The following is a 144,179-nucleotide window of genomic DNA, read 5'->3' on the forward strand; positions in this document are numbered from 1 at the left end:
CTCAAGTTTTAACTCAAGTAGCAATATTGCAAGAAACAAAAGGTGACTGGTGAAAGATTAAGTAACATCACACTTACTGGTACTAAAGGTCTCTGATTTACTCTATGTTTCCCATTGTTGAAACGGTAATTTGGTGGGGGTGGGGGTGTTACTCTAATCTGGAAATGAACCTGCCAAGGTGCGACTAATGGGAATTACAGTACTCAAATTTTAATCCTTTTTGATCATCAGTAGGGGAATTTCATGCTGTGATTAATTGTTGAACTAATGATACATTTAAGAGAGTTGTGTACGTGATAAATATATTGAAGCCACTGGTAGAACAATTTCATGCAGATGCATTTTACACTGGAATCTAGTATGTGTATTCGGCCAACTGAAAGGTGTCCAAGAACTCTGCTTGGGGCTCCAAAGCATCCCCATTTTCATAGCTTCACTTGCAATTTAACCATTAATATGAGATATGCATTTCATCACTTTAGTTAATAATAATGTCTACAACTACCTCTAGTCTGTTGGCCCTGTAGCTGTTCTGTTGGGAATCTGCAGCTTTTCCGATCTCCGCTGAGTTGACTCCATTACGGCTCTCTGGGGGCTGAAGTGTATTGCTCGGGGCTCCAAACTGTTGTCGATCTTCTCGCAGTCTTTGAAATAGATGTTTGCTTTGATGCCGAAGGGACTGAAGACAGTCGGAATATGACATCTCACGAGGCATCAAAAACAGCTGCTGAGAAAACAAGCAGAAGGGTCAAAAATTAGGCATGCAGCAAATGGCATATTAGCCTTTATTGCAATGGGGTTGCAGTTTAGAAATACGGAAGTTTTTTCACAATTGAATAGAATGTTGAAGAGGCCACAGTAGAAGTACTGCACACAGTATTGGTCCCCTAACTAACTAAGTCTGCCAGATGTCAAGCAATAATCAAAGTGCTGGAGGAATCCAGCAGTTCGGGCGACATCTGTGCAGGGAAGTATCCCAAGCTTTCAGGTTCTGAAGGGACCTGACCTGAAACATGATCTGTCCTTTTCCCTCCACGCTACCTGACCCACTGAGTTTCTATGGCACTTTGGTTTTTTTTGCTCAGGATTCCAGCATCTGCGGTCTTTTGTGTCTCCAGGTTAGATATCAAGATGTTTTCATTAGTGGAGAGTCTTGAATGAGGAGATTTGGGTTCAAGATAAGGGGCTGGTCATTTTACATCCAAGTTATATTGAGGTTTCTTCTCCGAAGATGCTGAATCTCTGGAATTCTCTACCCCAAAGAATTAAGGAGGCTAGCTAGTCAGAAGTGTTTAAAGTAAAAGTGGTTACGTTTTTCAAAGGGGAGGGGGGGTGGTGAGAGTTATGAACAGGAATCATGAATCCCAGGCCAGGTTAAATCAGCCGTGATCATATTGAATGCCATGGGGTGGGTCGGTTGGTCTATCTCCCCTCCTGTCCTTTTTCCCCCACAGGTGCTGCCGGACCAGCAAACTTACACCACAACTTGGTGTTCTGCTCGGGATTCCAGCATCTGCACTTCCTGGTGTCTCCCTTCTCCTACTTATTGTGTTGCAAGGCACCAAGCCCCGCCGTTCCCGGTGATAGGAAGCAGGAGCGGCTGAGGTGGTTGGGTCAGGCCTGGGTCGCTGGCCTGACTCGCCGGGGTTACCATAGCGACCGCTCCCGCCCAAGCCCGGGCGGCAGCGCACACCCTGGCCCTCCCCTCCTCAATCCCTCTTCCCTCCCTACCTCACTCTCTCCCCTCCTCACTCCCCCTTCCTTCCCCTCTCCACTCCCTCTTCCCTTCCCTATCCTCCCTCTTCTCTTCCCTTCCCTCCTCACTCACTCCCCTTCCCTCATTCCCTCTTCCCTCCCCTCCTCACTCTCCCTTCCCTCCACTCTCCCTTCCCTCCCCCCTCACTCCCTCCCCTCCCCCCCTCACTCCCCCCCCTCCCCCCCTCACTCCCTCCCCTCCTCACTCCCTCCCCTCCTCCCTCCCCTCCTCACTCTCCCTTCCCTCCACACTCTCCCTTCCCTCCCCTCCACACTCTCCCTTCCCTCCCCTCCACACTCTCCCTTCCCTCCCCCCCTCCCCTCCCTCACTCCCTCCCCTCCTCACTCCCTCTTCCCTCCCCACTCTCCCTTCCCTCCACTCTCCCTTCCCTCCCCTCCTCACTCTCCCCTCCTCACTCCCTCTTCTCTTCCCTCACTCCCTCTCCTCCCCACTCTCTCTTCCTTCCCCTCCCTCTTCCCTCCCCACTTCCTCTTCCCTCCCCACTTCCCCTTCCCTCCTCACTCCCTCTTCCCTCACTCCCTCCCCTCCTCACTCCCTCCCCCCCTCACTCCCTCTTCCCTCCCCACTCTCCCTTCCCTCCACTCTCCCTTCCCTCCACTCTCCCTTCCCTCCCCTCCTCACTTCCCTCCCTCCTCACTCTCCCCTCCTCACTCTCTCTTCTCTTCCCTCACTCCCTCTCCTCCCCACTCTCTCTTCCTTCCCCTCCCTCTTCCCCTTCCCTCCCTCTTCCCTCCCTCTTCCCTCCCCCCCTCCTCACTCTCCCTTCCCTCCACCCTCCCTCTTCCCTCATTCCCTCCCCTCCCTCTTCCCTCATTCCCTCCCCTCCCTCTTCCCTCATTCCCTCCCCTCCTCCTCCTCCTCCTCCTCCTCCTCCTCCTCCTCCTCCTCCTCACTCTCCCTCCCCTCCACACTCCCTCTTCCCTTCCCTCACTCCCGACCCTACCCCGCGTCCATTCCCCCATCCTCTTGTCCTCACCCTACCTCAGTCCATCACTCCAGGAGCCCTTCTTCTCGCTGCATTCACGCCAGTTGTCCGGTCGGTCCGAGCGATGCCGCCAGCTCCTCTCCAATTAGTCTTTACCCCTAACGGTCGCGCCAGTGATGGGTCAATATGTCTGTCTATCGTCAAACGCTGACAACACATTGGCCCAAAGTCCCAAGGCGGGCTAACCAAACTGCGTGGAGGCGGGACAATGCACAAAACTCAGGCGAGTTTTATATCATTGGGGTTTCCCTAAAAAATTAAATTCAAATTTATATTTAAATATGCCAAACATTTCAGGCTATCAGTATGCCTGGAAAGCGTTTTTTAACAGATTCTTTAGACCGTAATATGGACTTCAAGATTGAATCCTTAGGCCCTTACCAATCAATAAAAGGCACAAAGTTTGACACAAAATGCTGGAGTCACTCAGCGGGACAGCCAGCATCTCTGGGTGATGTTTCGGGTCGAGGCCCTGCTTCAGAGTGAGAGTCAGGGGATAGGGAGACTAGAGATATGGAAGGAAAGGGTGGGCAAACGAGATCAAAGCAGACGGTGCTCAAAGGAAAGGTAGGATGGATTATTGTGAGCTTTGGGGAAGGTGACAACAAGGCATACAATCCGTTAAATTAATCAAGACAGTGAAACTAGTCAGATAACTAGGGTGGGGGAAGGGACAGAGAGGCACAAAGTGTTGGAGTAACTCAGTGGCTCAGGCAGCATCTCTGGAGAACATGGACAGGCAACGTTTCCAGTCGGGACCTTTCTTCATCATCCCTGTTCTCCAGAGATGCTGCCTGAGCCATCGTTCTGTCGTTCTGTAAAGCAACATCTGAAGTTCCTAGTGTCTACTTACCAATCAAGTTCAGTCTCCTCCAAAATGAGAGGGGAAGGTTTGAAGATGTGCAGGGCAAAGTTTTTTTGACACAAAAGTAGTGGGTGCCCAGGATATGCTGCCAGGGGTGGTGATTGAGGCAGATATGAAATGGCATTTCAGAGGTCTTTGGATAGGCACATGATATGCAGGGGATGGAGGGATATGGATCATGTGCAGGCAGTTGACATTCGTTTAACTTGGCATCATGTTTGACAGACATTGTGAGCCAAAGGGCTGTTCCAGTGCTGTACAGTTCTATGTTCCTCGAGTACCGGAGATTCATCTAGAATAGACCCATGGTGTATACACAGGAAGACCTACAAGTTTCTCAGGATATGTTCTCCTTCACAAGAGGTCAAGATGATGGCTATGTTTATTAGCTCGGACAATGAGAAGGCCTTTGACTGAATATCACAGATGTACTTGTGTGGATTTATTCACAAAATGCTGGAGTAACTCAGGTCAGGCAGCATCTCGGGAGAGAAGGAATGGGTGACGTTTCGGGTCGAGACCCTTCTTCAGACTGAAGCATTTTGTGAATAAATCGATTTGTACCAGCATCTGCAGTTATTTTCTTATATGTACTTGTGTGGATATGTGCTTAAAAATAGAATGCAGGTAAGGAATCTGATCTACTGTATATTGGCATCTGTGGCAGAGATATACCCAAATCAAATCGCAATCTCTCTCTTCAGTCATTTGTGTGTTGTGTCAAGCTCTTTGCCCAGTCCATCTGAAAGTACAGATGTAGGAGCAGTAATAATCCCAGGCAATCCTATACATATGTCCAAATCTCCCACAGACAATGCCATCAGCTGTTGCTCAGAACCACTGTTGGCTGACTGACTGATGTGCGTCTCCAACCAGGCTCAGTTGATCTTCAGAGTCAGAGTTAATCACTGCAAAACTGAGGCCATCCTTTAAGCAACTGAACCTTCACCTTTCGAGCCTTTGCTAGAAATATGATCCTGAGACGCCAGATAAAGAACTGAGATTCTGGCTACACTTCCTCTTGATTGTGCGAACAACCTTGACCAGTATAGTGATGTGCTCTCTGGTTTGCTGTGTGCAAGTTGGGTGTGGCACATACCATGCAGCAGACAAGCCATTTTCTCGTAGGTAATTTTGCTATTGGTTTTTACTTACTAAATTGCTGTCAGTGCACAAGATTAGTGTCCTTATCAATGTTCTAACATTTGTGAAATGAATCTATTTTTTGAATCATGACCACCCCAGTAACAGACTGTTCCAGATGCTACGGTCAGGCAAGCACCTCCACTGTCACGCTGTGAAAACGGAGAGGATGAGACGGAGTTTCTTTGTCAACTTTTATAACTCCAGAGACTAAATTTTGACTACACTATAGTAACTTTATTAACTTTATTTATATACTGTAACTGTAATTCTTTATTGTGCACAATCCGCAGGCATTGCCACTTTCATTTCACTGCACATCGTGTATGTGTATGTGACAAATAAACTTGACTTGACTTCCCAGTATATCATGCGAGTACCAGGTACCAATTTTTTTCCCCAAATTAATTTACTTTAAACAAGCCTGATTCTGATTATCAGACTGTGAAGACAACAGTACAACAGTACATACATTTAAACTATTAAATTAAAGATATAGTCTTGAGCAGCAAAACCATAAAGTGCATATCAACCAAAACAATTTGCTCAAAATCCAATAGAATTGGTGGCCAAAAGTGCAGATTTAGAACAAACATAAAATACTGCAGAATTCAAAACAAAAAATGCTGGAAATACTCAGAACAAAATAACTCACATGAGGAGAGAAAGAGTTAATGTTTCAGATCAATTATCTCCAATCAAAACTATTCACCATGAGCGGAGATTTAAACCCATCTCACAACGTCAGTACAGCAAGAAGTTTGGGTTATTTTCTGTTCATTGTTTACAGCTTCTCCGTGCAATAATTCAAACCCAAATGAAGCAGAATCCTATCTCTCACAGAACACCCATCATTCTTATGAACAAAACTGGACAGAAAATTGGCTTCCATCTACAAAACTAAGCAGGGTAATGTCTCAGACATATTAACCAGCCTTTTCTCCAAGCTGCTCATTAGTGTATTTCCAATATTAAGTGAAGGTCAGAATCCATAAAACAGTGAATCTCACTCAAGGTAGTGTTTAAACACAACAATGGTTATCTTTAGAGCATGAAGGATGAGGAGGCAGATCCAGAACGGTGTTCCTGGGATACAGTAAAAGCTGCAATTCCCAACACAAGTAAAATGTTTCATCTCTGATCAGCCAGCTTACTGCAATAAAACTGCGTGCTGTTTGTGACTAGTTAAAACACAATTATTTTGTCTTTTTCTTCATGACAACATAGCACGGCTTCATCAGGCTTTGTACCTTATACCTTTGTTAGTGGAGACGATGCCTTATGCACACTGTACTGTGATGGCAACAAAAAAACAACCAACTGTATTTATAATCAAGCCATTCAGATTCAGAGCATGTTCTTTCCATTTACATTGAGAGGCAAATAACAAAACCTTTTATAAATTAAATTAATTAACAAGAAAAACTCTACTTTTCACTGCTTTTAACTGTTGTCAGATACTCACTGGCTTTGGTAAAGTGGGATGATCAGAGAAAAAGCGGCAATAGGGACAGGACAAAAATAGGCAAGGAAGAGGAGGGCAAGATCGGTTTACCTTCAATTTCAGAAACTCCAACATAATCCACACTAAATTAGAATTATAATATCTGTACTGGTGTCTCACTTGAACTCTTCGACATCCACATCTATTATTAAATCACAGACATTCTTTTCACATACAGCATTATCCTTCTATTTTTATATTACCCAGTCCATTCTGATTTGAACTTCATTCCTATTTTTATTATTAGCTGGCTAATCTGTACAACCAATTGAGGTATAGGGCACATTATTACATACTCAGTTGAATATAATGTCAACCTCTGGTCAATTTAAGAGTGTTTATAACTGCTTGTTTTAAGGAAATGATCAGTAATAAATGGAACACCGGATATGAAATAACAGATAACTTTAAAAGTTACAGCTTAGGATCTAATTGAGAGATTCAGGATATTAATGCTACCATAGCTGAAATATAATCGGCAGATGGCATACAATGGATCTAAGATTGAATCCTCCTTAATCTTTCTTTGAAAACCAATTGCAAAGAGCAACTCAGATTCACCAATTCATGAGCATCAGACAGTTATCAAGTGCATGGGCAGTTAAAGTAGAGCATGTATCTCTCTGGATTATTAAATAAATATTCTCAGCCTCTTTATTCCACTCTAAGATAAAGCAGGAAGTAGTAAAAATTACCCTGACTAGATTCAGTCAACATTCCTACCATGGTGAAAAGTCTGTACAACATGATGAGATTATCTTTGCAAGCTAGAGGGAAGAGAAGGCAGCGTTAACAGGGTAAAAATTAAAATATGCTCCAACCTCCAATTTGTGCAGGGTGAATGCTATTTTCATGCTTGGGGAGCACATTTGGATCATAAGTCTCCCTACAGGTGAAACAGTAGCCACTGTTAGCTAGTCACTGTTGTTAACTCAGCCCAGCAGCTTTAAATCAGTTCCAAAGTGTTTATATATTATTCTGAGCACGAAATTAAGATCCCAGTGATGTCCTCACCACCCTCCCCCACCATCCTTCTCTGTTGCAGCAGCTGAACTTTGCCTGCTCACGAAGTGAAGACATCTTGCAATCTTGAACCTGCCAGTCCCCTCAACTGCTCTGCTGCAGGTACTGCTGAGTAAACATGTTCAGCTCACTGTCTAACCAGCCGGCCTTGTTCCTGCAAAGAAAGATGTTAAGAGAAAAAGATTAGTAAAGACTAATCTTGGGGAATTATAGACCAGTTAGCCTAACATCGGTAGTGGGGAAAATGCTAGAGTCAGTTATTAAAGATGTGATAGCATCACATTTGGAAAGTGGTGAAATCATCGGACAAAGTCAGCATGGATTTACAAAAGGCAAATCGTGTCTGACGAATCTTATAGAATTTTTCGAGGATGTAACTAGTAGAGTGGATAAGGGAGAACCAGTCGATGTGTTATATCTGGACTTTCAGAAGGCCTTCGACAAGGTCCCACATAGGAGATTGGTGTACAAACTTAAAGCACACAGTATTGAGGGTTCAGTGTTAAGGTGGATAGAAAATTGGTTGGTGGACAGGAAGCAAAGAGTAGGAATAAACGGGTCCTTTTCGGAATGGCAGGCAGTGACTAGTGGGGTACCGCAAGGCTCAGTGCTGGGACCCCAGTTATTTACAGTGTATATTAATGATTTGGACAAGGGAATTGAATGCAACATCTCTAAGTTTGCGGATGACATGAAGCTGGGTGGCAGAGTTAGCTGCGAGGAGGATGCTAGGAGGCTGCAGAGCGACTTGGATAGATTGGGCGAGTGGGCAAATGCATGGCAGATGCAATACAATGTGGATAAATGTGAGGTTATCCACTTTGGCGGCAAGAACAGGAAAGCAGAGTATTACCTGAATGGTGACCGATTAGGAGAGGGGGAGATGCAACGTGACCTGGGTGTCATGGTGCACCAGTCATTGAAAGCAAGCGTGCAGGTGCAGCAGGCAGTGAAGAAAGCGAATGGTATGTTGGCATTCATAGCAAGAGGATTTGAGTTTAGGAGCAGGGAGGTTCTGCTGCAGTTGTACAGGGCATTGGTGAGACCGCACCTGGAGTATTGTGTGCAGTTTTGGTCTCTTAATCTGAGGAAAGACGTTCTTGCCTTAGAGGGAGTACAGAGAAGGTTCACCAGATTGATCCCTGGGATGGCGGGACTTTCGTATGAAGAAAGACTGGATAGACTAGGCTTGTACTCGCTGGAATTTAGAAGACTGAGGGGGGATCTTATAGAAACATATAAAATTCTTAAGGGGTTGGAGAGGCTAGATGCGGGAAGATTGTTCCCGATGTTGGGGGAGTCCAGAACCAGGGGTCACAGCTTAAGGATAAGGGGGAAGTCTTTTAGGACCGAGATGAGAAAACATTTCTTCACACAGAGAGTGGTGAATCTGTGGAATTCTCTGCCACAGAAGGTAGTTGAGGCCAGTTCATTGGCTATATTTAAGAGGGAGTTAGATGTGGCCCTTGTGGCTAAAGGGATCAGGGGGTATGGAGAGAAGGCAGGTACAGGTTACTGAGCTGGATGATCAGCCATGATCATATTGAATGGCGGTGCAGGCTCAAAGGGCCGAATGGCCTACTCCTGCACCTATTTTCTATGTTTCTATGTTTCTAAATGTGGGTCCCTTGAAGGCAGAAACAGATGAAATCATTACGGGGATCAAGGAAATGGCAGAAGAGTTGAACAGGTACTTTGGTTCTGTCTTCACAAAGAAAGACACAAACAATCTCCCAAATGTACTAGAGGACAGAGGATCTAGGGAGACAGAGGAACTGAAATTTGCATTAGGCAAGAAATAGTATTAGGTAGACTGATGGGACTGAAGGCTGATAAATCCACAGGGCCTGATGATCTGCATCCCAGGGTACTCAAGAAGGTGGCTTTAGAAATTGTGGACACATTGGTGATCATTTTCCAATGTTCTATAGATTCAGGATCAGTTCTTGTGAATTGGAGGGTAGCTAATGTTATCACACTTCTCAAGAAAGGAACAAGAGAAAACGGGGAAATTATAGACCAGTTCGCCTGACATCGGTGGTGGGGAAGATGCTGGAGTCAATTATTAAAGAATAATGGTGCATTTGGATAGCAGTAAAAGGATTGGTCCAAGTCAGCATGGATTAATGAAGGGGAAATCCTGCTTGACTAATCTTTTGGAATTTTTTGAAGATGTGACAAGTAAAATGGATGAAGGAGAGTCAGTGGATGTAGTGTATCTGGACTTTCAGAAAGCCTTTGATAAGGTCCCACACAGGAGATTAGTGGGCAAAATTAGAGCACATGGTATGAGGTAAGGTATTGACATGGATAGAGAATTGGTTGGCAGACAGGAAACAAAGAGTAGAAATAAACGGGTCCCTGTCAGAATGGCAGGCAGTGGCGAGTGGAGTGCCGCAAGGCTCGGTGCTGGGGCCGTAACTATTTACAATATATATTAATGATTTAGATGATGGAATTAAAAGTAACACTAGCAAATTTGCAGATGACACAAAGCTGGGTGGCAGTTCGAACAGCGAAGAGGATGCTAGGAGGTTGCAGGGTGACTTGGACAGGTTGAGTGAGTGGGCAGGCGCAGTGTAATATAGATAAATGTGAGGTTATCCACTTTGGCGGCAAGAACGAGGAGGCAGATTATTATCTCAATGGTGTCAGATTAGGAAAAAGGGAAGTGCAACGAGACCTGGGTGTCCTTGTACACCAGTCACTGAAAGTAAGCATGCAGGTACAGCAGGCAGTGAAGAAAACTAATGGCATGTTGGCCTTCGTAACGAGAGGATTTGAGTATAGGAGTAAAGAGGTCTTTCTGCAGTTGTACAGGACCCTGATGAGACCCCATCTGGAGTATTGAATGCAGTTTTGGTCTCCTAATTTGAGGAAGGACATCCTTGCTATTGAGGGAGTGCACATAGGTTCACAAGGTTAATCCACAGGATGGCGGGACTATAATATGAGGAAATATTGGAAAGACTGGTCTTGTATTCACTGGAATTTAGAAAGATGAAAGGGGATCTTATAGAAACATACAAAAATTATAAAAGGACTGGAGAAGCTAGATGCAGGAAAAATGTTCCCAATGTTGGGGGAGTCCAGAACCAGGGGCCACAGTCAAAGAATAAAGGGGAGGCCATTTAAAACTGAGATGAGGAAATACTTTTTCACCCAGAGTTGTGGAATTGTGGAATTCTCTGCCACAGAAGGCAGTGGAGGCCAATTCACTGCATGAATTTAAAAGAGCTAGATAGAGCTCTTGGGGCTAGCGGAATCAAGGGGCATGGGGAGAAGACAGGCACGGCTTATTGATTGTGGATGATCAGCCATGATCACAATCAATGGCGGTGCTGGCTCGAAGGGCCCAATGGCTTCCTCCGGCACCTATTTTCTATATCTATACAATTACTCCAAGTGCAGATAGGTCACCCCACCCATTGCCACCAAGGTGCTCTCCTCTCCCTCTGTCTTAATGAAGGATGCTGCCAGCTCCCTGGGGCTCTAACCTTTGGTACTTTGAACAGCTTGACAAATGCAGAAAAATAGTTCATAATGTTGTGTTATTTTCCTCTCCAGGTGGATGAAGCTTACCCCTGCTCCAAGCTATTGCATTCAGTCATTTATATCACCACTGTTCCAGGTCCATTTATTCCAAAATCGAATACACTAGGTTTTATGAAAAAGCTTTGCACTGAGCAGGAAGTTTCTGCTAGCTAATTTGTGATACGAAAGCTACCAAGCTTTGCAAAACAGGTACCAACCTGAGCAGCTTGGCTTTACTCTGGAGTGAATCCAGCTGTTCAATCTTCTTATTCAGGTCTTTAATTTCCACATTCAGGTTCTGCTGTGTTACATCCACCTGCTGACACAGCTGGGCAAATGTCCCTGCCAGCTCTCTGCAAGAGAACAATGAGTACAGCAAAATTATGAAATGCAGATAATAAACTGGATATTGACTGAAAAATTAACGACTTAACCCAAGAAGTGGAGGTAAGCACAAAATATTGATAGGCTTAGGAAAGATCAAGGGAAACCATACCCCATGGCAAATTGCCCAAGATCAGTTTAAACTGAGCAGCAGGAGCTTTTGAAAGGATCGGATGAGTTTTCTCACCAAGAGGGTGGTTGGACTTTGGAACAGACTACCTGAGAGGGTAGTGGAGACAGGAACCCATACAACATTTAAGTACTTGGGTGAACACTTGAATCCCCAAGGCATAGAAGGCTATGGGCCAAGTGCTGGTAAATGGGTTTAATGCTGATGGGTACTTGATGGTCAGCATGAATATGATGGGCCAAAGGGCCTGTTTCTGTACTAGGTGGCTGGACATGAAAACAAACAATAATTTCAAGGAAAGACACAAAGTGCTGGAGTAACTCAGCGGGTCAGGCAGCAAGCCCTGGAGAACATGGATAGGTAGAACTGTGAGATCATTTCTGGGCCCTGCCACTGATTACTGCAAATGCAGATGTGAGGTGAATTTAGATTAGATTTTGTTGTGACATCCTCAGTAGTGGGATTTACGTTCCGAGTCACACATGTTGTGGTGAAGGCCTGAGGGATAAATGATACTGGGATATTGAGCTGAGTTGACACCAGCTCCAGGATGCTCAAAGGTCAGGTGACATTGAACCCCAGCAAAAGTTATTAACCTCACAACTAGTTGGCGAGTAAATCATGAATCTTGAAGGGAGCAATGTGTATTTGGGGAAAGAAGTGTGTATAAAATAGATAGATAGGGAGGAGTGGCTCCCTCTGCATCAACCAGACGTCATAGCTGCATCCCTCTCGCTCCACCAATCTTCCATACTTCAGATAGACACAAAAAGCTGGAGTAACTGAATGGGACAGGCAGCATCTTTGGAGAGAATGGGTGACTTTTCAGGTCGAGACCCTTCTTACTCCAGCTATTTGTGTCTATCTTCGGTTTAAACCAGCATCTGCAGTTCCTTCTCACACAATCTTCCATACTTACTGTTGCACCTGATGACTGCAGTTGGAACCTGTGTAACTGACTATGAGCTGTAGTTTCTCAGCAGCATAGTCCACAAACTGCCGCTTGAAGGCTCGTTCCTTTGCTCTGGTTGTCCACGTCAGACGCTCATACACATACAGGAGACCATACATTCCAACTGACAGTGCAATCAGCCGCCAACCCACTGCCTTCCACACCTGGGAGAAAAATAAGAGGTGGGATCACATTTCTTCAAATCTACCCCTGCATCATTCCACATGTTACCATTCGAGGAATTAAATTATGGTCCTCTATGCATAGAGTGCCCAATGTCTGACTAATAAGAGACTTCATCACAGACTGATTTTTGTGTCCTTGTTTAACAGCATTCAAACTCAGAGTAAGAGCAGGCTCCTCAAACCTGTCCTGTCATTCCACAAGATTTTGGCTGATCTGAATAATCTCAGTTCCACATTTCTGTCCACTCAATAACCTTTCACCCCCTTTGTCTTGAAATGAACAAAATTCTGTTTTCATTGGTCTTCAAGGAAAAGGGGTTCCAAGACTTATAGTGCTCAGAGGAAAAAAAAAATCCCTTCAGATTCCCAGCACCCAAGCCTCTTTCTCCGATTCCCATTGTTACTATTAATAGCATATTTTTGTGTCCTGTGCATGAACACTAGATTCCGCAGAGGAATTACACAGATGCTTTTCAAACTTAGATCACCTTCTGATCACCAGACTTGATGCTGACTGGGAAACTGTCACTTACCACACCACCAACTACGATTATTCCCATTGATGTCCGTGAAGTTAAAGATGCTAATCCAGTTACCATGGACACCATAAGTTCTTCCTGGGTCATCGACCCTTGGGGTAACTGTGGCAAGCTGGTGCTGACAGGGGTAATAGCCAGTTGCATTGGCACCTGGAGACACAGGAAACCAAAAATCAGGAGAAAGATTGCACACACCAGCTGCTGATCTCTGATACTTTAAAAAAGGAGCAAGGAGTTCTTGCTAGTATCTAGGCCACTTTATCTCTCAACCAGTAGTAAGTAAAGACAACATGATCATTACCACATTGCTGGATGTGGGAGCTTATAAAGCATAGAACAACCACAGTAATTCCTTCTTTGCCCCTTACCTGGTCACTGCATCCCGCCAATGCCCTGCGGCCATTTTTTGGTCCAAGGAAACGACTGACAAGCATCGTCCATCCGAGTGAGAAGTGAAATTCAATATCCTCCTGGAAATCTGTGCAGAGCCGATCACAGTTCAGATCATAACTGAGATTGAAGCATTGACGAGGGATTGGAAGATCGACATGGCCTCTCTCCACAGATGGCAGTAGAGGCTGGAGGCTGTCTGGATAAAATTTGAAGGGATATCATCACTAAACCATAGCTCACTCTGCAGCAGTCATGTTTTCCTATCAATCCCAAGAGGATTGACCAGGGATTTCAATAGGAATAGAGGAATTGTGAACAAAATCAGGGTCCATCTAACTTATATCCTACCATCCTAGTGGCATATGATACAATGATAACGGTGGTGCAGGCCAACTGCAGGAATCAATCTCCATCAATCTGTTCACAGCAACCCAAGTACAAGACAAGAAAAATCCCCAGTGGTGGAGTATTGAGAACTAAGTTACCTGCTCTTCGCAACATTGTACACTTACCACATCAATGCACATATTTGAATAGATTGCACTCATTCCATCACCACCAGAGAACCTTCAGTTTGCTCATTCTGGGCAATCCCCAACTTACTCCCTTTCACCTCACCAATAAATTTACAGCCTTCCCCAGCTTTGCCAACCCCTCTCTCAACATTTGTTTCTCACTTGCCTCTGTTTAAAATCCAATTTTTGATCTCTCCTGTGTCAATTAGCAAGCTGTGCTTGGATTGTAGTGAAACAAACACATGGTGCTGGTGCTAGATTGAAAACTGGGATGACAGAGTTGTCCTTTCAAGAGAGGCTAGACAGTTTTGGTCTGCATTGCTTGGAGATTAGAAAAAAGCACAACATCCTAATGGTGCTTGACAGAATTAATGCCGAGATGTTTTCACCAGTATTATGCACCTGTATCTTTCCCTTCACTCTACCCGATTGGATAGCATGCAAAACAAGTTTTCACTGCACCACGGTACACATGACAATAATAAACATAGACGCGGGAAAGTCATGAACAAGGGACATAGTTACAAGAGGTGGTCGTCTAAAACTGAGGTACGTAAAATATTTCTACTTCCACAGGGCAGGGAATCTCTGGAATTCTCTTCACAAGAGGGTGGTGGAAGCTAGATCATTAGAAATATACAACGTGGATATAGATTATTTGAGATATCAAGAAATTGAGGGGTATGGGGAACAGGCAATGAAGAGGAATAGAGGCCAGCATAGATCAGCCTTATAACAAGCATTTAAATCTTTCATTTGTGGCCAATTTGGATATTCTTTGTTCATGTATAACTGAAGCTCTGTTATGGTGTGAAAGAATTGTCTGTCCAGCAATTACCAATCATTTCTTGCTGGGTTTTCTGGAGGCTGGAGGTAATGGTGACAGAGCAACGCTCAGACATGTTGCGTCCAAGACCTTCCTCAAGGTGTTTATGAAGCTCCTGCAGAAGGGAAAAAGATTGAAACTTAAGTAATGGAACAAGTTGAGATCAAAGACACCTACAGCAATCCCAATCTGAAGAAACACTCACATTCAGTATTAGAGAAGCATCATCTCATGATTTGTCTCATCACCTGTGCATGGAGGCAGAATGCAAGTATCTGTCTAGTTCTTGCAATCGTTTATATTTCCCTTCCCTCACAGTCTGACATGCATGTTGGCTTACAAATCTGTCCGATTGATAGTTGTCCAATCTTTCTTCTTGATCCTTCTAAGTTTTAGATGACGTACCCTACAGAAATTCATTGACTCGGTACTCTCCTCATGATCAAATCAAGATTGAACTCAAAATCTAAACACCCTGTGAGACAAGGTCCAATGTACTACAGCCCTCATTCACTGTGTTGCATAGTTTAGACTCAGAATAGATCTGGCAATTCAAAACAGAGCACTCATTAGGTCCCATGGAGACATTCTGCAGTTCTGGTTATCACACTATAGGATGTGGTTGCACTGGACAGAGTGTAGGGAGGGTGCACTAGGATGTTTTCCTGAAAAGAAGGTCTTTAATTTTGGGGTGAAATTGGATAAACCGGGTTTGTTTTCCCTGGAGCAAAGACAGCCAAAGGGTGAAGTGATAGATATGTATAAAATTATAAGCAGTGGAGAGCAGAATCGTTTTCCCATGATAGAGGTATCAAAAACAACACGCCATAGGTTTAAGGTGAAAAGGAGGAGTTTTAAAGGGGATTTTTTTTTAAAAACCAGAATGATTGATATCTGAAACTCATCGCCAGCAGTGAGGGTAGATACAATCATTACATTTAAGACATAATTAGACAGGCAGGTGCAGGATACAGATCTAATGTAACCATAGGGAATAAGTGCAGATCCGCCAAAAGGTTGCATGGACCTGGTGGGCTGAAGGCCTTATTTTTGTGCTGTACAATTATGACTCTCTACCACTGTATGATCTTCTGGATGCAGCCTCTCTAGGTCCCTATATAATTGGAACAAAATATCTTTACTTTTGTACTCAAATTCTTGCAATAAATAGTTTACCTTCCTAATTGCCTGCTTAACCTGCATAGTAACTTTCATTGATTCACGTATAAAGGATAGCAGGTCATTTTGTACACTAGGACATTCAACATTTAAAAAAATATTCCACCATTCTATTTTTTCCACCTAACTGGCAGTCTACAAATCCTGAAGACTCTGTACATCCTCATCACAGCCCAAAGTTCTTACTTTTTACCCTCATCCGAATCACAAATGTTTTCGCGCCTCACAACACAAAATAACATGTTTATTCAATTTTTGCCTAATAATCTGTGTGACACTTTAAAGGCCTTATGATAATCAAAATACAACAATCAATTACATTCCCCTGAATTTTGTCGGTTTAGATGTCTAACAGGTTTGTCAAACATGATTTTCATTTCATAAACCATGTTGACTGCCCAACATTATTATTATTTTCCAAGTGCATTTCCATTACACCAGATTCCACCATTTCCCCCACTCCTCTCTCATTAATGAAAAGTCCCAGGGGCTCCAAGGGGACACAATTTCCTCACTCTAGCACCTCGATACTCACATTTTTATAGACTTTGAGCACTACCATGGAGGGGTGAAAATCCAAGTGGAAATCATCCAACAACGTGGAAAGGTGTCGTATTTCGTCTGCCATTGCATTAGAGACCTGAGACAAAGGAAACGGCATCAAACAACAGCAAATATGTCACAGCCTAGGTTTTGTCCCCTATACTGAGGTACATGTAAAAAGCTTTGTTTTGCTTGCTAACCAAACAGATCAGATTTACATACATAAATATAACCAAGTCAAACTTAAATACAATTGGTAGTGCAAAAGGGAAGATACAGAGTGTAGAAAATAGTTCTCAGCATTGTAGCACATCAGCTCCAGAAATAAAGTACAATGACCTCAATGGGGTAGAGGTGAATCGGATAGTGGCCTGGCTTATGGAAGCCTGATAACAGAGGGAAGAAGCTTTTCCCGGGTCTGGAGGTGCACACTTTCAAGCTTCTGTACGTTCTTCCCATAAGATCAGGGAGAAGGAGGAAAGACCAGGGTGGGACAACTCTTTGATTATGTTTGCTGCTTTTCTGATTATGGTTGAGGTCTGTGGTGGGGTCCCCGGTCTGTGTGAAGGGCTGGTCTACATCTACAACTCTCTGAAATTTCTTGCGGTCTTGGTCAGAGTGATCCCATAACAAGCTGTGATGCAGTTTGACAATATGCTTTGTATGATGCATTGGTAGAAGTTTGTAAGAATCACTGGGGACACGCCAAATTTCTAATAAACAGCTGAACATTAAATCATACACCAAACAATGTGTCAGATGATCCACAAACTCACACTCTCACCTGTCGCTCCACCTCCTCAGTAATTTGTTTGATCTTGCTTTTACAATCCTGAGTTAACAAATCCAGCTGATTCTCAATAAACTCCAATCGATCCATTCTCTCCTCTCTCTGATTCAGGCAATGCACCCTGAAAGAAAATTAAAGTTGTTTTATTTTAATGTTCTCTTCCTTACATTCTGGTATCCCTTATTTCCCCAAATTAACGTCACCATCCGATCAAGGCAAGTTGCGTAGTTTGGGGATGCAGGAGCACCATCACACATTGAGCCCCATCTGACACGTACAACAAATCCACACAGTACGTACCTCTGTTCATTGGCAGAAACATGCACAGCACCCATAATTCGCCGCAGGGTCTCTGAGATCTGCTTGGCTCGAACAGTGTGTTGCTCAAACTTGGTTTTAACTGCTGACTGCGAAATACATTCCTGCGGGTGAAGTTTCACAAACAAATTACTGGATTGAATGATTAATGGAAACAGGCTCTTCGGCCCACTGAGTCCACGCCAGCCATCGATCACCCATTCACACTGGTTTTATGTTATTCCACTTTCCCAACCACACCCTATACACTGGTGCAATTTACAGAGGCCAATTAATCTGCAAACCCACCCATCTTTGGGATGGGAGGGGAAACTGGACCACCCAGAGGAAACCCATGCAGTCACAGGGAGAACGTGCAAACTTCACACAGACTGCACCCGAGGCTCTCTGCTGCTGTGCGTGCAACTCTACCAGCTGCATCATTGTGCCACCCTGGAGGCGTCTTAAAAGCCACAATGAGAATAACACTGTTTGATCAGAAAGATCTTTATCAGAACAGACCATCAATCAGCATTCTTAGAACTTTCAAAATGGATTTACAAAATAGATGGGCCTGAAAGAAAGCTGTATATCAGAAACCATTTATCCACAAACGCTCACCTCAAACCGACGCTCAAAGTTTTGGAATTCAAACATTCTTGCCTGGTATCCCTCAGCCAGCGCTCCACCTGTTTATAACATGCAAAGCATGATTGTTTAGTTTATCATTATCCAGTGTACTGAGGTACAGTGAAAAAGCTTTTGTTTGCATACTATCCAGTCAGAGAAAAGACTACTCATGAATACAATGAAGCTGTCCACAGATAAAGGATAAAGGGAACGACATTCAGTGCAAGATATAACATTGAAATCCAAGAAAGTCCAATTAAAGATAGTTCAAAGGTCTCCAATGAGGTAGGTGAACTATTACTTAAACTATCAGAGATGGGGAAGGGGAAAATAAGACTGCTGTTTTTATTTCATTGTTGTCAATTTAATAATTGGAACTTTTAATTTTGAACGCTCTAGTGGTTTCATGTTTAATCTAAGTTAATAATAGTCTCATCATTAACAGAATGATCTGGCTCCTTATGTTCATCCTGGAGACTTTGCAGTGAAATAATCCATCAGAGGATGGTTTGCTCACCAGTGCAGGAGTCCGAGTGAATGGACAGGCTGACAACAGCAACAGCTCATATTATGATATAAGGTGATCCTGTCCTGCATTGAACTATTTTAAGTTTCATCTATATTAAAAATCAGTAGCTCTCTACAATGTTAAAGGTGATTTACTGTACAAACATGGTCAGATACATGAAGAGGAAAGATTAGCAAACAAGAATGGAACTACTTGGATAGCTCTTTCAAAGAGATGGAGCAGTCACAATGGTCAAATGCTCTCCTTTTGCATTTCTCAAGACAGAGGAAAGCAGGCACTGTTTATGTCATTGCCAAGAGTTAGAGCAGCATTCAATATTTTCCTTGTACCTCCTTCAGGCATCCCTTGGGCTTTTTGGATCCGAGTGTTCAAAACTTCCTTGGCTGATACAAAGAAAATGCGATCAATGGCCTGAGCCCTGTCCACAACTCCGAGCTCGTCTGCCAGGAAACTGGTGCAGCGGTCCATGTGCTGGCGCCGCACCTGCCAATGCACAAAGAAATTCCACTTAAATTGCACTGTGTTTACACAACATGCAGTTGGTGATGGATGTATTAAAACACATTAGCCTCTCTACAGGTATTTTACTACACAGTGTGCACAGTATCAACTAACAGTCGCACACACACACCTCAGAGAGAAACCAACATGTCTTTGAGACATGAAACTCTCTCTATCTCCATCAATCCATTCTGCCTCGCGGTGCTGGCTGACTCTTCCAGAAAAGAGTGCTCAGAAGATGTTTAAAGTGCATTTGCTGCCAGAGCCTCTGCAGAGAAACTGGAGCTGTTCTCCTTGGAACAAAGAAACGTTAGGAGGAAATATGATAAGAGTTCAAAAATTGAGCTTGTTGGTAAGAGCAACAAGACGTTATTTCCTTGATAGGAAAAATTTTATGAAACTAGTGGAAGAAAAAGGAACATAGTTTAAAAAAATTGTGTTTTACCATGTACAGTCAGAGATTAGTTTAACAGCATCATGTTCAGCACAGACACTGTGGACCAAAGAGCTTGTTCTTATGGTGTATTGTTCCATATTCTATGTTTTGTTTTAATGGAACAACGCATCTGAGATACACTATGTGTATCTTCATCTGGTGAATACGCAGCAGCAGGAGATTCAATTACATTTTTCATAGCATAGTTATTTACAAGACTTGACAAGAAGAAATTGGCAAGGCAATGAGGAGCGAGCTGGGTAGCACATCTAACTTGGTGACTCTTTTAACAAACTAATATAGGCAAATTAGTCAAATGCAAGGTTCAGTGACTTTGTTTCTTCACACACAGCGAAAAGAATGCCAGGAGTCTTTCACCATTCATCCAATTTCTCAATCCTCCAGCAATTCCACCAGTCCCACTGATATAGTGTATCCAGTGTCCACTTAACAAATTATAATAGAAGGCAGATGTTCACTTGCACCTCCTCCAACCTCATCTGCTGTATCCGTTGCTCAAGATGTGGACTCTTATACATCGGCGAGACCAAACGCAGACTGGGCGATCGTTTTGTGGAACACCTTCACTCAGCTCGCCTGAACTAAACTGATCCACTGGTTGCTGGACAGTTGAATTCTCCTTCCCATTCCCACACAGGCCTTTCCGCCCTCGGTCTCTTCCATTGCAGAATGAGGCTAAACGCAAATTGGAGGAACAGCATCTCATATTTCACTTGTGCATCTTACAGCCCAGTGGTATGAATATTGATTTCTCTCACTTCAGGTAGCCCCGGCATTCCCTCTCTCTCTATCTCTCCCCCACCCAGGTTGCACTAGCTTCTCATTTTCACCCTACAAACAGCTTACAATGGCCTGTTTCCTTTATCATCATTACTTTTTTTACATATCTTTCATTCATTGTTCTTTATCTCTCCACATCACCGTCAATATCTGTCGTTTCCCTTATCCCTAACCTGTCTGAAGGGTCTCGACCCGAAACGTCACCCATTCCTTCTCTCCAGAGATGATGCCTGTCCCACTGAGTTACTCCAGCTTTTTGTGTCTATCTTCGGTTTAAACCAGCAGTTCCTTCTTACACATAATAGAAAGCATCTCCCTGCTTACCTCATCCATGTATTCAGGTTCAGATGCGGATGCATCCCAGCGGTTATTGAGGATAAAGATATTGGGTTGAGACAATCGCTCATTGACTTTATGAAAAAACTGCTTTTCCTGTAACAGAAATCAAAGGGTTAAACTCTTGCTCACATGGGGCCCCAGAGATCGCTGGCCGCAAACAGTGGCATCTCACTCGCTTACTTACCGTCTGCATTAATGTTGATTCAGAGTTCGCGACCAACACAAACACATCAGCATCCAGGCAGAACTTATCAATCCAGCTATCAAGCTCGGTGGTTACATCAATTCCGGGACTGAGAGGAGCAGAACAAGAAAATAAAAGTAACAGAACACGACAGAACCCCAACATTTACAGCGTGTTCAAGTTGAACCCTTCAGTACCATTTCATACCTGTCCACAAGCACCAGGTCATCTCGCAGTAAGGCACACTTCATCTTGGGCCACATGACAGAAACGAGACTGCCAACAGTGAGCTGGTCATCCTGGTGCAGAGCATGAGCCAAGTGGTTCACCGTCTGCAGAAAGTACAAGAAACCTTTAAACCAAACAAGTCTATGGCTTCTCTGTTCTACATTTACCTCATGGTGTTTCACAACAGAGTTCAGCCTTGAAACCCTCTTAAAGGGAGGCAAAGTTTTAACTTGGAGGAATGCTACTGGTACAGGAGATGCTGATAATAGACAATAGGTGCAGGAGGAGGCCATTCGGCCCTTCGAGCCAGCACCGCCATTCAATGTGATCATGGCTGATCATTCTCAATCAGTACCCCGTTCCTGCCTTCTCCCCATACCCCCTGACTCCGCTATCCTTAAGAGCTCTATCTAGCTCTCTCCTAATTAGCTCCAATTCAGCTGGGCAGAGAGATGTACAAGACAGCTCCAGTAACTCTACGACTTCACTGGACCAGACATGATCAAAACCTCAGTAAATTAAGAGGGTTGGTAAGTTCCTCATTGTACCCCCACAGAGAGGATATAACAACTAAAGCAGTAAGGCAAAGAAATAGCTGCACATATAACTACGTGACTAAAACCTTTGTCTCCCAGCCTTCCCCAGCCAACATGGTATCGTGTTGGTTTACTGTCATGGATACCCAGGTACAGTGAAAAGCATTTGCTTGCGTACTATTCAGTAAATCAGATCATACTATACACAAGTTATAGGTATCAAAAATTGCTAGAGTAACTCAGCGGGTCAGGCAGCATCTCAGGAGAGAAGGAATGGGTGACATTTCGGGTCGAGACCCTTCTTTAGTCTGAAGAAGGGTCTCGACCCCAAACGTCACCCATTCCCTCTCTCCCGAGATGCTGCCTGACCCGCTGAGTTACTCCAGCATTTTGTGATACCTTCGATTTGTACCAGCATCTGCAGTTAATTTCCTATACACCGGTTATACACTAGTACAACTGGTAGTGCAAGGAGAAAAATACCGGAGGGCAGAATATAATTCCACCCAACCATCACATGATGCTAACCCCTCCCATCAACTTTCCATCATTTTGTGACTCACCAATTCTAACAGCTTTCTTCAGTCTCTTTTTTTAAAAAAGAAATCACATCCCAGACCAACTTCTCTCCCACCAGGTGCTGGTCCACCGCACCACCAAGCTCTATAGAAAATTGGCCAAACCCCCTCCAGCTACTTCACGCTGCCAACTGGGTTTGAAGCTGCCATCTCACCTTGATATTCCGTTTCTCCTCCGATCCTTCTGTGAGCAGATAGGCTTCATTCCCATCTGATCCTTCCACACGGAGGAAGCAGTTGGTGGTGTGGCCAATTCCCGAGGGCAGGACTTTGTCCCACAGCATGGCGTTGATCACAGTGCTTTTCCCGTTGCTTGTCCTGTGGAAATACTACAGTAAACTCTGTGCATTTCCCTCCCTACCCCCATCTTTGCACATCCCCCAAGCCTTTCCACTCGTCACTTTAATTTTATGTTCCATGTATTTTGTGTTTTTTTATGACTGTTGGCAGATCAATTTCCCTCCTGGGATAAATAAAGTTCTATCGTATCGTATCGTGACAGTAAACACTGAACCAGCAGCAATACGAGTCTGTCTCACTGCACTTCAGAAACACCAACCACACTCAACCCTAACCAGGAAGGTGCAGATCAGCAACTGAATGCTGCTGCCGTCTGTCATTATTCACAGGGACACCATCAGCAGACTACAGAGATCAGCAAAAGAGCAGACCAGTGATTAGAGGTAGTAACTGGGGTGGAATATCCACGTACCTGCCAAAAAATGCCACCTTCATGTGTCGCCGTGCCAGCACCTCACTGATTCCCCCAACCTTTGAGAGGTAACCAGTCACCTCCAGTACCTGCTCTTCTGTAGTGATTGGATCCAGTTCTCCATCCTGGTACGTTTCTGAAGAATGAAAATATTGATTCAAAATCTAGTTTTAAATTTGGACAAGAGCCCAGGCTTGCGAATGGAAGTGAATGCAGTTCCCTGGGATGTCATTGGAGAAGCCAAAGTTGTAAGAATGTATTTTTAGGTTAAGTTTTGGGACTTACAAAGTTGAACAATCAGATTGTTGAGTTGTCACAAGCATGACAATATAGCACCATTACCAAATAATGAATTTGATCAAAAGCTATCAACATAAAACCCCGCTGCATTAGGATGTTTGGATGGCCTTCAACAAGGCACCACAGAAAATTAAACCATGAGTTTGGAGTTAATACACTACAGAATATCAATGACTGGTTCACCTACAGAAAATAGTTGGAATAAATGGGCAATTTTCAGGTCGTGACTAGTGTGGTGCTGCAGGGATCAGTGGTGGGACCAACTTTAAAATCTGCAACAATTAAATAAATGAGAAGATCAAATGTGATAAATACAGTGTGGGCTTGCAACGAATGTAGGGAGGATTCAAGGGACAGAGAGAACATAGCAGATGGAACATAATGTGGGAAAATGTGAATTTGTACACTTTGTTAGGAAAAATTGATTCCTTGATTGTAGGTTGTCTGTGGAGGAAGCAATAAGGCAGAATTTATATACTCAAGTTTAGAAAAATTATGTGATCTCATTGGTACTAAATTCTTAAAGATCTTCGCACAGATGTTTTCACTGGCTCTGATGCTCAGAACCAGGGTTCAAAATAAGGGGTCAACAAGTCAATACTGAGAACATTTTTTTCTCAGTCGATGTGTTGTATCTGGACTTTCAGAAGGCCTTCGACAAGGTCCCACATAGGAGATTGGTGTACAAACTTAAAGCACACGGTATTGAGGGTTCAGTGTTGAGGTGGATAGAAAATTGGTTGGCGGACAGGAAGCAAAGAGTAGGAATAAACGGGTCCTTTTTGGAATGGCAGGCAGTGACTAGTGGGGTACCGCAAGGCTCAGTGCTGGGACCCCTGTTATTTACAGTGTATATTAATGATTTGGACGAGGGAATTGAATGCAACATCTCTAAGTTTGCGGATGACACGAAGCTGGGTGGCAGTGTTAGCTGCGAGGAGGATGCTAGGAGGCTGCAGAGTGACTTGGATAGATTAGGCGAGTGGGCAAATGCATGGCAGATGCAATATAATGTGGATAAATGTGAGGTTATCCACTTTGGCGGCAAGAACAGGAAAGCAGAGTATTACCTGAATGGTGACCGATTAGGAGAAGGGGAGATGCAACGTGACCTGGGTGTCATGGTGCACCAGTCATTGAAAGCAAGCGTGCAGGTGCAGCAGGCAGTGAAGAAAGCGAATGGTATGTTGGCATTCATAGCAAGAGGATTTGAGTTTAGGAGCAGGGAGGTTCTACTGCAGTTGTACAGGGCATTGGTGAGACCGCACCTGGAGTATTGTGTGCAGTTTTGGTCTCCTAATCTGAGGAAAGACGTTCTTGCCTTAGAGGGAGTACAGAGAAGGTTCACCAGATTGATCCCTGGGATGGCGGGACTTTCATATGAAGAAAGACTGGATAGACTAGGCTTGTACTCGCTGGAATTTAGAAGACTGAGGGGGGATCTTATAGAAACATGTAAAATTCTTAAGGGGTTGGAGAGGCTAGATGCGGGAAGATTGTTCCCGATGTTGGAGTCCAGAACCGGGGTCACGGCTTTTAGGACCGAGATGAGAAAACATTTCTTCACACAGAGAGTGGTGAGTCTGTGGAATTCTCTGCCACAGAATGTAGTTGAGGCCAGTTCATTGGCTATATTTAAGAGGGAGTTAGATGTGGCCCTTGTGGCTAAAGGGATCAGGGGGTATGGAGAGAAGGCAGGTACAGGTTACTGAGCTGGATGATCAGCCATGATCATATTGAATGGCGGTGCAGGCTCGAAGGGCCGAATGGCCTACTCCTGCACCTATTTTCTATGTTTCTATGTTTCATCCTGACAATAATGAATCTTAACTATTCTTTACCTCAGAAAGTGCGAATAATAGATTTTTAAATACTAATGAAATCAAGGGAAACAAAATTAGGACAGGAAAGAGGTGCGGAGGTATAAGATTAGACATTAGTCTAAGATTAGTCTGAAGAAGGGTCTCGACCCGAAACGTCACCCATTCCTTCTCTCTCGAGATGCTGCCCGACCTGCTGAGTTACTCCAGCATTTTGTGAATAAATACCTTTGATTTGTACCAGCATCTGCAGTTATTTTCTTATATATATATATATATATATATATATATATATATATATATATAAGATTAGACATTATTTTGTTTAACTTACTGAGGCCCATTAGACAACTCCCACTTTCACTTATGCTTCCCTACCATTGTACACTTGGACCCGCTGCCTTTTGCTTTTTGTAGATTTATAAAAAAGTTGTTATGACCGACCGGTTAGTTCGCCTGCAAACATTAAAGTGCTGGTGTATTACCACCCAGAGGTAATAAAACATTACACCTGGCAAAGAGCTGCCCAGCAAATAACGATGACCTCCCCCAAAGGCATGGACTCTGCACTCCACGCACACCAGGAATGGTCGACTACAGCATTTGCACGAGTCCACACTCAAACCTGTTCCACAACCCACCTTTGAGGAATGTAGCACTCTCCTTGATGTAGGCTGCAAGCTGGTCAAAGATTCCATTGATCTTCTTTTTAGCAGTGACAAAGTGTTTGAGCGGTGAAGCGTTAACCTCAGCCATCAGGCGCTTGTCTTTTTTACCAATTACAACTGGGTGTGAGCGTGAGAACATCAGAGACATGGCACTGAAAGACAGAGAGGTCCATGAGCAACAAGCAGAATATCCATTGCCGATTCATACTCCCAACAGTATTACAAAACGGATCATTTGCACAAACGTTGATAAAGGCCCTAGTCAAAGGTTTAGAGGTTTATTTAACATTGAAGTAGAGGACACGGTTGGCAGTGCATGTTGGTTCAGGGACATTGCCCAGAGGCGATAAGTTGAGAGGAAGGGGGATGGGTTGGGTGAAATGTGGGGCAGTACCTGGAGTGCCAGTGGCCAGTACATGATGGGGGGAAACACAAGAGACTGCAGATGCCAGAATCTTGAGAGTAAAACACAAAGTGCTGTAGGAACTTTGCAGGCCAAACATCTGTGGAGGGAATGTGGAGAGGAGTGGGGAGGGGGAGTGAGTGGGGAGGGGAGGAGAGTGAGTGGGGGGAGGGAAGTGAGTGGGGGGAGGGAAGTGAGTGGGGAGGGGGAGTGAGTGGGGGAGGGGGAGTGAGTGGGGAGGAGAGTGAGTGAGTGGGGGGAGGGGGAGTGAGTGAGTGAGGGGAGTGAGTGGGGGGAGGGGAGTGAGTGGGAGAGAGGGAGTGAGTGGGGGGAGTGAGTGGGGGAGGGGGAGTGAGTGGGGGAGGGGGAGTGAGTGGGGAGGAGAGTGAGTGAGTGGGGGAGGGGAATGAGTGGGGGGAGGGGAGTGAGTGGGGGGAGGGGAGTGAGTGGGGGAGGGGAGTGAGTGGAGGAGGGGTGTGAGTGGGGGAGGGGGAGTGAGTGGGGAGGAGAGTGAGTGAGTGGGGGGAGGAGAGTGAATGGGGGGAGGGAAGTGAGTGGGGGGAGGGAAGTGAGTGGGGGGAGGGGAGTGAGTGGGGGAGGGGGAGTGAGTGGGGAGGAGACTGAGTGAGTGGGGAGGAGACTGAGTGAGTGGGGAGGGGGAGTGAGTGGGGGAGGGGAGTGAGTGGGGGGAGGGGAGTGAGTGGGGAGGAGACTGAGTGAGTGGGGAGGAGACTGAGTGAGTGGGGAGGGGGAGTGAGTGGGGGAGGGGAGTGAGTGGGGGGAGGGGAGTGAGTGGGGGAGGGGTGTGAGTGGGGGAGGGGGAGTGAGTGGGGAGGAGAGTGAGTGGGGAGGAGAGTGAGTGGGGGAGGAGAGTGAGTGGGGGGAGGGAAGTGAGTGGGGGAGGGGTGTGAGTGGGGGAGGGGGAGTGAGTGGGGAGGAGAGTGAGTGAGTGGGGGGAGGGGGAGTGAGTGGGGGGAGGGGAGTGAGTGGGGGAGGGGTGTGAGTGGGGGAGGGGGAGTGAGTGGGGAGGAGAGTGAGTGGGGAGGAGAGTGAGTGGGGGGAGGAGAGTGAGTGGGGGGAGGGAAGTGAGTGGGGGAGGGAAGTGAGTGGGGGAGGGGAGTGAGTGGGGAGGGGAGCGAGTGGGGGAGGGGGAGTGAGTGGGGAGGAGACTGAGTGAGTGGGGAGGGGGAGTGAGTGGGGGAGGGGAGTGAGTGGGGGAGGGGTGTGAGTGGGGGGAGGGGAGTGATTGGGGGGAGGGGAGTGAGTGGGAGGGGCTGGGGTGGGGTCTGGGGAGGGGTGGGGCTGGGTGTGGGGAGTGGGAGGTGGCCGACACCGGGCTCCGGGCTGACTCGAGGCCCGTGACCTTCTTTGTCAAGAGGGTCGGACCCGAGCTGAACCGCGGGGTCGGGCTTGTGCTGTGGACGCAGCCGGTAGCCCGGCTGTCGGAGCAGCTCGGCCGCCGGGGCCTGGCCTGGCCTGCCCTAACCTGGTCCGATCCGCGGCCGCCGCTCTCTCCCGCAGCCCGAGCGGCTTCTCCTCCTCACGCCGGGGCCTGGCAGGGCGTCATCCAACAGCGACGCGAGTACGTCATCACCCCGCGACACGGGGAAGGCGGTGGATGAGCGCAGCGGGCCGGGCCGCCTCTGCGGGGGAGGAGGACGGGCAACATCTGGGGCCAGGGGCCTTCTACGCATCTGCAGAACGAAGACCCGCGGTAGTGTAATTAGTAAAGCCAAGTTTATTAAGGTGAAATTGTTTGCAGGGCAATGGGAAGCTTGAAGTGGATTGCTCTATAAAGATCCAACAGAGTCTGAGCCAAATAAGCTCCTGTGCTGTAACAAGGTAGTTATGTTGTGGACGAAGGAACTGCAGATGCTGGTTTATACAGCTGCAAATTGTTAAGACATTGAGTCATTAAACCTCTAACTTAACTTTATCTTGGTGATTTGGTAAGATTAATTTTAATTTTGAAAATATGAATCACTCAAAAGTTACGTCCAAGTTTACTCGCAGATGAGGAAGATGTCTATGATCTTATAAGAAAATAACTGCAGATGCTGGTACAAATCGATTTATTCACAAAATGCTGGAGTAACTCAGCAGGTCAGGCAGCATCTCGGGAGAGAAGGAATGGGTGACGTTTCGGGTCGAGACCCTTCAAAGTCCATCCCTTCGGATCGAGACGTCACCCATTCCTTCTCTCCCGAGATGCTGCCTGACCTGCTGAGTTACTCCAGCATTTTGTGAATAAATGTCTATGATCTTGCCTGGTTGAAATGTCAGATGGAGGTCACTGCAGACAAATGTGAGGTGGTGCATTTTTGGTAGTGCTAATTAGGCTAGGACAACCATGAATGGAAGTCTAGAAAAGCTGGACCTAGGGTCTGTGGACCCAAGTAGAGGTTGATTGATTCCTGAGGGTGGCAACACAGGTAGATAACATGGTTAGGAAGACATAGGATACCGGCCTTCAATGTTCACTGAATACAGAAGTAGGAAGGTTATGTTCCAATCTTGGTCAAATGTCTGCCGGAGCACTGCATAGAGTTCTGGTCAACATGCAAGAGGAAAGTTCTGGAGAGGGTGCAGAGTTTTATCAGGATGGTGCCTCAGAGGATGCTGTTCAGTTATAACGAGGGGCTGGAGAATCTAGGTCTCTTCTTGGAGCAGAGGAAGATTAGAGGGGACATGATTGAAGTTTATAAAATTATTAAGGAAGTGGATATAGGAAATTCCAGGAAACTTTCCCCCATATCAGAGGGAGATAAAATTATAAAAGGTGGATTTAGGGTTAAGGGAAAGAGGTTTATTGGGGATATGAGGGAAACCATCTTCGCCCAGTGAGTGATGAGAACCTGGAATGCACTGTCTCAGAGAGTGGTTGCAGTTGAGTTGCTGACAGCATTTAAGTGTCTGGATGAGCTAGACACTTGGATCGCTTCAGGCATAGGGGACTGGACCAAATGGTAGGACATGGAATTAATGTGCAAGGATGCCCACTGGTCAGCATGAATGAGTTGGGCCGAATGACGTCTTTCCATGTCATACGATTTTGTGACTGATCTTAACTGAGTTATTAGGAATGTTAGTTAGGCTGATGAAATGAACTCAAAGCTGAAAAGCTGAAAAGCTGACTTAGAAATGTGGAACGGGTGAGTCAGATAAATGAAAGCCAATTATTACAGGTATCTTCTTGTAATCAGTTTGTGGCAGATGCTGAATGTATGGCTAATGCCATTAAACCAAGCTACACACTTTAAAAAATCATTTTCAAATGGCAACTGATAGTTTCTCCCATTTATGTATTACACAGCAGTTTCTCATTTTAAGTTCTTCCCAACACAAAACTGGTGGACAGTCCATCGACAATATTAACATGCACATAAAGCTTGAATAACTCATTGCCAATCATTCCATTCAATTGCAGACATACAAGATAAAACACTTTTAGAAAATGCTAACAGCCAATTTGTTAAAGTATAAGTTTTTATTTTGACATTATATGGGACCCACATTTTTTTTATATTTCAGATACAGCGCGGAAACAGGCCTTTTCGGCCCACCAAGTCCGCACCGCCCAGCGATCCCCGCACATTAACACTATCCTACACACACTAGGGACAATTTTCACATTTACCCAGTCAATTAACCTACATATTTTTCTCAAATTTTCTTTCTGTTCATCCTCCTGTAGAGAACGTTCCATCTCTGACTGGAATTTAGGAGATTCTATACTTGCAACGTTTTGTGTGCAAGGTTTCTCCATCTGCTTCTACCCCCTCCACCCTTATTTATTTATAATTTTCTTAATGTAGTTACAATTCTCACCAATTCCCATTAATCACATTCCTAACACAGCTAATAATTCCCAGTCAGACTGGATGTTTACTGCATGAATACTGTAGCTGTAAACACAGCAAGTAGATGGCACTAGCATTTCAGTGCCAAGTTGGGAGCCTGTTACTAAATTTTTAAACACTTATCTGTTCAGAGATAAGACAACTGATTTCTGTGATGGGAAACACTTGAAATACAAGTAAAAAAGGAAATAATTGTGATGAGTCTTTGACTAATAAATGGAGCTAAGCCAGAGAGCACCTGGGAAAAACAAGATGGTGCAATATTTGACTAAGTATGCAAAATGCTTGACATATTCTCAAACTGTATTAATGCAGAATAATTGTTCAGAGGATCTATAGGCAGTGAACACAAAGTTTCTACTGAGGGATAGTTAGCAGGGTGCTTGGCAGTTCATTCCAACACAGAGAGAATCACATAATGGCTTGACCTTTCCACACATATACCGATCAGCCAAATCATTATGACCACTGACAGGCGAAGTGAATAACATTGATTATCTTGTTACAATGGTACCTGTCAAGGGGTGGGACATAGGCAGCAAGTGAACCGTCAGTTCTTGAATTTGATGTGTTGGATGCAGGAGAAATGGGCAGAAGTAAAGACCTGAGCGACTTTGACAAGGGCCAAATTGTTATGGCCAGACGATTGGGTAAGAGCACATTTGAAATGGCAAGGCTTGTGGGGTGCTGTGGTGAGTACCTACTGACAGTGGTCCAAGGAGGGACAAACCGGTGACAGGGTGTTGGGCGCCCAAGGCTCATTGATGCGCGAGGGCAACGAAGGCTAAACCGACAGAACGTCTACTGTGGCACAAGTCACAATTTTTTTTAAATCATAGTCACGGGAGGAATGTGTCACAATGCATCGCACCCTGCTGCTTATGGGGCTGCACACAGAGGACCAACAGCATATTAGGCAGGTGTTCATAATGTTTTGGCACATCAGGTCATAATGTTTTGATTGATCGGTGTACATTTAACCATTTTATAAGCAACTTTTCTTTTACACACTGCAGTAGTGGCCCACGAGGCAGTGTATTGTGATTCTTGCATCATTTGTGTGAAGAGATAGTTCATCCTTTCCTGTACCACTAATTTTGGTCAAACTTTAAAATCTCAACTACCTGTTGTGGAGTAGGAACAACGTGAAGTCAGATCCATTGCCCATCCTTTGCTGCAAACCGTACTAATCAAATATTTTTGTTTGCCCTCCTTACTTTTTTCCTCACCATCTGTTCTCCACAGATGTTCAGAGCATAAGTGAAACATTCCAACTGATTCTAACCTGTCAAACCATGGGCCCCACATGTGCATGTTGTGTGGGCACATGGTCAAAGCCATTGTAGTCACTCTCTCCTCACCCCTGACTGTAATGGTTCAGCAGCACAGACCTGGGACTGAAATCCAGGGCAGATGCAGAGCTGGAACCTGCCAGCTCCAAAACTACTGATTCCACCCAACTCAAACCACAGTGGGATGCCATAGAGTTACACCTCCAGCATCCATGGGTTACAAACTCTCCAGTTACTATGGAAAGGGTAGCCTCTACCTTGAGAATTCTAGGTAACCCGGTCGGATTATTATATGGGGCAATTGTATCTCCAGAATCCCTGAGTTAGAAACACACTGACTATTATGTGATAGGATAGATCTCTAGTCAGGTTTCTATGGAACATGGTATCGCTGTATTGGCTGGACTTCTGTGTAACATGTCACTCGAGATGGGATTTGATTATTCCAATATTAACTTTCACAACTGACAAATACACCGGCTGCAACTATCCATTAGAACGTAGCACCTAAAGAAATTTATTAACCATTATGTACAGGGCAGGGATGCGAGCTTCCCCTGCTGCAATATCTTAAGGAAGAATAGGCTGAAGTTTGTTGCAAAATGACATCTGTAATAACTTCCGCTGCACGACCTCAGATGTAAGCACTTTAAGGGTCAATGAACGAGACAACGATATATCGAGTTCCTTTGGTGGTCGGAAGACCCTCGTGGTAATGAGTTAGTCGTCCTGGGTGCAAGAGGGCCCAGCCCTTCCGAGGAGCTTGAATGGAACAGTTATACCTGATGAACCTGCAGCCACCACCCTGCAAAAGACAGAATGACCATCAGCTTAAACAGCAATATTACCACTTCAGACCCAGTCACACTTGGACTGGGTATCTGTTACACTAACCTGGTGTTGATAGGGTAAGGATATAAATCAGGAAATATGCCTGTGTTTACTGCGGTCATATATTGTCAGGGCAATCAGTCCTGCTATACACATTGTACAGAGTAAAATTCTAGACACAATTACACACTAAATCATGTAGATGCTGGGATCTTGCATAGAGTGCAAAGCGCTGGAGTCACTCAGCACGTGAGGCAGCATCTCTAGCGACGTGGATAGGCGTCGTTTCGTGTTACTCCAGCACTTTGTGCTCAATGCACTGCCAGTTCTGTGGGCTAACACCATACGGGCAAAGTAAAATCTGGATGCAGTATTCCTGCAACTAACTGGATAGAGTCAAAAGTGAAGAGGGAATCTTGGGAAATGTTTATATGTGCCCTCAACATGGAATAGAACGATAAAGAAGCAATAAATTAACATTCACCATGAACGGAGGTCCGAGGGTAAGAAGGTTATTATTAATTCCTCTCTACAGAACATTGCGTTGGTAATAGACGGCTGAAAGGAGGCAGGATCTTCAGCTGCACTGGTCTAAACCGGAGGCGGAGTTGTAATTCAAACGTGTGAGTCAAATTACCCTTTAATTGTGAATCAGTTGTTTAGCTTACTCGACGTATGAGTAAGCAGGCACTGTCAGCATTCATACCTCACCCGTGGGGAAAACAACTCGTAAAATTGAGCACAAGACAAATGTCAACCTTTACAAACTTCCCTAACACAGCAGCATCCAATCAGATGAACATAACTTATTCCCTCTTCACATTCAGATTCTGTTCTGGCAACTTTCAATAGCAATAAATACATTTTCTCCTTGAGAACTCTCTTCCCCTTACAGGTAAATTATTCATCTGGTCACCAAATTTCCAAAGTGTAATAGTTATCCTTCAACTTAGAATCAACTTGAAGTTATCCTTCAACTTTGTACTCTGGTTCACAAACTGCACGTTTATTAAAAAGTGAATTTCAACAGTTTTTGCTTTCACATTTTTGTTTAATCTTCAAGCTCAGATTTATATTCTCTTTGAGATGCTCACTGTTTGTGCAGGGATCTCTGCACTATTTTCCCGTAATAATCCCTCAGTTAACTTGGAAAAATGAACTGAGAAACACCAAGTATCAGATATACAAAGTGAGACACTGAGGGGGTCAGATAACAGACACACACACAAGAGGGTCAGATAATATAGTAACACACCAAGGGTCAGATACGCAGACATACAGAGGGTCAGATACACAGAGAGACACACCAAGGATCAGATACACAGAGAGACAACGAGGGTCAGATACATAGAGACTTACAGAGGGTCATACACAGAGAGACACACCAAGGATTAGATACACAGAGAGACACCAAGGGTCAGTTACACAGAGAAACAATGAGGGTCAGATACACAGACATACAGAGGGTCAGATACACAGAGACTTACAGAGGGTCAGATGCACGGAGACATACAGAGGGTAAGATACACAGTGACACACCGAGGGTCAGATACACAGAGAGACACCAAGGGTCAGATACAGAGAGAAACAACGAGAGTCTGATACACAGAGAGACACACCATGGGTCAGATACACAGAGAGTCACACCGTGGGTTAGATATATAGAGGTGCACCCAGGATCAGATGGACAGGTGAAGGGCTGATGTATTTTGTAACCCTCTCTGAAGGACAGAAGTTGGATCCCTAACTATTCCACATCAACTAGAATGAAATCCATGAATACTTTATTGGTTTTTCTCCTCAAAACCCATGGGAAGAGGAGTAGGGGAGGTTCATCTGATCAACTTCAATGTCTGAATTATGGTAGGAAATGTAAGTAAAACAGGCAGGATTGGTTGGAAAAGGAAGACCTGCAATTAAGTTAAACATTACATGTAAAAAGATCCAGATATTGAGGTCATTTTCTATTGATAACTTTGTGGTTTCTGGAAACCTTCTGGGGTTAGAACCCAATGTTAATATCATAACTGGAAACAGGAGCGTGATTCAGATTTCCCTGGTAGTAAAGATTATTACAAATAAATATATAAACATTCGCCTATGATAAATCAGCTGTATGTATTATCAATGACTAATAGTTTGGTCCCTCTGATGAGCTAAGCCAGAATCTTGACACATCCTTACCTTCCCCAGAGTATTAAAGATAAGCATTAGTTGAATAATCAAATGGCAATCTTCACTGATCATTAATGATTAGATCACCCATGCACCCGCTGAATCTGGAACATTCCACAGCTCGAACACATCTTCAGAAAGTCATAAACATGCAAGATCAGAACAAAGAAGAAGAATCAATTTACCACACTCTTGAGGACTTTGCAGGGAGCCACTCAGTAAATGTCAGTGTAAATCTCAGAGCCATGCTTGACATCTCAGTGCAGGATCCTGTGGAACAGCCCATGACACACGCTCCTTACACGTGTACAGAGGGGATCAGATTGGCCCGTCCCATGCAGCCAACTTACAACTTACCTGATAGTCAACTCCAACCTTGTTGAGTGCAATGTTTACAGTAAAAGTGGAAGCGTCATGATGTGGCATTATAGATGGCTGTTCATCAGGTTTATATCTAACTACAAAGGCCAGGTCAAACAATGCCTGCAAGAAAGAAGAGGGGCCTGAAGCAATACCATGCAGCATCCATTAAAGAGCAGACACTGGGTATAGAGGTAAAAACCCCATCTTACAAAGCCCTGTGTTCCCAGGTAGTGTTTGCACTTGGGCCTCAGCTATCTCCATTGTCATGAGAGTTCAGGCTTTGCACCTCTCCTGCACCTAGGCCTTAGGCTCCTCCATCATCACAGGCAATTCCTCCAGTGAGACTGAACTGGTTTTACCTCATAATCAACTCCTGCCTTGTTTAAAGCTACGTTAATAGTGAAGGTTGAGGCATCATGGTGGGGATCAAGCGAGGGCTGCTCCTCAGGTTTGTATCTCACTACAAAGTTCAGAAACGAGTAGGCCTGAGAGCAAAAGTTTAACATGGAAGAAATAAAACCAACATTAGTAACCATGGCGATAACAATCATCAGTTACAACAGTTTGTAATTCATTTATAATAGACTTTTAATGGGTGTGTTAAACTCTTTTTTGGACTTTTATATTCACTTGTCATTCGTCATTTTAATTTCAGGCATTTTGTGTTTTTATGACTGTTGGCGGATCAATTTCTCTCCTGGGATAAATAACGTTCCATCGTATTGTATTGTAATTACGTGTGATAATGAACTGGATTAGTTTAACAATTAGTTCCTTTATCATTTTCACAACTACATACTTCTCTCTTTTCTGCTGAGTTCCACAGATGTTCTCTCCTCTGCTCCTTATTCTAAGCATGCCTTAGAGCATGTTGACAACTGTGGAGGCATCAGAACAGAGTCCAGCCCAGCTAGGAGCCAATTGTTCACATACACCTCATGGGAGAGGTCAGGAGAAGATCACTACCTCTTAATCACACTTACAAAAGAGAAAAATATCTCCGTCAGCGTGTATGTGGAGGTGAGGGATAGTGGTTTTTCTCTAATTAATTCGTCATCCCAAATGATGAGACATAAACCTCCTAATTTGTGGAGGAAAACTAGAATTAAAAGCTGCATGGCATTAAAATGTGTGTCCCATTTTTTCAGAACATTTGTTCATTAGTTTATTAGTCATTCTTTGGGGAATTACTAGGGAGGGCGGTTGGACTTCAATTACTAACCCTAATTTTTTTTATTGTGCCTCAACAAACTGCCGAGTCTGGAGAAGTCAGGTCACGGGCAGGGTGAAAATGAAATCATTTTCACCAGGTGTGTGTCACTTCGGTATTCACAGATTTGTAAATAAACACCATGGAAGGCCAGGAACTTTAAACAGATTTAATCTTTTCTGCCTCTATTCTTCAGTTCATTCTCTCAAATGCAAACTGGCGTTATAACCGCAGGCTCTGCTGGAGACAGCGCCTCATCAATTACTGCAGTCACCACGTCGGAGGCTCATGGCAAGCTGCTTCTTGATGTTACGTCACCTGTCAAGGCCACAATTTTATGTGCTTCGAGACGTGTTAATCCTATACCTGTCCCAACATGCTTGCCCTTCAGTAGAACATAAAATCACACCTGCGCAGAAATTCAATCGCCTAAAGCTGTGTTTTCCAGATGAAACATGATAACAACCATTACCAGGTTGTTTCATGTCTCCAGGGCTTTTCTGTGTGAGTATCACTGTTCTGGCCCTGATATAAATTCCATCTCAGCAATGTTTGGGATGGATCATTCCCTGGGTCATGCTCCTTTTGGAGCATTGGGCAGGGGAAGCATAGACTTTGTTATCCCAAGAGCAACCATGGTCGGGCACATCTGTGACATCCAGGATTCCCTCAAATGGGACCACTTGTCAGTTGTTTCCATACATAACTTTCATTCTGCTCACCCTTCCCTCGTGAAACCACAGCCTATCCTCACCAAATCTCTAGCCCATTTCTGTACTTTCTAGAGGCCTCAAACCTTAAATCAAATAATCTGCCCCCATAATCCTCAGAGAGTTTAACAGAGCTCTCAGTCACCCCAATTCTGGCCAGGTAACTAATCCTGGCTACAATCCCCTTCTGCCCCAACAAGGCAATAGTTCTGATGTCTTCCCCAATCTGCAGGACTCCACAACCAAGCCTCTACTGTCTCCCCCCACCACAGTGCTTTGACACGAAAGACCACGTATTCCCCCCACCCTCCCTCCCTCCACCCCAGCCATCGCCATGTCAGGAGAAGCTTTGATCTCAACTGTTGCACCTCACACAGTCACAACAGTCTTGATAGGACTGTTGGTCTCCGTGACCATCCGAACCTGGCCTCAAAACCAGCAACCAAACAACAACTTTTGGATTAAGTTTACTGTGAAGGCCAAAGCCACTGCCCTCAGTTCCTGCCACAACACCATTGCCCTGGTGCAGACTCCAACCCTCCGTCAGGCTGCAGCAGCAGACACATGGCAACCAAGAAGGTATAAAGTTTGAACCCCTATTCTACCCCCGCCTTGACCTCCTCAACAGCACTTGACTGTCTCTGCCTCAACTCTCCTGTTGATACAAGCCATGTCCACATGTTCTTACTTCTAGAATACTCTGAATGACTTGCTGACCAGCTTCACCTGTCAGCTCATCCACTGCACTGAGTCCATTAGTCATTCACACTGAACTACATCGATTGCTGGCCCAACAAAAAAAATCAGCAAAAAAATCTCCAACAGAGCTTTCACACCCAAATTTGATCTTGTTGCTCCTAATCTCCGTGACCTTCTTCCCACTGATTCCCCCTTCTGCGGTTCTAACTTTCTGTGCATCCCTCATCTTAGTGACAAATCTCACTTGGCCATTGATATACAGTGACAGTGCGGGTGTGCGGGTTTGATGGGCCGATACACTGATGGCTCTGTCAGCCCAGTGGAGGAAACAAGCACTCGGCCACAAAATGGACTGCAACAGAGCAGTAAAACTGACCTTGGTGTAGTAACCTGGGTAGACTTTCTCCGTTAAAGGTGCAATGTATTCCCTTAAAAACTTCTGCCATTGTTTCTCATATCCGACCTGATTCATGTGAATGTCGATTGTCGGCACGTTTTCATATCCACCCTGAATACGTTTGTCCTGGGACAGAGTGGAAGAAAACAACACTTGAAATATGTGGGGGTGTAGGTCATTTTGACACTGTCACCTCAGCCTTGATGTGTAGGAAAGAACTGCAGATGCTGGTTTAAATCGAAGGTCGACAAAAATTGCTGGAGTAACTCAGCGGGACAGGCAGCGTCTCAGGAGGGAAGGAAGAAGGCGACGTTTCGGGTCGTGGCCCTTGGTTACTCCAGGATTTTGTGTCTACCTCAGCCTTGATCACTGGTTCACTCACCTGATTGCCTCCACTTGACCATTGGCCAAAATGTTCCATTTCCTCAACAATGTCATCGCAGCCTCGCTCAGTAAAAATAGGGAACCAGTATACATCTGGACAAGGCTGTAAAACAACATGAAACAAATGTACAGGATTGATTTCTCTGGAACACCAGCAGTTGAGGGAAGACCTGATATGAAATTATGAGAGGCATAGATAGGGTAGACAGTCAGAACCTGTTTCTCAGGATGGAAATATCAAATACTAGAGGGCAAAGTTAAGAGGAGATGTGCGGGGTGGGTGCCAGGATTGCCATGCCAGGGGTAGTGACGGAGGTAGATACGATAACGTCATTTAAAATACTTTTAGAGAGTCAGATGGATATGCAGGGAATGGAGGGATATGGATTATGTGCAGGTAAGAGTTAGTCTTGGCATCATGTTTGGCACAGACATTGTGGGCCAAGGGTCCTGTTACTGCGCCGCACTTTCTAAGTTTTATGAATCGGTGCCGTGCAGCTGATTGCATCTTCACCCTCGACCACCCATTCTGTCACCCGTTAACCCATCTTCTCCCCATCCAATGGTGCTCCGCTGGATCTGAAGAGAGTTCTTTGTCAATGAAATACTTTCAATCTGTGCCACTGTGTGTAATGATTCGGAACTATGTGGAGTGCCATGGCTTGTCAGCACTTGTAGTCAGCAAAGTCTCCTTTGCCAGGGCAACACTTCACTGTAAACCCAGCGCTGCACAAGGTTTACCGCCACATGCTGTCGTGAGCCACTATTGCAACAAGAGCAGTACACACTATTACAGCATGGAAACCGACCCTTTGACCAGCCAAGTCCACACCAACCATCGGTCACCTTTTCACACTAGTTTTATGTTATCCCACTTTTGCATCCACTCCATACACATTAGAGGCAATTTATAGACTCCGATTAACCTACAAAGCTGCACGTCTTTGGGATGTGGGAGCAATCAGGAGCACTTGGAAGAACCCCACGCAGGCACAGGGAGAACGTGCAAACTCCACACATCCGAGGTCAGGATTGAACCAGGGTGTCTGGCGCTGTGAGGCAGCTGCTCTACCAGGTGTATTGAATTTTAAAAAGACCAGGATGCTGGCATGTTTATAGACTACCATAAAAGGAGTCAAAGTGCTGGAAAGTCACTCAGCAGGTCAGGCAGCATCTCTGGAGAACATGGATAGGTGACGTTTCAGGTGAAGACCCTTGTTATCTTAGTGCTGATATCAGAGTGCATGAGTGAAGGCACATTTCACTGGGCCCAGTTTCTCCACAGGACACCACATTTTATAGTTCTTGATGAGCTTCGATTGCTGGCTACAGTAGGAAGAGTACCTGGTCTAAACTCCTTGCACCACACTATCCAAAAGCTTCAGTTGCAAAGTGGGTTCTTACCTCCAAAAGGATTTTATCTTCAATTATTCTGCTCCAGTTTGGATGAATGTACTTCTCCTCCCAATCCTGCAACGTAACAGAGGGGAATGAACGGGCTGCCTTGGCTTCCTGTGTCCTGCTCACTGCTCCTTCTCCTGATACTGGTCCGAGTCAGTGAGCACCTGGACTGTGAGCACATCTGTCCTGCGCTAACATCACATCTTCAGGAGGGGCCTGTTTCTGAGCGCTATATTTAATTATGCTTTGATGAAATTAATTTTAAATTGGATTCGTTAAAATTTCCAATTATTATAGCACAGGTAAATAAATAATAAGCCAAAATATATGGTTGCCCTCTCTGGGCTCCGGTACTCCCAGTTATCATGAGTTAGATCAGAGATTGTTCCATACACCCGTGTCCCATTTCTCTCAACACTGGGCTCTAGTGAACCCCAGCTACCCAGGCGAAGTTACAAACCTAAAGGAATCAGTCCCAAAGATTTATTCAGTGACAACATTAACAAGCCCATTATTCCCCGCCAGACCTGCCCTTTTTTCCAGTCTGCCATTAACATACCTTTTGGTTTTCATCAATCTGCCAGAGGTCATTGTGAAGGTTACCAGTATGACAGTTTTCTACAGAGAGAATGTGTCCAAACACGTGCCTGTTGGTGACATGCATGAAGATTCCCTGCAGAAACAGAGTTGATTAGTAACAAACGTTAGGGTTAAGAGGTAACTAAAAGACATCTTCTCCCTGCCCAGCAGACAGGTCTCGATTCCCACACTCCTTCATTCTCTCAGTTCCGGACAAGGGCAAACGTTCCCTGGAGTTGTCTCAACGCAGGAAAACTCCCATCCCTGGGGTCAGCCAGGCTCTCACCTGTTCTCTGACGTTCTGACAGAAGGCCATGTCTGCGTCCAGCTTGGTGCTGTGGTAGAGATCTCTCTCGGTCAGGTCTGACCGCAGCAAGGAGCCATGGATCAGGTACACACTGGAGATATATGGGACATTCCACACACCTCTGCAGCGAGAAGAGCACAAAGAACAGACAACTTAATCTCCAGCTCAAGAATCAAGCATGTCTAATTGTCCCGTGTACCGACGACAGAAAAATTAAATTCTTACTTGCAGCAGCAAAACAGGGCATAAACACAATCCACATAGATAAGTTCATATGTATATATATGTGTGTGTGTGTACCTTCACATATAATACATGTACCGTATACATACAATTCATAAGTTCATATGATACATAATAAACAAAAAATATATAAATTAAAAACCACAATACTAGTGCAAAAAAGTCCACAGTCCTTAATGCAACCACAATCCATTAAAGTTTGTAGTTGCGGAGGGTAGTGTTATGCGGTGTTCACGAGCCTGATCGCCGTTGGGAAGGAGCTGTTCTTGAACCTGGTGCCAATGGTTTTCAAGTTTCTGTACCTTCTTCCCGATGGCAGAAGTGAAGAGTAGAGTGGCCTGGGTGGTGTGGGTCTTTGCTCACAGCTCACACTGAGAGATGCATGAGCAAATAGTTCAAACACCCGCTTTAGTTTGGCGCCCAGCATGCCTGGAGCCATTGCGATCAACATCGCTGCATTTGATGGGTTCATTGTTGCCCCACTGGGAAACAGATCCATTTCCTCGGTACAGAGCATCAGTGGTGACCATACCAGAGTCATCCAAACATTTCCATCCTTCCCTGGGACTTGGGTTAAATCCAGCTCAGTATCATGAGAGGTGAGGAGAAGGTGGCACAGTGGCGCAGCGGTAGAGTTGCTGCCTTACAACACCAGAGACCCGGGTTCAACCCTGACTACAGGTGCTGTCTGTACAGAGTTTGTGTGTTGACCCTATTATTGCGTGGGTTTTCTCTGGTTGCTCTGATTTCCTCCCACACTCCAAAGACGTACAGGTTTGTTGGTTAATTGGCTTCGGAAAGTTGTAAAGTTGGCCCTAGTGTGTAGGATAGTGTTAGTGTACGGGGTGATTGATGGTCAGTGCGGACTCGGTGTGCCGAAGGGCCTGTTTTCTCACTGTATCTCTAAAGTCTAAAATAATCTTCCTCTGTCAGATGCAAGGACTGCTTAGAGTGGATTCAAACCAGCTCACCTATTCGAGGATCATCCAAGACTTTTTGAACCGGTTAAATATCAGAACAGGGAGCTCCTTCCACCTATTAAACCTGAGATCATGGCTGATCTGTCACCTAAATCTGTTTTCTTGTTCTCATAGCACTGAAGACCAGAACCTACTGCATATCAAACAATACTCGCTCTCACAGACTCAGTGGCAGGACAACTTTCTCTTTACTAAGTCCAAGGCAAGAAAATCTTTATCAAACCAAGGACAGAGCAAAATGTTATTAGAATGACCCTGTTTTTAGACTTTTCATGGATAGTTTTCTCACGGTAACTTTTTTGTGGATCAATTTACGGCTGGATTGGTTTCCTGCACATTCCTTCCTCATTGGACCAATATAATTGGATTTGATACATATTGCACTCATTCATTATTGGAAAGCAAAATATTACCTTATTTACAATTGGATGAACCAGATACTTGAACCATCAAACAGACGAGTGCAGAGAAGGGAATACTGAATTGAGTAACTAGTAAAGAAGCAGTTATATCCAGCTACTATCTACCTCATTGGAGACGCTCGGACTATCTCTATCTTTGATCAGGCTTTACAGGCTTTATCTTGCACTAAATGTTATTCACGTTATTCCCTTTATTATGTATCTGTGGACGGCTCGATTGTAATCACATATTTTATTTCCGGTGACTGGTTAGCACGCAATAAAAGCTTTTCACTGTACCTCGGTACAAGTGACAATAAACTCAAACTTTGGACCGTTCACAAGTTAGCTAGCAAAAGGCACGGTGTTTGTAAAGGAACAGATTCTGAGTCTAAGTTGAAAGACGATGCTCACATTCTCCGTCGATCAACAATATCCACATAATCTTCTGACCGGGCGTAATATCCATCAACACTCATCGCCCCCCAGAAGTTAGACCACAACTTCTTGCGGCGGCCGACCAGTGGAGCCAGTATCGATCTGCAAAGACCAAAACCATCAATGACAATCATAGTCCGTCCCCAAATTCCAGCAGGGCTCCGCTCCCGAGAACCCAAACTCTACTGAAGTCGGAAATGAACAAAACAGTGTGTGGGGGGAGGAGGATCACTGAGACCCTGTGATGGGAGAGTGAGCAGGCACGGGAAGAGTGACCATCAGCCAGCCTCACTGACTCGATGAGTGAGTCCGCTCAGCGCTCCCAGCTCTGCTCAGCTCTAGCCAGTCCCAGATTGTTGTGCTCAGTGAGGGAGGGGCTGGGGAGAAAAGGCACACATAAATGCTCCATTCCCATCCCACAGAAGATGCCTGTAAACCCACAGCAGCTGGCAAATCCCTCCTGCCCGTCTCGCCAATGCTCCTCAGTGTGTGTGGGCTGTCCATAAATTGGTTGTTACCTGGGGAGGACCTGTTTGGAGAACTATTTCTGTCCACAGAACAATCTTCAGAATTCCACAGAATTTGCTTTAATTAAATTCCTGCATCTGAAGAAATGTTTATAATGTTTTTCCTTTTTGAACTGAATGTGCCATATTTTTCAATCAATTCTTACTAATCATCTGTCAACTTGGTCCTAGCTGACAGACTCCAGACTATCCATTGCTATTTCATGAAAGATTTCAAACATCCAACAGCACTAATTCTAACTGTGGTTTATCATTATCTCCCATTCACCTGGATGTTACAAAATAATTATTATCTATGACCAAGACTATAAACGAAAGGATTTGGATTCCTGAACAGGTTATTCTGGGATAAGAGATACCGCTTGGACCTGGCGTTTAAGAGCTTCTTCATTCAAAGCGCCGTGCCAGATCCACCTCCTGACCTTAATACCACCTACATTTGTTCCATATCTTTTATGATGGCAATCTGGCAAAAAACTACCAGTGTCAGGCTTTTAATTATTTACAGAGTCATAACCAATGACTTTTTGTGAGACTTCCATTATCCTTTCTTGAAGGACAGTTTCTTAACTTTTCTTCTGATTTGGTCATGTCCCCATGTCCAAGAGACCCCACCAAAGAAAATGTCCCACCCTTTTTATCTCATCAATTCCTTTCATGTATTCTTCACCCTTTAACCAGACCCACTAACAATTCAGCTCTTGGAGCCCTGGTAACATTCTGGTACATCCATGTTGTATTATTTCCACAAGACACATATCATTTCTATGATGTGCCCAGCATTACATTTGGTTCTGGATTCCACCCTCCAAAATTATAAGGATTAACATATTCCACCAACTTCTAGAACCTGAATTTACTGAACCCTCATTATCACATTTTTCCATTTCTATTCTCTGACAATATTTCAACACAATATTTGCAACAAAACAGTGAGCCCAAAGTTTGTGTCAAAATCTTCTGCTTCAGAAATCTGAACGTGGCCCAGAACTTGAAATGGTTTTTATTGACTCTCAAAATTGACTTAAAATATGTCTTGTTAGAGTTAAGCAATAAAAGTGCTATGTGTTTTAACCTGAAACATATGTTTCTTTAGTTTGGAACATTTATGCGACAGATAAAGTGCGTGAGGAGTTTGTTCTGACCTGTTCTGTTCAATAAGGAGCTTGAGGGCATCACGATTATGAAGCACAACTTCAATATCAACATTGAAGTAATAATCACACGACACATCCTGGCGACACATATCCCTGTGGGAGACAGTGAGATGGTCACAGTTATAACAATTCCTCTGCACACAAACGAACGACCATGTTCAATCACAATGACAAGAGAAACATTACATGTAGTAAACAGCAGATGTGGCATTTTATTTACCTAAACTCTTTACCTTATTCATTCTTCCCACTGCCTAGGCTCTTCCCCCTCGTGTTTGTGATCACTGACACTCTCTACCTCTGACAGTCACAACCTCCACATTTTAACTGTGGACATTCAATCCCTCTGCATCTCCATCCCAACCCAGAATGGCCTGAAGGCTGTGTGTTTCTTCGCCAAGCAGAGGTTCAACCAGCCCACCCCACCCCACCCCACTCCTCCTGGCTGGACTCATTCTCACATTGAAAAGCCTCTCCTCTACCTGCAACCACATCCTCCAAATTGTGGCACAGTGGCGCAGCGGTAGAGATCCTTAGGATCTATTATATCTGCTGAACAAGACGAACAGAGTCTGAGTTTAACATCTCATTCAAAAATTAACACCTGTGCTTCACTCACTCAGAACGGATGCTGAGTGTAGACCTGCCTGTGGCAGCCTAAAGATTGGGTTTGAGTTTCTGGGCTTAAGCAAACAATCTTCAAATTCAGAGGCAAATGTACCACCCACTGGGTCAGAGTAGATGGTACAGTCACTATAAGACACGGTCTCCCGCCCTGTTTGCTACTCACAGCCCCATGTTGCGAGCATCTGAGTTGAGCATCTCCTCCTCTGGACCGATCACTTTCACCTTCTGGTACTTGTCGCCGTGTTGCTCGACGAACTTCCCCACATCCTGCTCGTGGTCCGATTGCTGTTGGCACAGGAGGAGCATCTCAGGGCACAGTTTCAATCCAAGTCAGACTGCCCTACTCTCAGCACCAATATTTCCCCCTGGTTAATTCAGCATCAATCAGGATATCCGGCACATTCACTGGCCACCATTTCAAAGTGATCTTTACATAGGTGGCGCAGCGGTAGAGTTACTGCCTTACAACGCCAGAGACCCAGGTTCGATCCTGACCACGGGTGCTGTCTGTACAGAGTTTGTACGTTCTACCAGTGACCGTGTGGGTTTTCTCCAGGTGCTCCGGTTTCCTCCCACACTCCAAAGACGTACAGGTTTGTAGGTTAATTGTCTTGGATAAAAATTATAAATTGTCCCTAATGCGTAAGACAGTGTTAGTGTGTTGGGGTGATCGGTGATTGGCGCAGATTCAGTGAGCGGAAGGATCAGTTTCCACAATGTATCTCTAAAACTAAAACTAGTCCTCCTCTGGCAGATGATAGACCCAACAGTAAAATAATCAGAAAATGTCAGCACATCATGCCATCACCCTCATGTCCCCCTGCCCACCTCCCTTTACCCCCACCTCTCGCTCGCTCACTCACTGTGTTGTGGATGAAGATTTGGAGATGTTCCTTTGGGTAATTCAAATTCACTAAACGTTCAAAGAAATCCCTGACAAAAGGCGTCAGCTGCTCGATAAAGATACCAATGAGGACAGTTGGAAATTTGTTGTCCTAAATAAAAGAAAGATTAAAAAAAAGTAATAAAATGGCTCAAAAAATAATTCACAAACCGGCATGCAGATCTCAGAAGAGATTGTGTAGGAAGGAACTACAGATGCTGGTTTAAACCAAAGATAGACACAAAATGCTGGAGTAACCCAGCGGGACAGGCAACATCGCTGGAGAGAAGGAATGGGTGATGTTTCGGGTCGTGACCCTTCTTCAGATCTGAGTTACTCCAGCAGTTGTGTCTATCCCAAATGAGAGTAACTAACAGTCAGATATCCCTCCGAATGTTCTGTCCAAGATTTACCCATCAGGTGTTGGGTCCAAGGCAAGTTGAAGAAGGGTCCCGACCCGAAACGTCACCTGTCTATTCCCTCCACAGATGCTACCTGACTGACCCGCTGAGTTACTCTTGTGGTTTTCATTCAAGATTCCAGGTTCGGCAGTTCTTTGTGTCTCGAGGGGTGTTTCTTGCTGTCACTCTGAGGATTAAATATTTCCTGCCCCAGCTGCACTTTTGCAGTTGATACATTTCATCCCCTCCAGTGCTACCACTCCCTTGAACCTCCCCAACACTATGGCCGTGTATATTAACGTGAAATGCAGCTGTTGCTCAAAGACTCGTGGGATCACTATTGCCTTCAGGCACTGTGTCACTTGATTAACTATTTCAACACCACATACATCCTGCTGCTGGAGGTTGAGTATTATTGTCTGTTTGGTAAACAGAGGTGATTTACTGATGCTCTGGGGTTAAGTCCAACCAAGTGGCTCTTACCATTTACAGAGACAATGATGCCCAGCTTGAATTTCACCAGGACCACTCACTTCCAGACCTGATTGTAACCTTGGTCCAGACATTGACCAAGGAGCTAAATTCTCGAGGTAAAATGAGAGTAGTTGCCCTCGACATCAAGGCAACATTTGACTGAGTGTGAACTCAAGGGGTCTTGGTCCAACAGAAATCAATGAACATATACAGGGGAAACCCCCGTGGTTGGAGTTCATCCCTGCATAAAGGAAGCTGGTGTTGGTTCCCAGAGATGGACCATCGCTGCCCAAGGACGTCACTGCAGTGCTTCCCAGACTCAATCATCGTCAGCTGCTTCATCAATGACCACTGAAACCCTCAAGCTCAGCCCCATGCAAGCCAAATGACCTGCTTAATTAGCACCCCATCCTCAACACTCCTTCCCTTCACTCCCAGTGCACAGAGGCCAGCAATATGTGTTATATATATACAAAATGCACAGCAGTTACCAGCTACTCGGCCGGGTTACTTTGACAGCACCTTCAAGATCCACAACCTCTACTACCAAGTCAAGTCAAGTCAATTTTATTTGTATAGCACATTTAAAAACAACCCACGTTGACCAAAGTGCTGTACATCTGATTAGGTTCCAATGGGGAAAAAAATGAAACATACAGTAGCACGCAAACAGTTCACAGCGCCTCCTCAATGAGCCTCAAACGCTAGGGAGTAGAAATAGGTTTTGAGCCTGGACTTAAAGGAGTCGATGGAGGGGGCAGTTCTGATGGGGAGAGGGATGCTGTTCCACAGTCTAGGAGCTGCAACCGCAAAAGCGCGGTCACCCCTGAGCTTAAGCCTAGACCGCGGGATAGTGAGTAGCCCCAAGCCAGAAAGGACAAGGATAGAGGATGCCTGGGAATATTCCCAGGATTCCCGATATGATGCTCACCATTCCTACTTGGGAATATATTTTCAGTCCTCCTTCATAGCTTGGCTTAAATCCAGGAACAACACCCCCCCACCCCCCCTACAGTACCATGGAAGTACCTTTTTAAGCAGAAAGCAGCTCATCACCCCCTTGTCTGGGGCAATTACAGAGAAGCAGTAAATGCCGGCCTTATAGCCAAAATGCACTAAAAGATTGTGGGATATGTATTATTCTGCAGTACCGACCCAAGAACAGCACCACGCACTGCACTCCCCCCCATCCCCCACCTCGCCCCCCAATTCCCCAAAGAATTCTCACCTTTTCTGGCAAACTTATGATGTCTTTTTCACACTCTGTGCAGCCAGTTTCAAAGGTCCACACTTTCGGAATGTAGTTTCCTAAATAGTTGAGCTGCATCTTAAATATAAAATAATTCAAACAATTTAAATAGTCTGAGGTAATAGAGTGAAGTACGTGAGGGAGGTGTAGTGAGCGTGTCGGAACGATGACAGAAACAGACAGTAAAAGTGACTTCACACTGAGCTGGTAACACAGGGACAGGAACGTACACAAAGTGCGAGTGGTAAATACGGCAACCTCAGTCTCGTCCCTACCTTAGTGGGTCCGTTGCCATGGATGATGACTGGCAGCGTGTCGTAGGCCAGGTTCCGTGCCCGCACCCGCGCTTCCTCAAATTTCAAAACCACTTCATCTGTCAGAGAGAAAGAGAGTTGAGGGGAGAGCTGGTGAGGGGAGAGAGATGGTGAAAGAAGAGGTAGTAAGGGGGGGAGAGGTGGTAAAGAAAGAGGTGGTAAGCGGGGAGAGGTGGTAAGGAGAGAGATGATTTGGGGCGAGAGGTGGTGGGGGGAGAGAGGTGGTGGGGGGAGAGAGGTGGTGGGGGGAGAGAGGTGGTGGGGGGAGAGAGGTGGTGGGGAGAGAGGTGGTGGGGGGAGAGAGGTGGTGGGGGGAGAGAGGTGGTGGGGGGAGAGAGGTGGTGGGGGGAGAGAGGTGGTGGGGGGAGAGAGGTGGTGGGGGGAGAGAGGTGGTGGGGGGAGAGAGGTGGTGGGGGGAGAGAGGTGGTGGGGGGAGAGAGGTGGTGGGGGGAGAGAGGTGGTGGGGGGAGAGAGGTGGTGGGGGGAGAGAGGTGGTGGGGGGAGAGAGGTGGTGGGGGGAGAGAGGTGGTGGGGGGAGAGAGGTGGTGGGGGGAGAGAGGTGGTGGGGGGAGAGAGGTGGTGGGGGGAGAGAGGTGGTGGGGGGAGAGAGGTGGTGGGGGGAGAGAGGTGGTGGGGGGAGAGAGGTGGTGGGGGGAGAGAGGTGGTGGGGGGAGAGAGGTGGTGGGGGGAGAGAGGTGGTGGGGGGAGAGAGGTGGTGGGGGGAGAGAGGTGGTGGGGGGAGAGAGGTGGTGGGGGGAGAGAGGTGGTGGGGGGAGAGAGGTGGTGGGGGGAGAGAGGTGGTGGGGGGAGAGAGGTGGTGGGGGGAGAGAGGTGGTGGGGGGAGAGAGGTGGTGGGGGGAGAGAGGTGGTGGGGGGAGAGAGGTGGTGGGGGGAGAGAGGTGGTGGGGGGAGAGAGGTGGTGGGGGGAGAGAGGTGGTGGGGGGAGAGAGGTGGTGGGGGGAGAGAGGTGGTGGGGGGAGAGAGGTGGTGGGGGGAGAGAGGTGGTGGGGGGAGAGAGGTGGTGGGGGGAGAGAGGTGGTGGGGGGAGAGAGGTGGTGGGGGGAGAGAGGTGGTGGGGGGAGAGAGGTGGTGGGGGGAGAGAGGTGGTGGGGGGAGAGAGGTGGTGGGGGAGAGAGGTGGTGGGGGGAGAGAGGTGGTGGGGGGAGAGAGGTGGTGGGGGAGAGAGGTGGTGGGGGAGAGAGGTGGTGGGGGAGAGAGGTGGTGGGGGAGAGAGGTGGTGGGGGAGAGAGGTGGTGGGGGGAGAGAGGTGGTGGGGGGAGAGAGGTGGTGGGGGGAGAGAGGTGGTGGGGGGAGAGAGGTGGTGGGGGGAGAGAGGTGGTGGGGGGAGAGAGGTGGTGGGGGGAGAGAGGTGGTGGGGGGAGAGAGGTGGTGGGGGGAGAGAGGTGGTGGGGGGAGAGAGGTGGTGGGGGGAGAGAGGTGGTGGGGGGAGAGAGGTGGTGGGGGGAGAGAGGTGGTGGGGGGAGAGAGGTGGTGGGGGGAGAGAGGTGGTGGGGGGAGAGAGGTGGTGGGGGGAGAGAGGTGGTGGGGGGAGAGAGGTGGTGGGGGGAGAGAGGTGGTGGGGGAGAGAGGTGGTGGGGGAGAGAGGTGGTGGGGGAGAGAGGTGGTGGGGGAGAGAGATGGTGGGGGGAGAGAGGTGGTGGGGGGAGAGAGGTGGTGGGGGGAGAGAGGTGGTGGGGGGAGAGAGGTGGTGGGGGGAGAGAGGTGGTGGGGGGAGAGAGGTGGTGGGGGGCGAGAGGTGATGAGGGGAGAGGTGATGAGGGGAGAGGTGATGAGGGGAGAGGTGATGAGGGGAGAGGTGGTGGTGGGAGAGGTGGTGGTGGGAGAGGTGGTGAGGGGAGAGTCGGTGGTGGGGAGAAGCGGTGGGGGGGAGAGTTGGTGAGGAGGAGAGGCACTGGGGGGGAGAGCCGGTGGGGGGGGGAGAGGCGGTGAGGGGGGGAGAGGCGGTGGTGGAAAAGCGGTGTGGGGGGAGGTGGTGCGAGGAAAGGGGGAAACAAAAGAATGAACTGGGTCAGAATCCCAACCCTCGCCTACCCAAAGCTCCATTCAGATTCTGGAAGATCCGACACTTGTGGTCCAGAGTAATATTCAAACTCGCCTGGAGAAAAATCAGAAAGACGGCAGCTGAGCATAAGTCGACTTTGCATCGTGGCTGAGGAGAATTAGTGCCAGTTCCGACACATTTCCACAATTGCCCATTGAATTCAATCTTGTTTCATCAGTCCTCTTGGTTCTTACCCTCTTCTCTGGATCCAGGTAGATTTTTGTGTAGAAGAGCTGATCATCATCTTTATCCTGCAGATCCCAGGACTCCAGGAGTTCGTAAAGATTAGGAGCAAAGCCAATAAATCCTGAAATCCCAGAAAAGTAATGACGGTAAATTGCATTACATTGTCATTCTCTCCCTGCCATGGGGAATGTAGAGAATCTAGTGCAAACACCCAGAATACATCTGAAGACACATACACATGAACATATAAATACATCGGTAGGGAAAAAACGGCAGATGCTGGTTTAAATCGGAGGTAGACACAAAATGCTGGAGTAACTCAGCGGGTCAGGCAGCATCTCGGGTGAGAAGGAATGGGTGATATTTCGGGTCGAGACCCTTCTTCAGACTGAAGAAGGGTCTCGACCCGAAACGTCACCCATTCCTTCTCTCCCTCAGACTGAAGGGTCTCGACCCGAAACGTCAGCCATTCCTTCTCTCCCGAGATGCTGCCTGACCCGTTGAGTTACTCCAGCATTTTGTGTCTACCTTCAACATATAAATACACTTGCCTTCATTGATCGGGGCATTGAATATAAGAGTCAGGAAGTAATGTTGCAGCTTTATAGGATTTGGGTTAGACTGTAATGTGTGCAGTTCTGGTCTCTGCATTGCAGGAAGGATGTGGAGGCTTTGGAGATGGTTCAGTAGAGGTTTACTAGAGGACTGGCCTGGATTGGAAGATATTAGCTCGAAGGAAAGTTTGGACAAATGTGGATTGTTTTCTTTGCAGCATCATGTATTGTCTTTTTTGCTGACTGGTTAGCACACAACACAGGCTTTTCACTGTACCTCGGTACACATGACAATAAACTAAACTAAACTGAACTGAGACCATTAAAATCTTCCACTTTGCCTGTTAATCCATAGACAGAATGCTGCACAGCACAAACAGTGAAACCCACCTCCAGAATTGAGGAATCGTTTCCCGTCCCGAACATGGGGATACTTGACCTCAAGGTGGCGATTGGGCCAAATAAAGACTTCGGCGGCAAAGACCACGCTGTGCTTTGTCTGCTGAAACTTCTTCAGTAATTCTTCAGGTCCTGAAGCAAATATCACATCATAGCTGCAAGATATCACAAGAGTAAACAATGAAAGAAGGCTTTGCAAATCTAATAGCATCCATCACATGACCAGCACATCAAAAAGACCTTTACAACAAGGACTTTTAACGTGTTCAAATCACAAAACACTGGAGCCAATTTGCACAAAGCAACAATTCACAAACAATTCACAAAACTCCAGGTGTGGTCTCACTGTGGCCCTGTACAACTGCAGAAGGACCTCTTTGCTTCTATACTCAACTCCTCTTGTCATGAAGGCCAACATGCCATTAGCTTTCTTCACTGCCTGCTGTACCTGCATGATTACTTTCAGTGACTTTCAAGAGAGTTAGATAGAGCTCTTAATGATAGCGGAGTCATGGGGTATGGGGAGAGAGCAGGAACGGGTTACTGATTGTGGATGATCAGCCATGATCACATTGAATGGCGGTGCTGGCTCGAAGGGCTGAATAGCTACTCCTGCACCTATTGTCTAAATATATGAGTGGTCATATAATATGCTCCAGGGGTGATATCAGTTGAGGGATAATGTCTTATCCAGGAGACTAAGGATAACTCCATGTTCATCTCAGGAATAGTGGTATGGGAACTTTTATCTAAGCTTGAAGGAGGAAAATGTTGCACCTTACACGGAATGAGACCCACACTACTTGGCTGTACCTGTCCACAAACAGAATGACAAGGTCCTTTGCACTGGCATACGGTTTCATGGCTTCCTTCAGGATCCGAACTTTCTGCCCCCCTCCTGCAGTTTGAGCCACATCTCCACCAGTCCAGTCTTCGCCCATGCCCAGCACCTGGAAACAAGAAGAGATACAACCTGAGCATCAAATTAACAACCCAGAGGAAGCCAACTATTTAACCTCCGCCAAATAAATACCAGGGAGGAACTGACCCCTTTCATGGGAGCAGGGACTGGCCACTCCGCTGAGCTTGGCTGGAGTATTGCTAGGCTGACTTTGTGTCTGCCTGTTATCTATCAACCCTCAGGATACCTGAGCAATTGTTCTAAATGTCTTTATGATGCACTGAGCAATTGTTATTTGTGATTCACAGTTTGGGGAGGGAGGTTGCAAGAGCTGATTTTTAGAGAGTTGTGTTCAGTTCCAAAATGTTGCACAACCTGTTGTGGAGTTGAGGCAGGGACTATCGCAATGTTTAAGAATCACTTAGAGAGGTTTAGAGAGATATATGGTGGGACTAGTATAGATAGAGCATGTTGGTCAGCATGGGCAAATTGGGCCAAAGGGCCTGTTTCCACGTTGTATGACTCTATAACTTGCTCCTGGGCTTGGCCAAGGCAGCCATTCACAGGTCTAGGCAGCAGCTCATGGAGAGAGTCTTCATCCTGATTGCCTGCACCTCTACTGAGGTTATGATTGAGTCCAAGTGTCCCGAAAGAGTCAATGCACAGTATTCAAGATTTCTGCAGCCACTAGGGTGCATCATAGTTGTAGAAGACAACGTCTCAATTTATTTACATTTTCTTTTTCGACACTTTGCATGAAATAGAATTTTTTTTTTAAATGTAAAAACTGAGCCAATAGGAAAAAAAATCACCAGAAATTTCCTGCAGTCCATCTGTGGTTTCCCAACAGCCTGGCAACCAGCAGAGGTTACTGCTCTGTAACTCTGAGCTTACATGAGGGTATAGGAGGCAATAAGGAAGCTGCTTTTTATTGGAAGAGAATTTAACTCCAAGAATAAAGATCCCCTACTACAAATATGTACGGCCGCAGTGAGACCACGGCTGGCGTACTGCCAATAGCTTTGGTCTCCTTATCTAACAAAAAGGGCATATTTGCTACAGTGATAGTGTAGCAAAGATTCACAAGACCAAAGATACTAGAGGAGCAAGATGGACCACTCCGTTGAAATTGCCTATACTGAAGTGTAGTATGCAAAGGAGCGGAACGTCCGCCATTTTAGTAGGCAAAACCCGCCGTTCGCTATGCCTCTCGTTGTGTAATCAGTGTTTTGGGGGAACGGTAAGAGTGATGATACCATTAAAATGCAGAATATATCTCGTCTATCAATTCACAGATTTTTGTTATTTTTCTTTTTAAATGTTTCTGCAAGTTTTTGCCTACTAAAATGGCGCCATGACATACTACGGTTTTTAGGGTCGAGTGGTCTATCGTGCTCTGCTCTATTATCTTTGCACAAGTCTACATCCTGAGGGAGTAGGTTGGTCGTTTAAGGAGAGACTGAGTAAGGTTGGCCTCTGCTCTCTGGGGTTTCAAATTACGAGGTGACCTAATTGAAGCATACACAATCTCAGAGAGGCCCACAAGGTAGATTAGGTAAACGTTTCCCTAGAGAGAGGAGTCCAGAACCAAGGTGTCACAGTCTCAAAATAAGGGATAGGCTTATTGAGGAGAAAAATATTTGTCCAAAGGGTGGCTAATCATCGTAATTCTCTATCCTGGAGAGCTGCAGAAACTCTGTCATTGATTGCATTCAAAGCTGAGATCTGCAGATTTTTGGATATCGGAGAGTCATATGAAATTGGGAAAAAGTAGGCAAATTCTTTGGATAGAGTGGATCATCCATAATCTAGTTAAATGGAACAGCAGGCTCGAGAGGCTTAACGGCAAACTTCTATCAGTTCTCTAATGTTCTTATAAAGTTTAATCTCTCCTTGCAGTGTGAAACCATCAGAGCCTAATGCTCAGAACCAGGATTGAAGGGACACGACTGAGAACATTGCTTTCCCACCTGAAATCCCCAGGCACTCAGACACAGCAAATCAGCACAATCGGGACCTCAGGCACTGAACAACAGGGTAGGTTGGGGCATTGGTATGAGCTTTAGATCAGAAACGTATACAAGCAACAGTGCTGGGTTAAAGGAGCAGCAACCACAGTGGTTAGTTATTAGCGAACAGCTGAGCATTAAATATTAGACGAGCTTCTGACACCAGATATGTTATTTTGTGTTAGGCGTTGAACCTTCAGTTACAAATTGCTTCACCTTAACCGTGTAATTGAAGAGGTTTGCAGATCTAATAAAACGTTTGAATCCATCTGTATCTTTCGTGGCAACAGTGAAAACCAAGAGATTTTCTGCATAAACAATGAAAAGTGACCGATTAAACAAGACACACCACTCATCGTCCCATTCCCAGTGTTCCTACCTCCCGAATCACAGCCTGCCCTTACTCCCTTCCTGTTCCAACTCAGATTCAAATGAACAATCCGGCCTTTTCCACCATAGCCAACATCTCAGCTCTTAGAAGGTTTCACAGAGCCCCCGTCCCGTAACCACACACACCAACTCCTCGCGCCACTCCCATTGTAACCCAACCAACCCCCCAGTCTTGACCCACACACTCCTCATTACATCCCACACCCTAACACACTGGCGGTGTTCCCCCAATTGCAGTTCCCAGCTTGAATCATTCCTTATTATTGACTCAACAAACAGCGGACCACAACACTTTCAATCAGTGAGCAGCCCCCCCTCCTCATCCAGCTGAAGACCAATGAGCAGGTCCTGTCACATTGCCAGAGGCCAGTTGCCCTGCTGAAACAGAGCAGGCAGGCTCCCTCAAGGCAGAAGTCAGGATCGTGAAGATACACATTTAGGGCAGCACAGTGGTGGAGCTGCTGTCTCACAGCCCCAAAGACCCAAATGTAATCCTGACCATGGTGCTGTCTGTCTGTGTGGAGTGTGCACATTCTCCCTGTGACCATGTGGGCTTTCTACAGATGCTCCGGTTCCTTTCCACATATCGAGACGTGTGAATTTGTTGGCTAATTGGCCTCTGTAAATTGCCTCTAGTGTGTAGGGAGTGGATGCAAAAGTGGGATAACATAAAAATAGTGCGATCGGGTGATTGATGGTCGATGTGGACTCGGTGGGCCACATCGAATGGCCTGTTTCCTTGCTGTATCTTTCAATCAATAAAAAATCCCACTTTCAACTTGTCTGAATGAATGTAGCTCCAACAGGACTCAAGAACATTGACACCATCCAGGACAAATCAACCAGTTTCATTTCCTTCCCATCGGCATGTAAAAGATTCATTCTCTCCACTGCCAGCACGTGGTCACTGCAGTAGTCCCCACCTCCACTGAGCACTCCTCACCAGCCAATGTCCTCCACCATCAAGACGGACAAGAGGAACGGGCCCAAGGACCAACCCCGACAGCCTCCCCATCAAGACAAGATGCAAACCCTCCTGACCTGGGAATATAATATAGGGCGGCACGGTGGCGCAGCGGTAGAGTTGCTGCCTTACAGCGAATGCAGCGCCGGAGACTCAGGTTCGATCCTGACTACGGGTGCCGTCTGTACGGAGTTTGTACGTTCTCCCCGTGACCTGCGTGGGTTTTCTCCGAGATCTTCGGTTTCCTCCCACACTCCAAAGACGTACAGGTATGTAGGTTAATTGGCTGGGCAAATGTAAAAATTGTCCCTAGTGGGTGTAGGATAGTGTTAGTGTGCGGGGATCGCTGGGCGGCGCGGACCCGGTGGGCCGAAGGGCCTGCTTCTGCACTGTATCTCTAAATCTAAAAATAATGCTGGTGCATCACTGTGACTGGCTCTGTCCTGGAACTCTTCACCCAACAACGTTAAACACAAAGTGCTGGAGTAACAGCAGGCCAGGCAGCATCTCAGGAGAACGTGGGCAGGCTTTTCGTGTTTTACTCAAGATTCCAGCATCTGCACCTCCTCACCCATCAACATTGTGAAAGATCCATTACTTGAGGAATTGCAACAACGCAAGGCAGTGGTTCACCACCTTCTCAAAGGGAATTGGTGGTGACATTAATCACTGGCTTTATCAATGACATCCACGTGCTGGAAAATAATTTTTTTAAACTGTTTTCTCTGCAGATCAGACGGAACAGTTATGCAGGCGAGGCCAGTAGACCATGGAAATGACTCCTGGTTGATCATCCTCTGGGCAGTCAAGGTCCCGCGTGCTTACACCTGAACTCAGGGTGCTGGATCTCCTGGCTCACTCTGGTGACATGAGACGTTTGCAGTCAACTCGTGTCCCGTCCCGTCCCCCCAGACTCCAGCACAGCGACAGGGGAGCTCAGAAACCAGGAGACACAAGGAACTGCAGATACAGCAAAACACAAAGTGCTGACGAACTCAGCCAGTCTGTGTGGGAATGGACAGGTGATGCTCCGGGCAGTTTGAATAATCTTCACACAAAGGACAGTGGGTGTATGGAATGAGCTGCCGGGGGAGGCAGGTACTATCGCAATGTTTCAGAAGCATTTAGACAGGTACATGGTTTGGACAGGTTTAGAAGGATATGGGACAAATGCAGGCAGGTGGGACTAGTGTAGACAGGACATGTTAGCCGGTGTGGGCAAGTTGGGCCGAGGGGCCAGTTTGCATGCTGTATGACTCTATGACTTGACCCTAAAAGTCAATAGATAATAGGTGCGGGCCATTCAGCCCTTCGAGCCAGCTCCGCCATTCAATGTGATATTGGCTGATCATTCACAATCAGTACCCCGTTCCTGCCTTCTCCCCATAACCCCTGACTCCGCTATCTTTAAGAGCTCTATCTAGCTCTCTCTTGAAAGCATCCAGAGAATTAGCCTCCACTGCCTTCTGAGGCAGAGAATTCCAAAGATTTACAACTCTCTGAGTGAAAAAGTTTTTCCTCATCTCCGTTCTAAATGGCCTATCCCATTATTCTTAAACTGTGGCCCCTGGTTCTGGACTCCCCAGTTGGTCCATTCCTCCATAGATGCTGCCTGACCCGCTGAATTCCTCCAGTACTTTGTGTTTTGCTCAGAATCCAGCCGTCCATTTCCACAGCATGGCGTGACTTTGGTTTATTTCCCGTCCTCTGCCATCTCGTTTCAAATGACCGTTGTTACATTCAATTGCCATCTGAGCCAAAGTCTGGCAGCCGGCAGAAAAGAAATTGGAATTTTCTTCAAACACAATAGGCAATAGGGGTGCAGGAGTCCTGACTCCTCTGTCCTTAAGAGCTCTATCTAGCTCTCTCTTGAATGCATTCAGAGAATTGGCCTCCACTGCCTTCTGAGGCAGAGAATTCCACAGATTCACAACTCTCTGACTGAAAAAGTTTGTCCTCATTACAGAGATGTAATTAATTCCACCACTTGTAATGAGCCATGGGAGAGTGGAATCTCGGCTCCGCTGTGAATTTCAGAGACGAGGGAGGAATGTGGAGAGTCCCCGCCCTCAGACCCCAGGCTCGGGACTCTGGCCCCGGAGTGGAGGGGCAAGACCCAGAGGACACAAGCCCCCCGCGGCGGCCGCGCTCCTCGAGTCGGCTAGCGGCTGCAGGGCTTGTTGGAGGTCGGTCCCCCCCGACCCACCCCCTTCCACGTCAGCATCTCCACCTTCAAACAGGGGATTATTAAACCCAAAGCAGATGCAATCCCGGCGCCCAAATGTAAGACCCTAAATCTGTACTCCCTCCCCCCCTACGACTCACTGTTCCCAGAATACAACTTTCCATTAACCCCTCCAGAAAAGAAAGTAAAAACTTAAAAAAATCACCAGACTTCCCTTCACTCCTCGCTGACTCCTCATTCCTCCTCGACCCCCCTCTCTACACCCTCAATCCCCTTACTCCTCTCTGATCCTCCTCAGACCCGACCAAATCCCCTCACTCACTCGTCCCCCATTTCCCTCACACGTCCCTGGTCCTTTTATCCCTCTCTCAATCCCTCTCGAACTTCCCTCAATTCCCCCTCGAACTTCCCTCAATTCCCCCTCGCTCCTCCTCGACCCCCCCCTCAGAAATACCTAACCCCCCCCACTCTCATTCCTCCCACCCACACCACAACGCCCCCGCCCTCAATCCTCCCACCCACACCACAACGCCCCCACCCTCAATCCTCCCACCCACACCACAACCCCCCCCACCCTCAATCCTCCCACCCACACCACAAACCCCCCCCCATTCCTCCCACCCCACCCACACCACAACCTCCACCACTCTCAGCGAGTCTCCCTCGCCCCCCCCCCCTGCTGCCACTGATTCCCTCCCTCGCTTTCTCTCTCCCCTCCCCTCCTTTCCCCATTACCTTTCGGGATCGGGCTTCTCCTGCTTTCACCCTGACAACCGGAAAGTTGGGAGAGTAAAACCAGGCTCAGAACCGGCCAACACACTCTGCGATCCATCGCCGCTCCCGCTCCCGTTCCTGTCCTGCCCTTGCTGCTCCTCGCTGTGGATTACGAGGAGGCCGACCACCCCTTCCCCATCACATCATCGCGTTGTACAAGGCAGCGCGCCGCTTTAATTACAGGCCGGCCCCTCCTCTTCTCTGGGGGAAGCGGGCGGCTGACCTGGCTCACGTACACACAGTGTACAGCAAGACCATCCCCACACACACAGACCCTCACACTAACTCGTGATCACTTTCCCACCGCGTTGTTAAACAACCACAGACTGCGGCGATGGTCTTGATGCCACACTGCGGTGGTGTTAACCTGTGTGGTAACCAGTCACGACTTTGATTGAAAGAAAGACACAAAGAACTGGAGTAACTCGGTGGGTCAGGCAGCATCCATGTTCTCCAGATATGCTGCCTATCCCATTGACTTACTCCTCCACCTTGTGTGGTTTTTTTGTTGTAAATCAGCATCTACAATTTATTGTACACACGCCTTTCCTTAATCTAGAGAATGCTACATCTCCAAATCCAACGGGAAAGTTTCCAGCTGCTGCCCATAGTTTTTAACATTTTTAACAGCAACGTGAATGGGACACAAGTGGAATCTTGGAAGTGGAGACCATTTAGTTGGTTATTCCAGCCTGACCTACCTACAGTGAAATCACCACTGATCTATGCTCCAGTTTATTGGACAATGTCAGCGGGAACTCTCTTGCCTGTCCATTCCCTCCACAGATGCTGCCTGACCCCGCTGAGTTCCTCCAGCACTTTGTGTTTTGCTCAAGATTCCAGCATCTGCAGTTCCTTGTCCCTCCTCTGTTCTGAATTCCAATGTCCTTGTGCCAGAGTCTGAGGGGAGACGAGTCTGACTGAAAGAATAATTTTTTGCCACTGGAAAAAGTCAGGAGATTTGCGGAAACAAAAGGTCAGGCCAGGCAGCATCTCTGGAGAACATAGACTGCTGACGTTTTGGGTCGGGGTTTTTCTTCAATCCAGACCCGAAACGTCATCCTTCCATGTACTCCAGAGATGCTGCCTGACTTGCTGAGTTACTCCAGAACTTAATTTTAATTTTTTTTGTAAACTAGTATCTGCAGTTCCTTGTTTCTACAGGAGATTTACGGTTCCTTGTGTCTCTATGCTCCAGCTTTATTGGCCTGCACCCTTTACTGCAAGAAAACTGTTTTAAAAAACTGTTAAATTGAGATTTACAAATAACAAGTAATGTTGGATCAATTGCAATTTGTGCCCATGAACAAATTCCACCACTCTTTCATGTAATGACCAAAACATTAATAATACAGGAAGCCATGCAGCCCGCTGTGATTGTGCTATTGTAACCTTGCTACCTAGCCTGATCCCAAAATAGACACATAAAAACTGGAGTAACTCAGCAGGTCAGGCAGCATCTCTGGAGAAAAGGAAGTGATGTTTCATGTCAAGACCCTTCTTCAGACTAATCCTAACCTAATCCCAATGGGTTCATGACTCCACACTGCCCTTCAAGTCCACAGAAATGTGGTAACACCTTCTGCCTCTATCACCCTTCCAGTGAGTTCCAGACCTCGACCACCATCTGAGTAAATCTTACTACCAATTTCTTTAAATCTTTCTTTTTTTACTCCTCTGTCAAAAAGGAAACATGTCCTTCTGATTCACCCTATCTAGGCCACTTAGATTTTTTCAACAGTTCAATTACATCTCCCCTCAAAGAAAACGACCCATGGCGCCCAACCCAGGCAACTATTTGTGTTCTCATCACAGAAGCCGATCTGCAATCATACGTTACAATCGCTCCACACCCAGACCATACACAAACCAACCTCCCTTCCATACACTCCATACTGCCTCGGCAAGGCCAGTAGAATAGTCAAGGAGCAGTCACATCCTGGTCACTCCTTCCTCTCCCTTCTCCCTTCTCCCTTCTCGCCTCTCCCATCAGGCAAGAGGTACTGAAGTTTGAAAATGCACACCTCCAGATTTAGGGACTTTCTTCCCAACTGTTATCAGGCAACTGAACCATCCTATCACCAACTAGAGTGTGGTCCTGATTTCCCAACTACCTAATTGGAGATTTTTTAAACTATCTTTAATTGGATTTCAATGTTATATCTTGTACCCTTTACCTGTGCACTGTGGATAGCTAGATTGTATTCATGTATAGTCTTTCCTCTGATTGGATGGCACGGAAACAAAAACTTTTCATTGTACCTCTGTACACATGACAATAATAAACTGGAAAAGGTGTGACAGCAGGGTGCTCAGCAATACTCTTTCCTCACCTTCTCTCTGGGCCAGTCTGCATCAGTTTGACCAGGATTCCCTCTCCTGCTGTATCTGACATTAGAGACACAAGCAAATGCAGAGAGAGAGAACTTCTTTAAAGTAGGCATAACTTGAGGAGATTACGCAGTGCGGCAATAAAATGGAGACGAAAGGAACCTGATATTGGATAGACATAAAAATTTCATGATTTAGTCTTACGTGTTTTCAAATTTTGTGTATATCTTTGGTATAAAATAGCATCTGCGGTTCCTTATTATTACATAACCCTGACAATGGTCTCTTTTTGTAAGCCAGCATCTGCAGTTCCTTGTGCAGGAAGGAACTGCAGATGCTGGTTTACACTGAAGATAGTTACTAAATGTTAGAGTTACTCAGCAGGACAGGCAGATCTCTTGAGAGAAGGAATGGGTGATGTGTCGGGTCGAGACCATTCTTCAGACTGAGAGGAAAACTAGAGATCATGTGATAGGTATAGAATTAGGCCATTCGGCCCATCACGTCTAGTCCGATACTCAATCACGGCTAATCTATCTCTCCCTCCTAACCCCATTCTCCTGCCTTCTCCCCATAACCTCTGACACCCAAATTAATCAGGGTGGCAAATTCAGATATTACACACCTGGCCCTTCCATATCTCTAGTTTCCCTCTCCCCTGACCCTCAGTTTGAAGAAGAGTCTCCACCCGAAACATCACCTCTCCAGAGTTGCTGCCTATTCATAAGGTCTCAAGTGATAGGAGCAGAATTAGACCATTCGGCCCATCAAGTCTACTCCGCCATTCAATCATGGCTGATCTATCTCTCTCTCCTAACCTCATTCGCCTGCCTTCTCTTCATAACCCCTGGCACCCATACTAGTCAAAGTAGGGGCTGAGACCAGCCGAGTTACTCCAGCATTTTGTGTCTACAAGCAGTACCTTTGTGTGGCCCCAGCTACGGGGCGGGGCATGCGTCTGGGGGCGGGGGCTTGGCACGTTAGGTGCGGGGCCATGGCACGGGGCGGGGCCTGTATCGGGAGACGGGGCCATGGCGCAGGGCGTGGCAGGGAGGGAGGCGGGGGCATGTCGCGGGGCGGGGCCATGTTGCGTGGGGCGGGGCCATGACCGGGAGGCGGGACCATGTTGTGCGGGGCGGGGCCTGGATCGGGAGGCGGGGCCACCGGTCTCAGCTTATTCCGGGGTTCGGGAGCTGCTGTCGCAAAACTCTCCGACACTTCCGGGCGAATCTCACCGATGGCCACGAATCCAACCGACGGCCGTGAGAGTGACAGGGCTAGGAAGAGGGATGGGAATAAATAGAAATAGAGGTGAAAGCAGATGATCTCACGGTAGCATCTTAAATAACGACGGGTGCAGAGGGAGAGAAGTGGAGAGAAGAGGAGAGGAAAGGAGTGGAGTGGAGTGGAGAGGAGAGGGTTGAGATACTGAGAGATATGTGAGAGAGAGAGAGAGAGAAAGAAATGCTGAGGGCAACTGAGATGGAGATGCAGTGAGAGGGGATTGAGTTAGGAGGGAGAGAGGACAGAAGGAAAGAGAGAAAAGGAAAGAACCAATGTAATCAGGGGAAAAACAACTGTCTTGACAATATTTTGGAAAGGAGGAAGAAGTTCAGGACTTAAAATTAGAGTCGGTATAAGAGAGCAAGAGCTTTTTTCTCTTAAAAGATGGTTTTAAGGGATGGTTATGCTGAAGCTGATTGAGGTGTCCTTGAAAGTAAAAGGAAAATTATTGTTGTGTGGAGCTAAGGGAGTCTGATTCAAAGTTAAAATAGGTTAACTGAAAAGTCTGCATTGATGTATTTTTTGCATTCGTTCTCTCCTGAGTCAGGAAAGTATTAGAGACAGAGACACAACTGGATAACTGATAGCTTTGATTGGAGGCTGGAAGGGATAGGACCCAGGGAAGGGAGCAGCAGCAGCCACAAGATGTGGTTGCAGCAGCGATTGAAGGGGTTACCCATGTTACTCTCCAGCAGCTGGGCGAGGAGAATGCTGGCATGCCTGGGGATTCTGCTAATCTTTTACTGGTACCTGAGCTCAGAAGGTGGATTCAGGCTGTTCCCTGGTTCAGCAGATCCCAGGACAGTGACAGATGGTTGTCTTCAGGTAGAAACCCAGCGGTGGAAGTCAGCCATAGACCACAGCAATGCCTTGATGAGCCACATCGACGGAGGGAGTCTGGGGCAGTTATCTGGCCCAGCTGTGGCTGGCAATGGTCATTTGGTTGTGGATGCTTTCTCTAATCAGCTTTGGGTGGCATCATCTCCTGCCTCGGGCCTTGCAGCCGTCCACCTGACAGACTATATACCGCTGGTATCTCTGACGCCATTTGGTATCCGCTCAGCATCCAGAGCTGCACTCATCCACTTCCAGGAGGGAGTGGTGAGCTTGCTGCAGTGCATCCAGATCGGATCATCGCACAAGACACGCGAGTGCGTCACTCTCCGTGAAGATGTGATTGTGCATCGCAGCCGTCCCCATCTGATTCTACAGAGGATTCACATCTCCAACCCCACCGACCGAGTGACTGTCTTTGAAATCAACAAGTCGCCCGTCATAGGAAACAAATTCTCCTCCAGCCTGGAGAAACAAAACGACCAGGAATTCTTCCTCTTAACAGGGAGAGCACTGACGGAGGAAAGGGAGACCATTTTGGTGGTGGTAGCCACAGGGAAAGTGGCAACCAGGCTGCAGGTAGCTGCAAAGTCTGAATTCACAGAGCACGTGGTTTCGGTTGTTTATACACTTGAGCTGAAGGACTTGACAGCGGTGGAAGAATCATTCAGTAAACTGAGGAAAGCAGCAAAAGCAGAAATGTCGGAGCTGCTGAGATTGGGAGCAGAAGAACTCTACCAAGAGCATCGAAAGGTGTGGGGCGACTTAATAAACTCAGGTAGGCCACCACATGTTGTTCACTGACAGCTTCAGTAATTCCGTGTTAAGCTCCTACTCTTCTGCAGAACCATCATTGTGGCGGTGCGGTGGCACAGCTGGTAGAGCTGCTGGCTCACAACGCCAGACTCTTGTTCAATCCTGATGTCAAGTGCTGTCTGTGTGGAGTTTGCACGCTTTCCCTGTGACCACATAGGTTTCCTCCCACATCCTGAAGATGTGTGGGTTTGTAGGTTAATTGGCCACTGTAAATTGTCCTAAGTGCGTCAGGAGTGCATGCAAAAATGGGATAATATAGAACTCGTTTGAAAGGGTGATGAGTAGAAGGGTCGGCATGGACGGTGGGCCAAAGGGCCTGGTTCCATGCTGTATCTTTCAATCAATCAATCAATCAATCATTATTACCCAGAGAAGAAAGACAATGTTTGTGAGAAAAGGACAAATGATGGCCAAGTCTGAGTGTTGCAGTTATGTGATCCCATCTCTTCTCCCTTGTGTTTATATTTTGTAGAAACTGTGGCCCATTTGCTTGCAGTAGTTTTGATCTAGATGGTTTGTTCCTGTATTTCCACTGATGATGAAGTAATCCTGCAGCCTCGGCTTGGAATTGGACAATAACCCTGATGCAGGCAGGCCAATTCTTGAAGGCCCAATCACATTGGTTATGTGGGGAGGAACAATACATCAGGCCAGACTATGGAAGTGATGCGCTACAATGCTGAGGACTTTATTCTACACTCTGTATCTTTCCCTTTACACAACATAACGTTTGACTTGATTGTATTTATATATAGTATTATCTGATCTGTTTGGATAGCATACAAAACAAAGCTTTCCGCTGCACCTTCCTACAAGTGACAATAATTAACCTAAGCCGAGTGAATGTATAATTTGAATATGTAACAAGGGTGACTGATTTAGCTGAGATAGCCATGGTGAGCTAACTGTTTCTGTTGCAGGAGTGGAGATGAAGAAGATTATGGACGCTCACACGCCCTCCAGCGTGATCGTCAACAAGACGCTCTTCTACGTCCTCTCCACGTCGCCGGCTCCTCTGCTGGACCCGCAGAACGGCGCGGAGGAGCGGGAGAAGCTGGAGGCCAGCCTGAACTACGCCGACCACTGCTTCACCGGCCACGCCACCATGCACGCGGAGAACCTGTGGCCGGCGCACATTGCGGACGTGGCCCACCTGCTGCAGCTGTCCAACCTGTGGCGGCTGACCCTGCAGAAGCGAGGCTGCAAGAGCCTGGTGGGAGCCGGGGCCCACGGCATGATGCAGGGCATGGTGATGAGCTTCGGCGGCCTCCAGTTCACCGAGAACCACCTGCAGTTCCAGGCCGACCCCTCCGTCCTGCACAACAGCTACCTACTGCGGGGGATTCATTACAACAAGGATCTGATCAACCTGGCCGTGTTGCTGGATGGGGACGAGAAGCCTTTCCTCCACGTCTCGGTCAAACCTCAGGAGAAGCAGGTCAAGCTCTACGGCTGCGAGGCTGGCTGCATGAACGACCCTGTGGAGCTGACCGCCGAACTCAAGGGACACACCTTCCCCGTCATGGTCACACGACCCATCACCCCCCTGCTGTACATCTCCACGGACCTAACTCACCTGCAGGCACTGAGGCACACGCTACACCTGAAGGCCATCCTCGCCCACGAGGACCACATGGCTGAACAGTATCCCGGTCTCCCCTTCCTCTTCTGGTTCAGCGTGGCATCACTCATCACCTTATTCCACCTCTTCCTCTTCAAACTCATCTACAACGAGTACTGTGGGCCAGGAGCCAAGCCAATATTCAGGAGCAAGGTATAAATCTTCTGCGGGAGCTCTCTCTCTGCTTTTGCTGACTGGGAGCGGTTCTACATTCTGACTCTTGAGATGGGGTTACTAGTGAGGCTCTGGTGCTGAGAGGGACTTGGTTTGCTTCTTTGGTGTCATCTTTTACTGCTTTCATGAGCACAAGTATCCTGATTCAAAATTGAACTCATCCTTTCCTGAGTGACATATATCAGCTTCTTAGACTGCAGTACAGATCTTAGATTTAAAATCTGGTCAGAGCTTGCATTACTGTAAGTAAGCACACCCTCATTTAACACACTGAGAAATGAGCCCACACTGATCAGACGATGCAATAGCATTATTCCACCTCATTGTTCTGAATGTTTGTGGCGTACGCTTTGGGCGATTTTATGCCATGGAATGGGGAAGGCAAGACAGGTATTTAATTCCTGAATTGATATGAAACGGTGCCTGCTTTTCAACACCAATTTGTCCCATTAGGTGTGACGATGTGCATGAGGTGTGGATGCAGAGTGGGAGTTCAGCAGGGGTTGTGGGTAAGGGGACAGAGATCTTGGTAGGTCCAGGATTATTCAACAACGTCCCAGTGGGTCACAGAATGTGGAGCGGAGCCCAGTGGAACCAGGGATGCAGAGAGGGTCTCAGAGTGGTCTGATGGTGCGGGGTTGGGCCTTGGTATCTCCAGAGATGTGGAGCAGAATCTCAGTGTAGTTTAGGGTTCAACATAAACTGGAGTGTAAACTCCTTTCCATCAATGTCAACAACATTCCTTGGAGAAAAGATGTTCTTTCTAATTTCAGCAAGCAAAGTTTTAGAGCAGTCCTGATGTTGTGCCATCATTCCCTGTAGGTGGGTGAACTATCCTAAATTGTAGCCTCTGTTATAGGAACGCACTGAACACTGTGAAACATCCATAATTACTATCCATACTTCTGACAGACTCGCTTTACAGACTGACCTTGTTCATCATCAGCAGTTGGAAATAGACTGGCCTTTAAACTAAGGGAGATTCATTTGGCAGAAAGACATTTCTCACCTTTATTGTCTTGCATTTAGTCCCCAAGTGTAGTCTACCAAAATGAATGATGGACTGCCCCTGCAGTTAATCATACTTATCGTTGCCAGGACATAGAATGAGGTTTGATTAGAGGTTACAGGGAATACGGACTCTGTACATACGCCTAATGCTTGAAACAAGAATCGGGTATTAGGAACTGGGAAGAAGTCTAAGTTATGGAATGTGAAGAGTGGACAGGTTAAACTGAGAGTGAAGATTGGGAAGTTGATCAAGTGAGATTCCAAATCCATCCCTAAAACCAGATTCTGATTCTGATTGCAAACGCCAATGGAAAGTGGCACCTGGCAGATTGTGGCTCTGTGTGTGATGCCACCACTGTCGCATTGTTGCCTTTCACTACTGTCACTCACAGCGCATGAACCTGATGTCATTTGCAATAAGCTAATAGAAGGAGAGCTAAAAGGGCGGCTAATATTCTAGAGACCGTGTGGGCTGGTACTGGAGGGCACTTCAGAAGCCTTGTAGTGCAGAAGTCAAAGGATGGGCAGTGAGTGAGAACGTTAATGCCCTTGTTCAACAGAGGGATTCCTCTCAGCTGGGTTTATCTGCAGAGTCACTGCCCCTTTCATTCTCCTCATGTTCAGTATCAGCTGGGGGACTACGTGAAGAAGTGAATGATTGTTTTGGTTGGTTTTATTTAATGATTGAGCTCATTTGTGAATGCAGTCTGTGTGCGTGTGTGTGCGCGCAGGTTCACTATTTCACAGGGACTTCCAGATTATCAGAAAAGCAACTTTGAATCTGATCAGCTCATCAAATAATCAGACCAATAGCCAGCCTGTGCTTTGCAAGTACATTTTGCGCTGATGTTGTTGTTATTTTAGGAAAAATTGCCAATGTGGCTTTGAACATAGAACAGTACAGCACAGGACCAAGCCCACAATGTCTGTGCCAAGTTAAACTAATCTCCTCTGCCTGCACATGGCCTCGATTCCCTGCACATCCATGTGCCCATTTAAAAGTCTAATTAACACCACTAAGGTATCTGCTTCCACCACCTCTGGGCGAGGCAATTATAAAGACCCAGGTTCTTTTATGCTGCTGTTAACCCCAAAAATATTGTTGCCCACCAACAGCTGGTCCTGTTATTGGAAAGGCCATGCTCCTTGAAATATCCATACTACAGACCAGACTTCTGTCACATTCTGACATTTAGTAGCAGCTGGCAACAGATTGGCTTCAAACCAATCCTGAGATTGATTTAGCGGAAGGATATTATTCACTTTTCTTGTTGCATTTAGTTCCGTGTTATTTATAAACCAAACGGTGAAGATTTTAATCTGGCCCTGCAGTGTGTGAGTCTGGTCCTGACAGTCCATTCCCAGCCCCTAGCTCCAGGCTCCATACTTTCTGTTCCCTCAGCTTGCTCTTTAGATCAATGTTGCCCAAGCAAAGTTTGTGGTCTTCTAGAGAGTTGATCGGAGATGGTATTTTGCTCACCTGCTTTTGTGCTCGCACATTAGTTTACAAAGCAGCATCTGCAGAACCGAGGACCAGTTCAGCACTCCTGCCTGTGTGGTGGAAAATATATATTTTTAGTTACTAAAGCCATCCTAAAAATAAATGCCCGTATCATTCACTATTATTTCCCAATTGTTAAAACCATACATTGCAATTCCCCCTAATTATTAATATCCTGTATTACTTCCCTAGTTATTGATACCTTCCATTATAATTGCCCTGAACATTGGTACCTGATTGAACCATCTGTTGTTGCTGCCTTTTATTATTGTTGCTCACTGATGGTTAACTGTCCTTTGTTACTCCATGGTTGTTGGTGCTGTTCACTATTGCTCCCCTTTCACTTTATTGGTGCCACAGTCAGGAGAGTTGGTAGAAGTGCCCTTGTCGATACTGATCTATTTCCTCCAGCTTATTTAACGAGTTTTCTGCTGTGTGTTTGGCTTCCCAAGTTTTCATGCCTGTTGGTTACATTTTTCTCTTTGTCAATTAAACAGGATGTCGTAAGAATTTGATGAAATGATTCTTGTCCCTTTTCGTCATCCCATCATGTGTCCATATGGTTGTTGACATCTAGGGTTAGAGGAGGTGACGGAGTTGTCAACATCAGCTGAGAGCACGTCTACAAACCAGGTCGTTTTTGATCCAAGAACACTGCTTTAATTTATTTTGCATATAAAAGATGTGAAACTTAACTAGACACTGGATGTTAAAGCAACTTTCAGCACGGCTGTGGTGTGGCCTGAACTCATCGTGCTGAGATTCTCCCGGCTCTCCAGCCACAAATCCATCTTTATCTGCAGTAAAAGTGGCCTCGCATTTTCCAGAGTAATATGGGATTTGTGGTTCCTGGCATTTGGGTCAGTCTGTTTTTGAATCAGCTGTGTGTCGTTTTCATCGCAATTTTCAAAATTTTAATTTTGGGAAAGAATTGGGGGAGAGAAAGTTCTAGATCGAAAGTGTTTTGGAATGAAATTGCCGTGTGATTTTTCTTTTCTTTTTTGTTTTCCTATTGATTCTGTTAGCAGTTTGAAATAAATACCATCCCTGCAGCAAATGACTTCTGATTTGATCTTTGGGTTGAATGAGAATTGATCAGGTCTGACGTTTGCAGAATTTTCAATAATAACTATCAGTGGCAGAGTACACGGATTATGCAGGTATCTTAGCTGTAAAACATGCACTATTTCCATTATCTCAAAGTTGTTGTTAAATTCAAAATGTATTTCATTTTAACTCCTGTGTAAAATAATTTATTTTGTGGTATTACTTCCTGTTATGGACATTTGTCAAAGTTCCTGGTTGTTCAATGTTTATGTTGTTAGTTCCAGGTGCTGCGTTCCCTTCCTGGTTCTAAGCTCACTTTGGCCATACACGAACAGGCAAGTGTGCACTTCACTCTCTCTTAAAATTGAATGTTGCAGGTCTCATCTAACTCTCCCCAGAACTGCAACTGCTCATCCCAGGAAACTCGCTTATAAATTTCTTTGTACCTTTGGGTAGCACAAAATCAGGCCCTTCAGCCCATCATGGCCACACTGACCATCTATAGCAATTCCATTTTCCAGCATCTTGCTTGTAGCCTTCTTTAGCTTGGCAATTCAATTGTTCTTTTAGATATTTCAGTGTGAGATGCTCTGCTTTCACCACCCCTCTCGGGCAGTGCATCTCAAATGCTCTCACGTCCTTTCTATAACGTGACAAACAGAACTCAACATAGTATTTCAGTTCACTCTGGACCATTTTTTATGGTAGTATATTATAAATGTTCAGCATGTCTTCCCTACTTTTATATCTGTGCACCAAAGCATTGATAAAGCTAAAAATTGTGTATGACTTAATATCCCCTTTCTCAATTGATTGGACATTCCAGGCCGAAGATAGACACAAAAAGGTGGAGTAACTCAGCGGGACAGGCAGCATCTTTGGAGGGAAGGAATGGGTGACATTTTGGGTTGAGACCTTCAGACATTCCAGGCCCCTCTGCAATAACATCCTGTTTACTGGTGTCTTTACAGTTCACAATACTGCCAGGTTTTGTGTCATTATTAAGTTTAGATAGACTGGTTTGAGCCTTGAAGTCTCAGTCGTTTACATAGATTAACATAAAGGCCCAACATCAATTCCCACTTTTAATTTACATCTAAATCAGAAAACAACCATTAACTACCACCTTTTGTTACCCATTACTTCGCAGACCGTATATCCATGCTACACTTCCCTTTCTTGCTGAGTACTTTATCTCTGATTAAAAGCCCATTACTTAGTAGCCTTAAAAAAGCCTTGTGGAGATCCATGTACAGCACAATAATCGCATTATTGATTGACAGAAAGATACTGCATGAAAATAGACCCCAACGAGTCCGCACCAACCATTGACCATCCATTCACACTAGTTCTATGTTATCCCATTTTCGCATATACTCCTTACACACTAGGGGCAATTTACAGAGGTCAATTAACCAACAAACCCAAACGTCTTTGGGATGTGGGAGGAGATCGGAGCACCGGAGGAAACCCATGCGGTGAAAGGGAGAACAGAAAACGCCACACAGACTGAGGTCGGGATTGCCCTTGGTCTCTGGCGCTGTGAGACAGCAGCTCTACCCGCTGCGTTACTGTGCCACCATGACATGATCATCAACGTTGTCAATTAACAATCATACGCCATTTGTCGGCAACAAAACTGCGCTGGTTTCCTGTCATTAATTTATTTTCCTCCAGATGATTATTAACCCTGTCGTGGGAGTTCACTCACTTTTGCACATTCAGTAATCAGCTGAGACTCAAGTTTCTTTGTTCACTTGTTTATGCAAACACATGCAAGGAAGCCATCTGGATACAGAGTTCTGGAATGATTTAAAAATCACAATTCATACCATGATTACTGTACTTGTAGGAAGGAACTGCAGCTGGTTTAAACCGAAGATAGACACAAAATGCTGGAATAACTCAGTGGGACAGGCAACATCTCTGGAGAGAAGGAATGGGTGATGTTTGGGGTCGAGTGACTTTTGTGTTTATCCGTGATTATTACATGTGACCTGCAGTATCCTATTCTAAGGGCTTTTTTACCCAATGTAGGAACAATTTTACCACCCAACCCAAGATGAGACTGATCAGTATTTGACCATAACAATCCCTGTGATTCAAACAATCAATCGGTGCCCGTTATTAATTAACACTTTTTCTCTGCGGATCATTTGTGTTCACAAACCTATCGTCTTTCCCTGCACTTCTTCACCAGTTAATTGCTTCAGACACCACCCTCGAGCAGTTTCTGTTTGTTGCACTTGCAGATATTCTGTAGCCTATTCACCAGGAGCCAACAGGTCACTTACATCCAATGTAGGGTCTTGACTTGAAACACTGACTGTTCATTTCACACCACAGATGTTGTCTGACCCACTGAGTCTTCAAGCAGTTTAAAAAAAATTCTCATGTCTGACGATTCTGCAAGAAAGGGTCATGGTCTCAAAATAGACACAAAAAGTTGGATTAACTCAGTGGGTCAGACAGCATCTCTGGAGAAAAGGAATAGGTAACGTTTTGGGTCGAGACCTTTCATCAAGTTCCTTCCGACTCATGGTCTCAACATATGGATGCACTATTTAGAACTCGAACGAGAAGAAACTACTTCACTCAAGTGGTGTTGATTCTTTCCAATTATTTATCCAAGAAGGTTGTGTGCTGTTATTGATGGCATTCAAAAAACAGACTGATCTCCTAAGCAGAGGTCTACCAGAGGAAATAGGGAAAGGAGAGAAAATGGAGGTGAGGTGATTATCCATGATCTTGTTCAACAGCTGAGCAGACTCCATATGCAAATACATACATCTGTTCCTTATGCACGAAGATCATAAAACAAGCCAAAATTATTTGGAAAGAGAAAAAAAAGTAACTAAGATTGAAGATGGCATCATTATCATAAGATCCCATCTCTACATATTGAAAATTCCAAACAAAAAGTTAGAAACACAGGAAATGACAGTGAAGCCTATGATATTAATGTGTAATTGATTGGAAACACGGGGCACATTAAAAAATACTGAATACAAATATTTTCACACAACGGCTGTGTGTAACTGGAATCAGAACCAGATCTGAAGAAGGGTCTCGACACCCATTCCTTCTCTCCAGAGATGCTGCCTGTCCCGCTGAGTTACTCCAGCTTTTTGTGTCCATCCTTGATCAGAAACAGGGAGCCGTGAGAAAGTGGCTGCGGCAAAGCTGGTTGTTGTCACTAGGGGTCAGGCTTGCTCCAACTCGAGCAATGCCGGTGAGTCTGGGGTCTCTGCTGCTCCCAAGTGCCTGGAACCCGCTCACTCAGCCCAGGATAAACATCATCCGGCCGACTCACATCTGAGCCGCGCAGTTTTATCCTCCCCAGTTTATATGTAATAAAAATAACAAAGCACACAAGGTGGTTTGTGCTAAATGTTGACTAGTTGCCATTCCTGGTATTTGTTTATATAATATTATTAACTATTTATACACAATAGACCTCTCACCCTGGCCACAAATTCTTTGAAGCACTTCCCTCCATTCTGCTTTAGTTAAACATTTTGTTCAAGATGGCCGCGCCGTTGTGTTTGGCTGCCTGCCACTGTATGTTTCTTTTTTTTTTCCTAATCAGATGTGCAGCACTTTGGTCAACGTGGGTTGTTTTTAAATGTGCTATACAAATAAAATTGACTTGACTTGACTTGACTCTAGAAGTCCTCCGGTCTGTCAAAGCAGCCACAGCCAGACATAAAAACAGCTTTTTCTTCGCAAGTAGTAGCTCTACTCAATAACCAAAAGTCTGTAGTCTCTTTTTGCCTTGGTTTATTTCACTCACATGTTTAAAACGTAATGTTGTATTCGTAATGTTTTAATGTTTTATGCTTTATTCTTAATTGTTTACTGTATGTTCGTGTTGTTACTTGCAAGCAGAGCACCAAGGCACATTCCTTGTATTTGCACACACTTGGCCAATAAACCTATTCATTCATTCAAATATACATCAAAGAAGGAGAAGCCCCTTGGCAGTGTTGGGCTCAGATACCAGTTCACAATCAGGATCGTGGATTAGCACAAGCACACAGTCTGTTATTGTTCATGATTGCTGCTCTAACTGAGGAACTAAATTGAGGAAAGGAGAAGATTTGCCAATTCCACTCCTGTGTTTAGTTTAGAGATACAGCATGGAAACAAGCTCACGGATCACCCAGACCATCGATCACCCGTTCTCACTAGTTCTATGTTATGCCCCTCTCTCATCCACTCCCTATACATCAGGGAGAATTCAGAGGTCAATTAACCTACAAACCCATCCATCATGTCATTGGGATGTGGGAGGAAACTGGAGCACCCGGAGGAAACCCATGCAGTCATGGGGAGGTCCCGCAAACTCCACACAGACAACACCCAAGGTTAGGATCAAACCCAGGTCTCTGACACCGTGAGATAGCAGCTCTACCAGCTATGTCATTGTTTCTTATGCATCCCTTTAATATTCCATAACTCTGTAGTTATCTTCTATTGTTCCCCATTCCCGTTCACCAATTGGTGGAAGTAACCTCTCACTATTCCCTTGGTCCTTCAGCTGAAGATGATCTGTGTCCAAACCTCACAATCTTCTCCCCATCATTGTAACTCAAATGGCTGGCTGTACCCCAGTCTTTCTGTGCCTTTGCCTTTATAACCAGAAATCAAAATGGGGGCATAATATTTTTCTTGGTTCTGTTTGCTAATGGAATCAAGGGATATGGGGAGAAAGCAGGAACGGGGTACTGTTTTTGGATGATCAGCCATGATCATATTGAATGGAGGTGCTAGCTCAAATGGCTGAATGGCCTCCTCCTGCACCTATTTTCTATGTTTCTATGTTTCCTGCTGAGTTGGCATAAATAACAAGACTGCCAACTGCATAAGTGATGGGGAAATGCTTAGCTCGGTCCCAAGTGAGCAAATTATATAATTGGGTGAAGGGCGATTACTAGGGAAACTCTCGGAAGTGCTCCCTGTACAGCAGCATATGGATTAGTTGAGAACATGAGGAGGTCTCAGCTGGTCTGCCTGTTACTGTGTCTCTTCACCACCAAACATCAAAAGGACTGCTAATAAAATGCCATATTGTGAAACAAACAAGCTAGTTTCCTACTGCAAAGCAACATGAATATTCAATTGTAGAGAGGAGCAAAGAGGTTGAGAATAATGCATTACATGCAACAGAATCACATAAAAAATAATTATTTAAATGGATATGGTTCAGTGCAATTTGTGGTTGTAATCTCCAAACGCATGACTTCAGCACAGAATTGACAGATGACATGACAGATATTTTACATACCCTACAAATGGACCGATCTTACGAAGTTGAAGATCAGAAGATTTGGAAAATATTCAGCAGGTAGGACAGCAGCTGTGGGGAAAGAAATAGAATACATGTTACAGGTCACAAAATTTGTCAGAACAAACATTGGAGATAAATTGGATTTCAGGACGAGTCGCACCCTGGCCACTCCCTCCTATCTCCTCTCCTTTCAGGCAAAAAGTATAGAAATGTGAAAATGCACACCTCCAGATTCAGGGACAGTTTCTTCCCAGCTGTTATCAAACATCTGAATCATCCTACCATCACCTGAGAGCAGTGCTAAGCTACTATCTACCTCTTTGGTGACTCTTGGATGTTCCTTGATTGGACTTTGCTGGCTTCACCTTGCATTAAACGTTATTCCCCTGTACTGTAAATGCACTGTGATACATTATAAGTACACTGTAAATGGATCGATTGTAATCGTATCTTGTCTTTCTGCTGACTGGGTAGCATGCAACAAAGGCTTTGCACTGTACCTCGGTACACGTGACAATAATCTAAACTGAATTGACTTAAGATTCAGAGAATGAGTGAGACCTCCTCCAGGCCAGTGTCTAGTTCCTTCTAAAGAAGAGTCTGAAGAAGGGTCTGACCCACAACACTGTCTGTCCATCCCCCCCACAGATTGTGCGTGGCCCACAGAGTTCCTCCAGTTATTTCACATTTCCAGCATCCACAATATTTTTGCTTTTCTATAAATACTCCTATATTCACAGTGTTTTCTCATTGTTTTAAAAAAGCAGTCCCTCCATCCACCCTTTGTTGAACATTGGGCACATTTCCAGAATAGATTGGTATTTCAATGCAGATTTGGCCTACACTCCAGACAGGCACAAGATTCTTCGAGTGCTGGTGGACGGTCTCCTGACTGCCCTCTAGTCAAAACTCTGTTGGTGATACCCCTAATACTGTACCTAAGATGCTGTTAGGTTCAAACAAGGCACTCCGTAATCATCTATATACTAAAACTCTCGTTTGTTATCTTGTTTGTGACTGAACTTCAGCCAAAACGGTACAAGATAGCGTGACAATTTTAGGCCCACCTGACTCACCATTGTCACCTTAGTGATAACGCAAGTAGTTTTATTGAAATCGGTGTTATATTTTTAAAGTTATTCACATTTTTAAGTTTAAAAAGAGGGGAGGGGAGGAGGGAGGGAGGGGGAAGAGGGAGTGGGGGAGAAGGGAGAGGGGGTTGAGGAGAGAAGGGAGGGGGAGGACAGGGTGCTGCACCAATGCAGGAGAGGTTTGGGCCCAACGGGTCCACTTGGTCTAGTTTATTCTATAGTCTAAGTAAATGGGTTCTTCTCAATAATCAGCTTTTATCATACACTATGTTACATGAATGTTCGTGCATTGTCTACCATTCCACAATAACATCAGCGGGGCAGCTCCATCTGTGGAAACTCAAGGAACAATAGTTGCTGGAATCATGAGCCAAATGCAAAGTGCTGGAGGAACTCAACGGGTTAGGAAGCTTCTGCAGGGGCAAATGGACAAACAGTATTTCGGGTTGGGATTCTTGTTTGGTTCGGGACTCTTTCAGGTGGGGGGAAAGTTGGCAAAGTGAGGGGGGGGGGGACAAAGTCTGGCAAGTGATAGGTGGATACAGGTGAGGGGGTTTGATTGTCAGATAGGTGCAGGAAGTGACCAAGGAGACGAATAATGAGCCCAGATAAGGGGAGAAGAGGAACGAATTGTAATGCCTGAGGGAGGGATATAGGTGGGAGGGGATAGAGAGGGGCGAGGGGCAGGGTAGTGGGAGAAATGGGTACACTCTGGGGGGGGGGGGGGGGGTCTTTCATAATCAAATCTTTCTCTCCCTGATTTTGCTCCTCCTTTTGCGCCTATTGTTGCACTGAATATTTATCAATCCAGATACACAGACTATCGTAAAGCCTTTGAAACGCCACCATCGTATCTGCCTTCACCACCGCCCCTGACACCCATCACCCTCTGTGTAAAAAAACACTTGCCCGACACATCTCCTTTAATAGTTGCCCCTCTCACCTTAAAGTTTTGCCCTCTGGTATTTGACAATCCCCCACTGGCGAAAAGGCTCTGACAATCTATCTTATCTATTCATAACTTCATACACTTCTACCAGATCTCCCATCAACCTCAATTGTTCCAGTGAAAACAATCCGAGTCCGTCCAACCTTTCTTTATAACTAATACCCGAAAGTGCAGACAACATGTCGCAGTGGGGGGCATCGAGGAGAGGTTGAATGCATTTGGATTGTTTTGTCCTTGGCGATCGGTTCGGTGATCTGAGTAACTGATTGAGAGGTGGGATTGGGGACGGGGGAGGGATGTGGGGATAGTCAGTACCACGGGCAGCAGATAAAGCCCCTTCCACCACTTCCCCTTAGATCCGTCCACCCCACGCTGTGACGTGTCCGCATCCCTAGTCCTCCCAGTTTGTCCAGAGCTCCTGGAAGCCTCTCCCCACCTCCGTCTCTACACCAGGATGTCCACGAAGCGCTCCAGACATCATCCTTGACATTTGCTTCCAGAGAAATGTCAGAATACGGAGGGAATCCGAGGAACTGAGGCGTGTTTCGTGCCCCATTATATCTCCTCGTGATTCGGATTTGCTTCCCTGGGCTTCGCTGATGTCGGCAGCCGGCGGGGTGAAGAAGGGAGAACGCTCCTCCTGGGCGAAAGGAAACTTCGGCGCAATCCACCATCGGAAACCAACAGGCGGTCGAGGACGAAGAGAAGCGGCTGTGGGAGACTCGGCGTCGGACTTGCTGTGTGACACAGCCAGGTAAACAGCCCGACAGTGGCCGGTCCCGGGGCAACCTTGACAGACAGAGAGTGCATCACATCGGTAAACACTGGCGATATCCAGTGATTAGACACAGTAACTCTTCACAGGAGATGGACACGGAATGCTGGAGTAACTTCGCGGGTCGGGCAACATCTCTGGAGAAAAAGGATTCGATGATGTTTCGGATCGAAACCCTTTTTTAGATCCGAAACGTCACCGATTCCTTTTCTCCAGAGATGCTGTCTGACACGCTGAGTTACTCCAGCATTTTGCGCCAATCTTCGGTTTAAACCAGCATCTACAGTTAGTTCCTTCCTACACAACTCTACACTTACTGATCGACCCAGTGGATATCTGTTCTTGCTTCACGTTTCCAGCAATACTTTAGATGTGGGGGCACAAGAAACTGTAGATGCTGGAGTATTGAGCTAAGACAAGATGCTGGGGGAACTCGCCGAGTCAGACAGCCTCTGTGGAGAGAATGTTTCTGGTCAAATATCGCCTGTCCGTTCCCTCCACAGATGCTGCCTGACCCGCTGAGTTCCTCCAGCACTTTGTGCTCAGTGTTGTAGGTAGGTCTGTTTTGAGCGTTAAGTAAAGTGCACAGCCCGCGGTCGGTACCGGCCAGCGGGAACAAGTGCAATTACAAAATATATCAGGATCATTTCACGGGGACTCTGACACCGGACTACGCATCGAATTTGGGTTTGTACAAATCGGGGACTAACCCCGGATCAGGGTGACACCAGGAGAGGCTCCGGCTCCCGAACGCGTTGGGAATCAGTGTCAGATCTGCCGGCAGTTCAGAGAAGGGTATCGGAGTTACCGACTGGGACAGGGCGCAGTTACATTGGAGCGGCCGTGCATTTCCTTAACGGAATAAACTAATCGGAGACCGCGCTTAACGACAAAAAAAAAAGGATATAAAATTACACAAACGAATATTATTTAAAAGACGGGTTTCTGCGAGTTTAAAACGAACGTGGCCGATAATTGTCAGAAATAATAAAGAAACGAAAAGGAAAGACGTCAGAGAGGCGATGGACAGAATCTAGCGACCCAGGACCGTGTGGTATTTTACAGAGAAGTATTAACCTTGCACGATATAAACGCATAATCTGATCTACCTAAAGGTGATATCGAAAAAGTCGTTAACCGTTCTCCTCACGAAGACGGGGATAGTTCATTAACTACACCAGAACTGGGGGGAAATTAACGGAATGATTACTGCGCTCGACAAGGAAAGCGGGCGATGTACATTCGTTGGTTCCCTTCACAACAGCGAAAATAAAATTAGACTTTACTATTTAATTTCAAACAGATTTCCCTTAAATGAAAAAACACAAGTACCGAAATAAATGCACAGTCTCGTTCTCCCGTTGTCCTGAATCTAAATCGAAAACTAGCGTTTTACAGAGAAATATTAAATTAAAAAACGACACCGATCGTGTGTATCTGGGACGGGCACAAAGTTGATAGTCGACATTGGCAACGTCAAACCACAGATGGGGAGATGGCGGACATTTTCACTTCGCTGCCTGGGATTAACAAGAGAGGCAAACATGGATTCGGGCTCGTCAGTAGCTTTGAGCATTATTGCACACAAAAAAAGTCTGACAGGGACGCTAATGTACAATAATCCAGAAAAGCAAAACCAGACAATAAGCTAGAGCGCAGAATATGAAGAGAACTGTATTTTGGCTCTACCCAATTGTACTTGAGTTTGGCTGGATTGTATTTATGTTCAGTATTATTGATCTGATTTGGATTTTCTATCCGATTGGGTAGAATATCCAATCTAAGCTTTTCACTGTACCCCCGTCCCCACACCCAACCAGAACGACGAGGTCCCACCACACTGCGATGAGAAGGTGAGTGCAGAACAACAGCAAGAGTGGACTCCTGGAGCCTGCCCCGCCAGCAGTAAAACCATGCCGGATCCTCAGTCTAAACTCCATTTATCCCCATATCTGGTTCAGTTAGTAGTTTCCAAAACAGCAAAGCTCTAATTCTTGCACCAAGTAAGTAGACAACCCGGTCAAAGATTGCCCAATGTTCATAACTTCCAGATAAACAATTTTCCTTTTCTCCCCAATCTAAATGGCTGAAACGTTCATGTTGAGATTCCCTCTGTTATACTCTCTCCGAATCCAACATCGTACCGTGCAGCGACCCAGCACGTTATACCTTGTTGAGAATGGGTCCATCCACACAATCGCTCCTCGTTTGAGAATCCACTTAAGCCAAAGACAATAGACAATAGGTGCAGGAGGAGGCCATTCGGCCCTTCGAGCCAGCACCGCCATTCAATGTGATCATGGCTGATCATTCTCAATCAGTACCCCGTTCCTGCCTTCTCCCCATACCCCCTGACTCCGCTATCCTTAAGAGCTCTATCTAGCTCTCTCTTGAATGCATTCAGAGAATTGGCCTCCACTGCCTTCTGAGGCAGAGAATTCCACAGATTCACAACTCACTGACTGAAAAAGTTTTTCCTCGTCTCAGTTCTAAACAGCCTACCCCTTATTCTTAAACTGTGGCCCCTTGTTCTGGACTCCCCCAACATTGGGAACATGTTTCCTGCCTCTAACGTGTCCAACCCCTTAATAATCTTATTCGTTCCAATAAGTTTAAAATTCACCGGTTTCACGCCGAACACCTAATTCCTCTGCAATTAATTAAAGATTTCCATCGTCTTGAAATCCAATTTCCGTGCTGAGCGCAGTTGCAGTTGTGTGCAGTTCGGGTTGCCACGTTACAGGGAGGATGTGGAGGCTTTGGAGAGGATGCAGAAGAGCTTTACCAAAATGCTCAGGAAGGAACTGCAGATGCTGGTTTACACCGGAGATAGGCACAAAATGCTGGAGTAACACAGCTGTTCAGGCAGCATCTCTGGAGAGAAGGGATGGGTGACGTTTGGGTCGAGACTCTTCTTCAGACTGAGGGTCAGGGGAGAGAGAGATATAGTGAAAACGAGAGATCAAAGGGGAAACTGGAGAGCAGGAGGAATCTCAGAGGGGGAGCAGCGAGAGAGGGTGTTGAAGAATTCTCGTCAGAGAGAGGAGGGGAACTTCTTCAAAGTAGGCAAAGCTTGAGGAGATTTCGCGGTGGAGGAGACAAAATGTGCAAGGAGCAAAATACTGCCTGGCTCAGAAGGCATTAGCTGTGAGGAGAGGTTGGACAAACTTGGATTGGTTTCTCTGGAAGGCCGGAGGCTGAGGGGAGACCCGACAGAAGGGAGACATAGAATAAAGAGTCAAAGTCATTTTCCCTGGGTCGAGAGGTGAAAGACGAGAGGGCACAGCTCTCAGGTGAGAGGGGCAAAGTTGAAAGGGGATGTTTTATGTAGAGGGTGATGGGTGCCGGGAACGCGATGCCAGGTGTGATGGTGCAGGCAGACACGACAACGGCGTTTAGGAGGATTTTGAGTCGCAGTGAGTGAAGGGATATGAACCGCACGCAGGGAGAGGAGTTTAAAACCTCACATAGAATGTGTGTATTCACAAAATGCTGGAGTAACTCAGCAGGTCAGGCAGCATCTCGGGAGAGAAGGAATGGGTGACGTTTCGGGTCGAGACCCTTCTTCAATATGAAGAGAACTGTATTTTGTATAAGAAAATAACTGCAGATGCTGGTACAAATCGATTTATTCACAAAATGCTGGAGTAACTCAGCAGGTCAGGCAGCATCTCGGGAGAGAAGGAATGGGTGACGTTTCGGGTCGAGACCCTTCTTCAGACTGGAGAAGGGTCTCGACCCGAAACGTCACTGTATTTTGTATCTTCCCATTGGCTCTACCCAATTGTACTTGAGTTTGGCTGGATTCAGACCCAGTCTGAAGAAGGGTCTCGACCCGAAACGTCACCCATTCCTTCTCTCCCGAGATGCTGCCTGACCTGCTGAGTTACTCCAGCATTTTGTGAATAAATACCTTCGATTTGTACCAGCATCTGCAGTTATCTTCTTCTACTACATAGAATGTGTGATTAGGCGCGGTTGGAGTTCCGAGCCAAGGGCAGTAACCGGTAACCTTGCTCGTTGTGTTCCAGGTGCGGGGCTGTCCAGACGGGCCGAGGGGGCCGTACAGTTCGCCGGATCGGCGCCGCCTGCCTCCTGTCCCTGGCCGCTTTGATGGGGTCACTGTGCATCGACTTGAACAGCAGCCTGCAAGGTTGGAGAGAGACGGAGGACGCGCTCCACGCTCTGGTTTCCTGCAGAAACACGCTCTCCCTTCAACTCGTCGGCCGCCTCCAAGAAGAGCGCGGTTCGTCCAGGAAGGGCCAGGTCAAGTCCAAGTCCAACCTCACCCAAGCGGCTCAAGTGTTGTCGCGGGTCGGTGCCCTCTGCACTGAGCTGAGAGCGGGCGGGCAGGGCGACCGGCAGAAGTGTCCAGATGGACCATTCACCTGCCAACAGCTTGTGGAGGGAATCTGGCAGAATCTGGGCGTAAACGACACCAGGCACGAGGGCGACACCGACCACATCATCACGTCGGTCATCTCCATTCTGCTGAGTGGCCCGGGCCAGCCGGAGCGGGAGCTGAGCCGGGCCAGGGCGAGCCAGGACTGGGCAGATGTGATGTCCTTCAGGCTGACACTTCGAGCCAAGGAGGCGCTCCTTCTGCGATCACAACCTCGGCCCTCGTCCCAACAGGGTGACCCTCAGACCACATGGCAATGGGCAGCGACCACACTCAATCACGCCCTGGTTATCTCCGAAAACATGCAGCAATGTTGCCGGAGGAACATGAATCTGTCGCTGTATTTCACACAGCAGGACGGAGTTTGCCTCTTCTACCCATCCCTCCGTGTGTTGGAAGCTGCCGACCAGGACTTGTTATTGGGTGTAGTCCATCACCTCGACATTGTCCGGGACTGCCTGCTCCGTCTGGCCGATTACTCCATGAGGAAGAAGTCGAGAGATGTTCTGTCGGACCTCAGTTACAGGGTCACGCTGTTGGCCACCGCCTGCCTCATCTACCCGGTCGTCCTCGTGTCGTTCAAGCAGATGACGGAATGGATCCAGAACTACGCGCTCAGTCTGAGGGAACGCACCGAGGACTTGAACCGCCAGCGGCGCTTGGCTGAGGACCTCCTCCACCAGATGTTGCCCAAATCAGTGGCGAGACAGCTCCGCAAGCACAAACACGTGGAAGCGGAGAGCTACGAGCAGGTAGCCCCGCGGGCGTTGACCTGGGTGTGTTAGTACAGACACTGTTGTGTTGAAATTACGGCCAAAACTCAGCCGGCAGCGGGTAGAGCTGCTGCCTCACAGCGCCAGAGACCCGGGTTCGATTCTGACTTCGGGTGTTGTCTGCGTGGAGTTTAATGATTTCCCCGTGACTGCGTGGGGTTTCTCCGGGTGCCCCGGTTCCAATTTAGAGGTTAATCGGCCTCTCTAAATTGTCCCCCGTGTATATGGGGATAGTGAGATTACATAGAATGAGTGTGCACGGCTGTTTGATGGACTCGGTGGGCCGAAGGGCTTGTTTCCGCCCTGTATCTTTCAATCAAATCCACCTGGCCAGCTAGACACACGAAGAACACAAGAGACTGCAGATGCTGGAATCTTGGAACAAAGTACTGGAAGGACTTCAACGGGTCAGGCAGGATCTGTGGAGGGAACGCCATCTGAAGAAGGGTCCCCTGAAATCAGAAACGTGGTCGGTCCATTCCCACCACAGATGGTGCCTGATGCAGCTTGAGTTCCTCCAGCACATTGTTGTTCATAAGGAACATGGAAGTGGGTCTATGTGAGTTACATGCCCAGTGTCAGAAACAGTGCTATTGTTAAAGGCAGCCATGCTATCAAAGCATGGTTGTATCACAAGTGACTCTCAACCGGCACTCTCTAAAACAAAGGGACAGAATTTCTTGGGTGTTTGGAGGGTTGCCAACTTCCTCACTCCCAAATACGGGACAAGGTGACGTCACCACCCCGTGCCCCACGTGACCTCACCCAACCAGCGGCCATGTGCTCCCGCTCCACCAATGGCGGCGGTGACGTCACTCTTTGTCCCTTCTTCGGGAGTGAGGAAGTTGGCAACCCTACTAATACGGGACAAGTACAGGACAAATCAATATTGCCCAAAATACGGGATATCCCGGCTAATACGGGACAGTTGGCAACCCTAGTTGTCACAGAGGTCAGGTCAAACATTCAAAGGTTAGTTGTGACCATCAGTGCCAAGTTGAGTTTCTGTATTGGCAGAGTTTAGTCAAAAATACAGAGAACATTCGAGCATAGGAATCGGCCTTTCATTTCAAAATGATGCTCAGTTAAATTAAACACCAAGCTGGAAAGGGAGCAGAGAAGATTCATGAGGACGTTGCCAGGACTCGTGGGCCTGAGCTACAGGGAGAGGTTGAGCAGGCTGGGACTCTATTCCTTGGAGTGCAGGAGAATGATGAGGGGTGATCGTACAGAGGTGTACAAAATCATGGGAGGAATAGATTGGGTAGAGGTACTGAGTCTCTTGCCCAGAGTAGGAGAATCGGGAACCAGAGGACATAGTGTCTGCACCCATCACCACCCCTGGCAGCACCTTCCAGCTACCTACCTATCTGTAATAAAACTGCCCAGCATATCTCTGTTAAACATTCCCCCTCTTACCTTACATCTCTAGTCTTTGACATTTTCAAATGATCAAATTCCTCTTCATAAATAAACACATCTCAGGTCTATTTGCTAATATGGCAGCATTGTATTTATGACATCAGAATTCTGGTTTGTAAGAATGACAAATTTCCGCCCAGAGAAAGCTCTTACATTTTGCAAAATCTGTCAGTTACACTCAGATCGTGTTAACTGATTATATTTGAGAGTTATATAGCACGGAAACAGCCCCTTCACCCCCAATTTTCCCATGCTGATCAAGATGTCCCATCTACACTAGTCCCACCTGTCCACATTTGGCCCATATCCCTCTAAAGATTTCCTATCCATGTAGCTGTCCAAATATCTTTTTAAATGTTATTATAGTGCCGTATTTTGGCAGTTAGCTAAAGCGTTGATTTAGAAACAAGCAGAAATGGAATCCAACCTTTGCATCTGAATAACTTGGCTTCCAAAATCCTATGTCTCCTGTGAAAACTATGTTTCAGAATTTATTCTGTCTCCCTTTAAAGTGGTTTTGATTGAGCCCTCAACCAAATGTAATTTGGTAATGTCAACTTTAGTAAACTTCAACCAAAATAACATTGACTCAAATTACATTTGAGACTAGCATCATAAATCTTTGCTGAATTTCAAAAAATGTTTGAAATTGCCGATTTCTTTAAAATCAAATTATTTTTTAAAAGATTCTTCCCCCGAGGCTGCAGAGTTTAACATAACCCGTGCAGCCATTTAGAGGCTGGATTCTGGGTTACTGTCTTGTACAAGTTGTATATTGAAGAAAGCTTGCTTGGTACAGAGTGAACACTGGAACTGTTTCTCATTACATGCCAGTTCCCTTTTCAGGACTGTAAATTGCTGTCAGGTGTATCCAAGCGAGTGTGGTTATTTGCATCTGAAAGCAACTCATAGGCGTCATTCTTACAAAATAATTATAAATAATTAGCTCAATAACAATTACCATAAGATAAAAATAAGTTGAGTATAGAATGATAGATATAAACAGCGACCTTGATGTAAACCAACAAAAAATGAAAAGAAAGACTTGTGTTATAATGGAGCTATTATATAAATTGATTTTTTTGTGCCCTTTGGTCAACCAGAAATGCTTTCCTGAAGATGAAGTAGTGTAGTTCTGCAGTAATGTTGGGAACACAACAGCAGAGTATTAGGTCTGTTCAATGTGTGGTTGTTGTGTACATGCCAATTTTGGGAGGCAGGATAAAACACAAAGTGCTGGAGGAACTCAGCTGGACAGGCAGCATCTGGGTAGGAAATGAACAGATGATGATTTGGGTTCAGACCCTTCTTCTTCAGCAGTCTAAAGCCAGACCCTGACCTGAAAAGACCTATTCCCTCCCCAGATGCTGCCTGACCCACTGAGTTACCCCACCACTTTGTGCATTGCTCAAGATTCCAGCATCTGCAGTTCCTTGAGTCTTCATTGGGAGACTGGATGGTTTTTTGTTTCATTTTGTATCTGTAAAAATAAAGTGTTATGTTCAGAGCTTATGAGATGTGCTGGTGGGACATGGATTACTTCAGGTGGGACTTGGATTATCACAAGAGGGACATGTAGTATCTCAGGTGGGACATGGAGCTGTCAAGAGCAGCCCTAGCCATTGCACATGACCTCGGCCAACCGAGAGAAAGAGTGCTCAAGAATAGGAAGAGGATGAAATAGTGGGATAACGTAGAACTAGTAGGAACGGGTGATTGATAGTGGCATGGACTCGGTGGCCTGAAGGGCTTATTTCAATGTTGCATCTTTCAATCGATCAATCAATTTAAAAAAAATGTCGTCTGGTATTGGTTATTGCAGGAAACTTGTCCTTACACTTCCTACATTACAGAGAAGTGCAATTGTGTGAATGTAGGAAGCAGTATTGATAATATTTAGGCTAAAATAAAGGTGTTTTATTGCTATTTGCACGGGGAACAATATAAACTTCTGCATTTAAATCCATATAAATTGATATTTTGTTTTAAATTACTGGCAGGTGACAATTTATTTCTCGGACATTGTAGGATTCACCACCATTTCTGCTTCGTGTACGCCTCTGCAGGTAGTGCAGATGTTGAACAGCCTGTACATGTGCTTTGATACCAGGATCGAGTCATACGACGTCTACAAGGTAGAGTCCTAAGAGCTGATAACCAGTATAAGAATCAGTGACGATAGTGGAAGATAAATCATAATCTGGGGTTAAACCAAAGACAATTATATTTTAAGGGCATTTGTGAAACTCCATAAACGTCTCAACTCAGTCGATTATAAACTACTCACAACTTAAAGGTACAGGAATTGAGATGGGGCCTGGTCTAATATGAAGGGAATTACACCTTCCTGTCCACACCTTGGACGTTCCCGCAGATCTTGGCGGCACGGTGGCGCAGCGGTAGAGTTGCTGCCTTACAGCAAATGCAGCGCCAAAGACTCATGTTCGATCCTGACTACGGGCGCCGTCTGTACGGAGTTTGTACGTTCTCCCCGTGACCTGCGTGGGTTTTCTCCGAGATCTTCGATTTCCTCCCACACTCCAAAGATGTACAGGTATGTAGGTTAATTGGCTGGGCAAATGTAAAAAAAAATTGTCCCTAGTGTGTGTAGGATAGTGTTAATGTGTGGGGATCGCAGGGCGGCACAGACCCGGTGGGCCGAAGGGCCTGTTTCCGCGCTGTATCTCTAAATCTAAATCTAAATCTTCCACTGCCTGATGCTGCACCCTAGGTGCGCTCCACGTTCGTCCTTGGTATCTTTTAGGTTTAAGTGAGAAAGAGTTAGGCAGAGTGTTTAATGTCCTATCTGAAAGTCAGAACCCTGACAGTGCAAAGGTCCCTAAATGTTACACTGAATATGGGAGCCTGGACTATAGTTTTAAGCCCTTTAAGTGGAACTTTTACCAACTGCAATGAGATTGCTACTTCTCAGCGAATTTCTTGGTGTCTTTTGAGGTGCCCACTTCTATACATTCTATAGAGATGCAAGGAACTGCAGGTGCTGGTTTACAAAAAAGATGCAAAAAGAGCTGAAGTAACTCAGGCATCATCTCTGGAGAACATGGATAGGGGACATCAGACTCATACTGAAGACGGGTCCCAACCCAAAAGGTCACCTATCCATGTTCTTCAGAAATGCTACCCGACTTGCTGAGTTACTCCAGCACTTTGTGTCCATCCATTTTATGTTTCGCAGTGATATAACCAACAATTCTATTTATTTTATAACAAGTTTTATTTGTTCATTTTCTTCTTGGTCAAGGTGGAAACTATTGGGGATGCTTACATGGTGGTTAGCGGCCTTCCCGAGCGGAAAGGGACTAAACATGCTGATGAGATCGCTAAAATGGCCTTGGATCTGGTAGCAGCTGTACGGCAGGTCCCAATCCCTCACATGCCGACAGAAAGGCTTCAGCTACGAGCCGGGATTCACACAGGTCTGCAACTCTGACTAAGACCCTCTGGAATGTGTCTTTGTCTCTATCCATTCATTTCTCTATTGATTATCACTCGATCATTAGAACGGAGATGAGGAAAGACTTTTTCAGTCAGATTAGAACGGAGATGAGGAAAAACCTTTTCAGTCGGAGAGTTGTAAATCTGTGGAATTCTCTGTCTCGGAAGGCAGTGGAGGCCAATTCTCTGGATGCTTTCAAGAGAGAGCTAGATAGAGCTCTTAAAGATAGCGGAGTCAGGGGGTATGGGGAGAAGGCAGGAAAGGGGTACTGATTGTGACTGATCAGCCACGATCACATTGAATGGCGGTGCTGGCCCCTGAAGGGCCGAATGGCCTACTCCTGCACCTATTGTCTATTGTCTATTGCCTAATGTTATTCAAAATATTGGGGTGACTTAATTTGATAGCCCATGAAACCGGATGTCACCTTGGGCCCAATAGGCAACGCACCAATTTTGTACTGCCTGTTGTATGCACTTGCTTTCGGCTTACAGCCAGGGTACACTTGGCAAAACATTAATCACCACAGTATTAATTTCTCGTCTGGTAATTAAGGAGTAAACGACAATCTAAATAGGAGGTTCTTAAATGAAGGAGGCATAACTTCAATATGATGAGAGGATAGTTGACCAGGGTAGCCTGGGTGAGGAACTGCAGTGAATTTGTGGATGGGACACAATGATCAGGAGATGGATTATAATGAATCGCAAAGGACATGGTGGGATGTGAGGAAATAAATCGTTGCAGACGGATTGTTATAATTGTTACAGATTGTTGGCACAGAAGGCTGTGGAGGCCAACTCAATGGATATTTTTAAAGCAGAGATAGATAGATTCTTGATTAGTACTGGTGTCAGAGGTTATGGGAAGAAGGCAAGGGAATGGGGTTAGGAGGGAGAGATAGATCAGTCATGATTGAATGGTGGAGTAGACTTGATGGGCCGAATGGCATAATTCTGCTCCTATCACTTATAACTTATAATCTGGAACACTGCCTGTAAGTATAATGAAATCAGAATTAATTCATCTAAAATGAATCAGAACTTTCCAAAGAAAGCTGGATAATCGCAAGGGAAGTTTTTCACAGGGCAATGGGGAAAGTCTGAGGGAGTAAGACTGTATGGTTTATTCTAGAAGGACCAAACGTGGACTTTGTGGGTGAAATGATTTTTTTACTACGCTAAAATCTAAGTCAGGCTAGAAGGAATTGCTAGAAAGGCTGTAATTTATGAAAACAAAACCAGAAAAATGCTGAAAAGGCTCTGCAGCACCTGTGGAAAGAGAAATAAAGTTAATGTTTCAAGTTCTTAATGTGTTTGTTAATTCAGAAAAAAGAGAAAATAAGTTAGTTATCGGTCATGGAGAAGGTGAAGTGGGGGATGAATAGGATAAAGTGAATATTGGTGATAGGAAGAGGTTATATGATCGGTGGGCTAATGGGACAAATGGAGAGTGAGAAAATGAAAAATAATAGAAGAATAAAAAGTTGCAAAATGCTGGGCTGTAGGACATACCCAGCTGGTCAGGCTGTGCTGAAAGAGAAAGACAAATGGAATCAATATCAGACATTGCTAATTTATTTACAGAGAAGGTGAGATGCCTGATATCATTGACACAAGGACATGGTGGGACAAGATAGTGGCTTTTAAGAGATTTTAGATATGTGCATGGATATGCAGGGAACAGAGGGATATGGATCATGTGCAGGCAGGTGAGATTAGTTTATCCTGGATCCATGTTTGGCACAGTTATTGTGGGCCGAATGGGGCTGTTCCTGTGCTGTACGTTCTATGGGATGTTGTTCCTCAAGCTGAGATTGCCACAAAGTGGGAGGCCACTGACAGATTGGTCAGAGGGGCAGATAACAGGAAGCACAGGGTCACCCCTGTGAAACAAGTGAAGGCTCTCCGTATAGTGATTATCCAGTTTACCTGTGGTATCTCCAACGCAGCAGAGACCACACAGTGAACACCAATGCAGTTCACTAGATTGGAAGAAGTGCATGGCTGATTCATTGCAAAGTACTATATGGCTCCTTGAATGATGGGAAGGGAAGATGTAAATGATAAGTGCTGCATCTGCTGCAGTTGCATATGGAATGGTTTGATTCCGGTGGAAGTGGTGGAGGCAGGCTTGATTTTATTATTTAAGAGTAAATTGGATAGGTATATGGATGGGAGGGGATTGGAGGGTTATGGTCTGAGAGCAGGTAGATGAGACTAGGTCAGAGAAAGTGGTCGGCGTGGACTGGTAGGGCCGAACGGGCCTGTTTCCGTGCTGTAATTGTTATATGGTTATATGGTTATATGGAAACAGAAGAGGAGATTAGGGAATTATGAAGGCAACAGTTCCTTTCAAATGTGCCCAGTGGTGGAATCTGGCAGAAAGATGGTAGAGGTTATGAAGAATGCAGAGGCTGGATGAATGGAAGGAGAGGATAAGTGGAATATTTTTGTTCTGTCCATTATTAGAGTTGGTGAGACCAGAGGTGCAGGAATGAGATCTGGTCAAGGCCCTTATAAACTCTGGTAGCAGTTATGCTACAGCCCAGGAAGAGGGAAAACTCCAAAGACTTACAGGTTTGTAGGTTAATTGGCTTGGTATAAGTGCAAATTGTCCGTAGTGTGTGTAGGATAGTGTTAATGTGTGGGGATCGCTGGTCGGTGTGGACACGGTAGGCCAAAGGGCCTGTTTCCGCGTTGTATCTCTAAACTAAACAAAACAGCCCTGAGTTGCCTGTGCGAGATTGTCACATCATTAGAACAAATACAACAAAATCAAGGGAACTGGGAGGATGAAATGGAGTCCTTGTAGGCAACAGGCTGGGAGGATGTACAGGCGAGATAGCAGTGGGAACATGTAGGGTTATATTGAATCTGCAGTTTCCAACATCTGCATGTTTTGATTTTCATTGATCTAACATTTTTCAAATTCTGTGACCATATAATGAACAAAATAAATTGACTGTTGAAGTGTAAGTATCGTTGTGTCTTCTAGGACCTTGCGTGACTGGGGTGGTGGGATACAAGATGCCCCGTTATTGTCTCTTTGGGGATACAGTGAATACTGCATCGCGCATGGAATCCACCAGCCTGCGTAAGTCACAATGATTGCTGCTATGATAATATTGCGTTTTGCTACTGGTGGAGAGGCATCTTGATTCCACGGGTCACTGAAGGATGGGGGCACTGATTTAAAAGTTGGGCAAGAATTCTTGGGGGGGGGGGGGATCTTTGTACAAATGCTAGTTATAACTTAGAACAGATCTTAAAGTGGTGTAAAGACATTCAATCCTGGCTTTTCAAGAGGGAATCGGAAAGACAAATGAGAGAGTATATTTTGCAAGGTTGCAAGTGCGGCACGGTGGCGCAGCGGTAGAGTTGCTGCCTTACAGCGAATGCAGCGCCGGAGACTCAGGTTCGATCCTGACTACGGGTGCTGTCTGTACGGAGTTTGTACGTTCTCCCCATGACCTGCGTGGGTTTTCTCCGAGATCTTCGGTTTCCTGCCACATTCCAAAGACGTACAGGTTTGTAGGTTAATTGGCTGGGCAAATGTTTAAAAAAATTGTCCCTATTGTGTGTAGGATAGTGTTAATGTGCGGGGATCGCTGGGCGGCGCAGTCCCGGTGGACCGAAGGGCCTGTTTCTGCGCTGTCTCTCTAAATCTAAAATCTAAGGTTGTGGGGAGAAGCGGAATAATGGGGCCAACGTCCTGTTCTTTGGGTTGAATATTCTCCTTTTGTTCCTTAACATCTTGTCATTCCAAATGTTACCCACGATGGTGATTTGGCTCTGACCTGTCTATTTCCAAGTACCAAGCCGCCATATCTCCAATCAGCTTCAAAGACCTGGTGAAAAGAATAGTTACAGATGTCTTCAAGCAAACCTCTGATATACCCTCTCACCCACATCCATTCCTTTCCCCATCTGTGTACACCACAACCAAATCATCCCACCCCATCTAGCGCCTTCCATCTACAATCAATTAAAGACCATCTCACTCCACCCAAACCACCTAATAGTATTCATTCTATGAGGTGCAGAATGGATGCAATACAACATCTTCCTTTGCCATGTGTTTATCCTCTTTTGCAGCTCAGAAAATTCACATCAGTTCAGCTACATTCTCTTGCCTGATAATGGATGATGACTATGAAATCGAATTAAGAGGTGATACCGAACTTAAGGTAAAACCAAACAGCTCTGATCCAAGTGGACCGATCTGTAGTTTTGTTAAGCCATTTGCTCAAACAGCTCCTGTACATCATTTTATTTTAGTGGCATTTCATTTGACTGAGAAAAGCACTGCATTTCACACCTCACCTTTCAAAGGATGGACAATTGCCATCTACCAGGATGGAAGGAGTTAAGGCCAGTGAATAGAGCTCACTTTTGAGTGGAATGTCAGGCTCCAGCTTGTGCATTGGCTGTATGGCCACCAGTGTATGAGAAAATAGATGCTAGATTGTTGAAAAAAATATTGTGACATTCTGTGGTCAAATGGTTGGATATCAGGAAGTGTTGTGAGCCAAAAGAAAGTTATAAAGTTTTACCACAACCTTGAAATGCAACTAAGTTCCACTTTGCAAAATCTCATCACTTTGCCAGGCAAACTATTGCAAGCTAAAGACACAAAATGCTGGAGTAACTCAGCAGGTCAGGCAGCATTCCTAAGAACATGGATAGGTGACATTTGGGTCAGTCTGAAGAAGGGTCCAGACCCGAAACGTCACCTATCCATGTTCTCCGGGGATGCTGCCTGACCCATTGAGCTACTCCAGCACTTTGTATCTTTCCTTGGTAAAACAGCATCTGCAGCTTATTTTTTCTAAACTATTGCCAGCTATTATTTATGGCTTATTAATGGAAATGGATGTGTTTGGAATTAGGGCAGTTCTAAGATTAAGATTCGTTGCAATGACTTCCATCATTGAATACCCAACTAATACTCACTACCTGGGTTAAGGCAGGGAAAATGACCACTTGTAAAACACACAAACCTCACTGACAAAGCTCCAGAAATTGCTCAAATGCGAATTAATAGAATACAATGAGATCTGCAGAAACTACTAAAGAAAGCAGATCATGAAGATCTATTGAACTCCATGAAGTGGACTTTCATTGTTTGGTGTTGTTAGTTATTGATTTAAGGCTGCTCCTGGCATCCTGCAACAACAATGTTATCACACTGGCTAAGCAACCAGTCGTACTGAAGAATTATCACAAATGGCAAACCTGATCAGAAGAAACTGACTGAGGGAAAAGCTGAACATCACGGTGAGCACACAGGAAGAGTCAACACGAAAGCAAGTCCTTCCTTCTCCATCTGTGCATAATTTCTTCTTGCTTTTTGTGAAGGTGCAAGAAGTAAAAGGTGATGTCTCTCTTGCCCGTCATCTGTCCATTGAAGAAGGGTCTCGACCCGAAACGTCACCCATTCCTTCTTTCCAGAGATGCTGCCTGCCCCACTGAGTTACTCCAGCATTTTGTGTCTATCTGTCCAGTGATTTATTGCTGCACCTAAACCAAACCTCGTCCCACATTGATGCCAACTTTAACTCATGTAGTATCGAAAGGAACAAGGAAATCTTTGCAAGCTAATTTTTTTCCTGCACTTACCACATGCACTTTGTTAATCCTTACATTTTATATCCTTTTACAATAAGTGACGCAATGGTCTGAGTATGGGAGCAAGATTTGAAAAGGACACACATTGGGGATAATTTGGATCTGCAACGTTTTAGATACTTATTGGTATTAAGGAATCAGAAGCAGCGTGAGCAAAAAGAAACTGAAAATCTGCTACCTGATTGTTCAGAAACCCTGATGATTCTGCATCTAGTTCACTTGTTATTCTGGAATGTAGTCTGGCTGCCTGAAGTGAGGGCCGGGTAAACAATATCACGGCACAACATCAGTAAACCAGGGCACCAATTTGCTTACATGGTACAAAAAGATTTCTCAGCATGCCACATGCTTCTGCCCCGATCGCTGTTGGTGGCACTTAAATTTTATGGTCATACAACATCTACAGCACCTTAACCACCAATGCACCTGCTCCCCCTCAAACCACCTGCCCCCCCTTATCCTGTCAGCCCCTGCCTCAGTTCTCCCCAATCTCCACCACCGACCTCTCTGACCTCTTCACAGGAATAAAAACTGCCACCTGCTCTCTGGACCCCATCCCCTCCAGCTTTGTCAAGGCCTGCCTTCCTGCTCTCTCTCCACTTATCACTGCAACAATAAACTCCTCCCTGTCCACTGGCATCGTCCCGCCATCCCTCAAAATCGCTGCTGTCACCCCCATTCTGAAAAAACCTGGTCTAAACCCTGACACCCCAAACAACTTCAGACCAATCTCCAACCTACCCTTTCTGTCCAAAGTTTTGGAACATGCTGTAGCTTCCCAACTCAAATACCACCTCTCTACCAATAACCTGTATGAAACTTTCCAATCCGGATTCCGCTCAAACCACTGTACTGAAACTGTGCTCCTCAAAATCACAAACGACATTCTCCTCTCCTCCGACGCTGGCAACCTCAACATCCTCATCCTACTTGACCTCAGCGCCGCCTTTGACACCATAAATCACTCCATTCTCCTCACCCGACTTGAAACCTCCCTTAACATTACCGGCACAGCCCTATCCTGGTTCAAATCTTACCTCTCTGACAGATACCAGTTCATCTCCATTAACAACTGTAAATCCCCCACCGCTCCCCTCCCCCAAGGTGTCCCCCAAGGCTCAGTCCTTGGCCCCCCTCCTCTTCATCCTCTACCTGTTCCCCCTTGGTCAATTAATCCGCCGTCATGGTCTCAACTTCCACTGCTTCGCCGATGATATCCAGCTCCTCATCTCCACCAAGTCAATTTCCCCCACCACACACTCTACACTGACAAACTGCATTACTGAAATAAAATCTTGGCTTCAATCAAACTTCCTCAAACTCAATTGCAACAAATCTGAAATCATCATCATTGGTCCAAAAACGCTCACCAAATCCACCCAAAACTTCATCCTCAACATTGATGGTCTCCCAGTATCCACCTCACCTCACATCCGGAATCTTGGAATCATCCTTGATCAAACCCTCTCCTTCGACAAACACATCAAACACATCACAAAGACAGCCTTCTTCCACCTCAAAAACATTGCCCGTCTCCGTCCATCCCTCTCCTCCACAGCTGCAGAAACCCTCATCCACGCCTTCATCACTTCCCGTCTGGACTACTGCAACAGCCTCCTCTATGGCGCACCCTCAAAAATCATCAATAAACTTCAATACATTCAAAACTCCGCTGCCCGTCTACTCACACACACCTCGATCCGTGACCATATCACCCCCGTCCTTTATAAACTCCACTGGCTCCCCAACCCCCAGAGAATCCAGTACAAAATCCTCCTCATAACCTACAAAGCCCTCCATAACCTGGCCCCATCCTACCTGACCGACCTCCTCCACAGGCACACTCCCACCTGCACCCTCCGCTCTGCCGCTGCCAATCTCCTATCCCCCCACATCCGGACTAAACTCAGATCCTGGGGGGACAGGGCTTTCTCCATCGCTGCTCCCACCCTATGGAACTCACTACCCCAAACCGTTTGAGACTCCCCCACACTCACCACATTCAAAACATCGCTGAAGTCTCACCTGTTCAGTACTGCCTTCAACCACTGAAGGTCACCTCACCTTCTGTCTCCTTTCTCTGTTCATTTATTTATTTACTTATTTATCTATTTATTCATTTCCCTATGTTCTCAAAATCTCTGTAAAGCGTCTTTGAGTATATGAAAAGCGCTATATAAATAAAATGCATTATTATTATTATTATTATTATTATATATTGCATCATATTGGGTTTGCTTGACACCACCTTCTCCTCTTCATAAAGAGTCAGAGCAGCCATATTGGTGCACTACCATTCAGTAGTGACACTGGTAAATTGACACGTGCAATATTTCAACTAGCGGCCAGTGCCACTTTCATTCTCCGTATGCCCTGTTGTGGAATACACACCTTTCAGTGCACACCAGGACTTTGAACATGGTCCCATGCAAAGTGTCAGTGCAAAACTCACCTAAAATCTGCCACACAAAAGTGGACAAAATCCTTCAACAATCCGGATCCAATATTACCATTCTTGTGACCAATATCTAGTCAATTCATAAGTGCTTTGAGACAATGCATATCTATATTCAAAGAGAATGAAGTCTATATACAAGCCTGCACTAAAAACTCTTTATATTTGAGACTTTGAATTGGATGTCTATAATATTTTGACACAGCACACAACTCCCCTGCTCAATAAGATCACAAAGCACACGAACTGTATATAAAAGGGAACAATATGTTCCAAGTTTAAAGATGCATTAAGACAATTATAAACAATTAATAGAATAAAATTAATGTAATTTGCATAAAGTTAAGCTATAAGCTGAAATATCTTAAGTAATTTCTATTTTTAGTCATGTTATTTTGTATTATTTATCTGTGTACCTTAAATTGTTTTCTTAGGGTCTAAAAGTGTTCTTAGGATGCATATAATTATATCTTATCATGTAATGTAAAAACTTACTTATGTTGCAGGTATCAAGTGAGAATATACAAAATTGTTATCAATTCACTGAATTCCATTGATTATGTTGGGAAAACTAAACAGTCTGTGGAGGATTGGTGGATCATTGACAGTCATTAAGATTTCTGCTTTAATCTATTTGTACAAATCCAAATCTTGCTGTCAGTTTTACCATGTAATTGCAGCAACTAATGAGAGCCTCACATGTCATTACAAGTTTAGACTCTTGGCCATGAGGTACAGGTATGAAATTTATAATGGAACTGGAGCTAAATACTGATGAGAGCTGTGATAGAAGCTGTTTTAATATAGTTACATATGCTCCTCTGACAGGGAAAGGGGAAAATGAAAACATACTGGCTGATTGGGAACAAGAACTACAGCGTCCAGAACGACAGCTTGGTCTGTCACAGAAATCCACGCATCAAGAAAAGAAATGAGAATGGAGAAAGTATGGCGTCAGTACAACAGGTGAGAAAAGATAAACGTGGTAGAGGCAGGTAAAATAACGTTTAAAAAACATTCAGACAGGTACATGGATGGGAAAGGTTTGGAGAGATATGGACCTATCGCAGGCAAATGGGGTTGGCTTAGATCAGATCTTGCCTGGCAAGGACGAGTTGGGCTGAAGGGCCTGTTTCCATGTTGTATTAGTGTATGATGACTCTAAAACCAACATGGGTGGACAACTATAACAACAGCTGTCCACCCATGAAACTGAAGGAGGGTATTGACTCAAAATGTTGCCTGTCAATAGACAATAGACAATAGGTGCAGGAGTAGGCCATTCGGCCCTTCGAGCCAGCACCGCCATTCAATGTGATCATGGCTGATCATTCTCAATCAGTACCCCGTTCCTGCCTTCTCCCCATACCCCCTGATTCCGCTATCCTTAAGAGCTCTATCTAGCTCTCTCTTGAATGCATTCAGAGAATTGGTCTCCACTGCCTTCTGTCCATTTCCCTCCACCGATGCTGCCTGACCCACTGAGTTTCTCCAGCACTGTGTTTTGCTCAAGATTCCAGCATCTGCAATTCCTTGTGTCGCAACTAAATAATCTAACTATTTAACTGTTGCTACATCCAGTATGATTTTAATCTTGAATTTGTCACCTGCAAAAACAAAATATCATTCACTTCATTTACTTTGTGGCATAGTCACAGTTTCAGAAACGATCTGCTCAGTGTGTAACTTTTATGCTCAAGCGTGTTTCTAAGACTGTTAAAAGTGGGATCAGAAATAGACCTGTGGCCTTTTGAGCCTGACCCAGTATGCATTAAGATCATGGTTGAACTTCTATATATACAAAGTCTTCCTGTAAAGCATTCCAAACAATTAAATTCCAAAGCCACGTTCACTTATTCTTTGAAATTCCAAAGAAAAATGTTCCACTACTTGGTTTTAGATTTGGAGTTCTATTTCCTTCCATTGCAGCACAAGACATCACAAGTACTTTCGAAGTAAGGCCACTTTAAGAGTAAAAATAACATTTTGCACGAAAGATCTGTTATCTGTGAAAATGTTTTACTAAATGTCGTTCCCGGCAATTCCAGCAGATGGCAGTCCTGGCCCACATTAGAGCTCCAGTGGGCTGTCAAACAGTGAGCTCTGGAGCTCAGACTTAGTGCTAATGAAGTTATGTCTCACCTTTGGTGGACTGTAACCTTCATTTGTCACAGAAATCGGTCCCTGACGTGCCTTACTTCTAGTGAAGAGGTCAGTGCAACATTTGAACCACAACTCCTCTCAGTTAGTCTTGGAAAAATGAAGTGTCGGTGGAAGGGCTGGGCAGTTTAACAGAGCTTGAGGTTGTGTGAAAAACAGTGTTAATTGATTTCTCCAAAGACATTTAACCCCTTCACCTCCAAAAACCAAACAAGGCATCAGGGACAGATGAAGGACAGGGGATCAAGCAGAAGGATTCAGTGCCACTTGTGGCTGTAAGAATAAAAATCACTGTCATATTGACACAGAACCTGTTCATTCTTGGTGGGTAACATTATCTTATTATGGGAAAATCAGGTATCAATAATACTCAATTTTAGTGGCATATGTTTGTTTAGATAGTACATAAATGCATAATGGATGAGGACATAAATTGGATAAAACCCCACATTTATATAGTCATGCTTTACATTGATGGCCAAATAGAAGATGACCACAAAAGATTAATATTAAATTAGAAAGAGAAACAAGAATTTGAGGGGCTTGTTAAATTTACATAATTTCATAATCTTCTGTTTACTGAATAACTCAGTTCGTGTTTGTGGGGTTAAAACAGATTTTATGATTCCTATTATAACTCAGTTAGAGATTGTGGAACTAGAATACATTTCCCGATTCCCACTAAAGCCCAATTAATATGGAAAATGGATTTAAGGGATTTCTAAGAAATCCACAAATATTTCCATTCCAATGTCCAACAATTTACATCTCAAACTGTGACCATGTTTAGTTTAGTTTAGAGATACATCACCCGTAGTCAGGATCGAACCCGGGTCTCCGGCACTGTGAGGCAGCAACTCTACCGCTGGGTCACCGTGACTATGAGTGCAATACTGGTGGGCAACGTTGTATGCCAGCAGTCACTATAGCTGAGTTACTCCAGCATTTGGTGTCTATCTTGGGCAAAGAGTAACTCATGCTTGTACTTTGCTTTCAGTCAGGTACAAGTTCCATCGCACAGCCACCAAGCAACAGAGCCACACCTCTCTCTCTCATGGAGGTCAGTGCCAATGGACACCCAGGATCCAGGAGTGACTGTCTTCAGAATGCTGACAGCCTGTTAGCTCTGTCCTCATTGAAATCCAGTGAACATTCAGAGAATTACAGTCCTCTCTCTGAGAAGGGAGTTGCCCTCCCTGATAGAAGCAGGGACCAGGAGCAAGAGTTCTACCTTAGAGGCACACCAGTGTCTGAATCAGAACCTTCTACTGCCAGGCGTGATGGAGCACAGACTGCCCATGAAGACAGACATACAGATAAATCGGAACTACTCCCTGGATTTGTGAACTTAAGTTAATGGAAGAATTAGAAAATCTATCATGCTGTTTAGATTTTGCTGACAACTTTTATATAAAAATGTTCTTGGGGTGTAAACAAATTATCCAGCCCCGGTTTAGCTAGAACATTTTTTTTTTTTTTTTAACTTTTTTTTTTAGAGATACAGCACGGAAACAGGCCCTTCGGCCCACCGAGTCCGCGTCACCCAGCGATCCCCGCACATTAACACTATCCTACACGCACTAGGGACAATTTTTTTTACACTTACCCAGTCAATTAACCTATATACCTGCACGTTTTTGGAGTGTGGGAGGAAACCGAAGATCTCGGAGAAAACCCACGCAGGTCACGGGGAGAACGTACAAACTCCATACAGACGGTGCCCGTAGTCAGGATCGAACCTGAGTCTCCGGCGCTGCATTCGCTGTAAGGCAGCAACTCTACCGCTGCGCCACCGTGCCGCCACAGTTAGGGTAAAGTGAACTATTGGCATTTGTGTAAAGTAGGCATTATTGAATCAGCTGCCTGTTGTATCACTGACTTCAATGGAAATATTAAAAACAGAGGAATGTCTAATATATGCAGCTGAATCAATAAAACGTGTTTTACACTCATCTCATAGTAAGGGACTGGAGTTGCAAGCTGGCTAGAGATTACTTTTGTGATGAATATTTGCAAATATTTTTAGTTTACAAAATAATGCACCTGATTCATGCTTTACCTTTCTGGTTTACTGAATTAAATGTTGCTTCTTGCCGCAATGAGACTATAACTCATGATGTCCAGGTTAACAGTCCATTTGGACATTCATCTCTTTGCATGAGATAACTGTAGGGAAGCAGCTCGATAAGATGGTATCAATGGTGTACAGCTGGGCTTGAATCCTCACAGTCTTGACATTTCCAGGGCTCAAAGCCATCAAAGATCAAACCTGCCTTTGACCCCAATTTCAGTTTAGTTTATTGTCGTGTCAGGTGCAGTGAAAACCAGAACAAGGGGCCACAGTTTAAGAATAAGGGGTAGGCCATTTAGAACGGAGATGAGGAAAAACTTTTTCAGTCAGAGAGTTGTAAATCTGTGGAATTCACTGCCTCAGAAGGCAGTGGAGGCCAAGTCTCTGAATGCATTCAAGAGAGAGCTAGATAGAGCTCTTAAGGATAGAGGAGTCAGGGGGTATAGGGAGAAGGCAGGAACGGGGTACTGATTGAGAATGATCAGCCATGATCACATTGAATGGTGGTGCTGGCTCGAAGGGCCGAATGGCCTACTCCTGCACCTATTGTCTATTGTCTATTGTCTAAAAGGTTTTGGTGCATGCTATCCAGTCAGCAGCAAGACAATACATGATTACAATCAAGCCATTTACAGTGTATAGATACACAAGGGAATGATGTTTAGTGCAAGTTAAAGCCAGCAAAGTCCGATCAAGGATGGTCTGAGGACTATCAAACCAGGGCCAAGAATCCAACATGACGCACCATCAATGGTTTCCCAACGTGAAGATCTAATTAGAAATGTACATTGCTGACAAGCACTACAGAATCTTGCAAAACTGAAGGAGGCAAAACATCATCTCCCATCGGGTTCTTTTGCCCAGTTTGTCATCTCTGATTATGGACAACACTCTTCACCTGTCGCACTGCAGTACTACTCCTTTGCTGTAACTCCCCTTTGCTTTAATTCTTCCGTATATAATATCAAAGATCTTGTACAGCAAAATGCATGGAGAATTTACACTAATTTCTGAAGGTGGCAGAACAAATTTTAAAAGCTTCCTACAAAAAAAAGTGTATGAGGCCATTGGAGACACAAGAGACTGTGGAAGAACTCAGTGGGTCAAGCAGCATCTGTGGAGAGAAATACACAGGTAAGTTATTGGGTCAGGACCTTACCTCGGTCTGAAGAAGAGTCCTGACCCGAAACGTCGCCTGTCCATTCCCTCCACTGATGCTGCCTGACCCATAGAGTTCCTCCAGCACTTTGTGTTTTTCTTAAAATTGGAGCATCTGCAGTCTCTTGTGTCTCCAAGGGCTTCATACACTTTTTTTTAAGAAGCTTTTAAAATTTGTTCTGCCACCTTCACAAATTAGTGTAAACCCCCATGTGTGTCAGTACCTGCACCTCCATTATATTGTGCCTCCTATTCCACATTCAATGTAAGATGTTGAAAAGGAAAAAAGACTGCAGCAGATATATATTGTGGGCTGTAGGTGGCAGTGCCACAGTATCTCCCCATTTCCATTCTCTACCAATGCCTGCTCACTGGGATGAATAGAACTGACTCGATGTAAGCAGGTTCCACAGAGCTCATCCTGATTTCATTACAGCAAAATGGATTAGGAGAAATCTTCTGTAAAACTGCCAGAAATGTTTAGATTAGTTATTTAGTTTAGTTTAGTCAAGAGATACAGCATGGAAACAGGACCTTCGGCCCACCGAGTCCAAGCCAACCAGCGATCCCTGCACATTAACACTATCCGACACACACTAGGGACAATTTTACATTTCCACCAAGCCAATTAGCTTACAAACCTGTACGTCTTTGGAGTGTGGGAGGAAACCGAAGATCTCGGAGAAAACGCACGCAGGTCACGTGAAGAATGTACAAACTGTGTACAGAAAAGCACCCGTAGTCAGGATCGAACCCGGGTCTCTGGCACTGTAAGGTAGCAGCTCTACCACTATGCCACCGCGCTGCCCGTTTCAATATGTTTATCAATCCTATGCTTGTATTGCTTTCCATTATATATGTTTACAACAATGGGTAAACTTTGGCGGATAAGTTTCAGGCTTGTCTTTCCTTTTATTTCCACTTTTCCTTCCCCGCTTTTGCTTTACACTCATATCCCTCCCTCCAGATTTACATTTCAGCCCCCCCCTTTATCTGAGAGCCTTTGTCTCCATTTCACCTCTTTCCTTTATCACTTGTCCCAACCATCTGCCAATCCCACTCCACCCTTCACCTGTATCCACCTATCACTCGCCAATGTTTGCCTCACCTACACCTTTCCCCAGATTTATCCAATGAGTCTGATGAAAGGTCCTGACCTGAAATACCAACTGTCCATTTTCCTCCACAGATGCTTCCTGACATGCTGAGTTTCCCCAGCACTTTGTCTTTTCCTCAAGATTCCAGCCTCTGCTGTATCTTGGGTCTCCATTTTATTGCCTGTTCTGAGATATTTACAGAAACTCAAATTTGCTGCCTTTGAGAGGGAAGCATATTCATTATCCCTCATTGTAAGAGGAGTGTCAATGACATGACACTTTTATCCAATGTTTGTAGGGAGATATATCGCAAGCTCACAGGCCCTTCGGCCCACTGAGTCCGCGCCGCCCAGCGATCCCCGCACATTAACACTATCCTACACACACTAGGGACAATTTTTACATTTACCCAGTCAATTAACCTGCATACCTGTACGTCTTTGGAGTGTGGGAGGAAACCGAAGATCTCGGAGAAAACCCACGCAGGTCATGGGGAGAACGTACAAAACTCCGTACAGACGACGCCCGTAGTCAGGATCGAACCTGAGTCTCCGGCGCTGCATTCGCTGTAAGGCAGCAACTCTACCGCTGCGCCACTGTGCCGCCCGTGTTATAAAACAGATTGTAAAAATAATTCTCTTTGCAAGTCAACAGGTAAATATGCAGTCCTTTGATATGAATCTGCATATTTTGTGAAGCTGAATTCTGGTTTTCTTTGTTCTGCACTCTGTGTCTGTCATGCCTCATGGCCACATTATTGAGAAATATCTAATACTCAACATTTGGCGTGATAGGTATTGAAGGTCATTTCCACAACTAAAGTTCATGTAGTATAAACTATGTTCGTGCTTTCTCCATGATGACTGGAATTTGGTGGCTTCTTGTGAGCGGGAAATTGCCAGTTTGTCAGAAAATCTAATTCAGTTCACAAATTAACTTTTGGGACAGGAAACCAACATGGTACCAACACATAACTTCCATGTGGAGTAGCCCAGCAACCACTCAGCTCAGTATAAGACATACAAATTGTCAAAGAGTCATAGAGTCATACAGAACGGAAACAGGCTCTTCTACAGACTCTATCAATGTTTTCCTGGCCTAATCAGATGCTATCCATGAGTCTGGATCAATGTTCTAGACCCAATGACAACAATTGTGTTCTTCCCTGTCCCCTCTCGAATGGCCCCCAGAACCATGGTGGCCTGGTCAGGTTGCTCATCCTTCCTACAGTCCGCACACTTGTCTGCACAGGGAGCAAAAATCTCAGGCCTACTTGACAAGCTCCAGGGCTGAGGGTCCACTAACTCAGTCCTCACCTCTGTTCCCCTGGGTGTCTGAAACACGCTGCCCGGGGTGGTGGAGTCAGATATCAGAGTGGCATTGAAGAGGTTTTTCTACAGGCACATGGATATGCAGGGCATGGAGGGGCAGGGATCATGTGGCACATGGCTATGCAGGGCATGGAGGGGCAGGGATCATGTGGCACATGGCTATGCAGGGCATGGAGGGGCAGGGATCATGTGGCACATGGCTATGCAGGGCATGGAGGGGCAGGGATCATGTGGCACATGGATATGCAGGGCATGGAGGGGCAGGGATCATGTGGCACATGGATATGCAGGGCATGGAGGGACAGGGATCATGTGGCACATGGCTATGCAGGGCATGGAGGGGCAGGGATCATATGGCACATGGCTATGCAGGGCATGGAGGGGCAGGGATCATGTGGCACATGGCTATGCAGGGCATGGAGGGGCAGGGATCATGTGGCACATGGCTATGCAGGGCATGGTGGGGCAGGGATCATGTGGCACATGGCTATGCAGGGCATGGTGGGGCAGGGATCATGTGGCACATGGCTATGCAGGGCATGGAGGGGCAGGGATCACATGCAAACAGAGGAGAATAACTTGGCACCATGTTTGGCACACACATTATGGGCCGAAGGGCCTGTTCCTGTGCTGTACTGTTCTATGTTTATTTACATGGGCTGAGTGCAGAGGACCGATCTCACTGACTTTACATCCTGAGGTTGGGTGGTAAGGTCTCAGCAGTTACTGGGCCTCAGGCCCTTGCATTGCCTTGACAGGCTTTGGTAAAAGAAAAGCTAGGGTGGAGCTTTGCTCTGTGACTAGGGGTGCCAATTATCTCACTCCCAAATAAGGGACAAGGTGATGTCCCCGCCCTGCACCCCACGTGACCTCACCCAGCCAGCGGCCACATGCTCCCGTTCCACCAACGGTGGCCGCCTGGGCCGGGAGGCGGGTTGCCACACAACTTCCGTTAGGCAGTGCCCGGGCCTCCGGGTCTACACTGTCTGGGCCTGCAGTGACCGGAACTACACTGTCCGGGCCTACAGCGTCCGGGCCTACAGCGCCCCCCGGGCCTACTACGGGACAAGGGCAGTCCCGTACGGGACAAACCAATTTAGCCCAAAATACGGGATGTCCCGGCTAATACGGGACAGCTGGCAACCTTATCTGTGGAACAGTCTGTAACTGAACAGTTTATCTACAAACTATTAAAATTGATGTTAATAATAATCTTTAAAAACATGAATTACAAATACATTAACTCAGAAATAGTTAAAAACATTAAACTAAAAGAAATTACTTGCATTCTAATCCACAATCCCCTATTGGAATGAACTGTTGCTGTTAAATTGCTAACTGTGTGAACAGAATCATTATCTGTAATATTTTATTTAGATGGGCTCCCAGAGCAAGTGTTTTGAGCAAGAGCAACCACTACACATCATGGAAATGAAAAAGTACAGATTATCCCTTGAATACGATGAGGCTGATCCTACATTCCAAAAGACCCCTTTGATTCCCTCACTGATTGGAAACCTACCAATCTCACCCAAGGACTCTGTCCCGACAGCTTCTGTGACAAAGTACTGTACAGAGAGTCCATTTCCCAAGGCTAGATTTGCAAACAGTCCACATCACCATGGGTATTCCAGTCATTCAGACAATGACTGCCACAACACATATCGATCCATTTAGTATCAAATGTTTGAACCTCACATTATTTTGTGGCAAAGAAGGATTTTGGTACATTGACTTTCATCAGTCAGAGTTTGAGTACAGAGGTTGGGACATTTTGTTAGTTGTACGAGACTTTGGTGAGGCCACATTTGGAGTATTGTGGTCAGTTTTGGTCACCCTGCAATAGGAACAAAGTAATTAAGCTGGAAAGATTTCAGAGAACTATTTTGAGGATGTTGCAAGGACATGAGGGCCTGAGCTTTAGGGAGAGGTTGGGCGGGTGAGGACTTTATTCCTTGGAGCGCAGGAGGCTAAGGGTGATCTTATGAAGGTGTATAAAATCATGAGGGGAATTGATAGGGTGAATGCACAAAGTCTTTTACCCAGGATAAAGAAATCAAAAACCAGAGGACCTAGATTTAAGGTGAGAGGGGAAAGATTTAATAGGAACCTGAGTGGCAACATTTTTCCTCAGAGAGTGGTGGGTATATGGAATGAACTGCTAGGGGAGGTAGTTGAGGCAGGTGCAATAACAACATTTAAAAGACACTTGGACAGGTACATGGATAGTAAATGTTTATAGGGATATGGGCCAAATGCAGGCAAATGGAACTAGCTTAGATGGGACATCTTGGTCAGTATGGTCAGGTTGGGCTGAAGGGCATGATTCCATGCTGTGTGACTCAATGACACACAATGACAGAGGGAGGCATTTGCTGTGGTTAGCAGTTACATCAAGAGTTAATAATAAGGAATTGTTGATCAATACACAGATACTTGTTTGCTTTGAGCTAATCTAGGTTGCATTTATTCTCTGAGCAATAATTGCTATAATTATGCAACCAGAGCAATTTTATATAATTTTCCAAATTAAAATATATCTTGATGCATCATGCTCTCTGAAGTGGCACACATCAGAACAGAACTAATTATCCATGCAAATGGCATGGTTTCTAATCCCAAAGCTGAAGCAGCTTGGTAATTTTCATAACAATAAGAGGCTGTAACAGGGACAAAGCCAACACACTCAATTCATTCCAGATACCAACATTTCACTTTCACATCCTCCTGCCAGTCTTTTGGTGAAGAAGAAGAAGAAGAAAGCAGAGAAATTAAAGACTCATTTTGTTTGTTTTTGCACCTGGGAACTGTGACTAATTTTTGTCCATTTTATGTGTCGAATGGGAAAATAAATGAGAGGTTGGATGGTGCTGGGACTAATGGCACTTGGCTGAAAAATGGACAATTTCTTGCCTCTTGATTGCTGCAGTTGAAATAAAGATGAAAATAAAGATTGAGATTATTTCGCAATACCAAATAAATATCAGGGCAAGACATCAAAGACACATTGAATCTTATTATCTGTATTGAATCTTTCAATTTGTGCTTTAGTAAAACCATATTAAATTGATGTCTGTGATTGGAAGATGATTATGGCTGCACTGAGATTGAATAGCAATCAAATATTCATTTAATTCAACTACCTTACAACGAGGGCATTAATTTGTTACAGTATATCCTCTGATACAAAATTAACTCATGTTACAGTTGTGCTCACGGGAAACTTCATAAAATAAAAGCAAAGTCGTAGTTGGTGTCATTCGGCCCACCGAGTCCGCACCAACCAGCAATCCCCACACACTAATGCTACACACACTAGGGTCAATTTACCTTTATACCCAGCCAATTAATCTACAAACCTGTATGTCTTTGGAGTGTGGGAGGAAACAGAGGATATCGGAGAAAACCCACACAGGTCACGGGGAGAACGTACAAACTCCGTACAGACAGCACCCACAGTCGGGATTGAACTAGGGTCTCCAGCACTGCTAAGGCAGCAACTCTACCACTGTGCCACCATGCCGCCCTAAACAGTCTTGACCTATTGTGCTGTCTGAGTGGAGTCTGCAAGTGTGAGGTTCGCTAGGGCACTCTAATTTCCTCCTACATCCCAATGACATGTGGGTTGGAAGTAAAGCTTTTTTTGTCGATATGTAAATCAATTAAAATTGAAGCAACATTCGCCAATATTCTTTTCCCACCAGCATACCCCCTCTTTTGTTTTGATTTCATTTCAACCATAACATTCTCGTACAACTATAACATTTTAGTTTAGTTTATTGTCACGTGTACCGAGGAGGTACAGTGAAAAACTTTTGTTGCATGCTAACCAGTCAGAGGAAAGACAATACATGATTACAATCGAGCCATTTACAGTGTATAGATACATGATAAGGGAATAACGTTTAGTACAAGGTAAAGCAATCAACTTATCATTTAATATTATCATTGTACGGAGTTTGTACGTTCTCCCCGTGACCTGCGTGGGTTTTCTACGAGATCTTCGGTTTCCTCCCACACTCCAAAGACGTACAGGTTTGTAGGTTAATTGAATGGGTAAATGTAAAAATTGTCCCTAGTGTGTGTAGGATAGTGTTAATGTGCGGGGATCACTGGGCGGCGCGGACTCGGTGGGCCGAAGGGCCTGTTTCCGCGCTGTATCTCTAAATCTAAAAATATCAAAAAAATAGTAATAACTATAAAGTGTAAAATCAACCCATGTTAAGAATTGAACATATGATTAAAACATTGTACACCAAAAAAATGTACCAAACAAATGGTCATGTTGCCACAAAACAAAATAATGACGGTGATACTCATAGCCTTCGATACAACAAGATATACGAGGACAGCCTATGAGGACAAAATGCCACAGGAGATCCTTCATCCCTGTGGCTATCAAACTGTACAACTCCTCCCCCTTCTGTTTCGGGGTAGACTGACACCCCCCCACCCCCCAATCTTTGCACATCCCCAATCCTTTCCACTCTTCACTTTAATTTAATGTTTCATGTATTTTGTGTTTTAATGACTGTTGGCAGATCAATTTCCCTCCTGGGATAAATAAAGTTCAATCGTATTGCATCGTATCGTATCGTGATGCTTTTTTCTGCTGTACATCAAATGTTCCAGCCGCTGCTCTGATCACTTTTAAGATGCTTAAGTTGTTTATTTGATTTAGATTTAGAGATACAGCGCGGAAACAGGCCCTTCGGCCCACCGAGTCCGCGCCGCCCAGCGATCCCTGCACATTAACACTATCCTACACACACTTGGGACAATTTTTTTACATTTACCCAGTCAATTAATCTACATACCTGTACGTCTTTGGAGTGTGGGAGGAAACCGAAGATCTTGTAGAAAACCCACGCAGGTCACGGGGAGAACGTACAAACTCCATACAGACGGCACCCGTAGTCAGGATCGAACATGAGTCTCCGGAGCTGCATTCGCTGTAAGGCAGCAACTCTACCGCCGCGCCACCTGTTTAAGTGCCTAACCACCTAATTTAATTAATAGGTTTTATCTTTTAAACTTTAATAATATTTTTCAAACAAAACTAATCATTTAAAATTGAAGAGTGAAGAAACTAAAATGATTAAAACAAGAAAATCTAGTTTTAACTTTATGAAGTTTCCAGAAAGCTGCACTATTTCCAGAAAGGTGACAAAAAAAATGGTTGGAAGGCTAATTGGCTACTGGTATGTAAGTGAGTGGTAGTTGATGAGAATGTGGGAGAATAAAAATCGCAATTAGTGTAGGATTAGTCTAAATGGATGTGTTCTGGTTGGTGTCAACTCAAATGGCATATTTCCATACTGTACAATTCCATTTTAGAGATTCAGGTATCTCCCTCCTTTTTGTACACAGGGCAAGAAAGAATATAAAACAGCAGTTCTCCCTGTACAATCAATACTGGAAAAAATAGATGTTGTCTGAGTCAATTGGGATGCATGTGCTATTACATATAACAACTACAGCATGGAAACAGGCCTGTCCGGCCCTACCAGTCCACGCCGACCATTCTCCCTGACCTAGTCTCATCTACCTGCACTCAGACCATAACCCTCCAATCCCCTCCTATCCATATACCTATCCAATTTACTCTTAAATAATAAAATCGAGCCAGCCTCCACCACTTCCACCGGAAGCCCATTCCATACAGCCACAACCCTCTGAGTAAAGAAGTTCCCCCTCATGTTACCCCTAAACCTTTGTCCCTCAATTCTGAAGCTATGTCCCCTTGTTGGAATCTTCCCCACTCTCAAAGGGAAAAGCCTACCCACGTCAACTCTGTCCGTCCCTCTCATAATTTTAAAAACCTCTATCAAGTCCCCCCTCAACCTTCTACGCTCCAAAGAATAAAGACCCAACCTGTTCAACCTCTCTCTGTAGCCTAAGTGCTGAAACCCAAGCAACATTCTAGTAAATCTCCTCTGTACCCTCTCCATTTTGTCGACATCCTTCCTATAATTTGGCGACCAGAACTGCACACCATACTCCAGATTCGGCCTCACCAATGCCCTGTACAATTTCAACATTACATCCCAACTTCTATACTCGATGCTCTGATTTATAAAGGCAAGCATACCAAACGCCTTCTTCACCACCCTATCCACATGAGATTCCACCTTCAGGGAACAATGCACAGTTATTCCCAGATCCCTCTGTTCCACTGCATTCCTCAATTCCCTACCATTTACCCTGTACGTCCTATTTTGATTTGTCCTACCAAAATGCAGCACCTCACACTTATCAGCATTAAACTCCATCTGCCATCTTTCAGCCCACCCTTCCAAAAGGCCCAAGTCTCTCTGTAGACTTTGAAAATCTACCTCACTATCAACTACTCCACCTATCTTAGTATCATCTGCATATTTACTAATCCAATTTGCCACACCATCATCCAGATCATTAATGTAAATGACAAACAACAGTGGACCCAACACAGATCCTTGGGGCACTCCACTAGACACTGGCCTCCAACCTGACATACAATTGTCAACCGTTACCCTCTGGTATCTCCCATTCAGCCATTCTGAATTATTTCAATTCTGAAATAAGGAAATAGTGTCCGTGTCAGATTCCACCTAGCCATACCAAGACCTTGCTACTTAAAGGAATAACTAATTGCCCATACACATGTTGGGGATTGGAATTGGGAGATTTTTGAATCTCCCCCCAAAAAATAGCAAACAAAACATAATTGAAACTGTTGTAGCGGCCCCTGATTCTGCGAATATTACGCAGAAAATATATTCTGCCCTGTAGCTTTACCTTGCGGCAACTTGAACTGAAGCATCATTGAGGCAGAAATTCATTTAAGTGCCACATGTTCAACACTTATTGAGCATCATGAAATTTGGCTTCTTCACTTCAGTTGAACTAAATTTCAGGAGCTCTATCAAATGGCAACATGCTACCACTATATTGCATAGTTAAAACATGCAGCCATGGATGGATTTCTACACAGCAGTACTTTCAGAATAAAAGGAGAGCACTTGGCTTATCATGCCAGTAACAGTTCTTAGTAAGAGCAACTGAAATAGACTCGCTTTCATGGCCCATTCTCCTGAAAATCTCCCCTTTTCAGGTATTTATTCAATTTCCTTTCAAAAAATATACTCAATGTGTCCCCACTATTATCTCGGGTAATGTTTCAGGTTGGGATCCTTCTTTAGACTAAATAAGGTCTGTTCAGCAAATAGTTCACCAAATATTCCCTGGATTCACAATCAGTAAGTTCTGGTCTTGGCAAACCTCTGGGACATGGGCCATGAAACCATACTTGGATATTTTTAGACAAAAGGAACTGCAGATGTTGGTTTACAAAAATGGACACAAGGGATTGAATAATTCCCCACCATCGAAGGGATTTAACGGAGTCGCAGCCTCAAAAAGGCAGCCAGCATCATCAGAGATCCACACCATCCTGGCCACACACTCATTTCACCATTGTCATCAGGAAGAAGATACAGGAGCCTGAAAACGGTAACGCCCAGGTTCAGGAACAGCTCCTTCCCTACAGCCTTCAGGCTATTAAACACTACAACCACAAATAAGCTCTGAACTACAATAGACTATTATTATTATTATTATTATTATTATTGCACTACTATTGTTTGGTTTTTGTGTGTATGTATGTGTGCGTGTGTATGTGTATATGTATGTATGTGTATATGTATGTATGTATGTGTGTATGTGTGTGTATATACACATATATATATATATATACTGAACTTTTTTTCTCTCTTGTTTATTATATTATTTACAGTGTACTATGTTTACATATTCTGTTGTGCTGCAGCAAGTAAGAATTTCATTGTTTTATCTGGGACATATGATAATAAAACACTTGACTCTTGGTCAGGTAGCATTTCTAGAGAACATGGATTAGTGACGTTTCAGGTTGGGACCCTTCTTTAGACTGATATTGGTGGGTGGGAGAGAAAGCTGCAATAGAGGAGGGGCAGAACAAAGCCTGGAGAGTGATAAGTGGATAGAGGTGAGGAGGGTTTTTGATAGACAGACTGCTGGACAAAGGCCAGAGAAGAAAAGACAAAAGGGGCGAGATAGGATAGAAGAGATGTGAATTGTGAAGCCAGAGGGAGGAGTATAGGTGGAGGAGAGGTGGAAGGGGAGAGGGAAGGGGAGAAAAGGGGGGATATTATTTTTAGATTTAGATATTTTTTAGATTTATTGCCCAAAATGATAACAAAGGGAAAACACAAAAAATAATATGCAGTTAAGCTGTTATGTGATCACAAATTAGTGCTTGTGTGCAAAATATTATCAGTGAATCACGATAAACAGCCCACACAGACACATGCAAAAGTACAACTCCTAAATGGCGGCACAATCCATAGCAATGACTAAGCTGATTCTGCCACCTGGTGTCCAGTTTCTCAAACTGCAGATCTTGGAAAGCTTTTGACTCTTCAGTGTCCTGAAACAGCTCGTGTTTAATGTGCCTGCCAGACTACCCAACATCATTCCAGTTGAATCTCAAAGCAATACAATTCAAAATGAAGATTGAGACACACCCAGACATAGTCTCTCAAAATGAGCTTAGTTATTTCTGACTATAGATCGTAAAATGGCAGCAGAGACATAAATAAAGATAATATATAATGGATTATCTGACATATGAAACATCACAAATCTCTAAAACTAAACAGAAAATGTAGGCAGATCAAGGAATATGATCCAGGATTAGAAGCAGATGACATTCAATTTATTCACAATGAAGCAACATTTCCAGTTAACTGTAGCATCTTAGATGTAGCTAAAAATAAACAAAATGGCGGAGTAACCAGCAGATCAGGCAAGATCTCTGGAGAACATGGATAGGTGACGTTTCGGGTTTGGATGTTCTTTAGACTAATTGGGGGAAGGTGGCTGTGTACCTGTTAATCAGAAAACCATTGTCCTGTTCCTAAAACAACATGGCTGGATGCTAATCCAACATGGAGTGCATGAACTCGCTCCTTATTGTTCCCGTCAGTTATCTTCCCTTGCTAATGAACACAAGAGGTGAGGTCAAAGAAAAAGAATACCCATGACCACCATAATCTGCAAAGTCAACATGGCTTTACAAAAATACACTACCAATGCATGCATGCTAGATTCAAGAAGGAGAATGAGAAAGAAAATGTATTAAAAGTAAAATGGAAATTCCTGAAAATAATCAAAAGCCATTTAGTAAATGAAACAGTTAAAATTTCAAGTCAATGACCTTTTAGCAGAACTTGGAATAGTCAGAAATGAAATAAGTTTAAAACTAGAGAGACAACACAAGAAAAGGTGAGTGGAGGGCAGGAGAGATCTTTTGCACTAGCTATGGTGCTGGCTAAAAGAGGTTAGTCAATGCTAATGAATAACAAAAGATAGGTTTAGAGGAGCTATAATCAATACTGAAATACCAGAAGAGGCCAGGGAAAAGGAAGCACAATGCCAGAAGTGTGAGCATGGTTGATTATATGAGATGGTTAAATTTGATGTTTGGAAAGTTTAAGGTACTAAGTTGGAAGATGGGATACTATTCGTCAAGCTTATGTTGAGAGTCTTTGGAACTGTGTCGGAGCCAGAATGGATTGGAAAATAAAGTCACAAGCAACTGGAAGCTTAGGTCTGAGTGGAGGCATTCTGAAAAGTGGCCAACCAATTTGTGCTTTGTTTCTCCATTGTAGACAGGACCATACGAGCACAGACTGCAGTGCACTAAATTGCCGAAGCAAAGTCATTGATGCATCTGGAAAGATGAGTTCCTGATTTATGGGAAGAGAAATTGCATCCCCTGTGATTTCGAAGGAAGATGCCCTGAGAAGGGGGGATCAGAACTTTGCACAGGGAACAGTCCCATTGAAAGGAAAAGGGGGAACAATGTACCTGGTGGTAGTTGCATCACATTGGAAGTTACGTTGGAAGAAAGATCCATGAAGTCCAGAGGGAGCCTGGTGGATGGAAGCCAAGGAAAAGGGGTGAGAACTGCAGTGCAAACAGTGCTGAAAGTCCCATCCAATATGGTGGAGGGAAAACTAAAGTTGCACACTAGACCTCTCACAGCCTTTCCTCCTTCCCGACACCGTGTTAGGGTTCCTGGCCTAATCTTAATTTAGTTTAGAAACACAATATGGAAACAGGCCTTTCGGCCCACCAAGACCATATATCATTCGTTCACAATAATTCTATGTTTTCCCACTTTCTCATCACCCCCCTATACACTAAGTGCAATTCACAGAGGTTAATTGATTTATAATCCCGCACGTCTCTAGGATGTGGGTGGAAACTGGAGATTCTGGAGAAAACCCATGTGGTGTTTTAGATTTTTTTAGAGGTACAGTGCGGAAACAGGCCCTTCGGCCCATCAAGTCCGCGCCGCCCAGCGATCCCTGCACATTAACACTATCCTACACACACTAGGGACAATTTTTACATTTACCCAGTCAATTAACCTACATACCTGTACGTCTTTGGAGTGTGGGAGGAAACCGAAGATCTCGGAGAAAACCCACGCAGGTCACGGGGAGAACGTACAAACTCCTTACAGTGCAGCACCCATAGTCAGGATCTAACCTGAGTCTCCGGCGCTGCATTCGCTGTAAGGCAGCAACTCTACCATGCAGGGAGAACATGCGAACTCCACATAGACAGCACCTGAGGTAAGGATGGAAACCACGTTTCTGGTGCTGTGAGGCAACAGTCACTCTTCCATCGTCCACCCACCAACTGCTTTTTCAGTTCCTAGTTTCCACCATATTTAATTTTCAAAAGGGGTTACATTTAGTAAAATAATTTAATACACAGATACAAAGAAGAGAATAGAGTTTATAATTTTGAAGGTTGTGCAAGAACCAGTTACAGCATTCTAATTAGTTGAGTACAATTACACTGTTCATCTGTACGACTATTATCTGGGAATAACTGCAGCCCAGTGATTCATTTCTCACCTCATCTTTCCAGATGTTTTTTTCTTTATTTGTCATTGAAATATTTCGTTGAAGGATATGGGTGTCCAATTCATTTCCCTTCATCCCCGGGTTATTGATTAGAGTCATAGAATGATACAAGTTCACAAGTTAAAGGAGTAGAATTAGGCCATTCGGCCCATTGTACTCTGCAATTCAATCATGGCTGATATCTGCCTCCTAATCCCTTTTTCCTACCTTCTCACCATAACCCTTGACACCCGTTCTAATCAAGAATTTGTATATCTCTGCCTTAAAAATGTCCACTGACTTGGCTTCCACAGCCCTCTGTGGCAATGAGTTCCACAAATTCATCACCTTCTGACTAAAGTGTGGAAACAGACCCTTTGGCCCAACTTGCCCACACTGGCCAACATGTCCCAGCTACACTAGTCCCACCAACCCGTGTTTGGCCCATATCCCTCCAAACCTGTCTTATCTATGTACCTGTCTAACTATTTCTTAAATGTTGGGATGGTCCCTGCCACAACTACCTCCTCTGGCAGCTTGTTCCATACACCCACCACCCTGTGTGTGAAAAAGTTACCCCTCAGATTCCTATTAAACCTTTTCCCATTTGCCTTGAACCTATAAAAAAAATTGTTACAATAAAATGGATTCTTTGGGCAAGTCCTTGACCATAAGAAACTAATCGATTTGTGGACAAAGATAAGAAAGAAAGCCATTGTAAAGACGACATAAAGAGGCCACTGATGCAAATGTGTTAAAAATGTGAAGTTGTTCGCTGTGGCAGCAAAATTGAACATTTCCTTTCCGCTTATGTTGGGTTTTCCTGAAACAGCAGAAGACACAAAGGAAGGGAACCAGAGTGAAGATTGGGTGGAGAACGAAGGTAGCCGGCAACAAGCAGCTCCGGGTCCCAATGGAGGCACTTCCAATGGAGACACTCCCAATGGAGGCACTCTCAATGGAGACACTATCAATGGAGGCAGTCCCAATGGAGGCACTCCCAATGGAGGCAGTCCCAATGGAGGCAGTCCCAATGGAGGCAGTCCCAATGGAGGCAGTCCCAATGGAGGTGTTCTGAACAGAGGCACTCTCAAGGGAGGCACTCTGAAGGGAGGTGGTCTACCAAATGGTCATCTACACTGTATTTGGTTTTGTAATATGGAGGAGTAATTGGAGGCGCGAGAGGCTACGCTGGGAGATGAACCACTGACCTTGTGAGAGGGACTTCAATGTTTTGAACCTGCACAGCAGATGACCTCGGGAGGTTGGGTAGACAATGGTGCACTGATCTGCTGATGTCCAGAATGCACAACCATTGTTACAATCTCCAGAGTCGAGGCTGAACCAGCCTTGGAGGCTTAATCTAATTTCTCATTTGGCAGTTGTATTATCCAGGACATAACTCAATGAGATCCTGCTGTGTAGCACAGTACAATTGACAAAACTACAAAAGGATGGTCAGATGGTGACAGTGGAAGATCTTGGCAGGAAGCTCAATTGGATTGTAAGGCTTATATATTTGTGAGAATAGTTTGCAAATAATCCAGTAATGTAACTTCAGGATGTTTTGGTTATACGCTGACCTACAAGAATGTGCAAAGTATTGAATTTTTTCTTTCCTGTGATGTTACTATTATCAGTAGAAGGAAAAAAAAGTCATGTTTGCTGCAGAACCTGTGCACTCGGATTGCAACATAAACCGCTGGGCTATTCTTCACATCACCTAATCCAGAAGACTTGTAAACCTTTTTAATACCTCTTAATCTGATTATTCTCTGCCACCAATGAAAAATTCATGTCTGTTACAATCTCCTCACTAATACCTCCTCTGTTAGATTGTTCAGTTGCTTCCACTTTTCTCTGAGTCATAAAATTGTGGATTCATATCTTTAGGGAATACTGAGGTTTTACTACAGTGCTTGAGTGAATTTCGCTTTGTTACAGACGGATCACTTGGGAGAGATGTTTGCTCAGGTGAATGTAAAATGTGCCATGGTATTAATCAACAGAGAGCAGGAGTTTTGGTGCCCTGTTCAACGTTTTATTTGTCAACTATCAAACATTCAAAAGCATAAATACACCCACAAAAGTCTGCAGAATCTGGAAATCTGAGATAACAATAAAATAACTGGAAATATTCAGCATCTTTGGTAGATTGGAAAGTCGGAATAATTAACTTTCATGTGAATTGGAAGGAGTTAGGCATAGAAAATGTAGGGGAGAGGGTGGAATTCTCGAGAGATTATGTGGCACTAGGGATAATGCAAGGCAAAAGGAGATGGTGATATGATGAATTAGATGGAAGAACAAATTCATGGCTTTGAATTATTGTCTGACATTAAAACCGAAAATTTCGGAAATAGCCAAGCTGCATTTGTGGAAAGAGAACACAGATAAGCATCTACAGTTTTTACTTGGATTTTCACCTACTTATTGTTCAAAAGTATTGAATTCAATGCTGGACATTCCCAAACCTTAAACCAGGCACATTAAAGTTTCCAAGGTTTATTTCAAGGATATCATTGTCATCTCTGAGCTGAATAGAGTGGCAGCTATCACGGGCACACAGAGATGACAAGATTGCAGACTTCCCAAAGGCTCAAGGTGTGAAAATCTGCAATCTGGAAATTTTCATGAATGATACATTGTGCACAGAAGTAGCATTGACCAGAAGTCATTGCTATATAATGCAAAATAAGCATGAAAACCTATCCTCGGGCTGAATACTGTGCGATCTTATTTCAGCCACTGCTCCAGAAAGTGGATGACCTTTGGGTGATCAGGTAAACCCCTCCATTCTTAGCTCGGTCAAACTTTGGCTCCAGATGGTGCCTGACAATCCAATAACTATGAGACCGAGGAAGGATCCTGAACCAGAACATCACCTATCTATTCCCTCCATAGATGCTGCCCGACCCACTCCACCACTTTGTGTATTGCTTGGGATTCCAGCATCTGCAGTTTCTTGTATCTCCACTTTACTGCTCCACTCACTTCAAAAGTAAGCCTACTTTACGAGTTCCGTGAGACTCTCTCTCTTACTGCTCCCCCTCTGTGAGTTCCGGCTGCTCTCCAACCATGTTCTGAACCAGATTCACTCCTGCAGTCATGTATCTTTCCTCTGCACTTGCCTTCACTGCCAGTCTGAAGAAGGATTCCGACCCAAAACCTTGCCTGTCCATTCCCTCCTCTGATGCTGCCTGACTTGCTGAGTCCCTCCAGCACTTTGTCTTTTGCTTAGGATTCCAGCATTTGCAGTTCCTTTTCCCTCTGCTGTAATTGAATTCCATTGCTGTACCGAAGGGGGTGGATTCAGGATATGGTGTCTAAATAATGATAGAGACTATTTCAAAATTAATCATTCGTGATATGTTGTAATTTGGATTATCTTGAACATGTGATAAGATCATAAGGTCATAAGGTTGTAAGTGATAGGAGCAGAATTAGGCCATTCTGCCCATCGTCTACTCCACCATTTAATTATCTCTCCCTCCTAACCCCATTCTCCTGCATCCTCCCCATAACTCCTGACATCCGTACTAATCAAGAATCTATCGATCTCTGCTTTAAAAATATCCATTAATGTAATATAATGTAAATATGTAATATAAATTAAAGCTTATTTGAAATTTATAATTAGCATGCATTTTAGCAAAGCTAAAGTAGTGTAAAAAGTGTAAAGTAGTGTATAAAGAAAGTAATATTTATAAAACATTTATCAATATATTTTGTTAATTTCTGACAACGTTATATAAAAGTTACGACTTGTGGCAAGGCCTGGCGTTGCCACCCATCCCTGATTGCCCATGAACTGAGTGCTTTTCTACGATATTTCAGAGTAACCAACTACGCAGATGTACCCAGAGTTACATGGGGGTAGACAGAGTAAGGATAGCAGGTTTCTTCCCCTGAAGAACAGAGAACAGTGCAGCACAGGAACATGCTCTTCGGCCCACAACATCTGTGCCGAACATGAAGCCAAGACCAAATCTAATCTGCCTGCACATTATCCATACCCATCCCTTCCCTGCCTATCCATATGACTGTCCAAAACTCTCTTAAATGTCCTGTTGTTTTGTTGTTGTTGTTCGTCCTTCGGGTTCGAAGATGACCATGACTTCACTTTCAGTTGGAGGATTGGTGACTGTGGGTCCGGAGGTGACTGGTGAGACCAATCCGGGCCCGGAAGGCACGCCCACACGTAGGACACAAGTGGATGGCTGCTGCAGTGGAAGTGGAGGTAGCCCGGGCCTTGCGCGCGGTGCGTTTCCTCTGGGTCTCTGCAGTGCGTCTGTTCTCTGCTGCACGGGCTCCTGTGGTGAGCTTGCTACGGTCCAGAGCAAGAGACTCCCAAGTGCTGAGGTTGACGTCCAAGTCTTTGAGGGACACTTTGAGGCAGTCCTTAAACCGTTTCTTCTGTCCTCCTACTGAGCGCTTGCCCTGACACAGTTCTCCATACAGAAGCTGTTTTGGCAGTCGACTCTTAAATGTCCTAGAGCTACCCCAACCACCTGTCACCCACTGTGTAAAAACCTGCCCCCCGCATCTCCTTTAAACTTTCCCCCTTGTAAATGTTAATGTTTTTACAACAATCCTGTACTTTTTTGGTCATCATTAGTAATAACTTTTTTTAATTACGGCTTTGTATCCGAATTAAAATTCAGCAGTTGCTGCGGTGATATTTGAACATAGGTCTTTGGATTGTTAGTCCGAGCTTTTGAATTACTAATCCTTTAATTTAACTACACCACCATCACCATACCAACCACTGTTTTGCAGGAGTTCCTACTTGCACAGATCTGAATCCCGACATTATGAACACTAAAATGAGTCATTTCTAGTAACAGCACAGAGTTCTCCTTTAACAGTTCTAAACTTGCAGGTTATGATGTAGGTTGACTTTCTGTAGCATTTACCAATGATTACTAATAATAGAAAACACAGCAATGAGGTGAATAGTGTTATTTTGCTGAGTGTCTTTCTGTCATCAGCGCTGTTAAGTGTCTTTCACTCTCTCTCTCTTCTCTCCCACACCATCATCACTGGCTGAATCATTAATGGAAATTACATTTCTAACATTCCGTTAGATAATAAAACTGTCACTGATCCTATCTGATTAGTATCTCTTGTGCTATTTCTCCCCCAGTTTTACAATCTCAAGCCTCTCACCACAGCGTTAATGTCAGTCTTCTCTTCATTTGTGCCAGTCTCTGTGACCCCACTCTTTCTCAAGTAATGAGGTGAGCTCACTGGCGGCCCTTTGCAAAGCTTAGAGCCCAGTCGTCCGTGCCAACCAAGGTGCCCCGTCTACTCCAGTCTGAATTACCTGCAATTCATTTAAAAATGAAACCAGCTTGTGGACGGTATAGTCTAAGCATTGATATACAGACAGATCTTGTGGTCCAAGTCCATAGCACGCCGAAAGTAGCAACTCAAGTGGATAAAGTGGTAAAGACAGTGTATGGTATGCTTGCCTTCATCAGTTGGGGCATTTAATATAAGAGTCAAGAAAGCATGTTGCAGCTTTACAGAACTTTGGCAAGGGGAACACTTGAAAATATATATGGAACTAGGCAAAATAAAGCAAAAAAATATATACTGGGTTGTAATCTTTGGAACATAGTAATTAAACAATGAAAGTATATGGAGCAGATAGAATAGTCTGTTTTCAACCATTGAAGGTGTAGAATTGAAGACGTAGAAGGTGTAGGCCCTAGATATAAATTTAAGACTTAAAACAGACAGCAGGAGAAACTTCATCATGCAGGAAGTTGTGAAGATGTGGAATTCCCTCCCAAAGATGGAAGCGGAGGTAAACCCATTTACTGTAAAGGAAGAAATAAACTGAAATAGGAGTGAGGTGGGAAACTATGACTAAGCTCTACCTAGAGGTTAATAATAATCAACACAGGTTTGTTGGACCAAGTGATCTATTCCAATGTTGCAACTTCTCTGCACTTCTACTTCAAATTCCAGGATTAGACCCACCTGAATATTTATGGTAAACTCTTGACTTATTTTTAGCCTGGCACTGGAGGCTTGCCAGATGAAGTGATTTGTGTCCTGTTTGAAGATGTCGAGTTGAGTTTATTGTCAAATGCACAAGTACAGGAGTTCCTAATTTGGGAATGGTTGAAAGGGCCAGGATTGCGCAAGAAAGCTTTCGTGAAAACTGACGGCGTATGAAGTAAAGTATCATCACACATTGAGCAGATGAAATTGATGGCATATGTAGTAAAGTATAGCATCTTGATCAGTTATAGAGTCCTGCGGAAACAGACCCTTCAGCCTAACTTACTCACACTGGCCAAATTGTCCCAGCTACACTCGTCCCACCTGCCCACTTTTGGTCCATATCCCTCCAAACCTGTCCTATCCATGTACCTGTCTAACTGTTGCAGGGATAGGTCCTGCCTCAACTACCTACTCTGGCACCTTGTTCCATACACCCATCACCCTTTGTGTGAAAAAGTTACCCCGCGGATTCCTGTTAAATATTTTCCGCTTCACCTTAAACCTATGTCCTCTGGTCTTCGATTCACCTACTCTGGGCAGCAGATACTGTGCATCTACTCGATCTATTCCTCTCATGATTTTATACACCTCAATAAGATCAATAGACAATAGACAATAGACAATAGACAATAGACAATAGGTGCAGGAGTAGGCCATTCGGCCCTTCGAGCCAGCACCGCTATTCAATGTGATCATGGCTGATCATTCTCAATCAGATCATTCTCAATCACCCCTCATCCTACTGGGCTCCAAGGAATAGAGTTAAAATTATTGAGAGCGGAGTGAAGCTATGTGATTGGCATCGCACTGGGCCAAGCCGACCCCTACTTCGTCGATCCAGTGCCACCACCACACTGGGCTTTGAATGGAGAATATTAATAAATCATATCTCTCCTTAGGCCAAGATCAGACTTTTGGGAGGCTTGGAAGTTGCAGAATGGTGCATTCTCTGCAAACTGTTGTACTCATCATGTATGGTACGATTTCACTGCGTGGCATGGAGAAGGAGCATTTCACTGCATCTTTGTATATGTGACAATAAATATACTAAAAAGGGGGTGAACTGATGAAAAATTTACTTTTAGAACATTTATATGGGTTAAAAGATTGCTACCAAAAATAAACATGAATGCAAGAGATGAAAGCTGAGAAAGTGTTGGATTAAATCAGGATTCATGTTCCCTTCAGTGTTTTATATCATTAAAGTGCTGCTGCCACTACAATGAATGGGAAAACTCTCCAAACCAGACCTCTCCTTGAGGACAATTTGCACTATGCTGTGATCGAACATCCTCTATCATGAGAGCACCTTTGGAAAAGTCTAAAACCCCTGACCTTCAACATTATCCATCCATAGTGAACAACTCCTGTTACACATCCCCGACCAAAGCTTAACATACTGGTCCACCACCGATTTTCCACACCCTTGGATCCAGAGCCTTACTGGATCACCTGTCATGGCTTCCGAGAACAGACCAATGCTAGTGGAATGGTCCACTTAGGCCACCGAGGGACCGAGATACCGACCCGCAGAGTCGGCCTCGGAAGATGGCTATGGGAACGGATCTGCCAGCTTCAGCTGGGCTAGAGTTCCAGAGCCCGGGCTGGAGGGGGCAAATTTGACCCACTAATCGGCTGCAAAAGTCAGCTATGAGAATGGATCCGCTGGCTCCGGCCAGGCCCGAATTCCAGAGCTCTGGTCTGGATGCCACTTTTTGGGATGGCTTCCAGCGAGGATTTCAAGTGCGCTCCCGTGATTTCGTCCCGATTGCAGGAGGTGCCGGGCCATCAGTTGCCGGAAAATCGGTGGAGGACATGTACCTGGCAGCAGCAATTCCTACATGATCTGGAAGTAGATGTTAAAGAAGATGGCAAAGCAAAAATAAGCTCCAAAGGAACACAGTTTATCAGTATCAATTTTCATGGCACAAACTGTTGCCAGGCAACTTGCGCATGAATTATTGCTGGCCCAGGAAATGCTTATACGATTTTCTAGCTTCACCATTGTGGGTCACGTATGTTTGAGAAGGAATTGACATGTGAAAACAATGGCACAAATTATAATTAAAAATAGTTCATACAACAAAAACTGCTATAACACAGCACAGCAAATGATGTGCTGATCAAAAGGCCGCAGGCTGAGTTTGTTGTTTACTCTGTTTATACTGTTCTTCAACTTAATTCGTAGAGAAAGATGCAAAGCAAATGTATTTTACCGTACAGTCACCCTGTAACCCCATGAGTTTTCTCCGGATGCTCCGGTTTCCTCCCATATTCCAAAGACAAGCAGGTTTGTAGATTCTTTAGCCTCTGTAAATTGACCCTAGCGTGAAGGATAGAACTATTTTACCGATAATTATTGGTCAGCATGGACTCAGTGTGCCGAAGGGCCTGTTTCCACCATGTATCTCTAAACTGAACTAATGTAACCTAATAGATTGCTTGTTTGACTTTCTCAAATACTGCTGGAAAATAATATAAATGATATACATTTGTTTAATGTAATGCATTTTTTACCACCACACCTAAAACTTGAGAGGGATTTTGACACAGATTTACCTGTTTATTAATATTCAAAGGGAGAGATTACACAACTGGTGCCATATTCCTATATTTTCCTAATTTCAGTTATTTGATTTAAGGATTATTGAAATTAGGAGAGACTCTAGTGGCTTTATCTTGCACAAAACGTTATTCATATTACTCCCGATATTATGTATCTGTACACTGTGGACAGCTCAATTGTAATCACGTATTGTCTCTTCCCTGACTGGTTAGCACACAACAAAAGCTTTTCATTGTACCTCGGTACACATGACAATAAACTAAGCTCAACTCAAAAACTCAATTCAACTCAGATCGGGTAGATACAGAATTTTTTTTTTTACTGGTTTGAATTCTTGGAGCAAAGGATAAAAGAGTCAGTAATTTCAAGATAAATTTCTATAGACAAAGACATTTGGAAATATGTTTTATAAGAAGCAATTATCATCATTCCAATTGTTAATTTTGCATCAGAGATTGTTAACGAGGCAATGTTGTGAATGTGGAGTTCCTTCACAGATCAACCATTATCTCCCCAATTGCCAAAACAGGTTTGAGAGATTAAATGTACTCTACCAGTTCCCATGTTTCTTTATGGGGCACTTTCATTTGTTTGGATAGTGAACACCATGTGCTTGTGGCTTTTATTGACCAATGATCTATTTGATATTTTTCATTACAGTAACTTTTTTGTTTGGCTTTCTATGTCATTGCTTCTTTCTAATAAATGTTACGCCATCTGCACAGATACACTCAAGGAAGAGCAGCACCATTTCATCAACAATCTTGAGATTTTGCAACAAGGATGGTATTGGTTTTTTGAGTATGTGTATATATGTGTGTGTGTGTGTGTGTGTGTGTGTGTGTGTGTGTGTGTGTGTGTGTGTGTGTGTGTGTGTGTGTGTGTGTGTGTGTGTGTGTGTGTGTGTGTGTGTGTGTGTGTGTGTGTGTGTGTGTGGAAGATAGACACAAAATGCTGGAGTAACTCAACGGGACAGGCAGCATCTCTGGAGAGAAGGAATGGGTGATGTTTTGGGTCGAGACCCTTCTTCAGACTGATGTCAGGGGGTGGGACAGAGATAGAATGTAGTCGGAGATAGTAAGACTGGTGGGAGAACTGGGAAGGGGAGGGGATGGAGAGAGAGGGAAAGAAAGGGCTATTTGAAGTTACCTATATATATATATATATATATATATGTATGTGTGTACTTGTGAATATGTGTATATATATTTACACACACACTGAGTTAATTATATATCTATTTATTTATTTATGTTTTTTAAAAAATATTTATTTATTTATTTAGTCATTTTCTTTTCTTTTTCTTTTTCTTTGTACTTTTCTTTCTTTCATTTATCATATTGTTTACAGTGCACTATGTCTACATATTCTGTTGTGCTGCAACAAGTAAGAATTTCATTGTTCTATCTGGGACATATGACAATAAAACACTCTTGACTCTTGATTATCTCCACACTCCACACATTGTTAATCAATCCATTATCTACTTATAGTCAGCCCTTCAATATTTTATTTTTTACCATTTCTTTCCGTATTGTTGTTGTTCTCTCGAGCTTCATATCCAATTTTTTGCCTGGATAACAAATCAGAAATAAATAAACACTCCTGAATAAAAGCTTCCTTCAGAGAAAATTGAAAAAAAGCTCAAGGACTTTTATGGTCTCTGAACATGTCTGTTTCAATTAACCAGCGGCTTAACCTCTGCCATGGACTGGGTGCTCTTGCAAGGATTGTAGATAGAATTACCTGTGTACAGAAATAATTCTAGATGGGTAGGAAAGAACTGCAGATGCTGGTTTAAAGCAAAGGTAGACACAAAATGCTGGAGTAACTCAGCGGGAAAAGCAGCATCTCTGGAGAGAAGGAATGGGTGACATAACATAACATAACATAACATAACATAACAACACTTTATTGTCATTCGACACAACACCGAACGAAATTTCAGCAGTCACAAGACACAGCAAAAAAGAAAAAAAAAAAACACAGGACACCCGACCCCAACACAAACATCCATCACAGTGACTCCAAACACCCCCTCACTGTGATGGAGGCAACAAAACTTCCCCTCTCTTCCCCCCGCACCCACGGACAGGCAGCTCGACCCCTACCGAGGCAACCGACACGCACAGCCCCCGCAAGAGGATGGAAGGCCCCGCGGCCGAGCCGCCCCGGGCACCGAAACGTCCCGCGGCCGCACCGGGCGATGTTAAGTCCAGCGGCCGAGCCGCACCGGGCACCGAAACGTCCCGCGGCCGAGCCATACCGGGCACCGAAACGTCCCGCGGCCGAGCCGCACTGGGTGATGTTAAGTCCAGCGGCCGAGCCGCACCGGACACTGAAACGTCCCGCGGCCGAGCCGCACCGGGCACCGAAACGTCCCGCGGCCGAGCCGCACCGGGCGATGTTAAGTCCAGCGGCCAAGCCGCGCCGGGCACTGAAACGTCCCGCGGCCGAGCCGCGCTGGCGATGTTAAGTCCAGCGGCCAAGCCGCGCCGGGCACCGAAACATCCCGCGGCCGAGCCGCACTGGGCACTGAAACGTCCCACGGCCGCACCGGGCGATGTTAAGTCCAGCGGCCAAGCCGCGCCGGGCACTGAAACGTCCCGCGGCCGCACCGGGCGATGTTAAGTCCAGCGGCCGAGCCGCACCGGGCACTGAAATGTCCCGCGGCCGAGCCGCGCCGGCGATGTTAAGTCCCGCAGCCGAGCCGCGCCGGGCGATGGAAGGCCCCGCGGGTGAGCTGCGCCCCGGGGAAGAGACCTAATAAAAGAAAGGTTTCCCCCCGCCCCACCCCACCCCCCCCCCCCACACCCCACACCCCCACCACACATACACAGCCAAAAACAGAAACAAAAACCATCCCAACACCGACACAAACAAAAAAAAAGAAAAAAAGACAACAGACTGCCAGAGAGCCGCAGCCGTTAGGCGCAGCCAACTCCTCCCGAGACCCTTTTTCAGACTTAATGGGTGACGTTTTGGGTCGAGACCCTTCTTCAGACTTAATGGGTGAGGTTTCGGATCGAGACTCTTCTTCAGACCATAATTCCAGATGGTTGCTATTTTTCATCATATGACTATTTTGCCATTTCTCAATTACTTAAATTAATCAAAATAATTTATATCTTCATACGACATAGAAAGAAACATTTCAGACCATTAAGTCCATGTTGGCTCTCAATTCTGCCAATTTAGTCCAGGTAAACCAATTCTCTCTTATCAGCAACTACTCTCTATCATCCCACCATCCACCTGCACTGCGGGTAATTTGCAGTAAACAATTAAACTGCCAACGAGCTGGTGTTTAGGATGTGGTACTAAAGCAGAGTTTTTAGAGAAAAACACAGGGAAATACTATTCCAGCTAATTAGCTCAGTTTAAAATAAACTACCCACAAGTTTGGTGGAGACTCTTTGCAACACTCACTTAAATTAGTATTAAAGTAAATTCCATGTCCATATGGAAGAAATTATCATTACATTTGAGAGATTGGTAAAGTTGGATTGATCTAGGGTGTTCTTGTTGCATGAAATCCCTTCAGGGCACATGTACCTGAAGCAGAGATTAATAACAAGTAACTGCAGATGCTGGTTAGTTTAGTTTAGTTCAGAGATGCAGCGTGGAAATGGGACCTTCAGCCCACCGAGTCCACACCGACCAGCAATTACCCCGTACATTTGTTCTATCCTACACACTTGGGACAATTTACACAAGCCAATTAACCTGCAAACCTGCACATCTTTGGAAATCGGAGCACCCAGCGAAAACCCACAGTCTCAGGGAGAACGTACAAACTAACACGGCTGCTATCATCTACTTGACGGTGACAGTGATAATTAATTCAGATATCCTCCGTCTCCTAGCAAAGGCCATTTTGCAGAAAAATAACGGAAACTTTACGTTCTGCAACCAAATACTACAAAATTCATGAAGATACAAAATCAGGGTTATTATGAATCTTATTTTTCCTTTCAGATAGAGACAAAATAAGTATTTAATGTGTTTCCAGCTGATGCAGCACAGATGGGTGTCGAGCTAATGGAAAGGAGATGAGAATTTTACTTGCACGTCACAAGAAAGTTGATGACTTTTCAGATATTACAACTGTGGGTTGCTTTGTTTCACCAGCAGAAAATGTTACAAAAAACATACTTTGAAAAAATTATGTGGTTAAAGGTTTTCTTAAATCTGTGCTACAAATGAAGGAAATAGGTGTCCCGCTGGCTGACCATGTGAACAGCTTGATTCTCCATAAAGATTAATGAGGAAAGATATGAAAATAAATCAACAGAGGCGATTTATAATGGGGCAAAATACATTAATGACTCTGCTGGGGATGCAATATTCTAACAGGAACTTTGATATTAATTATTAAGGGTCTTGACAAAAGAAAAATAACTTCTGAACTTATAGAATTCAGTTCATGCAACAAAAATCTAGACGTTTAAAAAACTTAGACATCAGACTCCATTTTCAGTAATTCAAACAATTATGGAATCAGAGTGCAGTGATCAAGTTTATATTAGTTGCCATATCATGTATATTATGTGCTTTAATATTGACCCTTCTCACCCTGGCCACAAACTCTTTGAAGCACTTCGCTCTGTCAAAGCAGCTACAGCCAGACATAAAAACAGCTTTTTTCCCCACAAGTAGTAGTTCTACTCAATAGCCAAAAGTCTGTAGTCTCTTTTTGCTCTAGTTTATTTCACTCATGTTTTTAAACCGTAATGCGCATTCTTAATGTTTTAATGTTTTATGCTTTATTCTTAATTTTTTACTGCATGTTCGTGTTGTTACTTGCGAGCAGAGCACCAAGGCACATTCCTTGTATGTGTACATACTTGGCCAAAAAACTCATTCATTCATAATATAAAACACAAGGTAATGTTCTTTAATAAGTAAGAAGATATGCAAACATTTAAAGGCGATGGGCAGTAAATAAGTTTAATCTAAGCAAATTATTCAATGATAGCCCTCGTTTTATTTAACAGGCGTATCCCTGACAGTGAACTGATCCCCAAATTACAGCTCCATTATCCTGCACCACTGGATTTCACCTTCTTTAGCGATATTGTTTGGGGCAAATGTAGATCATTCATTGGGAAGATATAATTGATGAACTCAATCCTTGTATGCATTGGAAACCATTTCATTTCTACTTGTCACAAGCGTGATGGTCATAATATTTTTAATGTTTTCTAATCCTTACTTTTTTTTGTAAAGTTAAGCTTACTAAAGTTTATTCTAGTTCGGTGGGCCTAGATCACAGGAACAAAAATAATATTTGTTGGTACAGTGTATGTGGTTTAGGTAGTTCTACAATCACAACATGGGAAGTTATGATTTAAGTGATTGGATATTTTAATATTTTTTAATCGTGGATATTTCCATTGGTTACTGGTAGGAATTTAGAAATATGGGGACATAGGATTAGAAGTAGACTATTTACTTTTTCAGCCCGCTCCATTATTAAATAGGATCATGGCTTATCTGTAACCAGAGGTCATAGATCATACATTCTGCCCAACTTGCCCAACTTGCCCACACTGGCCAACATGTCCCAGTTACACTAGTCCCACCTGGCTTGGTCATTTTCCTCCAAACCCGTCCTATCTATGCACCCTTCTAACTTCTTCTTAAACATGGAGAAAGTCCCTGCCGAGGTGATGGTTGAATATAGACGTTTGCTTCCTAAGTTCCTTCCTAACTTTATGATGGAAAGATTTGGCTCTAGTTTTGAAGCAATGGATCTGGAGTCCCTCATCAATGGTAATCAGTTAATTGGGGAGAAACATTTACTTTACTTTAGCACCTTGAAAACTTAAATCAAATTACACGTTTACATTTCTAAAGTCCAAGGAGTATAACTCTAATTGCAATTTAACCCATTGAGTCCAGGTATCATTCTGGAAAACTATTTTGTACTTACTTCAAAGACAATTCAGCTCCCCAGAGATGTTATGCACGGAGTGTACAAGATACTGCAAATATTGTCCAAGAAAAGTAGTTGGAGAGGCATAGTATAAATTCTGTCTCCTTGTATGTAGGTCCTCAAAATATAAAGACCAGCATTCCATTAACATTATTGTACCTATATACTTATATAAATAATATCTAGTGTAAGAAAATAACTGCAGATGCTGGTACAAATCGAAGGTATTTATTCACAAAATGCTGGAGTAACTCAGCAGTTCAGGCAGCATCTCAGGAGAGAAGGAATGGGTGACGTTTCGGGTCTTGGTGTCTTGACCCGAAACGTCACCCATTCCTTCTCTCCTGAGATGCTGCCTGACCTGCTGAGTTACTCCAGCATGTTATGAATAAATAATATCCTATATACATGGACCTCAGATATCTTTGGAATACAACTGCTTACATTTTTTTCACATTCTAGAAAATACACTGTTATATTCTTTTTAGATCCTATCAACATGAATATTCTGCCAATTTTTAAATCCATTTGTTACAGTTATGCCGAGGAAATCTGTAATTCAAAAAGGAAAAAAAAACTTTGAAGCTGTGGCAAATTAACACACTGCCTCCTGGGCAGTCACAGTGCCTTGCTGTACAAGCAGACATTTATCACACAGCCTGCATTACAGTTACAGTAATCTTTGCTGCAAAACAAACCTCATCGAAACATGATCTTTGTGAACTCATTTATTTCCCACTGATTCTGATGAAATGTTACCACCGTGTGGGTGGAATGATTAACATACCACATTATTACAGAGTTATCTCTGGAAATGTTGAAAAGGCAATGCTGCATTGAAGCAGACAGAGAGGATAAGCTCTTGCAGGGAAGTAATGGTGTCTCTGGCCCCTCTCCATGTTGTACCATTCTGTGAACTAACATTCCAGGGTTTGCACCTCTCACCCACATTGGCTGGAGAGGAATCCTACCCACACTAAACTCCAGCAAAAGGTCCAGCTCGATTTGGACCTACAATCCAATGTAGAATGCCATAATACACCTTACAACTTGTGGAGCGCAGCCTACAATAAATGTTCCTCCTTCTGGTCCTCTCTCAATGGAATACATAAACTGTTCAGGTCAAGGCAATTCCATCACCTCAGCAGTCATTCTAGTGAAATGTGTAGGAAGGAACTGCAGATGCTAGTTTGCACCGAAGATAGACACAAAATGCTGGAACGACTCAGCGGGACAGGCAGCGTCTCTGGAGAAAAGGAATGGGTCACCCGTCACCCATTCCTTCTCTCCAGAGATGCTGCCTGTCCCGCTGAGTTACTCCAGCATTTTGTGTCAGTCATTTTAGTGAACCCTTGTTGTGTCCACTGCAGCTAACATATATCTTCTTTAGGTAAGGAGACTTTAACTGTTCATGGTGCTCCAGACATGATTTCCAGGATCCCACATCATTTTTGTTTTTTAGGTTTGAATCGCTTTGTGATAAAGCCTAACGCACAATTTGATTTACAAATGATTTGTCAATTTTATGTAATTTCGCGATGCTAAAGGGAAATTGGCCCAAATAAATTGTTTCAGATCAGCATTGTACGTTCAGTTTCTGTCCATTTTGTACCTACGTTCAACTTCGTTTCAATGGTTGAAATCAGAAGCTCCATAAACCAATTATCTTGCAAGAAGTCCGTGCAGATCAACATTAGCAGATGAGGAATGACATTACTGGTGAGATCATTCTGCACACATTCTGCACACCTCATCTGCCTCTTGAAATAGCTTGACTGAATTCATTGGGTGAAGAAAGGAACTGTCTCTCAAACAATTGCCAATAGTTTAAAAATCCAGGGTGTTATCTTCACACTTCTTTATCAGACATGGAATTTCTGTTATGTTCCTAAACTGCATTCCAAGGAAGGTGTTGATTCAAGTGGTCCTGAATCAGGAAGTTCAGTGTGTGATACAATGGGAATGCCAGATACAGATGGTACAAGTTTTACGGATTATGTCATTGGACATAACTGGCTTTCCATCCAGTCAGAAACCTGCGATGAGCAGTCATGGGAAAGGGTGTTGGGCAATTTACAGGAAATGACTCTAACTGACTTAAACCAGCCTTGTGCTGGAAACTGAGATAGGAATTCATTAGTTGTCACCTCCACATCATTGGCACTTTGCACTCAATAAGGCAGCAGTGTCAAGACACAGAGCCCAAAATATCCAGCAACATCCCATTACAATCCAAAAATATCATACAGCAGTCCCTGTAATATGACATGACTCGGGGTATAATTGTGATTTATAATTGTGTGGAACACGAAGAAGATTGGCACTGCTACAAACATAAAGAGGAAAATCATATAAGAAAATAACTGCAGATGCTGGTACAAATCGAAGGTATTTATTCACAAAATGCTGGAGTAACTCAGCAGGTCAGGCAGCATCTCGGGAGAGAAGGAATGGGTGACGTTTCGGGTCGAGACCCTTCTTCAGACTGAAGAAGGGTCTCAACCCGAAACGTCACCCATTCCTTCTCTCCCGAGATGCTGCCTGACCTGCTGAGTTACTCCAGCATTTTGTGAATAAAGAGGAAGATCTTCAGTTTGGTACTTAGTATTAGGCTAAATTTCTACAAATAAATTAAAAATTTACAGAGCTCCTGAGCCACTGCACTGATTCTCATGGCACCTACATGCCACACCAAAAAAAGCATTTTTACTCTGACTTGTTTTGTAGGTTAACCAATCCTCACTAGGTGCTTTAATTAATGAAGGTGGATTCATAACACAAAACAGAAAAAAGATCCTCTTGTTTATTGGCTGCTCTAAAGCCACCTGACTTAACTTGAGCGGTTGCCTCTTCAAACTAAGGCACAGTGGCCCAGGTATGCCATTGGAAACAATTAAATCTGTACAAAGCTAATCAAGTGTTTAATTTCCATATCACCAAATATCAAGGATATTCTTGATTGTGAAAGGTCATGGAAGATAAATGTGAGACAACTTCCACAACCCGATCATTCATAGACCAGGAGAAATAAGAATCACAGGAGCACTGAGGGAGAAATAGATGAAATGAGTTTGTAGTTTGGAGGTATTTATTCACAAAATGCTGGAGTAACTCAGCAGGTCAGGCAGCATCTCAGGAGAGAAGGAATGGGTGACGTTTCGGGTCGAGACCCTTCTTTTGGAGGGATCATATTGGACAAATGTAGAACATAGTACAGCACAAGAACAGGCCCTTTGGCCCACAATATCTGTGCTGGACATGTTGCCAAGTTAAACTAATCTCCTCTGCCCTCCATGCCCTGCATACCCACCTGCCTATCTAAAAGCCTCTTAATTTAATTACTGTTTGAGTTCATCCCATAAAGCAGTAACAGTAATTGACAGTTGTTCATGATTCGCAAGCACAAAGCAGACCAGAAACATGCAAGATTACTGCTCAAGTGAGAAGGTGGTACATGGAGCAACTGGAACCTATTTTAACGAAGGCGTGGAGTGCTCTGAAGCACAGCAGGATTCAGGTTGACTCAGGGATAAAAGAAAATGTTGTTGGAGGTGGAATATCTTCAACTTGTATGATGAAGAATAACTCCACTCACCGATCATTATAATGTTTCTCATCCCTCATCCTGACTGAGGAAGATCCATTAAGGTGCTCATCACCAAGAACTCCCTTTCTGCAGGTGGCTTTTTTAGATTTAGAGATACAGCGCAGAAACAGGCCCTTCGGCCCACCGGGTCCGCGCCGCCCAGCGATCCCACTATCCACCCGCTAGGGACAATTTTTTACATTTGCCCAACCAATTAACCTACAAACCTGTACGTCTTTGGAGTGTGGGAGGAAACCGAAGATTTCGGAGAAAACCCATGCAGGTCACGGGGAGAACGTACAAACTCCGTACAGACGGCGCCCGTAGTCAGGATCGAACCTGAGTCTCTGGCGCTGCATTCGCTGTAAGGCAGCAACTCTACCGCTGCGCCACCGTGCCGCCGTTAGGTGTATACTAAAACAGAATTAGGGTATACTAAAATAGAATTGTGCACTGTTTACTCTTCCTCCATTTCTGAATTATAGTGTTCTCTAACAAAGTTTCCCAGCAAACTATCCCAACGTAACTTGCAGCATGCTCATGGAATGGCAAGTCTCCACCCAAGTATTCATTAAGTACTGCGTGAAATTAACATCACTGTAGATACTTACTTCTGAACATAGGAAAACTGCAGATGCTGGTACAAATCGAAGGTATCACAAAATGCTGGAGTAACTCAGCGGGTCAAGCAGCATCTCAGGAGAGAAGGAATGGGTGACGTTTTGGGTCGAGACCCTTCTTCAGTCTGAAGAAGGGTCTCGACCTGAAACGTCACCCATTCCTTCTCTCCTGAGATGCTGCCTGACCCATTGAGTTACTCCAGCATTTTGTGATACTTCTAAACAGATGTTCATTCCTGGAAGAAGATGTTAGTTGAAATACAAGCTACCAAAATGCAGTGGAGCCTTTTTAATGAGCACAAATGGCCAATTTAAGTGGCAATAAGCAGTCAGAGAAATCTCCGAAGGACTGTTTCAAGTGCTGGTTCTAAATTCTCCATCAAGTTCAAACCTTGTGCTCAATGTAAATGCAAACCAGGTTACCTTTTACCTATTGAGTACTTCAATTAAAATCATTCTACACATCCTGGTTTCTGGAAGAATGACACCTAAATAAAATGAACAGTTAAGCTAAGATTCTGTTCAGTCAAACATACAAACTCTGTTGAGAGAGGGGCAAACATTTGATGACCTTGACAATCCCTTGAGATGTTTCTAGTTACCCTGAGGTTTGGAAAGCACCATTCTAAATTTAAGTGTCAGGCAAGACTCATTAACAATATTGTTAGTTTGGAGGGAGCAAGGAACCTGCCCATATGAGAGTGAGTTTGGCTCAATTTTACAGAATATCCAGAGCTGAAATGTATTGAAGGCAATGTCAGTACATGCACATGCACTGAAGTATCATTTAAACAAGGACTGATGAGAGCAAACAATTTGTTTGTATGATAATTTTGGCTGGGATATAAATGTCATTGACCAACAAATAATCTTCAATCTAAAAATACACCTCAGTGTTTGTTTTGCTACACTGGGACAAAAATAGTGTTGCGTAAAATGGCTATAAGTGTGGGATGTGAGAGAGTATGTGTGTGCTTGTACATGTCTCCATGTATGGAATTAGGTGCACAAATGCATTTTGTGGTGATACATTTTTGCATCTGAGCGTGTGCATATGGTCAATGATGGTGCGTAAGGAAATTTACATCCATATTTGTTAATCTGTGTGTTTAAGTAATGATGCATTGTTCCTCAACACAGTCAAGGAACATTGTCTACAGGCCAACCGCCCGAAGAGTCCAAAATGAAGGTGAACTCCTCAGGGATAGAGAGGCGGTTAGCACCATCGGAAGGTACACTCACAAGATATCTGCAATTGCAACTCTGTCTTTGATATGACCAACATACCAAAGCAACTTGTTCAGTCCACACTTGCTGCCATTCCTAACTAACCAGATGTTGCAAAGGCATTAATTATCCTCAGTAAAAAATACCAAGGCCTTGAAAGAAGATGGTTTTCCTGCTGAAGTTCTAAATTTAACAGCGAAGAGCTTCACGCTCCATGTCTGAGAAGACAACGATATACTCGAGGAGCCCAGAGGTCTGTAATTATGCCATCTTCAAGACAGGAGACAAGTCCAACTGCGTTAATCGCAAAGACGTCTCCCTTCTATCTGCTACAAGGAAAATAATTGCCAGGGTTCTGGAACCACCTTCTCCCAGTGGCCAAGAAGCTGTTCCTTGAATTGTAGACATGATGGTGCCAACCAAGAGGCATAATGGACACCATCTTCAGAATGCAGCAGCACCAAGAAGAATATCGGAACAGCACCAACCACTCTACGTGACATTTTTAAACTTACTGGAGCCTCTGACTCCATCAATTAGGAGTTACTGTTCAATGCCTCCTGAAATTTGCCAACCAAAATAAATTCAGCACCAATTTATATTTGCATTAAGACACTTACTTAAAAGATGTAACATCCCCAGTTCCCCACTGATTTCGAGAAATTTCTGGTCCATGACTGATCAAAACCGAAAAGAACATTTGGGATGGTACTGTGAAGATTGATTCCATTATGTGTCATACTTTCAAATACTAATTATTGTGCTGGAAATATGGCTAATATTTCTGGGGATATTGGTCACGATACTGGGAATGTCAGGCACCATACTGTCAGCTGTGGTACCAAGCTCCATAACAAGGGATAGATTAAAAAAAAAGATGGAATAACTCAGTGGGTCAGACAGCATCTCTGGAGAAAAGGAATAGATGACATTTTGGGCCGAGACCCTTCTTCAGTCTGAAGAAAGGTCTTGACCCGAAACGCCACCTGTTTCTTTTCTCCTGAGATGCTGTCTGTTCCGCTGAGTTACTCCAGAATTTTGTGTCTACCTTTGGTTTAAACCAGCATCTGCAGTTCCTTAAAGGCCTACACATTGCATACCAAGGGATATCAATTGTTATAATTAGGGATATCAACTGCTTCCTATCAAGTCACTTAAACAGATTCTGTATCCTAGCTCATGTGTTTAGAACACCATGCTGGCTTCCCCATGGAGAGCGCCTGTGAATCCATGGCTTGAATTAGATCAGGAAATGCTATTAAAATTAAACCCAAATAAATTGCTTCCATGAAGCTCTATCACATCATCTTGGCAGCAGGTCATCACCTCAATCACTGATCTCAGGTGTGGGTCTGTCCAAATGTAAAGGACACGCATTAACGGAGAATTAGCACTCGTTAAAAAAAGCAAATGATGAATCCTGAAAATATATAAGGTCTTTAACAGCAAATATGCTTTGCTGATCATAGAAATAAATATTTTGCACTGAGCTTTTGAAATTGTTGTGCAGTGATTCACGAGCCTATGATTGGTTTCACAGCATGTGACACATTGTCTTGCTCCCCATCACACATCACACTTCAACACCACTCACTGAAAAATGTTGCGCTCCCTCAAGTAGTGTAGGTGCGACTGTTTAAAGCATTCTGGCAGAATATGAATCACTGGACACACAACATGTGACGAACCACGTGAAGAAACTATGCAGAAGATCACATAGACGGAGGCTTGTATCAAACTCATTTCATTCGAGCATAACACAAACATAATGCAAATGTAGGCATTGGCAATACGTTTTCTTCAGTAGGTTAGGGTTAGTTGAGTTGATATAGTTGAGCTTTTCAGCGCGGCCCACCGAGTCCTCACCAACCAGAGAACCCCACACATTAACACTACCCTAAACACACTAGGAACAATTTACAATTATACCAAGCCAATTAACCTACAAACCTGTACGTCTTTGGAGTGTGGGACAAAAAACGAAGATCTCGGAGAAAACCCAAACGGTCACGGGGAGAACGTACAAACTCCATACAGACAGCACCCATAGTCGGGATCGAACCCGGGTCTCTGGCACTGTAAGCGCTGTAAGGCAGCAACTCTACCCTGTGCTACCATGCCACCCAATATTTTATTTGGACAACAATATTTGAGAAAAGGCAGCATTTGTGAAAATGTCAAAAACTAGAGGGCATAGTTTTAAGGTGAAAGGGCAAACTTTTAAAGGAGATGTGCGGGGAAAGTTTTTTTACATACAGGGTGGCAGGTGCCTGGAACACCTTGCCAGGGGGTGGTGGTGGAGGCAGATACGATAGTGGCGTTTAAGCGGCTTTTAGATAGGCATGTGGATATTATGGGAATGAAGGGACATGGATCATGTGCAGGTAGATAAGATTAGTTTAGCCCTTTGTCTTCATTTAATAGGAATCCGAAGGGTAACATTTTCACACGGGTTTTTTCCCACACTCCAAAGACGTACAGGTTTGTAGGGTGTACGGAACAAGCTGCCAGAAGAGATAGTTAAAGCAGGGACTATCCCAATATTTAAGAAACAGTTAGACGGTTACATGGGTAGGGCAGGTTTGGAGGGATATGGACCAAACCCAGGGCAGGTGGGACTAGTGTAGCTGGGACATGTTGGCCGATGTGGGCAAGTTGGGCTGAAGGGCCTGTTTCCACACTGTATCACTGTATGACTCTATGCTTCCACCACTCTCCAGTTAAGGTTGAATGGCCCAGGTTCCTCATTACACAGTACGCAGATGTTAAGCTATCAATTCTTCTCTGGAACATCTCAGGGAAGATTGTTTGTCTCCTATGTTTTGTTGCCAAGAGTTGAATATGCTGATCAAGCACTGGCCAACCTGCACACTCTATCAAGTTAACTTTCTTGAATTTTATTTTCCACTTCTAACTACTGTTTCTGATTTTATGTAAGATTAGACCAAGTGGACCCGTTGGGCCTAAACCTTTCCTGCATTGGTGCAGCACCATCTCCTCCATCCCTACCCCTACCCCCCTCCCCCCTCCTCCTCCCTCCCTCCTCCCCCTTCCTCCTCCCCCTATATAGATAAGAATCTGTGAGAAAATTGCTGCCAGTATTCCACTTCCCACAAGTCTGCAGCACCAACCTGCTAATCTGCAAGAGCCCTGTACACAGTCCATAAAACAAATTCATAAAATATAAATGTATTAAACATATATATTTGACACATTCTTACAAAGAAAAATAAGAGAAAGCAATCAAAATACACAGTGAGATTTGACATAGGCAGAACAATGCAAGATGAAAATTAATTCAACATTCATCCGAGATTAAAAAAACACAAAATGGGCAGCTTTCCAAGGAATAAAACTGAACAACAAAATCCCATTTGTATGCAAATAGGATACAAGCAGAAAGCTCCTTGGCACTTCCTGATAAAATTCTGTAGAATGCCTGGTAAATCCCTGGAATGAACAAGATATGTTTGCCTATATGATAAAGTGAACTGTAACTGGTTTACAGAGTTTCAGCAAGTACTCAGAAAGCCTTGGTCAAACTCACAATCTGTGTTGGAATGGAAAGATTTTTCCTTTTGTTTAAATTAAATTCTTCTTTCTCATTATTTTCCCATCCATTAGATCAGATCTCAACGCAAGGGTGGTGAAGCCTTTCCACCAATATCACACCTCAATAAATTGCCTGTGGTTTTTTAGTAATTCTCCCTCTGATTTTATTTCTCCTGGTGAGGGTGCGATTAGGGATTGGAGACAATGGGAAAAGGGAGAAAACATGAACCTATTGAAAAGATAGAAACAGAGTTGCGTAGTAGTTACATAAGTGGTCGGGGACTGCAGAGAATATCAGTTCAACTCCCATCATGGCATTCTTAGAGTTTGAAAAATCTGGAAGTGAAAAGCTGGAACCAACAAAAGTGACCACAAAGCTATCAGGTTGTTGTAATGGCCTCAATGATTTTTCAGGTGTCTTTTAGTGAAGGAATTCTTACACACTTGCTGAGCCTGCCTTTTATATGACTTTGGACATAACAAGTAGTATAAGAAAATAACTGCAGATGCTGGTACAAATCGAAGGTATTTACTCACAAAATGCTGGAGTAACTCAGCAGGTCAGGCAGCATCTCAGGAGAGAAGGAATGGGCGACGTTTCGGGTCGAGACCCTTCTTCAGACTGACCTCTGAAGTTGTATGGAAAGTCACTCCATTGTCTCAACTTCCTAAAGCTTTTCAGAAGGCCACCATTCACATCCTAAGGTAACTAACAAACAGATAACAAACACCAATCTGGCCTGTGAAATCTCCACTCAAAGAATTTTCTTTTTTATTAAATCTGCGTTCCATTCAAGATTAGAAGTATGGACAATTTTGACTCCTTCCACTCACTAAAATTGTCTGCTGCATGATATTTTTTCTCTTTTGGGAATTATAATGTAACATCCAGATTCAACACTGGATACTAGGTATTCCCCAAAAACAGTACCTTATCACAAAAAAATTAATTCTTCCTGGTCCTGTTGGATTTTATTCACCTCTTGTTACTTTATATTACAAACAGAAAATAGACTGGAGAAATGTTGAATAATTTACCAGTCATGTTACATAGGGTAACTGGGAGGACAAAGAAAGTATTTTCTGTATTTCCCTTGGTATTTGTTTTCTTAGCACAGTTAATGAGGAAAATTTTGCACTTATTCTTCTTGGGTTATCAAATGCAAGAGTGTCCAAGACAGATATAAATCTTTGTAAATGGTTTAGATTTTGTACCTGTCTCAATGGACAGCTCCCACCTTTCGGGAACATTGTGTAGTTTATAACATTCCACCAATGTCACCAATCTTGTATGCTTTTCGCTCATATCATTACCTCTCCATTCTTTATCTCTGCAAAACAGCAGGGCACTTATTTCAGAATTGAGGACAAAAGCTTTATAGAAATCTTGATCCTCTGCACTAGCTTTATGCAAATACATAAATAATTGTCCAGGTAATTCAAAATATATTGCTTTCAAATTAGAGGAACACAAATCATAGACATATTAAATTGCTTGTGTTATTCTCACAATAGCTAATTACATTTAAGTGGTAAGCCCTCTCAGAATCACAACTGACCAATGACTTTTTTCATGGAACATTGTTATCTTATTTTTCAATATGATTTCGAAGCATTCCAATGCTGTATAATTTTTGCTAATGCAGTGATGATAAGAAGTAGACTGGCTTAATAATATGACACAGGGAATTAATGCATTACATAAACCAGTTACTTTAAACAGCCATCTTCCTTCAGAATATAAGGCATTGCATTAAGTACAATGTGATGTTTCAATATGCTATTGGAACCAATTTATTTATTACGAATTACAATAATACTCAGGAGAACATCCAATATACACCACAAGAATATTTTAAAGAACATGGGAGTTCTCCCTGATATCCTGGCTAATACTTATTCCTCCAACTACTCGAAACAAATGAACTGTAAACTTAATTGTTGGTTGCGGGAGCTTGCTGTATACAAATGGTTGCTGTGATTCCTATTGGTTTTAATTGCCTAGATTTCAACCTTTCTGTAAATTGTACTGAATTAGTGCCATTAAAGGAGGGTTACTTCCAGTGCCAATGTGCCCCGACTTTACTTTACATTTGTTAATTTTAATTGCAATTCCAAAAATTGGACATTTGCAATTAGAGGCTGAAGACATTTTGAGGCCCTGATGACATTTGAAATACAATCTGTGAAGAACCCATCCCAAATGGCCAACATGCCGTAGTCTTGGCTACAAGATATAAGTCTTGGCTATGTCAGTACAAGAAAGCAGATAATGTTGTATAAATGTATCAACAATACTCAGATTGCAAATGTGCATGTGCAGTTTGAAGAAGGATCCCGACTCAAAATGTCACCTCTCCATGTTCTCCAGAAAGGCTGCTTGACCCGCTGAGTTATTCCAACACTTTGGTTTAATTTGAACTAAGATGGAAGTTTCCTTCTTATCCCCATTGTCTGAGGTGACCATTCATTATAATTGTGTGGGACTGCTGCATTGACAGAAGTCAATTGACAGAAATCACTCAGGAAAGCTTCCAATATGAAAACGCAAGAATGGGAGCTCTCCCTGATATCCTGGCCAATACTTATTGCTCTAACAACATCACAAAGCAAATGCACTGTAAAGCTAGTTGTTGGTTACGGGAGCTTGCTGTGTACAAATGGTTGTGGTGGTTCATTTGTTATAATTGTGATTACATTTCACAAATATTTCATTGGCTGTAAAATCCTTTAGGATATCCTAAGGTCATGAATGGCAGCTTCTATTTTAAATGCAGTACATTGAAGCACCTAAGAGCTCAATTGTGGCTTATGACACTTTATAAAATGGAAGCCTGACAGTTTCAAGTAACTCTTGCTTTCCCCCTCTCTCCATCCCTCCCCCTTCCCAGTTCTCCGACCAGTCCGACTGTCTCCGACCACATTTTATCTCTGTTTCCTTTGTCGTTAGCTTCTTCCAGCTAACAATGATCTATTCTACATTTTCCTTGATCTCCATCCCCTTTGCCCTGTTTTTACACCTAACACTTCCTTATCTATGTATCTCCCTCTGAAGAAGGGTCTCGACCCAAATGTCACCCATTCCTTGTCTCCAGAGATGCTGCCTGTCCCGTTGAGTTACTCCAGCATTTTGCGTCTATCTTCAGCAGAAGTCAGGCCTCCTATAATGGGCTGCACTTACCAGCTTTCACCACATACGGCAGGAATGAGCTTCCATTCCCAACCACCACCTGTGGGAGGAAAAACACAAGGTGCTGGAGGAACTCAGCACAGTGCTGGCTAAACAGTGCAATGGCACAGCTGTTGGAGATGCAGCCTCACAGCGCCAGAGACCCGTAATCGGTTCTGACCTCGGGTACAGTGTGTGTGGAGTTTACATGTGCTCCCTGTGATGGCCTGGGTTTCTACCAGGTGCTCCAGTTTCCTCCCACATTTCAAAGATCTACGGATTTGTAGGCAAATTTGCTCTGTAAATTGTCCCTAGTGCATAGGGAGTGGATGCAAAAGTGGATCGCACAGAACTAGTGTGAACAGGTGTTTGATGATCAGCATGGCCTGAAGAGCCTGTTTCCATGCAGAATCTTTCAATCAATCTCAACAGGGCAAGCAGCATCAGCGAAGGAAATGGACAGAATGTTTGTGAAGTTGGGGGGGGGTCGAAGAGGAGAAAGCTCCAATCAGTCTTAAGAATGGTTCTGACCCAAAATATCACCTGTCCATTTCCCTTCACAGATGCAGCCTGACCCGATGAGTTCCTCCAGCACTTTGTGTTTTGCTCAAGTTTCCGATATCTGCAGTTTCTTGTGTCTCCAGTAGGAGGCACTTAAGTACAGCAGCAATCATGGAACATAAATACAGAAATCTACCAGGTTTATTGCAGGCTGAAGGGCCTGTTCCTGTGCTGTACTATTCTATGTTCAATGTTATGACCAGCCCACAGAATTTCCAGTCAAATCAGGCTGTTTTTCGTCCGCTGGTGTATAATTTCTCCTCTGGCACAGTCACTTTGGAGGACGACAGGGGGAATATTACATTCAAACTAAATTTGTTTTGGACTGAAATGGGCAGTTTCCACTAATGAACCAACACAATCTGAAATTAGCAATCTGCAATAAAGTCTTGAATATTCACGCTCTATGTGTATTTTTATATTTACAATATTGATGAGCTGTCAGAATCATGTGAGAATATACTCACCTGCTTCGTGTAAAAAGTCAGAGGAAATGCAGCTTTGCAGGGAGAACAAGACTGAGGGCGATCTTTGGGCTCATGGTAACAGTGCAGACAGACACATGATGGCTTTTGTTACAAGATGATAAGAGTTTGAAATCACTGCTGGTCTGGTAGCCAGTAGGCAATATTAACCCAACCATAAAGGTACATTTGCCTTCATAACACAGCTTAAGTTTGCTTTTAATTGTAAGTACAGCCCTGCTGAGAGCCCCAAACTGTTGCCCATTTATGTGCCATCCTAATGCTTCGTCATCTCCTGCCATTTCCTGGTCACTTCTGCTTCAGAAGATGAAATCCAATTGAACACTCAAAAGTGCCTAGGTTATTTCCACCACACTTGTTCAGCTAGTGCATATAACCTTTCACACATAATTCCTGAGCATACTGAAGGGCTTTTCTGAAAATACATCTGAAAAGTAAGAATATTTCTATTTTGGAGTCATCAAATCAACAGTGGGAACTATGACATAAGCCTCAACAGAGTATTTCAACTTTGCTGCTGGTATTCCTATCATTGGATGTGTTGGAGAAATGATGACAAGGTTATTTATCTCCTGCTGAATTGTAAGCTCTATTACCACACTGTAACCCCTAAGTCAATTGTCATATCTCCTCTCTATCTCAAAATCCCCAGTGCTGACAAATAACAAAGCAACATATGGTCACAAGAACTCAGTCGACCAGGCCCACTTGATTCCTCTTTTGTACAACATCATTGCACACCATCTGCCCAGTGACTTGGGTCATACAGGATACAAATTAAAATATATATTTATTTTGGACCACAAATATTAGTTACGAAAGATTTTCTTTTACGTTCTGTCTTTCAAAACCACCGGTTAATTTGTTTACATTGCCTTCATTTTAATGCAGTATGTAACATTGGCCTCACTATAGTTGAACTCAATCAGAAACTCAGAAAGGTACTGTCAACAGCTGAAGAATGGAAAAACAGGGATACAAACCTCTCAGATTCTGCTAAAATCAATACTCATGTTTCCTCCAAAGTAACGAGTCCACTTCCAACTAGAATTGGTCAAATCATTATCAGAAAATTGGCCACAAAAACCTTCTCAGAGCCTTCCGCATGTTCTTCTGAGGGAGTGGAAAAGAGGTAAGGATAGAGGGGGGGGGGGGGGGGGGGTGAGGGAAGGAGATAGAGGGAAAGAGAGGGGATAAAGAGGGAGGAATAGAGAGGGAGGGTGGGAGGGAAGGGAGAAGAGGGAGAGAGGGACAGAGAGGATGGGAGAGGGAGAAAGAGAGAGGGAGAGAAAGGAGAGAGAGAATGGGAGAAAGAGAAAGGGAGGGAGAGGGAGAAAAAGAGGAGAGATGGTCATGAGAAAGGAATTAAGTTGATGGAGAAAGTTATTTAATGATAAACAGTGATTGTGAATGCAACGTGTTTTAATTTATTAACTCCAGCTGGTTAACCAGTCGTCTCGACTGCTCTAAGCTCGCTATATTATGTATCCCAACTTAATCATAATTCAGTGAAAATGACGGTTAGGGAAAAATATGTATGCATATAATATAAAAGAGATTCTAGTAGGTGGGTGAAGATTACTGACAGTAATATAATCTGAGCAAATGAGTAATAAACTGCTTCAGGCTTGGTCTCACTGATTGTGACAATGTCTGAACCTCCTCAATAGGACATTTTCTGATAATCCACTCCCACCCATCCAGTATTTTCTGTGCCACTGCATTTCTCATGACAGTCAGCGTCTTGTCACAAGAATGTTTCACAATGCAGCATATACACTGTTGGCAGAATTTTAAAGTGCAGATGTGCGTGGGTTTAGGAGCAAGTGGGAGGGGGGTGAGGGGAGTTAAAACTGAGGGATCTGACAGTGTGCCGGGAAGTTAGCTACAATCCTCTGATTTGCACATTTAACTGCAGCGTGTTGGGATATGTGCAAACAACATCTTTAGGACAGATGGAATGTCAATTTCAAAATATTAATTAGTATAAGAAAATAACTGCAGATGCTGGTACAAATCGAAGGTATCCTTTGTCCTGCCCCCCTGACATCGGTCTGAAGAAGGGTCTCGACCCGAAACGTCGCCCATTCCTTCTCTCCTGAGATGCTGCCTGACCTGCTGAGTTACTCCAGCATTTTGTGAATAAATACCTTCAAAATGTTAATTGATCAATTACAGTGACACTGACACAGATATTGCAATTTGACCTTGGATCCAGGGCTATCTCAATCACCTGATGAAAGTATGACAAGAACACATGGCAACTGAGGAAGCTAAGACATGACAGA

General features: G+C 44.5%; 4 protein-coding genes across 5 annotated transcripts in view; 1 reads left to right on the plus strand and 3 right to left on the minus strand.

Moving 5' to 3' along the window:
• miip (migration and invasion inhibitory protein) overlaps window positions 1–2,823 on the minus strand; it is a 10,927-nt gene extending 8,104 nt beyond the window's left edge. Inside the window, exons 1-2 of one of the 2 annotated variants that reach the window (XM_078425243.1) lie at window positions 2,759–2,823; window positions 506–724 (exon numbers count right to left, since the gene is read on the minus strand). In XM_078425243.1, coding sequence (XP_078281369.1) covers window positions 506–715 — 210 coding nt within the window. In that variant the 5' untranslated portion in view covers window positions 716–724; window positions 2,759–2,823. Of the gene's footprint in view, window positions 1–505; window positions 728–2,758 lie in introns of both variants that reach the window. The other variant, XM_078425244.1, reaches the window with a different exon arrangement.
• Window positions 2,824–5,002: 2,179 nt separating this feature from the next.
• On the minus strand, window positions 5,003–27,845 carry mfn2 (mitofusin 2). Its single transcript, XM_078424987.1, has 18 exons — window positions 27,716–27,845; window positions 25,800–25,978; window positions 23,039–23,174; window positions 22,482–22,644; window positions 21,192–21,316; window positions 20,985–21,093; window positions 20,786–20,893; window positions 19,053–19,206; window positions 18,186–18,253; window positions 17,568–17,689; window positions 17,262–17,388; window positions 16,470–16,574; window positions 14,768–14,870; window positions 13,390–13,610; window positions 13,016–13,171; window positions 12,265–12,461; window positions 11,050–11,184; window positions 5,003–7,451 (listed from the first exon to the last, which is right to left on the minus strand). The coding sequence occupies exons 2-18, from the start codon at window positions 25,972–25,974 to the stop codon at window positions 7,382–7,384; spliced, it is 2,274 nt and encodes a 757-aa protein (XP_078281113.1). The 5' UTR covers window positions 25,975–25,978; window positions 27,716–27,845; the 3' UTR covers window positions 5,003–7,381.
• Window positions 27,846–29,666: 1,821 nt separating this feature from the next.
• plod1a (procollagen-lysine, 2-oxoglutarate 5-dioxygenase 1a) lies at window positions 29,667–58,746 on the minus strand. The gene is made up of 19 exons (XM_078425710.1): window positions 58,517–58,746; window positions 54,459–54,550; window positions 52,146–52,282; window positions 51,324–51,487; window positions 50,388–50,500; window positions 50,184–50,247; window positions 48,093–48,190; window positions 47,797–47,895; window positions 45,674–45,805; window positions 44,974–45,095; window positions 44,172–44,276; window positions 42,476–42,601; window positions 40,417–40,558; window positions 40,111–40,224; window positions 39,555–39,620; window positions 38,149–38,253; window positions 37,746–37,892; window positions 35,110–35,235; window positions 29,667–32,186 (listed from the first exon to the last, which is right to left on the minus strand). The coding sequence occupies exons 1-19, from the start codon at window positions 58,611–58,613 to the stop codon at window positions 32,031–32,033; spliced, it is 2,205 nt and encodes a 734-aa protein (XP_078281836.1). The 5' UTR covers window positions 58,614–58,746; the 3' UTR covers window positions 29,667–32,030.
• Window positions 58,747–62,078: 3,332 nt separating this feature from the next.
• Window positions 62,079–69,229, plus strand: kiaa2013 (KIAA2013 ortholog). The gene is made up of 3 exons (XM_078425096.1): window positions 62,079–63,782; window positions 64,741–65,594; window positions 68,625–69,229. The coding sequence occupies exons 1-3, from the start codon at window positions 62,816–62,818 to the stop codon at window positions 68,640–68,642; spliced, it is 1,839 nt and encodes a 612-aa protein (XP_078281222.1). The 5' UTR covers window positions 62,079–62,815; the 3' UTR covers window positions 68,643–69,229.
• Window positions 69,230–144,179: the final 74,950 nt, after the last annotated feature.

The sequence above is a fragment of the Rhinoraja longicauda genome, chromosome 30 (assembly GCF_053455715.1).
Source record: "Rhinoraja longicauda isolate Sanriku21f chromosome 30, sRhiLon1.1, whole genome shotgun sequence".
NCBI lineage: Eukaryota > Metazoa > Chordata > Chondrichthyes > Rajiformes > Arhynchobatidae > Rhinoraja > Rhinoraja longicauda.

Excerpts from the sequence above, each read along its gene's own strand:
- mfn2 (XM_078424987.1), bottom strand. The coding sequence starts at position 25,974 with ATGTCTCTGATGTTCTCACGCTCACACCCAGTTGTAATTGGTAAAAAA. Across the intron at positions 17,690-18,185 it reads ACTTTGAGCGTCGGTTTGAG|GAATGTATTTCGCAGTCAGC; the intron begins GTGAGCGTTTGT and ends CTTCACCCGCAG. Across the intron at positions 16,575-17,261 it reads CTGAGGAGGTGGAGCGACAG|GTCTCTAATGCAATGGCAGA; the intron begins GTGAGAGTGTGA and ends CCTTTGTCTCAG.
- plod1a (XM_078425710.1), bottom strand. The coding sequence starts at position 58,613 with ATGGATCGCAGAGTGTGTTGGCCGGTTCTGAGCCTGGTTTTACTCTCC. Across the intron at positions 48,191-50,183 it reads GAATCTGAATGGAGCTTTGG|ATGAAGTGGTTTTGAAATTT; the intron begins GTAGGCGAGGGT and ends TCTCTCTGACAG. Across the intron at positions 35,236-37,745 it reads ACCCAGGTTACTACACCAAG|GCCTACTCGTTTCTGAACTT; the intron begins GTCAGTTTTACT and ends TTTTGCTCTCAG.
- kiaa2013 (XM_078425096.1), top strand. The coding sequence starts at position 62,816 with ATGTGGTTGCAGCAGCGATTGAAGGGGTTACCCATGTTACTCTCCAGC. Across the intron at positions 63,783-64,740 it reads GGGCGACTTAATAAACTCAG|GAGTGGAGATGAAGAAGATT; the intron begins GTAGGCCACCAC and ends TTTCTGTTGCAG.